This window comes from Argentina silus (genome assembly GCF_951799395.1).
Source record: "Argentina silus genome assembly, chromosome: Y".
Lineage (NCBI taxonomy): Eukaryota > Metazoa > Chordata > Actinopteri > Argentiniformes > Argentinidae > Argentina > Argentina silus.
Genome location: NC_139654.1, coordinates 30,893,862 through 31,038,040, shown reverse-complemented (window position 1 = coordinate 31,038,040; position 144,179 = coordinate 30,893,862). Strand labels below are relative to the sequence as shown.

Genomic DNA, 144,179 nt, shown 5'->3' with positions numbered 1-144,179 from the left:
GCAGTAGTGCAATGAAATAAGGACAAGACAATAAGTGACATAGTATAAGATAAGATAAGTATTTGCTCTTGTGAAGTTTTCACTTTATGGTAGACTTGGATAATGATATGCTTACCTCCTGGAGAGTGTTCTTCACTTGGCTGGATGTTGTGAAGGGGTTACAAGCAACACATGATCCTATTATTATGGTAGGGGACTACAACACAGTTGTAAGTACATCAAAGGAAATCATACTGTAAATTATCACCCGCTTGTTCACAAAGAGATCACAACTATTATGGATGCATTAGAACTAGTGGATATATGGAGATTTAAAAACCCTGACTTGGTGTGATATACATGGAGGAGGCTAAATCAAGCTAGTCGTCTCGACTATTTCCTCTTTCCCACCAACAGTTAAAAAAGTATTAAGTAGAATGCGACCATTTATTTGGCCTTCAAATGACTCTTAGAGAATTCCCACGTGGACGGAGATACTGGAAATTTAAAATCAAAACATTTTGAATGACATTCTTAAGTAAGACAAAATCATTTATTTAATTGAATTTATAATTTTATTTACAGCTGATCCTCTTATTGTGTGGGACACTTTCAAATAATAATGAGATAATTCAGTTCAATACTCATTATTACAACAAAAACAATTCTGGTTAAAAGAGGTCAGGCTAATAACAGAAATAGAGGACAAGTGGATGCAGATGACAACTGTACTATAGAAGAACAGCAAAACAGCAAAACTTAGAAAACAAACAAAACAAACTGAAGCAACTTATTCAAGAACGATCAAGTATAGCATATTAGAAAAATAAAGCGAATTGGATGGAAAATGGTGAAAAATGCACAAGATTTTTCTTCAACCTTCAAGAAAGAAATGCGACCAAAAAGAATATACAAAAACTCATTACAAATGACAGAACAAACCATGCATCACCGAATTATATTCTGAAAGAGGAAGCGCAATATTTTAAGCATATGTTTTCTTTTCAGTCTCCTCCATCTACCCTCAGTGATGATCATTGCAATTACTTAGTTCCTAAAGATCATGTAAAATTACCATCAGTACAAAAACATATGTGTGAAGGTCAAATTACAGAAGATGAACTTCTTAAGGCAACTGAATCTTTTCTGACGGGAAATGGCATATCAGTAGATTGATGGCATACCAGTAGAGGTATATCAAACTTTTTTTGAGATACTGAAAGATCCATTACTGGCAAGTTTGAACTATTCCTACAAAAACAGCAAACTATCCGATACGCAACAAGAGGGTCTGATCTCACTCTCAACTAAAACAGGATCTGGGTGGTCAGTATAAAGACCCAGTCTATTTTTAAAAAACTGGAGGCCCCTTACCCTACAATGTTGTGATGCAATTAAGAAGGTCTTACCAAATATTATTCATCATGATCAGACAGGATTTCTGCATGGACGATACATTGGAGATAACATACGACAATTACTTGAAATAATAGAACATTATGAAACATCAGAGAAACCAGAAAAGGCTTTTGATAAAGTGCGATTCGATTTTATTTACAAATGCCTTGACTTAATGAGGATGAGTTAAATGAGCTGTCTGGTAGAAATGTAAACCACAACAAAACTAATTTACTACTCAAGAATTAATTAATTAATTGACTTAATTCATTCACAGTAAGAAAGGCACTCTGGTGATCTCCCCATCTTGGACCCTTGAAGCTTCTCCAAAACAACCTGTTGACCACCTCTGATGCTTTGGTTGAACTAACCCCCATGGTAGTCACTAAATCCATGTAAACTTCCTTAACAGCATCTGAGTACAATGTTCAAAAGTTCTCTCTGTCCAGCTCGTCTGTTAGCGGTGATCATGCAGTGGACCCAAGTGCGGAGAGATACTCAGACGACAGCGTGAAGTAAATCAAGGAGAGTCTTTAATGAGCGAATTGAGGCACGGCATACAAACAAACACTGGGGGAAAAATGGGTAAAGTAAAGGTGGAGAAAACCAAGCTCTGTTAACTAAGGTACGCACTTCACAAGCGGAATAACTAGAACTAAAAACATACAAAACTGGAACTAGGGCTAAGGGGTAAACGACTAGGATACGGAACAGACGGGCAGACAGGGTCCTCACAAACAGACAGGGAGAATCTCCGACAAAGACATGGGGAAAACACAGGCTATATATAACAAACGGGACAGAATACACAGGTGAAATGAATACAGGTAGATTGGGAGGCCACTGGCCCCGTACCGCCAGAGGAGGGCGCCAGAGTCACCAGACAGCAACCTCAGGCGTGACAGTACCCCCCCCGACGAACGGCACCAGCCGTTACTTGGGTGCCCCAGGATGCAGGTGGCGGAAGTCAGTAATCAAGGTGGGGTCCAGTATACTCCGCCGGAGCACCCAAGTCCGTTCCTTTGGACCATACCCTTCCCAATCTACCAGGTACTGCAGACCCCTCCCCACCTTCTACAACCCAAAATCCGGTCCACGGTGTACGCCGGCTGTCCTCCAACGAGACGAGGTGGGGGAGCAGGGCGGGGAGGGGGAGCCAGGGGGCAGGAGATAACGGGCATGAGGAGGGAGACATGAAAGGTCGGGAGTTGCAGCTTGTAGGAGACCGGGTTCACCCGCCTAATCACCCGAAAGGGACCCACATAGCGGGGGGACAGCTTCCGGGACTCGACCCGGAGGGGAAGGTCCCGGGTCGAGAGCCACACCTTCTGGCCCGGGCGGAAGACCTGGGCTTGCGATTGGCCTGAAGCTGGGACTTGGCCGAAGCCCTCTTGAGCGCCGCCCGCACCCGTCTCCAGGTCCTGCGACACCGACTGACTTGGGCCTGGACCGAAGGCACCTCTGCTTCCTCCTCTTGCTCAGGGAACAGGGGGGGTTGGTAACCATACTGGCACTGGAAGGGGGACAGACCAGTGGAGGAGCAGAGGAGGGTGTTGTGGGCGTACTCAGCCCAGGCCAGTCGCCGGCTCCAGGTCACAGGGTTCCCGGAGACGTAGCACCTCAGCACGCCCTCCAGGTCCTGGTTGACGCGCTCCATCTGCCCGTTAGACTGAGGATGGAACCCGGACGAGAGGTTGACGGAGACGCCGAGGCCGGTGGCGAACGCATTCCAGAACCTGGAGGCAAACTGGGGACCCCGATCCGACACCACATCCCGGGGGAAACCGTGGATTCTGAAGACGTGCTGCACCATCAGGTCCGCGGTCTCCTGGGCCGAGGGCAGCTTGGGAAGGGGGATGAAGTGGGCCGCCTTGGAAAACCGGTCCACCACCACCAGGATGGTGGTGAACCCGTCGGAGGGGGGAAGGCCCGATATAAAATCCAAAGAGATGTGGGACCAAGGGCGCGGAATGGGAAGGGGCCGGAGGAGACCCGCCGGGGCCAGACGGGGGCTCTTGCTGCGCGCGCACACCTCACACACCGCCACGAAGGCGCGCGTATCCCCCTCTGCTGTGGGCCACCAGAACCTCCTCCGGATGAATTCCAAGGTCCTGGCGGCCCCTGGGTGACCCGTGAGGGAAGATGCGTGCGCCCACAGGAGTAGCCGTGCGCGCGCAGCCTTGGGAACGTAGAGTCTCCCCGGCGGACCCCCCCCGGGGTCGGGCTCCCACCCCAGGGCCGTCCTGACCACCCGCTCTATGCCCCAGGACACAGGGGCGAGGATGAGAGCCTCCGGAATGGGTCGGGGGTCTCCACCAGGTCCACCGGGTCGAATTGACGGGAGAGAGCGTCAGCTTTGGTGTTCTTTGACCCTGGACGATAGGAGATGGTGAAGGTGAACCTGGTGAAGAACAGAGCCCATCTCGCCTGACGGGAGTTCAATCGCTTGGCCCCCCGGATGTACTCCAGATTCTTATGATCCGTCCACACTTCAAACGGCTGGCGCCCTCCAGCCAGTGCCTCCACTCCTCCAACGCCAGCTTAACCGCCAGCAGCTCACGGTTGCCCACGCCGTAGTTCCGCTCTGCTGGGGACAGCCGACGGGAGAAGAAGGCACAGGGATGGATCTTCCCGTCCTTAAGGCACCGCTGGGAGAGCACCGCCCCCACTGCAATGTCAGAGGCATCCACCTCCACCACAAAGGGCCGAGCAGGATCTGGATGCCCAAGGACCGGGGCGGAGGTGAAGCGCCGCTTGAGTGTGGCAAAGGCGTTCTCCGCCTCGGGGGACCAAGCGAATTGAGGGCGACTGGACTGGGTGAGGGCGGTCAAGGGAGCAGCCAGGGCACTAAACCCCCGGATGAACCGCCTATAAAATTTGCCGAAACCCAGGAATCTTTGCAGCTGTTTCAGGGAGGAGGGCTGGGGCCAGTCCAACACTGCCTTGACCTTGGCAGGGTCCATACGCAGCTCCCCCCTGGAAACGATAAAACCCAGGAAGGAGACGGTCTCCTGATGAAAAACGCACTTCTCCGCCTTCACATAAAGTCAATGGCGGAGAAGGCGTTGCAGAACCTGGCGAACGTGCTGCCTATGTTGGACCAGGTCCTTAGAAAAAATAAGGATGTCATCCAGGTAGACGAAGATGGATAGATCCAGAAGGTCCCGAAGGACGTCGTTGACCAGTGCCTGGAAGACCACCAGACAGCAACCTCAGGCATGACACTTGTCTCTCTCCTTCATTAACCTATACTTGTCACTTACCAGATACTTATATTTTAATTATTGCTATTGACTTAGTACTTGTATTGCGCCTTACTTCATTGTGTACTGTTGTTATGTACTGTGTCATTACTGCACTGTTGAGAGGAAGCTTGCAAAGTAAGCATTTCATTGTACAGTTTACAACCTGTATACTGTGTGCATATGACCAATGGACTTGACTCAAGTGCAAACCTATCCATTTCAAACATAACCTTATTGGTCAACAGGTTTATATTAAACTTCAGTTTTCTCTACAAATAAATCCCTTTGTTCTATCGCTAGTCTATCACACTCTCTAAAACACCGTAGCCTACTACTACCATCGTTTGTCATTTTGCTGCAGCTCATGTTCTCCTCTTGTTATCCACCTTTCCCAGCAAAAATAGTAATATTCTATGTAAACAATTCCTGTAGTGTGTTCTCCTTTACCACACACACACACAGGCACACGCCTGCGCACAAACATACAGCTACTCTCAGTCTCGTGACTTTATTCATGCCTTGTTCATGGCTCATAAAATAACCTTTGTCATAGTTTATCCATGAAATGTCTGACACTCCAAGTTTGCTATTGAACAGAAGTAGCAAGCGAGATAGTGTTTTTAGTCAAAAATTATTGCAGTTTGCCATCAGATAGTAGTACAAAAATACTCTGCTCCGCTCAACCCGGTTGCAGTCTGGCTAACTCTCCCTTTCATTTGCGCAGCACTGGCAAGGGCACACCTCTTATTTCCTCAACAAAAAAAAGAAGCCACAAAGATTTTTTTTTTGCGGTTTTCAGTTTGTTGTAGACAACATATTGGTGAAGACACCCATATAAAATTTGGCTTGTTGGATTTTGATTCCAGAGCTGGCCATTGAGGTTAGATATATGTGTAATTTCTTCTGCAGCAACACAATAGTTTTCTGTCACGACTGAGGTTGCTGTCTGGCGACTCTGGCGCCCCCCTCTGGCTATACGGGTCAGTGCCTCCCAATCTACCTTGAATCATATCACCTGTGTGTTCTGTCCTCTGTTTGTATAAATAGCCTGTGTGTTCCCCATGTCTTCGTCTGAGATTCTCCCTGTCTGTTGTGAGTACCCTGTCTACCCGGCCGTATCGTCAGTCCCCGTGATAACCCTGTATCCAGTATTATTCCACTTGTTAAAGTGTGTACCTTATTTAGCGGAGCTTGCTTTCTCCACTTTTGTTTTGCCGTTTGGTCCCCGTGTTTGTTTGTACCCCATTCCCCTCTTTTGTATTAAACCCCTGTGTAATAAAGTCTGTTGTACACAGAGGCAGACGCAGTATGTCGGTGAGGGATTTTGTCCCGTTTATTGTCATATACATTTAATCTTGGCTTTTCAGCCCGTCTCAACGTTTCGTGACTTTCCAGTCGTCGTCTCGGGGAACCTTCGTCTCATTCCCAGCCCCTCTATTGAAATGCCAAAGGCACACACATGTTAAGCACTAGCCAACGAGGCTTCATTTGCAACAGGTGTGCCACGAAGCCTCGCCGACACAACCCTGGCCACGGTCCTGTAGCTCCCTCTACAGGCCGAACGCTGCATGTCCCCCCACACCCTGTCTCTAAGTATTCACGCTGTGTCTGAGTATCCCTCCGCACTTGGGTCCCTCGCACTACCTAGCAACCCTAACAGTTTTCATGTTTGCAATGAAATGAAATAAAGAGATCTGAAGGTTGACGTCTTTTGGAGAGGGTACTTTATTCGATGTTATGTTTCTCTCTCTGGGACTCATCTCCCAGAAACTAGAAACTATATGAACTAGCAATGGAATTTGACCTTGGAGGCCACAGGTCCTTCTACTCCCTTTCCCTGGTGTTATTTAGTCTCTGTGTTGTGTATTTTATTGGTTGCTACTCGGCCAGAGGTGAGGGGCACGTAGAATACTTGAAAATACAATACAGAAATCATTGGACAATTCTAACAGTCCCCCCTATGATTATTTTAAACAAAGTATAATAATCAAGAATTACCTAAATGAACAATGAAGACATCAAAACATAAAAAGCATAAAAGTATAAAAACAAGAAGTATAAAAAACAGCCAGAATAAAAAGTGATTACATTCCTTCATTTACTTAACACCCTCCTGTTGTCTCTAGGACAACATCCTCATACAGAATCACCGTCAGATTCTTGAACTTCATACCATTAAACTCAGGGAGGGGTGAAGGCTACTTATACTTCTAGCTATACAGCTAGAAAAGTTACAACAGTTGATTATTCTTTAGTGGGAAAACAAAGTACAATAATCAAAAATAAGGAAATACAAAAAATGAATAATAAAAATACAAAAGATATAAAAAACATTTGTCATATCAAAATTAATCACTGATACTTACAGGGTTCTCAAATTTTAATGCATACCAAGCTCTTTACCAAGCATGCGTCAGGTCAGTCTTGATGACTCTCAGTTTACTGCGCCGAAGCATTGAGGCAGACATTTTGAGCACCACACATTTCACGAGCATGAATATGACATAGATCACCAACAGACCAACCAAGAGAGGCGCCAACAGTTTCAGTAGGCCCTGTAGCAAAGGAGAGGCCCAAGAAAAGAGGTCCCACTCAAAGGTCATTGGAATGTGCAGGGCAGACACGACATCTTTAATGTGTTCTATTTGCACTGCCAATTCTTGAGAATGGTCGGGAATATAGAAACAACAGATGGAATTAAGAACTGCACACAATCCCCCTTGTTGAGCATAAAGCATGTCTATGCCCACACGATTTTGAAGTACCTCTTTTCTCATCTGACAAGTCTCTTCTCCCAACATCTCTAATGATGTTGCAGTAGCATTGGCCAACTTATCCATCTCCTCTGTCAAAATCCTGATATGAGACAGGGCATAGTAAACACCTACAGGTGAGAATACAGAGAATAAAATGTTGGAAACCTTGAGAATGAGTCATTTTGGATGTTGCATCAGTACTGAGTGAACGTCTAGTGCGTGTGTGTGAGTGTTGCACATAGTCAGAAGGTAGTCTTAGCCCCAGATAACAGATAAGTCCCAACCCAGTCTTAAGGTAAAATCAAGTAGGCCCTTTGACTACAATTTATGTGTTCATTATGTTTTTGTTTTCTCCAAAAAAAAGGCAAATAACAGTAGAATTCAGCAAAAAATTACATATGTTCAATTAATCCCTTCCATCTCTGCAAATAAACACAAAAACATACAAAACATTTGAAATTATTGTCAATTTATTCTTTGAAATTGTTCAGCTAACAGGGTGGAATGGAGCCAGTAGAGCCAGTAGACACCGTTCGACTTCATGCAGTTTACCTGGATACTGTTTCCTTCCACATTCATGATGATGCCGGGGTAGGGCTTCTTGTCATAGATCACCACACACCACCTGCCAACATGTTCGGTGTGGATGGCTTCTGGTCGCCATGGGGTTTCAGTGCTGGGAACTTCTGCTGACCCTGGAGCCTCAGCAGCTTGAAGAGATGCTTGTTTTAAATCAAAGCATGGGCAGTCCATGAACCCCTCCTCTCTTTGGCGGAGACAGGTTTTGTCTCTGTACTTAATATGGCCTGCCAAGGTACTCATCACCTGATGAATTTTCATTGTCCCCTTCACAGCTGTCAAAGGGGCTACCTGAGAATAGAATTGCAAAAACCATTTGTGTGGGCTATTGTGTCACACCTGAGGTTGCTGTCTGGTGACTCTGGTGCCCCCCTCTGGCGGTCCGGTGCCAGTGCTCTCCCAATCACCAGGATTGCTATCACCTGTTTGTCCTGTCCTGTGTTTGTTATATATAGCCTGTGTGTTCCCTATGTCTTTGTTGGAGATTCTCTCTGTCTGTCTGTGAGTACCCTGTCTGTATCTGTGTATATGGTTGTTACCCCGTTACTAGTGATGGGCAAATGAAGCTTTTGTGAAGCACTGAACCACTTGAGCCAATTGTTTCGAAAATGGGTTAATTACTCGAAGCTTCAGTTACAGTGACCTCTCCTGGCGAAGTGCAAGGCTGCAGTCAAATTAGGCAGGCTAGTTGGTGGACAGGAGGCTTTTAATTACACGCACGAACACACACACACACACACCTCAATGAGCAGTGTTGGAGAAACTATTTTACTTTTGTAGAAAAGATCTTTTGTTCTGAAGCATCTTTGCTTTGATCACCCTTGGATTTAAAGTATTGTAACGACCCTGTGAAAGAACCGTTAGCAACTCCGCTCTTGGTGTTGTGGCTAGCGCGGCCGGTTTGTAAGCGAAAGATTGCGAGTTCGATACCCGCTTAAGACAAGCTGCTCTACCCAGCCGTTCGCTACAGTATCTTTGCTTTGATGAAATTCTTTGATGCACACACACACTAAGACTGAATATCATGTTCTATTTACAAATAAAAATTGATGAATGTGTTATTGAGGAGAGAGTGCTGGGGAAAATATGGCATAGGTTGGGTGTGTTTGTGTAACTATGGCAGGGGGTGATTATGTGGGATGGGGAACACTCAAAGATTACAAGAAGAACACTCAGAGAATACAAACGCAATACCAACAACTCAACAGCAACAACGCACCTACTACGACAATCCACAAATTGTGCATTGTTTAGAGCGGTTATAAAGTGTTGAGGCACTCAAATTCAAAACTGTCGCAACCTATCACCTGGCAGAATCGAGACGAGGCAGTGCCAGTGAATCACCTGATTGGACCGCGAACCAGTCAGGTGATTCATTCAGGCAACGAAACAGTTGCTGCTTCGGACGTCATATGTCACATGATTTTTTCGCACCAAAGCAAGCTTTGAAGCAGTGGTTCGATGGAATTGTTCAGTGTTTGAAGCACGTATCGAAGCTTCAGTGTCGCACTGCCATCACTACCCGTTACCCTATACCATTATTATTATTTCTTAGTCCACTTATTAAGTGTGTACCTTTGTTGATGGAGCCTGGTTTTCTCCACCTTTATTTTACCCTTTATTCCAGTATATGTTTTTGTGCCTTGCGCCAACCCTCTCATTAAAGACATTCTTTATTTTCTACTACGTCTTCTGTCTGAGTATTCATCTGCACTTGGGTTCACCTCACCACCAATCCTAACATATTGATTGAGTATAATTCTCTTTCAGGTGGGCACTGAATACATTTCATTTTCTTTCAGGTAAATATAGAATACATTTCATTCTCTTTGCTCAGGTATGTATATAATACATTACTTTCAGGTGAGTATAGAATGGGCTACATTTAATTCTCTTTACTCAGGTAAGTATAGGGTACATTTCATTTTCTTTTAGGTAAGTATAGAATACATTTCATTGTTGTTGTTTTTCAGGTGTGATTCGCATACTATCAAATTCTTGGGATCACTTGAGGATTCCCCCACCATAAGGAGAGAGAGATAAAAAATAGAGAGATCGTGTGCATTTAACACCAGCATTTCCTGCACCTTTGTCTCAACACTGTCTTTACTGGAAAAGAACAGCTCCACTGATGATTCCTGAGTCTTCAGGCGGGTCATGTCTCCTTGAAGGGGAGACAGAGCAGAAGGCTACAGATGACTATGCTCCTGCATACAAGATTCCAGTGTGGAGGGTCACTTGTTGGTGGGATTCACCAAAATGCATAGACTGGACCTCGTGTATTTACACACACAGTTCTTGCTGAAGTCCACGTGGATTAGACATTCATGGCCTTCTATTGCCAATGAATGTTAAAGAGGTGCTGTTTAAACTTTGTTAGTCGCTCTTGGAATTTGTTAACGGCTTCATCCTCAGTCATTGTTATCTCCTTCTTAACAGTGATCACGGCCCTCTTTTCATCTTCATAATAAATAATTTGAGTATTTTATAATTTAATGACTAATGTATATTGTAAAAGTTGCTAATTTGTGCTGGGGACATGGCAAAAACAAACATGTGTACCAAATACAAAGTGATATACAAAATAATAATAATAAAAAAAAAAAATCTTTAAGACACTTTTTTTGGTATTTCTATGATAAGGAAGACCTAAACCTATAATTGAAGGCTTTTAGAATAAACATTTTAAATCAAATATGAAGTAGGATTTCCTGGGGACAAAGCCACCGGTTAACAGGATTGACCCAAGCGTCCCTTGAGTCTGCGTGCTGTTGTCATGAAGTTTTACTGTGTATGTGTAAATGTCCCGACAGCTTTCCACAAAGTTTGTTTTTCAGTCCACACACAAAATCCTGCTACCCAAATACCACAAATTGTTGTCTTTGTCTGTTGTAACACTTGACAGGTGACACTGTAACATCAAAGTTCCAGGAGTGATGTCAGTTGGAATTGTCACAGCTCACCCTGATTTGGACACCTCTACCTGAAAGACTTATTTTTGCCCAAATCAAAACAATACATTTCCCTATCTGAGGTAGACCAGCATGGATGTAATGTGACATCAAATTCCCCATTAACACCGTCTTCACCCAGAGTAGGCCCCCATAGCCCATTGCTCATGGTTCTGTAGCTCCAAGGCTTGGTCCACCCCAGTATGATCAAGAGTTTACAGTGACTGGCGTGTATCCATTTTGATTTCCCCTCTACTTTAACTGCCTGTGTTGGTTATCAACAAAACCTGATAGGGACCATCCCATCTTGCTTCTAACATAACTTTCTGTGGTTTGTGTATCGTAACCCATTGACCTGGCACAATAGTGTCCCCCCCCTCAGGAGGCTCTACCCACGCATCATGTATCTGCTGTTCAGCTGCCTTAGTGGCTTTGCCAAGAGCTAAACAATAATCGAGAAGCGTGTCGCTCATCAGATGTATGTCTGCTCGTCTCAGATCAATAGTACCAGGTAGTCACATTTGTCTGCCTGTGATGACTTTGAAGAGGCTCAGTCCTGTGGTATTTTTGTGTGTTGCTCTAATACTGCACAGTAATGCAGGCAGGGCCTCTGGCCAGGGCACCCCTTCCTGATGCATTTTGGCGAGTCTCTCTTTAAGAGTTTGATTCATTCGTTCCACCTGCCCAGATGATTGAGGGTGATAGGGACAGTGGAGTGACCACTTTACTTCCAGCATCCTGCTGACTTTCACTTTCACTTTGACAGTGAAGTGAGAGCCTTGGTCACAGTCTATTTGTTCTGGTAGACCCTATTATGGAATCATTTCTTTGACTAGCACTTTGGCTGTATGTAAAGCAGTTCCCTTTTATTAGGGAAGGCTTCTACCCATCGAGAGAATTTGTCAACGACCACCAATACGTCTTGATACCCCCCCATACTTCTGGAGTGTGATGTAGTCCACCTGGAGGTGTCCCGAGAGTGCTGGAGTCGTGCGCTGTTGCACCTTGACTTTTCCTTGGTTGTTGTTTTTCTGACAGGTAGGGCACTGAGATACAACTCTTTCTGCCTCTGAAAGCTGGGTTCCACCACTGGTTGGTGTAGCGATGAACCATTTTGTCTGTTCCAATATGACCCAGTGAATGAATCTGAGTAGCCAGATAGGGTAATAGCTTCTGAGGGGCCACAGTCCTTTGACCATACCGCCACACTGCATCTGTGCCCAAGTTTGGTTCCCGATTCCATCCAGAACCATATTTCCCCCTTCTCTGCAGCGTCCTACATCTGTTGGATGTGTTTCAGTGTAACAATGGTGTACACTGCCGGCAGGGCTGGAGTTGGAGTTCGTTTTGCTTCCACCTTTGCAGCTTGATCAGCTAGGTTGTTGCCTTTGCTCTCTTCCATGTCAGCTTTTGTGTGAGCTTTACTCTTGATGATTGACACTTGCTCAGGTTTCTGTAGGGCCACCAGTAGATTGTGGACCACCTCCCCATTCTTGACTGGTGCTCCTAATGCACTGAGGAATTCTCGAGTCCTCCAGATTTTTCCAAAGTCATGAGTCACGCCAAAGGCATATCTTGAATCTGTGTAGATGTTTGCGGTTTTCCCTTGTGCTAGATTGCATGCTTCAGTGAGGGCCCGCAGTTCTGCTTGCTAGGTCGAGGTCCCAGGGGGCAGAGCACCAGAGGTTATGTTACTGTCAGTGGTGACAGCCCATCCAGCCTTCTGCACTCCATCTTCCACCATGGAGGACCTATCGGGAAACAGCATCATGTCAGGGTTGTCTCAGGGTGTGGATTTAACCATTCCTTCATCTGCCTGGTCCATGACCAGGTCTTGACAGTCGTGCTACAGGATATCATCTGTTTCAGGTGGAAATATCATCATGGCAGGGTTAGATAGAGTTCCCCTCTCAATGGAGATATTGGGTGCTTCCAAAACCGTCAACCACTTGCTCCATTGTGACACAGTGACTTGAGCTGCTCTGTTCATGGTCAGCAGGATGTGGACCGAATGTGGGCACTTGACAATCAACTTTTGGTCGAGTCCCACAGCAAGGTATGTTGCTTGTAGGGCTCCAAGGCAGGCTCCAAAGCCTAAAGCCACACCATTCAATTTGGCTGAATAGTACCCCACAGATTGTCATCGATGTCTGTGTTCTTGTGCGAGGACGGCGGTCATGTATCCGTCTCTCTCTGACACATACAACACAAATTTTTTTTCAACATTTGTCATGGTTTCAAGCCCTAGGATGGGTTGTTCCACATGTTACGGTCCCTCCCCCTAACCAACCCTCTGGCACCACCTCGAGGCCACGGCGATCATCGCTGGAGCGCCCAGCCCCCAGTCGACAGTGCACCTGTTCCCTATCCCCAATCAGCACACCTGCGACCCATTCCCAATCACCCACCTAAAAGAACCCTGCCCGGTCATCACTCCAGTGCCAGAACGTACTGTAACCTCACGGTAATATTTGTGTATCTCCGCTACGACGTTTCTAGCCCTCCCGAGTTCCTAGCTGTTTCTTGTGTTTTGTCTTTTCCCTTGTGACTCACCTCGTTCTCCTCTGCCCCTCCAGAACCCTCGTCTTCCTCGGATTTCCCTCCTTTACGGACCTAGCCCCTACCCCCTCTTTGCTACTGGACCTCCCTGCTACCGACCCCTGGACCGAACCCCGACTACTCCCCACGGTGCCTTTTCCCTCTTCCGAACACTGGACCTCCCGCTATCAACCCCGGACCGGACCCCGACGGCCCCCTCGGATTATCCTTCTCTCCACCACCCCTCTCCCTATATTATTATTATTATTATTATTATTATTATTATTATTATTATGGTTATTAAATACGCCTTCAGGCTAAACCCTACCCTCTCTGTGTGCCGTCATTTGGTTTCGCAGATGTTCCCTTGTAACAATATGCTTCCTAATCCACAATTTTGCTGTGAGGGTTGTAAATGCAATTCCTATCTCCACTGGCTTGGTTTCGTGGAGCTCCAGTTTCCCCCTCCTAATCCATGCGCACTCAGTGTTTTTCTGGTGTAGGAGATGTTGATTTCTTTAAGGCTGCAGCTCAGGATAATTGTTATTTCAGCTCCAGTGTCTACCAGGAAGTAAATCGTTCTTCCCCAGACATCCAGTGAAGCATATGTCCCATCAGTTCTCATGTGAACGGCAGCCTGAAGAGGGCACAAGAGGGGGGCGTCTAGTTTAAATGGTCAACAGAACCCTCTGCTGATCTGAGGACAGCTGACCAAATTGTTGAAGCATCGAGTTTGGATTGTTTGGGATCTTGTTTTCTCCCCTCTGGGATTCCTGCCATTTTCTTTTCCTGCAGTCCTCCTTCCAGTGTCCAGCAGTCTTTTGCAGCAGTGACACTCTTCTTATCATGTGAGTGCTCGATTTTGGTTCTTCGAGACCGCTCTGACCTTTATGGAACTTCCTGTTCCCAGGTCACCATCCAGTTGTGAAAGTCTTGCCGCGAGTTCACCATAACTGGCATTTTCCCATTCTGCACTTACGGTGACCACGCTCCTTCGGAGTCCCTCTCTCACTGCTTGCATCAGTTGGTGGTTTAGGGCTCCATTAACGGTCCTGTCAATGTTGTCTGAAGTTATGGCAGGCATGCTACTGTGTCTGAGCCACGTCTGACGGACGCATTCCTTGAAGTCCGCAAAGTGCTCACTGGGCTTCTGGAGGCACTTGATTAACTCAGTCCAGTCAGTGGTGGCATGGGAGGCTAAAATCACCCATGTGAATACTGTCCCAGGCTCCATTGAGGTTCTGCCCATCTACACCCAGAGCGGTCTCCACTTTGAGTGTCAAGGCTTCAATCTCTCAAGGGTTGAGCACATAGGATCACTGATAAATGCCCCTCAGACGTTGCACCTGCTCCCAGGATTTGAGACCTGCTGTGCGTGGGTGTGATACCTCTTTTGACCACTTGTCGACATCCATGGGGTCAGGAACCTTGTGTCTGACAGGGTTTTTCTTCATTGCTGTCTGGGACGGCTTTTTTTCTTGGTTTCCTAACTTTAATTGGTCGTACATTTATCTCTTGAGTTACAAAAACATCATCATCAGAGGAAGAGAATGAATCTAAGCTGTAAACTACATAACCTGGCACTGCAGCTACCATTTGCTTGAGTTCTCTAACAGGGTTGGTGGGGGAGGGGCTGGCTCCTCCTTCGTTTGTCTCCCTGTAGCTCTCTCTCTTCACTTCCGGGTTTTAGCGCATTCACCTTGAGCACTTCAGCCCTCTCCTCTGCTTCAAGCCTGGCTCAGTCAGACTCCACTTTCAATTCTGCCAGCGCCCTGGCCCTCTGCTCTGCATCGAGCCTGGCTTGTTCGTGTTCCCCTATGGATGCAGTTAATGCCCTGGCCCTCAGCTCTGCTTCCACTTTGGATTCGGCCAGTGCCCTGGTTTCAGTTTTTTTATGCTGAAGCACTCACTCATGTTCCGTTGGCATGTGGAAGTCTTTTCTCACACAAATCACTCCTACCACTATCAGAATCAGCATAAGAATCAGAATTATTTTATTTCGTGTCATTTATTTTATTAGTGTCATCCGCGAACTTTTGAGTTTGACAGAAGGGTGGCTAGAGGTGCAGCTGTTGGTGTAGAGGGAGAAGAGTAGAGGAGAGAGCACACAGCCTTGTGGGGCTCCAGTGCTGATGGTCCGGGGCTCCGAGACAAGCTTGCCCAGCCGCACTTGCTGCTTCCTGTCTGTCTGGAAGTCAGTGATCCACCTGCAGGTGGGCTCAGGCACGCTCAGCTGGGATAGCTTGTCCTGGAGGAGAGCTGGGCCGATGGTGTTGAATGCGGAGCTGAAGTCCACAAACAGGATCCTGTCTAGGTGCTGGAGGATGAAGTGGAGTCCCATGTTGACTGCGTTGTCTACAGACCTGTTGGCTCTGTAGGCAAACTGCAGTGGGTCGAGGAGGGGGTTGGTGATGGCCTTGAGGTGGGTGGGCACGTGTAACAATGTTCGTAACACAGAGGTAGTGGTAAGGGAATCAACCCGTTTATTATTCAGTATCATTATTATTTGGTCTTCTCCTCGGCGACTTTCCATTCCTCTTGCCGCAAAACCTCCTCGCTGCTCTCCCGGCCCCTCCTACTGAAAGCAGAGGCACACATATTTTACACCATTCGTTAACGAGGCTTCATTCGCAACAGGTGTGCGACAAAGCCTCGCTCCTGCACCCTGGCCACGGTCCTGTAGCACCCTCTACAGGCCGAACGCTGCATGTCCCCCCACAGCACGAGGCGCTCAAAGGTCTTCATTACCACAGAGGTCAGGGCGATTGGTCTGTAGTCATTAAGACCTGTGATCCTCTGCTTTTTGGGAACTGGGATGATGGTGGATGTTTTGAAGCAGGCAGGTACCATGCATTCAAACAGTGTTAAAGATGTCCGTAAACACTGGAGACAGCTTGTCTGCACAGTGCTTCAGTGTGGAGGGAGAGACAGCATCTGGTCCAGCTGCCTTGCGGGGGTTCTGACTCTTTAACAGTTTGTTGATGTCTCTCTCCTGGAGACAGAGAGGTGTGATGGGGGGAGGGGGCTGTCTGGGTCCATTGTGTAGGGGGGGGAGTGTCTCTGTCCAGACTGGGAAGAAGAGCTGTGATAGCTGTGGAGGGGGGCTGGGTGTGTGGGTCAGAGTCAGGACTGGTCCATTGTCTGTCGAATCTACAGTAGAACTCATTCAGGTCATTTGCAAGTCTGAGGTCATCCATAGAGTGGGGGGATTTGGTTTTGCAGTCTGTGATATCTCGAAGGCCTTTCCAGACTGACGAGGAGTCGTTGGCTGGCCTCCTTAATCTCCTTGCCAAATGTGTACTTAGCCAGTCTAAACCTTTCCTTGTCTCCACTCCTGAAAGCCCTCTCCTTCTCCAAACGAAGCTGTTTGAGTCTTGCTGTGAACCAGGGCTTGTCATTGTTGTAACTCACCCTGGTGCGTGTTGGAATACATCTGTCCTCACAGAAGCTGATGTACGATGTCACAGACGCTGTGTATTCGTCCAGGCTGTTGGAAGCAGTCTTAAAAATGTCCCAGTCTGTGGTATCTAGGCAGTCACGCAGCTCCTCCACTGCTTGTCTGCTGCTCCAATTCTTAGATCTCCGCACAGCAGGTTTAGAAAGTTTTAGTTTCTGCCTGTATGCCGGGATCAGATAGTCCCAGAGCCGCGCGGGGAACTGCGTGATAAGCTCTGCTGATGGTGCTGTAACAATGATCCAAAATCTTATCCTTCCTGGTCGGGCATTTGATTAACTGTTTATATTTAGGGAATTCGTGAGTTAAGTTGCCCTTGTTAAAGTCCCCAAGGACAATAACTGGGGAATACGTGTTCACTCTCCTTCTCTCCACTCCTAATATTTGGTCGGCGAGTTGACGTTGAGCCACTTTCACATCAGCTTGTGAAGGGATGTAAAGGCCAGCCAATATAAAAGAAGTTAATTCACGTGCAGAGTAAAACGGTCTGCAGGTGATGAAAAATGATTCCAGGTCAGGAGAAAATCATTTTCACGTTGTTGCACCAGCGTTGATTTATATAGAAACAGATCCCTCCACCTTTCGTTTTGCGTGAAAGTATTGGGTCGCGATCCGCACGTAACAGCTGGATGCCGGGCAGCTGTACAGCAGTGTCTGGTGTAGATTCAATCAGCCACGATTCCGTGAAACACAAAACAGAAGAGAGAGAAAAGTCTCTATTTGTCCTGATAAGAAGACGCAATTCGTCCATGTTGTTGCACAGTGAGCGCACATTTGAGAGGAGTATTCCCAGTCGAGGCAAGCGTAATCCTCTCTCCCTGAAGCGCACCAGAGCCCCGGTGCGCTTACCTCTCTGTCTCCGCCTCACTGCTTGGCCAAGGGCCAGAGCACCTTTGACCAGAATGTCCAGTAATTCCACAGATGAGGCGAGAAAGTTGGGACATCAATCAGATGGTGTTGACTCCCTGATGTTAAGTATTGTAGTAGAATTTAAGTAATGGTATTTTGAAATAAAATACCGTTAACCAGAGCTGTTGATTCATTCAGAGACTTTATTCACAGAGAACGAAGCCGGGTCAGGTTTGCAAAGTTGAACACACTTTCCACTTCCGTTACCTGTCTTTTTATAGACATCACATAGGTCAACACCCTTCATTCAACAAACGTCTACTTCCTGTCTACATACACCAATAATATTCAAGAACTACATTTCGTCATCCAGGGGCTACGCCCCCTTTGACTTGCCGTCGGTCAGTCTACTTGAGAGATCAATTGACCTAGGCTATTTTCTAAAGCCCTTTTGTCCTGGCTGTTTACAACTGTGTTTATTACCCATCCATCCTGTCCCTAGATCACTCGATCCTGTTTCTGCAGCTGTGTGGCTTTGTATTTTATTATTCCTTCCCTCTAGTCAACCCCCACTTATCTGATCTCACCCCTTCTGAGATGTTCCAGGACCATCTGGTGTCCTTGTGACCTTTTTCCCCTAGGTGTGGGATTACAACCCTTATATTGTCTTTAAATTTACCATATACTCCCCCCTTTGGGACTTAATAGTCCCACATCCTATATTACTGAGTTGTAAATGATATACTAATAAAACATACAAGTGATTTTAAGACAATATACATAGGCAATTCACAGAAGTAAACATAACCTGTATGGCATCATCAATATGACATTCTATTAGCTCCTGGGGACACGCCTCCTTTACAGGTGGGGGCGAAAAACCCAGCCTCATACTTGGGAAAATTCCCCCACCTTATCCAATCATCATTGAGCAACCACTTTACAGGTCTGCAAATGAGCACCCGTCCCCATGAGCAACAACTTCCTACACATTCAAATGACTACCCAAATTGTTAATAAAAAGTAAAACATCACACAACACATCAACCTATAATGTGACCTATATGTCCAACACAGGGGAACATTCCCTGTCCCTTAACCATAGCCATCCCATTGTGCCTCTATGCATACATTCAACATGGTCATTCAGTACTACACACAATAATTGTTATACATAACACTTTAAAACACATCAATGTCCATTCAAATTGTCAATATTCCCAAAGGGAATATAGTCCTTGTATGGCCAGGGTTTCGTCTTCCTTGATGATTGTGGCCATGTTCCTCCCCTGAAGGTGTAGTTGTTAGCGCTTGCTAGTCCTGGCTGGGAGCCTAGACGATCTCGTCATCATCGGATGAGGGGGCAGAAGACTCACTGCTGCCTCCCCAGTTGAGAACAGGATATAGGTCTAGTTGGCCTCCCATTCTGTTGAGTGCCATTGGAGCTATCCCTCTGGTTACACTCATCTGCTTAATTGTGCTCTGTATAAAAAAGGATCTCAAAACAGGCATTATACAACAAAATAACAGTCCGAACACTACAATCACTGTCACAACCATTATTCCCATTTTCGCCAACATTCCTACCCATGATCCTAGGATGTTGTCAAACCAGTCTAATTTCCCAAAGTCTGTGCCCTCATTTCTTCTGTGCTCCTGTACGATCTCACCCATTCCTTCGTCTTCTTCTCTGGTTTGCCTGAGTTCTTGCCTCGGGACCCTGGTGCCGGGGTTCAAGTGGTACCAGGTTAGACTCCCTCGGACTTGTATTGCAGTGGGGGTGGCTCTCACTACCTCGTACGGTCCCTCTCTCCTTGGCTCGTTCCATTTCCTTCTGAAGACTTTGATGTACACCTGGTCTCCTGGAGTTCTCGGATTGGGCAGGGGTGTCTCCGGCTCCAGCTGCTTGTCTTTTTCCTGTGAACGTATAACTTTGTGTATCTCAGTTAATCAATTCATATATTGTTTCAATTCTATCTGGCGTTGTTCAAGTGGTGGTCCTTTGTAAGGTCCTCTTATTGTTAGCACTGGCATGGGTCGACCCGTAAGCATTTAATGCGGTGTTAAATGCGTGTTTCTGTTAGTCTGCATGCGATAATTCATTAATGCAAGTGGCAAGGCATTTACACAATTAAGCTTTGCGCTGGCACATATCTTATTCAGCTTTGTTTTGAGGGTACCATTTATTCTTTCTACCATTCCTTGTGATTGTGAATGGTAGACACAACCCAATCTTTGCTTTATTCTTAACTGCTGTATGACTTGTTTCACAGTTTTCTGAATAAATGCTGCACCGTTATCTGAGCTAATCTCATTAGTTACTCCAAATCTAGGTATTACTTCTCTTGTTAGAAATGTAACCACTGTTCCTTGCTTCTACCCATCTGCTGAACCTATCTATAACAACAAGCATGTATCTTTTCCCAATGACCTTTTTTATCATATCTCCATAGTCCATTACCAAATTTGTAATTTAAATGTTTTTAATTAATTAATCTATAAGTTTAAATGCATTTCCTACCATTGCCTGTACATAGGGTGACCAATACCCTTGGATTTTTATCTTTCTCACAACTTACCCCCTTGCGCAATGGTCAAAACCATGCGCACCAGTGATCAAAATCCCCAGTAGCACCGTAGGTGCCACTATAGTACCCTCATATGATCTCCACATTCCTGTAGAGTCCACCTTCGCCCCCCTTCGGAGCCACATGGATTGCTCAAACGGCCCTGCAATCCGATGCATGCGTATTATATCCTCTAGCTGCGTTATTGGTTCTATTAATTGATTATCTGACTTTTCTTTCATCTGAACCTGTCGTTTAACCAATATGGCTACTTCCTGTGGTATATATTATTTTATGAATTCCTTGCCTGCAGAATGTTTTACCAATGGGTTACTTGTTTCTTTCCAATTACTTTTTAATGCGGTTCTCATCATTGGTCCCAAGACTCTTGCTCTATACCCTTTATTTACCATTAATGACACATGATGAGCAGCATTAGGTATATTATACCATTTTTGTACGAATTCTGATTCATCTATTTGCATAGCTGCTCCCTGTTTTCCCCTATAATATATTGTGACATTAATGGGACAACCAGATTTTTGGTTTGCTCCTGCCAAACTTGTTCTTGTCAAATCGTGGTCTTCTTACATCTGGCAGTTGGGCTTCAATAGATTTTCTCCATCTTAACCAATTTTGCTCTATTTCATAATTTATTTCCCCTAAACAGTAATCATTTGCGCTTGCAGTTATTGGTATTTCTTGTATCTTTATTGCCATATTATCTACATATACACCTTCTGGGGAACACCATATTTTCATCCCCAGCATGCATAATGCATCCCTCCCCAAGAGATTCACCGGTGACCGGTCAAAGGTCAGTATGGGCAGGGTTGTGGCTCTGTCTCCTATCTTCTATTTTAACCTGCAGCATTGGTTCTTGATCAGCTTCTGTGGTTAACACTGGAAGCTGACCCTCCCTTTTCGGATTCTCTGGGCATCCCTAGTAACCATAATTTAGTCCCCTATATGGGTTGGCCGGTCCTTGTGGAGGCCTCTGCTGCTGCTGACCATAGCCCTGTTTACTATTCTCCCTCGACTTCGGATTAGTACAATCCCTTTGGAAATCAAAGTCAAAGTGGCTTTATTGTCAATTCTTCACATGTCAAGACATACAAAGGAATCGAGAGGACGTTTCTCACTCTCCCACGGTGAGACAGATAAAGTGCCCAGGCACAACAGATAACACATACTAAAAGTAAAACATTCAATAAAAATAATTTAAACAGTGCAAAAAGAGCAGTCAGTAAAGACAGTAAGTAGCAGCCAAATACTGTGTATTCTGTATAAAAAAAATAAAATAATAATAATAATAGTGCAATAGTGCATTGTAGCAATAGAATAGTGGATTGTCCAGAGTCCGTAGTGTTTTTTTTTTGGGGGGGGGGGGGGGGGGCTGAAGGGTTGGGAGGGGGGGTGGTGGTTTCAGCTTCTTGACAGCTTGGAGGATGTGGCTGGGGGAAGTGAGGGGAGAGAATTTAGCTTCCTGACAGCTTGGGGTATGAAGCTTTTCGTGAGTCTGGTGGTGTGGGCACGGAGGCTCCTATACCTTCTTCCAGAAGGCAGGAGGCTGAACAGACTGTGTGCGGGGTGGCTTGTGTCGCTCACAATCGAGGTAGCTTTGCGGGTGAGGCGGGTGGAGTAAGTCTCTTGCAGGGAAGGGAGTGGGGCACCAATGATCTTAGCAGCTGTGTTCACAATGCGTTGCAGTGCTTTCCTACTGTGTTCGGTGCAGCTACCGCCCCACACAGTGATGCAGCTGGACAGGATGCTTTCAATGGTGCCTCGGTAGAATGTTGTCAGGATAGGTGTGGGAGCTTTCGCTCGCTTCAGCTTGCGGAGGAAGTAGAGGCGCCGCTGGGCTGTCTTCGCCAGTGATGCGGTGTTGGTGGTCCAGGAGAGGTCCTCACTGATGTGCACCCCCAGGAATTTGGTGCTGCTCACTCTCTCCACAGCAGCACCATCGATGGTCAGTGGTGGGTGTTCGGTGTGCCCTCTCCGGAAGTCGACCACAATCTCCTTCGTTTTGCTGACATTCAGCAGGAGGTTGTTGTCTCTGCACCACGTGGTCAGAAGGTTGACCTCCTTTCTATAGTGGGTCTCGTCGTTCTTGGAGATGAGACCCACCAGAGTTGTGTCGTCCGCAAACTTCACCATGTGATTGGTGCTGTGGGTTGATGTGCAGTCGTGAGTCAGCAGGGTGAAGAGCAGGGGACTGAGCACACAGCCTTGGGGGGCCCCTGTGCTGAGTGTGATGCTGCTCGAGGTGTTGTTGCCGACTCGTACTGCTTGTGGTCTCTCGCTGAGGAAGTCCAGCAGCCAGTTGCAGAGGGAGGTGTTGAGCCCCAGCTGGTCCAGTTTACAGATCAGTTGTTGCGGGATTATGGTGTTAAATGCTGAGCTAAAGTCTATGAAAAGCATTCTCACATATGAGTCTGCTTTTTCCAGGTGGGTGAGGGCTGGGTGGAGAGCAGAGCAGATTGCGTCCTCTGTGGAACGTTTTGCTCGGTATGCAAACTGAAAGGGGTCCAGGGTGGGGGGGAGGATGGACTTAATGTGAGACATGACTAGCCGTTCAAAGCACTTCATGATGATGGGGGTCAGTGCTACAGGGCGATAGTCATTGAAGCAGGATGGAGCGGATTTCTTTGGCACAGGTATGATGATGGAGGTCTTGAAATGTGATGGGACAGCAGCTTGACGCAAAGAAGTGTTAAAGATGTCCGTGAAGACATCCTTAAGCTCCTCTGCGCAGTCCCTCAGCACACGGCCTGGGATGTTGTCTGGGCCTGTTGCTTTGCGGGGGTTGATGGTAGAGAGTGTCCTCTTCACACTGGCAGCAGACAGGCACAGGACCTGATCGTGGGGGGGGGGTGGGGTTTTCTGTGGGCTTGTAGTGTTTGTTGCTTCAAACCGTGCAAAGAAGCTGTTGAGGTTGTTGAGCAGAGAGATGTTGTTGTCGCAGGTCTGTGGCGCGGGCTTGTAGTCCGTTATGGTCTGAATGCCCTGCCACAGGCTCCGCGTGTCTCTGCTGTCCTTGAAGTGGCAGGTAATCTTGTTGGTGTAGTCCCGTTTTGCTTTCCTGATGCCACGGGACAGGCTGGCTCTCGCTGTTCTTAGGCCATTTTCATCCCCGGCTCTGAAGGCTTTGTCTCTGGCCCTCAGCAGCCGATGGACTGCCCCTGTCAGCCATGGCTTCTGGTTAGCCCGAGTGATGATGGTCTTTTTGTGGGTCACATCATCAGAGCACTTACGGATGTAGGAGAGGACAGTGTCTGTGAGCTCCTCATTGTCCGTATGGTTGTTCTGTGTGGCTGCTTGCTTGAACATGTCCCAGTCTGTTGTTGCAAGACAGTCCTTGAGAGCAGACCTGGACCCCTCCGGCCACACAGTTATCTCTTTCCGGACCGGTTTTCCGACTTTCACTCTGGGCCTATATGCTGGCATTAGCATGACAGTGATGTGATCAGAGAGTCCGATGTGGGGGAGGGGGGAGGCCTTGTATGCTCCTTTGTGAGAAGTGTAGACCAAGTCCAAGGTGTTTTCCCCTCTTGTTGGGAAATTGACATGCTGATGGAGTTTTGGTAGGACAGTCTTAAGGTCAGCATGATTAAAATCTCCAGCGAGGATGGTAAATCCATCTGGGTGTGCTGTCTGTTGTTCACTGATGGCCTGGTACAGTTCACAAAGTGCCGCATTCCTGTCACTGTTGCTGGAGGTTGGAGGGATGTATACTGCGGCTAGCAAGACCGCAGTAAACTCCCTCGGCAGATAGAAAGGACGGCACTTTATGATCATAAACTCCGCCAGTGGTGAACAGTGTCTGCATACTACCACAGCGTCCCGGCACCACGCATCACGAATGTAAACACAAACTCCGCCGCCACGCTGTTTACCTCCGTTGACGAGGGCTCTGTCCGCTCGATAGCATGTCAGCTGCTCAAGTTGTACAGCGGAGTCGGGGATGTTGTCGTTCAGCCATGTTTCAGTGAAAACAAGTACACAGCAGTTACTCACTGTCCGATTCGCTGACCTCAGCAGTCGTATATGATCCATTTTGTTGTCCAAGGATCGTACGTTGGCCAGGATGATGGATGGTATGGCTGGGCGAGTTGGACTAGCCGCTAGCCTAGCCCGGATACCTCCGCGCTTGCCCCTCTTCTGCTTCCTCGCGCACCGCTTCCGACCTCTCCTTTCCGGGGGAGTGTTGGCAGTCGAGTCGAGTCGAGTCGGGTCGGGTCGAGTAGTCGCGGGCCGGCGAAGTAATCCGAGCTCTTTGAGTGTCTCTGTTGTGGTGTCCAAAACGTTGTAAATCTTGCTCTCGCAGATGTCTAGCAGAGCCTGTCGACTGTACTTGTATTTCGACGCAGACAGACGAGACGAACACGACAAACTTTCAGGCAAACACTTATTAAACAAACAAAACACCGCATTCTCTGGAGCGCGAGTGGTCGCTGCGTGTGCACGCGCCGCCATCTTGGAAATGTCCTGGTGTTTGACATCTCCAGCACACGTCAGATGGACCTTTTGGGTTTGTTCTTTGGAACCGTCCCTTGGGTCTCTTTCTGCCCTTCCCTGGCTTAAACTGCTGGGGCTGCGGGGTATACACCTGAACTACAGGTACGGTAGTACTCTTGTCCCTGAGGTCTCAGCACTGGAAGTGGTTCTGGTGTGGCTCTGTATGGAACTGGTGTCCCGGTTTCGGCGCCCAATACGCCTTGTTTTCGTTCTGTGAGTTCCCCCAGCTGGAGCTGTGTTAACCTTCTCTGGTCCTCCTTTTCTTGCTCCTTTAGCCTTGACTCATCCTTGTGTGTTTTGGACATGAGTCCCACCACATCCTCTAACCTGCTTTTCACCGGAGGGGACAAGGCATCTATCACTGCGGTTCTGAACAGAGTTGTCATCAGTGGGTCTCCCTCTGGGTCTACTTCAGTCTCCAGTTTCCACTTCTTTGGTTGCTGGTGCAGGTATGTGGCAGGATCCTCAGTCTCTCCCAGTGGGTCTCCCTTCAGGGTCTTAATATCCAGCCTCTGTGGACATTCTTCTCTCAGGGTTGTCCACATCTCATTTTTGGTCTGGTCATATGACATCCCATCGGCTCTGGTATTGCCCTTTGCTCCTTCCAGTCCACAGCTTATGAGAACGTCTTCCATCTTTGCCACTCCCAGTACCTTGGCCAACAGGGCTATGAGGTCTCCCACCGCCAGCAGTTTCCCTGCAGTCTCTTCCTCAAAGCTCCTAATCCCTTTACCTGCTCCATCATGTATGTTAGGTAATCCGCTAACTATTCCCTGCAACTCCTGCATACCCCAGGGCACATAGTGTCCTTGATTTCCTTTTATCAGGATGGGGCAATGATATCTATCTGGGCGACCTATCTTTCCCCTATTCCTCAACTCTCGTTCAGTAGTCCTGGATCTTTCCTCATGTCTTCTCCTAATATTTTCTTTCCAGTCACTAATTACTTAATCTATTGTTTGTACTTGGTCTATCTCCCTTTGGCTTATCCCAGACCTCCTCTCCTCCTGTTCCTCGTCACCGGACCTCGGGTCATCTCTTGGGTCATCTCCTGGGTCATCTCCGGGTCCCCAGGTGGTTGCTCCCTCATCTCTGGGTGTGCTGTATAGCTGTTTCTCTGTTCGGCGTGCGCTTGGTTTAGTCCTCTTCTCTTGTCTTGACTCTGACCTCCACACACCTTCTTCTAATCCTGCATAACAATCAAGCTCTATGGGGCTTCTAGATCCCCTTCTCACTTCACTTCCCTTCTCTTCTTTTAACATTGCTTCTCCTTCTGTTTTGAACGATTTCAACATATCTATTTCTCTCTTTCTTGAATTTACTCGAGGTTTGGGGTTTCTTATCAGTGTTCCCATTTCCTTACCCACTGCAACATCAAATGTCCCTTCCTTTGGCCACTTAGTATAATTCTTACTGGTTAGTTTTTCCCATTTTTCTGACATCTCTTTTATTTGGTTATTTAAAAGAGGGTTTTTATTCTCTAATATTTCTACTGGAGATACCATGGTAATCCCTTTCTCCATTTTTCCTTTTGCAGTAATTATTTTTTAGGGTTATTGTAAAATGTCTTATCCTCACTCTTTTCTGTAATTTGTCAAAAGAGAACAATATTGTATTATTGGTTATCTAGGATATCACTGTAAAATTAAAGAAATATGTTAGGCAACCATTTTGGAATCAACTTGAGATATCCTAATGACAATTGGTGTCTTACACGCTGGGAATCAAATATAGGTATAACCAACACCTGTGTACTTGCATGTATGTACAGTGGGGGAAATAATTATTTGATCCCCTGCTGATTTTGTTAGTTTGCCCGATTACAAAGAAATGAGCAGTCTATAATTTTTATGGTACTTTTATTTTAACAAATAGAGACAGAATATCAACAAAGAAGTCCAGAAAAAACACATTATATAAAGTTATAAATTAATTTGCATTTGATCGAAGGAAATAAGTATTTGATCCCCTACAAACCAGCAAGAATTCTGGCTCATACAGACCGGTTATATGCCCATGAGGCACACAGATTAGTACTCCTAATCTCTGCTTGTTATGGGTATAAAAGACACCTGTCAATAGAATCAATCTCTTCCATTCCAACCTCTCCACCACCATGGGCAAGACCAAAGAACATTCAAAGGACATCAGGGTAAGAGTTGTAGACCTGCACCAGGCTGGAATGGGCTACAAGACCATCAGCAAGAAGCTTGGTGAGAAGGAGACAACTGTTGGTGCAATTTTTAGAAAATGGAAGAAATACAAAATAACCATCAATCGCCCTCGGCCTGGAGCTCCATGCAAGATCTCGCCTCGTGGGGTAAGGATGATCATGAGAAGGGTGAGGGATCAGCCCAGAACTACACGGGAGGAGCTTGGTAATGATCTCAAGGCAGCTGGGACCACAGTCACCAAGAAAACCATTGGTAACACACTACACCGTAACGGATTGAAATCTTGCAGTGCCCGCAAGGTCCCCCTGCTCAAGAAGGCACATGTACAGGCCCATCTGAAGTTTGCCAATGAACACCTAAATGATTCAGAGAAGGCTTAGGAGAAGGTGATGTGGTCAGATGAGACCAAAATTGAACTCTTCGGCATAAATTCGACTCGTCGTGTTTGGAGGGAGAGAAATGCTGAATGCTACAATCCCAAGAACACCATCCCCACCGTCAAACACAGAGGTGGAAACATTATGCTTTGGGGTTGTTTCTCTGCTAAGGGTACAGGACGACTTCACTGCATTGAGGGGCCAATGGACGGGCCATGTACCATAAGATCTTGGACGAGAACCTCCTTCCCTCAGCCAGAGCACTGAGGATGGGTCGTAGATGGGTCTTCCAGCATGACAATGACCCAAAACATACAGCCATGGCAACAAAGGAGTCGCTCAAGAAGAAGCACACTAAGGTCATGGAGTGGCCTAGCTAGTCTCCAGACCTTAATCCTATAGAAAATTTGTGGAGGGAGCTGAAGCTTCGAGTTGCCAAGCAAAAGCCTTGAAACCTTCAGGATTTGGAGAGGATCTGTAAAGAGGAGTGGACCAAAATCCCTCCTGACGTGTGCAAACCTGGTGACCAACTACAAGAAACGTCTGACTTCTGTGCTTGCCAAAAAGGGTTTCTCCACCAAGTACTAAGTCATGTTTTGCTTGGGGATCAAATACTTATTTCGTTCGATCAAATGCAAATTAATTTATAACTTTATATAATATGTTTTTCTGGACTTTTTATGTTGATATTCTGTGTCTATTTGTTAAAATAAAAGTACCATAAAAATTATAGACCGCTCATTTCTTTGTAATCGGGCAAGCTAACAAAAGCTAAATCAGCAGGGGATCAAATAATTATTTCCCCCACTGTATGTGTGCTTGAGAATGTAGTTGTACGTATGACAATGTGTGAATGAGTGTGTATCTATATTGGTATAGTTATGTGTCTGTGTGTAATGTATGTATGAGAGTAGTATGTGTGGGTGTGTGTGTCTGTGTGTGTGAGTGGGGATGAGGGGGAGGGGGTATGTGTGTGTAGAGTAGGTGTGAATGTGAGGTGTGTGTGTGTGTGTGACCCGAGAAGGTGAATTAAATCAGTGTGAGCTTAGACATGAATCTCTTCAATTAAGAATCACTTTCACTCAGCATATACTTATACAATAAAATATTCTTACTTTATCTCATTTATTTATTTCATTATCTATTTATTCATTCATTCATCCTAAACCTAACTGCTGTGGAGTCTATTGTTATAATACGCACTCAACCCACTCAGTTGGTTCCCTCCCCCTTTTACAACAATACTGTCCAACTCGAATGACGTTTCAAGATGGCGGTCTTCCCGTTTTTACGTTAACGTCTCTCCCAATTCTTACTCCGACTCCCCAAAGGGTTGTCTCTATTCCTACTTTTGATTATTTGGCTTTTACAAGAAGTACTTACGTTTCCTTTAAGAGGCACCGATGGCTTTCTTCCAATTCCGTATACACAGATATATTATATATTATACTATATTCTCATTATTCTGTACTCTAGGAGGCCTAAAAAGGTCACACATTGACCCGTTCTCTAAAAATATATACTCTTTATTCTTCTATATCTAATTTCTATAATATATCTAATTGATTAGACTTTTTGTCTTCTCTCTTATGTTATATACTAACTGTAGTCCTCAATTCCCGACCAACAGTGTTTATACAGAATTTCTCTCTCTCAACACAAGCCAGCACAACGAAATATCACTCTCTCAACCCAACACAGCGCTTTTCACAAACACTCACAACATAGCAATTTTACAAACATTTTTACAACACGACATAGCAATTTTTACAAATATTATCACAACACAACACAGCGATTTTATACTAAAACTACAAGCGGCGGTTTTCTTATTATAACACAGCACTAACAAGTACTTCTGTTATCTACGGTCGCTTAAGTCACAATACTAATATAAACAGCAATATTTCACTAAAACTACAGGCGGCAGCTTTCCTTCAGAACACAGCACTAACAAGCACTTCTGTCCTCTGCATCCGCCTATTTAACACTATTCTATCCAGCACTATTTCACTAAAACTACACATCAACGATATTTCAGCGTTATCCATGCAATAATCTGCCCGTTCAGACCTGTAATATTTATTTAATATGACAGCAGCATCCACAGATTAGTATACACCTATACAGACCTCAAATATTGCTCTAACTCTTTAGCTTACTGTCCAGCCCCAAATCAATCGATTTCAATTTCGGCGGTATTCCATAAAATTTACATTTTACCCGAGCAGGCCTAAAATATTCATCTGATTTGGCGTTTATCCTAAGCTCTTCCGTCCGTACAGCCCTGTAATATTTATTTAATATCACAGCGTTTATCCACGGGATTTACCTTATTTTTAACAATTACAGCATGCACATTTTCTGAAATCCTCACCAGCTCTAGTTCAAATCCTAAATTTGGTTTCTTTATTGGTAAGACTCATGCACGTGTCTTACCGTAGAGGCCGGAAATCCAGAACGATTTATACACATTTTCTATACTAAAAGCAGGAATTCTGCTTACCTTTTTTGAGCTCATTAATTTATATAAATCGTCCGGTCCCCTCCTCCACGATAGTTCACGATTCGAGCCCTATTTATCCAATCCTGTTCGTGACGCCAATTATGTAGTAGAATTTAAGCAATGGTATTTTGAAATAAAATACCATTAACCAGAGCTGTTGATTCATTCAGAGACTTTATTCACAGAGAACGAAGCTGGGTCAGGTTTGCAAAGTTGAACACACTTTCCACTTCCGTTACCTGTCTTTTTATAGACATCACATCGGTCAACACCCTTCATTCAACAAACATCTACTTCCTGTCTACATACACCAATAATATTCAAGAACTACATTTCGTCATCCAGGGGCTACGCCCCCTTTGACTTGGCGTCGGTCAGTCTACTTGAGAGATCAATTGACCTAGGCTATTTTCTAAAGCCCTTTTGTCCTGGCTGTTTACAACTGTGTTTATTACCCATCCATCCTGTCCCTAGATCACTCGATCTTGTTTCTGCAGCTGTGTGGCTTTGTACTTTATTATTCCTATCCTCTAGTCAACCCCCACTTATCTGATCTCACCCCTTCTGAGATGTTCCAGGACCATCTGGTGTCCTTGTGACCTTTTCCTCTAGGTGTGGGATTACAACCCTTATATTGTCTTGAAATTTACCATAGTATCTAGTCCCTCGTGAAAATAATCTGAGTGGAATCACAATTAACGGAATTAAAGACTAAAAACGAACAAAGAAGTGCGCACCAACACACCGTGGCAGCCGTAGGAGGCGCCATCTTGATGATGATTCGCAATGACCATTGGTGTTTCTCCTCTCCAGCTTTCATACGCTGAATTTTACCCAATGCTTTTTGAATAGCATCTATTGCCCTTTATCATTAATTTTTACATCGTATTTGATAATTATCTTGCTTTTAATCATATCTAATTTTCGGTGTTTTCCGAAATCTAGAACCAAATCATCAAGTATGTTTGTTACTGACATATCAGGAGCGGCTCTGCCTCCTTTTTCAGTCGTGGGTTTACCGATGCTATGTACTTCAAGTGGCATTTTTAGTTTTAACACTAGTAGTGATCAATTACTAGAATAAAACAATAGTTAACGGACTGACAGAGTAACAAGACAACGAAATAACGGACTGACAGATTAACAGAATGTTTTGTCGTTAACCAACACAACAGATTGTACAATACAGATTACACAGAACTTGGACAGTAGTCTTTAATACAGAATTCAGACAGTAGTCTTCTTCCTATTACTAGTTTCAGATTTAGGATAGATTCAAGAATGAATATACAGAATATATACCAGGTAAATAGTGACTCATAAACTTAAGGGAATTAACAGATATATTGATAATCACTACTTTGATTGGGAAGACATCGGTGGGACTGCTGTGGAAAGGGTGAGCAGTTTTAAATACTTGGGAGTCCACATCACAGAAGACCTGACCTGGACTACCCACATCAGTACACTGGTGGGAAAGGCAAGGCAACGCCTGTTCCATCTCAGGCAGCTGAGGAAATGTAAAGTCTCCTGGAGGATCCTTCAGTCCTTCTACTCTGGAGCTGTGGAGAGCATCCTGGCTGGCAACATCACAGTCTGGTACGGTAACAGCACGGCCCAGGACAGGCGAGCTCTGCAAAGGGTGGTACGCCTGGCAGAAAAGACCATGGGAGCTCCAACCCCCCCTCTCCATGTCCTGTACACCAGGAGGTGTAGGACCAGAGCCTACAGGATAATGAAGGACCCTCACCACCCGAAAAACGGACTGTTCCAGCTGCTGCGGTCAGGCAAACGCCTTCGTCATGCAGCAAGAACAGAGAGACTAAGACTGAGTTTCTTCCCCCATGCCATCAGGATCATCAACGATGACCCCTCAAGTCACTCACACACTCACTGACATCATAACACATATGCACACACATAATTATCCATTGCAGACTCATCCTCCACTGTAATTATCTGTACTGTCAACGCCATTGTATATTGCCATTCCATTGCGTACATTGCTTCACCGCTGTTTATACTGTTTATATTTTTTATTACTTCTATTTTATTTTATTTTAAAACTTGTTGCACTACTCTGTGGCACTGTCACTTTTGCATTTCACTGTATACTTGTATGCACGTGACAAATAAAGAATCTTGAATCATTGCATGCAAAAACAGCATCAAGCTGCACAACAAACGTGAGGTTATCTCTTTGTCTAACCTTGCACTTTCCCACTAATTATTCATTCATGATTTGTCATAATCATGGCAGCATCAGAATTAAATCAGAAGTGTTTAGAAACATCCTCTCTGCTCACTTCCAACAAATTGTCTCCAGACATCATCTGGCTATACCATTCATTCACCATTGGCCAAGACATGACCCAAACGACACCGCACAATGGATCCAGCGTTCGTAGTCACAGACTTGATGTAATTATTACATGCAATTGATATGGGACCAAACTTTCAGTGAATGTCAATTACAGACACGGTTTGAAATTGTATGAAAATGCCCTCAAATAAAAGATGACATTCTGCACTTCTGCCACATATTTATAATTTGATCTCAAACCCAAATTGCTGAAGTAGGGAGCCAAATTCCAATTTATGTAGGGCACAGTAGAGTATCTTTAGGCTACCTTTTCAATTTCATAGCGCAAAATGCATTCCCTTATTAAACTAAATCTTGCTGGGAAAATAATGTAGGAATGATGTTCTTGAATACAAAGCATGTCACAAAATCAGTTATCTTTCATCAAATATGAAGGATAAAACATTTTGAGCTCTCCTATGTTGTAGAAAGCCTTTACTCGATAGTAAAAAGGGATAAACATGAGACGAATCGTTGAGCAATTTACTTTATTAATAAAGGCTTTATCTGTATACATGCAACTCATGGTTTGAAATATGGTTGAATGTTATAAGAGAACCACACACTGGATATTGAGACCAAATGGAAATGTTTTACTACTTATTAAAGAGGTTAAGAAGCCACTTAATACAAGATCAATGGCAGAGAAAGTAGATTTTCTTTTTTATAATTAACTTTCTGGATTTTTGCCAGAGTTTCATAAGCTTTTGCCAAGGTTTAACCACTAATAGAAGGGAGCAATCAGGGAATACATTAGCCATGTGGGCCATTTGGAGGTGGAAGAAAGAGTGGGATCAGCGGCGGACAGTAGTCCAGCCATCGTCGTCGGTCTCATTCTTGATGCGACGAGCGTTGTCTTTGTCAGATCGCCAGGAGCTCTTTTCACCATCCACATCAAGCTCACGTTCTCTGGGTCTGGGGGGAGCCTCGTATTCCTCTTTAGGAGCCTCCCTCTTATCTCCCGCACGACGCCAAGAGCCGCCTCCTGTGTGCACAGAACACATCTCATCAAGGGTGACATCCAGTGTTGTGTTAACTACAGCAAGACAGTTTCTTTGGAATATCTATATTGCCATGAAGCCAATAAATCGGTCTTACTCTGAGCCCAATGTGGCCTTGCTTACCATACATTAATCTTACTGCTAATGTTGCAAAAGCAAAAAATTATGAGCAAAATGGGGACACCTGCTGGCAGAAACAGAACACCTCAATTAGGTTTTTATTAAGCCACAAAGGATGATGATCAAATGTTAATACAAAACACTTTATATAGCTCTTAACAATAGTTGCGTTACACTTCGTCTTAAGCCCTGGCTATGAGCATTGACACACACCAATGAGTAAGGCTGCATCATGTGACTGATAAGAGGGAATATGACCAAAGGGTAGATAGAGGGTCTTACCCTCCCCCGGCTCTCTGGGTGCGGCTCTGGTTTCACGGTCATCCCTGCGGTCTCCATCACGATGGTCACCCTGATCGCGGTCAGGCTCTTCCTTACAAGAGTCTCTCCAGGTGATGGCCTCATCTGTACCCCCCTTTCTCCAGGCTCCTCCAGCCTCCTCTCTGAAAACAGATGTTCATTACTCCATTATTACAATACCAACCACAACAATTCACTTTCCATTGGCCTCAGCCCCCCAGCACAACAACTATAAACTAAGTGGAAAAAAGGAACCAGAATACCTAGTTACCACAAGTATGTGACAGCATGGGGCAGGCTGTATGAAATTGTAAACTGATTACTTTGTCATTTTGTCCTAAAGGGATAGTACAGGTTTTTGGATGTTAATTTTCGACTTACTTGGAGTGTTGTTGGCTCATCCAGACATTTTGTCCGGTCATATTTCCATTCTTGAGCATTCTTTGGCTGGCTTAGCCGCTAGCATTAGCAGTGGTTTGGAACTCTCAGTATGACTACTTAAAAACATATCCACAAGAAATTCTACAGCCATCTCAAACAGTGTGTAATTGATTCCTATGCAAACCAAAGACTATAAAAACAAAAATCACATTAACTATTATCCTTGCACTCAGGTGGACTTAATTCAACTTGAGTGACTTGTTAAAGACATTTTCGCATTTGAGCTAATTTTAAGAGTGTCATAGCAAAGGGTCTGAATACCTATGTACATGAGGTATTTCTGTATTTCAATTTTAATAAGTTCGCAAACATTTCTAAAAATGTGTTTTCGCTTTATAGGGTATTGTGTGAGAATTGATGGCAAAAATAAATACTTTTAATCAATTTTAAATTGAATCTATAACACAACAAAATGTGGAAAAAGTGAAGGGGTCTGAATACTTCAGACCCTATACTTGAAATAATAGCCCACAAAGTGGGGATGTTTTTAAGTAGTCATACTGAGACAGTGGTTACTGCTCTTAATCCACTTCCACTAGCCAGGCTGTCATTGTTAATCATTTGTTCTTCACTGACCCACTTGGATAAATTAAGGTTAAATAGCATGGCTAACGCTAGCGGCTAAGACAGCCAAAGAATGCTCAAGAATGGAAATATGACCAAAAAATAGTGCCTGGATGAGCCACACTCCAAGTAAGTGGAAAATGAGGTCTAAGACAAAAACCTAAACTCTGGTGGTTGGAATGTAATTTTTTTTTTAAAACTACAAAAGCAAAAGTTCAATTTTAGTAATGCTAATCTGCTAATCATCAAACTTCAAATTATGTTTGCTCACCTGGGTGGGCGGCGCTCTCTGACGCGGTCGCTCGGTTTCTCCTCTCCATCATCTTGCCCATCATCGCGGCCTCCGTCTCTGGGAGGTGCCCAGCTCTCTTCCCGGGCCTTCTCCCGCTCCCGCCAACCACCTGCACCTGCGACAGACACCAGAGCAACTGCCCATGATCCAGCACATCTAGTGAGAAAAGCTTGCCACTAACAGCTACAATGTCAATGACACAAACATATGCTTCTAAAACTTAGATAAGAAAAACATAACTATGGTATAGAGGGATGAATAACACCCGAAAATCTACACAAGGAGCTGTACATAAAATAGCACCACATAAGAACAAATGCAACAAAATACGCTCCAATGATCCAGAGTGAATGGGCACATCCGTACCAGGCTTGCCAAGGGGTTTCCATGGCTTTGCATCATCTCCATGACGGGGTCTCTGGTCATCTATGCTCCTCCTGCCGCCCCTCTCATCATCTCCACCTCTCTTGGGGCCCCAGTCATCAATGCCTCTGCGGGGACCTCTGTCCTCATCCAGGCCTCGTCTAGGACCACGGTCATCATCCCCTCCCCTTCTCGGGCCGCGCTCATCATCCAAGCATCTTCGTGGTGTACGGTCTTCATCCATCCCCCTGTGAGGGGGGCGGTCATCATCCCCACCGCGGCGTGGACCTCTCTCTTCGTCAAAGCCCCTGCGGGGTCCTTGATCATCTGCACCCCTGCGGGGCCCGTCTCCTCCTCTTCTGAAGGATGGCTCCTCTCCATCATTGTCCTCTTTGCCCTCCTGTCTCCAGCCACTAGAAAGAAAGGACAGCATAGTTACAGCACCTCTGAAAAGGGGGAGGGAAGGTCTGTAGACCATGAACTCACATACATAACCCAATGCGTTTTTAAAGAAAGAAAAAGAAAAAATCCATGTGCAGAAATATCAACACAGATCAAGTCTGACACACCTATCAGGCACAGGCCGACGCCACTCTGATTCTCCACCCTCTGTGCGTTTTCGCCATCCTCCTCCTCCTTCCTCCTTCTCACTCCAGTCCTGGAATGGAATAGAGTGCCAAACACTGGGTGAGAGGTTTCATTATACTTAACTAATTGAAATGTATGCATTAAAAGGAAAGCTGAGGTGAATATATTCCTCGCAGGCACAATGCATCCAAATCTCTTTTTAAAGTGAGCAACTGTTGAAAGAGAGCATGCTGTGTGGAAGTGCTATGAAAAGAGATGGGATAGATGTACCTTGGCTGGTTTCTCCTCAGGGGCCCTTCTCTCTTCCTCCCGGCGGCGCTCTCGCTCCTCAATCTCCTGCTGCCGGGCACGTTGCTTCCTCTCCTGCTCCTCCAGCTTGGCGAGGCGCTCTTGGTACTCCCTCTCCTCCTCCTCACGTTGATCCTGCTCAATGCGCTCACGCTCCTCACGCTCTGCAACACACCAATAAAGCACACTCAGAAAACAGGGGCACTCAAGAATATGGAATCGCCTTCCAGTGTTTTTGCGGTTTTGACTTGCCTACTTAACCCATTTGTGCCGACTGCCGCGCGACATCTACCGCCGGTTGCTGCGTTGCGCACATTTGAATTTACCGCCATTTTTGATTTGTCGTAATTTTCACGAGTGCAGCATATAATGCACTGTCATTGGTTCAAATACACATGAGGTGGGTCTTGTTGATTTTTTAAAACCACGTGAGCACCCGAATGTCGTGTCGTGGAAAATCAATCAGACATAGAAGTGCGTTCGGCGAACCACACGACATTTGGGTCAACAAGACCCACCTCATGTGTATTTGAACCAATGACAGTGCATTATATGCTGCACTCATGAAAATTACGACAAATCAAAAATGCTGCGCTGCGCAGCAACTGGCGGCAAATTCAAATGTGCGTAACGCAGCAACCGGCGGTAGATGCAATGCTGCGTAGCGCAGCATCCGGCACAAATGGGTTAACATGACTCAGAGCTCATTTTCCATTCATATGTAATATTTTAAGCCTTTTTGGGGCCTCAGAGGTTAACATTCTGGCTAATGGCTCAGCCATGATGTACCTTTCTTGAGCTGCTCCTCGTGGATGCGCTGAGTATCTTCCTCTTTCTGGTGGTAGAAAGCATTACGTCGGTCCTCTCTGCGCTGCTTCTTCCTCTCCTCTTGACGCATTTTCCTCTCCTCAACCAGGCGCTCCTGGAACTGTTTCAGTTTTTCCTTGGAGGATAAAAGAATGCTGGAATTTAGTTGAGGCTACTTCTCTTGTTAAATGTTCCTTTACACATTGGACAAAATACCAAGTCTTTGACAGGGTATTCCTGCTTCATTAGCATCTACTCCTAAATTATGTTGTTCCTGTAACTCAAGCATCTGTGGTGTTGAAATGGACGACAAAACTCTCAAGGTTTTACCTCATAGATAAAGCTGCGGGCAGCTGTTATTTTGGAAACAAAGTTCTCCTTGTCCTCCATCATCCTGGACATCCTCTGCTTGTGTTCAAGAGCCTTCTCACGCTCCACTTTCATGTTGCAAATCTATAACAAAGATATAGACTGGTCAGACATTACTATGGCATTGCACATTCCAAGTTGTTTATATGCTCAACTCACAAGCCAGGTATACAAGATGGCTTACAGCTTTGATATACATAGCATGTATAAACCTGGGCAGAGAAAGTTTACATTCTCACCCTCTCCTCCTCCTGAAGCTCCCATAACTCCATGTCCTTGATACGCTGTTCCTCATAGGCCTTTTTGATCAGGGGGATTTCCTCAAGACGCTTGGCCCTCTCAAAGTAGTCAATCTGTAAAGACCAATCCACAAACAAAAGTATTGTGTCACAAAGGGTAAGTCACACCAGTGTAGTTTGTGTGCCATAAACATGAAATACATTTGTTAGATAATCATTTTGTCTTCACCTTTTTCTCCTGGTTCTTCAGGCGCTCCTGAAGTTCTTTCTTCTCCTTCTCTAACTGCTCCACTTGTTTGGCCATGATGAAGTCAGGGTCCAGCTCCTCAAGGTCCTGCACAAATTAGGTTAACAGTTAAGTTCACCTTCATTCAAATGATAGTCATGAACTATAGGAAACTTTCAACATCATTGATCTCAATCTGATCTTTTAATTTCGAACCAATCATCTTGTCATACTGTAGCGTATGGGTTAACAGTGTAATTTACCTCGATATCTATGTCTTTGAAGGCCTTGGCTCCAAGCTCAGTCTTCTTGATCTGTTCCAGTCTCTCACGCACAGTCTTCTTCTTGATCTGCTCGTGCTCCTGCATGATGCGCTCCTTCTCCCTCTCTTTGGCCTCCTGGCGCAGGCGCTCCTCCTCTGCCTTGCGCACTTTCTGCATCTCAGCCTCGCGCTGCTCCAGCTCCTCCTTCTCCCGTTGGATGTTCAGGTTCTCCAGGCGCTCCTTGCGCTCCTCGATGGTCTGTCTGCGGGCCAGGATGCGCTGGTGCTCCTTGCGGGCATTTTTATGGTAGGCAGAGATAGCCTGCTGGCTCTGCTCCTCACGCTCTTGCTGGAAACGGACAAACAAGAACAAATTACACTCCGCAGATGCAGGTATGTTTGAGGCAGAATGAAGTGCAATGGAGATGTGGGGCAGTTTCATACAGTGTCATGGCAGGTTGTGTGTATGTGTACGTATAGTATGTACATTAACATACAATTCTGTCTCCATGGGACTGTGCTCACCAGGATGGAAGCAGGCTTGATAACCTGGATGGCCTTAGCCAAGGCAGAGGACATGGCTGTCAGCTGGTTCCTGATCTGCTCAGAGGGCATGTTCTGCAGGAATGGGCCCACTGGAGAGTCCTCTTTGGTTGAATAGTTCAGGTCTGAACCAAAGCTTAGGGTTCGAGAGGTATGGTCAATTCGAACCTAGATAATAAGAACAAAAAGTAGGCCTTTACATGATGCCATCCTGTAGCACAATCAGAGAACATTAAGATTCTGGCTGTTTAGCTGTGGAAATACTGACTACACAAAAATATAATTGTGTATACAAATAAAAACAATAAAACAAAACACAAAAATGTATCAAGGTGATCCTGTAAATGTTGAGTGATTTTGTACAGAACATGTACTTATTTTAAATTGCCCTGGATAAGAGCGTCTGCTAAATGACTAAAATGTAAAATGTCCAATACTCTACCTGCAGATCACAGTGTCGGGCAGCATCCACAATAGAGCGTTCCAGCTGGAAGGCATCCACAAATGGAACCAGGGAGGCCAAACGGCTGAACTCAATGCTCTGATAGATTTGAGCCACCTAATATCCCCATGACATAAATACATACAAAAAACAGTGATTAGTGAGGATCACAATTGACATACACATTGCATCATTAATTGCACATACATCATTGCAATCCAGAGACTGTAGTGTTTTATTGAATAGTAAAAGATAGAAATCCAAATGTTAATTAAATGAATGCCATGTCTTCAAAATATAAAAGCTTGCATTCAAAAGGTGAAGAAAGTCACCTGCTGCAGCAGTCGGAGGATGGTGTTACTCTGCAGGTGAGGAACGTACTGCTGGAGGTCAGACTCCTTCTCAGCCTGGTCTTTCACCCAATTCAACACCTAAGAGGATGAGAGCGTGTAAATGACAGATGAAAATGAATCAAACGTATCTTAAATTAGCTGTCATTTCAGCAGAGCTAATCCCATTACCTTTGTTACTCTTCCACTCAGCTTCAACGGATGGAAGTCCACCTCCAGCCAGTTGTACAGTTCCTTCACTTCAGGTACAATGTACTGCAGCAAATTAAACCTCACCTAAGGATAAACATCGACGCATACAACAACAGAGAAAAGAAAATCAAATAAGAAATGCAGTTACTATGGCCTTTGTTTCTGGTCAGGGTAAAAACTGCACACAAAAAGGGTCAAGGGTCAATGTAATTAATAATGTAAGTCATGTAATTAAATCCCAGTGATGGACATACAGTGCCTTCGGAAAGTTTTCAGACCCCTTCACTTTTTCCACATTTTGTTGTGTTATAAACTCAATTTAAAATGGATTAAATTAAAATAATTTGCCATCAATCCACACACAATACCTCAGAATGACAAAGCGAAAACAAGTTTTTTTAAATTTCAGTAAATTTATTAAAATTGAAACAGAAATATCTCATGTACATAATTATTCAGACCGTTTGCTATTACACTCAAAATGAGCTGAAATGCAAAAATGTCATCAACAAATCAATAAGTTGAATTGAGTCCATCTTAATGCAAGGATAATAGTTCATGTAATTTTGGAATTAATATCTTTGTTTTTATAGGATCTCTGATTTGCATTTATATCATTGTTGCAAACACAATTATGGATATGAGAGATTATTTTCCATTAAGAGATTATTTTTGGCCACTTGGTTATAGACCATTTTTGTAGAGTGACTGAGATGATGATGTCCCATCGACTGTGCTTTTTCCTCTCCACCATTCAACTTTGTAGATTTTTGTAAGTCTCCCCAGGCCTCAGGGTCACATTCCTGAGCAGTTTTGTTCCTCTCCATTTGTTTGTCATGACAACCTGATCCACAGTGTGTAATTGATTCCTATGCAAATCAGAGACCCTATAAAAACAAATATATTAATTCCAAAATTACATGAACTATTATCCTTGCATTAAGATGGACTCAATTCAACTTATTGAGTGATTTGTTGATGACATTTTTGCATTTTAGCTAACACAACAAAATGTGGAAAAAGTGAAGGGGACTAAATAGTTTCCGAAGGCACTGTAATTACCAGTTAGGGTTCTCCCCAAAGGATGCAAGAGTAACACCTGGCCGACTTGGGTACGCCACAACGTAAACATTTCAGAACAAATTAAAATGAACAAACTAGTTGTTAAAAGTGAAAGCGTTAATATGTTCCTCAGTTAATTCAGCGTTTTAGTGGTATTTTTAGCACATTTTGACATAAATAAACGCAAGTCTGTTTTGATAATGCAATTCAGCGCAACCTTGTTCAAAAATCCTGGGGAGAACCTTGCAAGTGTCAGTTTTCATTACACAAAATGTAATTAATGTGCATGTTGTTCACAGGACTTATAGGTCTAAACACTGATATGGGGCATCATCATATTCTCACAAACTGAAATCAATGTTTATCTCTCTGTGTCATGCATGTGTACCATGTCATTGATGAGGCTTTGGCGGGTTGGTGGGGACTGCAAGCCCAGAAGGGTGGCCAGCCTCCGGTGTTTCTCCACTATTATGCCATCCATGTCCAGGAGCCGGGCGATGTCAGTGCGCTCCGGGGTGATGGGAATGGACAGAGTGGCGAGGAGGACCCTGGTGGACATTCTGGGGGAGATTGAGAAGACCAATTAGCTAGTATCTGCCTGACCTGCAACTAACAAAGGCCACATAATACAGCAGAGACATATCAGGGCTGGGCTACCTCTGCATCTCCTCCTGGGTGAGGTTCTTGCGCATCTCTCTTGAAAGGTGGTAGAGGCGGTGAAGGGTGCAAGCATGGAACAAAGCATTCCCTGACTTCCAGAACACTGTTGACACCTTGTTATAGTAATTAGCCATCAATTGAGGCTTGGGAGGCTTCTTGGAGAGGGCAAAGAGACCATGGATGTCTTCCACTGCCTTGAAAGCTTCCTGTAAAATGTATATATGATACAATGTTTCACAGTTAATAATTTGGCTGTCTTGTCCAACATATAAAGCACTGTTAAAACAGAACACTGCAAAGTGATCATAGGCAGATCATAAGAGGAAGTCATAGGTGCAGACCTGCCAGAGCTCCATGCTGATGGCACTGTCCAGCTGCACCAAGCGTGTCTCCAAGTGCATGGACTGGCTCTCAGGGTTGTTCAGGTTGATGGCCGTACTCTGGTTGTGGTGGCGCTGGATCTGCCCCAGGTGCATACGCAAGTTGTCACAAAGCTTGCGGAATTCAGCTTTGCGGGTGTATTGGAGGCAAAACTTGAAAGCTGTCGAGCACATCATGCCATGGTTAGAATGTAGTACTAAACAAACCTAAACTACTGACTAATGACAACATTCTCATCAGTCATATTGAGCCACCATTGATTTCACATATAAAATGGACAAATAATTGCTGTTACATCATTTTGATAATTATTTCTATGCTGTCTAAGTTTACGTAAAAAAATGTGTAAAGCCATTTCACTCCCAGTGATGTCATCTTAATAAAACATTCACAAAGAACATCAATTTTGTTGTCAATCTTATCTAAGTCATGCTGTAATTCTGCATCTATGACCAAGATTTTAATTCAGAAAACAAAAATCTTAATTCAGACCATGCACAGTAAATAATCGGTGAGAATCTGCTTTAAGTGTGGTTACCTTGTTGGGCAATGTCATGGTAGAGGCGCTCCACCTTCGAATTGTTACGCAATAGGTCCAGGCATTGACGGTAGGATTCCCAAAGAAACTTCACCCATGGAGTAAGAAGCAGACGGTCTGTGCGATCCTGAGTGTCTTCACCACTCACAGCACTCAGAAGCACACTAATGTAACATAGGAAGATCACAGATCAATACCTGAGCTAACAGAATTACACAACCAATGACAAACCTTATGCACATATCACCATACACCAATGTGTACATCAGTTCAGAATGAGCGGTCATTAAAACAAATGTTTCAGCAATTCAAGTAGAGCCCAGCCTATATAGCATCCTTAACTCAGTAATCTAGGGATTAAAAAGCTTCAAGAGATGCTACGGGATCTTCGCGACTATGTCTGTAATTTTTAAACCTCTCGTTCTGGGCTTGGATGGTCAATGTATAGTTTGTACAAATATAACCTATGAACTGAATCACATTATTCAGCCATGGAATCCCTAGTTTATCAGCACCAATATTTTTGAAGTAGCAATACTATTAACATTCCCGTGGTTTGAGCTCAGTGGAATCCACGCACATGCAGACTGCTGGGCACGCAACAGGGACCCGTTTTCCCTCATAAGCGCAACTTATATAAATGATCCCATACCATCTAGTCAATGAGTGAGCTACTTTCTTTCAGAACTTAACATGCAAATGTTTTAGTAGCTGAGTGTAACAAGTATTAGTGCTGTGTAATCACTTGACTCTTACAGTCTAAGTGCACAGTCAAACATATCTGATTTCTTGTATGTGCCATCCCTGTGCATAACAGTAAGGTTTTGACAGACCACACCTCTCTGGAGTCTGGATGTTATCCAGATCCTCAATGTCCAGGACCATCTGCTGGGACTCCCCCTTAGCTGTCTCAGTCTTCTCCTCTGCCAGCTTCAAGTAGGCTCGAACCACATCCTCAAGGGATTTGATGTTCACCTACAACACAAAACAGAAAACTCCTGCTGGTGGGTGACTCAGTATGAATAATTAGTATGCAACCTTTTGTGCCCGACAATAGGTGAGCTTTCACGTACCTGCTGACAGATGTTTTTATACTGGTAAAGGCCCTCCTTGGCCAGGTGGCTCTTGCGCAGATCCACACATAGCTCCAAGTACTTGAGCATGATGGGCTCGTGGATCTTTTGCCATGTTCTATGTTTCTTGCTCTTGATGACATCATACAAAACATCCAAAGCTGGCTGTTTTTTGCCAACCTCCAAGAACTCTGTGAAAACAATGTGATTGGCATGAAAAAAGGGTCCTAACCACAAACTGATTGAGAAAATTAAATCAAATGCTGCAATTTAGAAACTAAGTTTTTGGTTCAGACCACACAGCTGGACCCAGAGTATGGACTTGCTCTGCTGCCTGATATACAAGTAAAAGATTCCTTAAATACATAAGTTGTGTCCTTTTATTTTCTTAAAATAAATGGCGAGCCATCCAGTGAGGGAATTGCCAGAACACGATTTGATTATGAAGCACTGGAATTGAAGAAGTGTAAATAGATCAACTGCATTCTGGACATGGTTGTCGAACACGAGTCATATGGATATTCCCCCCAGTAAAACAACCTAGGAATTAAAGGACACTTTTGGAACCTTTCAAGTAACTGGCATATGAAATTGGGATTCTAAAAGTACTGGAATCTGAAGAGAAGATTCAACAGCAACAGGATATTGGTCTACTGTGCCTAACAAACTGAGGAAGAGGTTTGTAGTTCTGCAAAGGTAGAGTCATAGCAGCCTAAAGTAACTGGACCAGCTAGGTCCACAATAGTAGACATTTGGTTGTTGTCTACGTATTTCTAAAGCAACAGGAATACAAGGAGGTTTAAAGTTAGCAGCCTTAATAGTACATGATATTTTGAGACTTGGACTGTTATGCCAAATAGTTTCCAATCCTAAAGTTATTGTTTTCCTTATGAGATGCGAGAGACAGTATAAATCCTAAAGTAACAAATGGATATAAATATTTTTTTAAGGCAACAGACCTAAAGTATTTGGTTCTGGACTTTTGAGCCCAAGGTCAGGGGCAGTAGATGTGTGTATTGTTCCTAAAGTAATTGGAATACAGTTACAAGGGGGTTGCTAACGTTGCTGGTTTGATTTCCTAGAGTAATTTGATAGACAGCCGTTGGGAACACTTTTGTCATTTGTTTTTTGATATAGGGAGACAGTGAGTTTTTCATAAGATTTGAGTGTGCCATTGGTTTCACAATGTTATTGAGGCAGTATATTGATAAGCATGGGCTACATGATATACTACAGCGGTTAGATAGCCAAGATGAGCCCTATGAGTGGGCTGTGTCTGAGCTCAACAGTAACTCAAATATGGAAAAAGTGGCCACTGGGTACTTGTTCAGTAGATTTGGAAAAGATAGGAGGTACAAATGACATCAAAAGAACATCCAGCAGGATATGCATGCAGGTTGTGGGAAGCTTTCAATTCATACAGTGGCATTGCTGGGTTAACTCGGCAGAACCCCTTTTCAAGTCAGCACTGATTGCACAGAGCGACGCCAACACACAACAAGCCCTTGCACTACACAGATTCTAACATCCTGTACACAGACATAGTGATACAAATGACCAAAGTCTACAACACTATTATCAGAAACTTCATGGCAACGACAAGCTACCCTGTAGCTGCTTTTGGGGACACACAATGTACTTTGGTAGGAGCAGGAAGGAAGCATAGAGGTTATGATACTTCAATTGAAACAAAGCGGCCAAGGAGGGAGAGACCCCCAACATATGACTCAGATGGAGTTATTGTTTGCTTTACATGTGGGGAGAGTGGGCACATAGCAAGACATTGTAAAAGCTTTCATATGGAGAGATCCAATGGAATGGTTGTCTGTTTTGCATGTGGCAAAACTGGGCATATCGCAAGACAATACGAGTCCCATCAAGGTGATAGCTTGGCCTATCAGGACCTTTTGAGGAAGGTACAGGAGTTGCAAACTGACATGGCAATACTATTAGGAGCAACAGATCACACCCATATTCATTTTTAATAGAGTGTTACCCGCAAGACAGACGTGGCAACAGTGACACAGTAGGACATTTGGTTTAGTATGAATTTGAGATTGATAATTATGACTGTGACCAGATATTCAATCCTGTTCACAATCAATGGGGGAAGGTCTGGAGGTATAGAGTGGGTTATGCAAAATGTAGCTTTTGTTAGAAAGCAGGGACTCAATAACATGCAGCAATAAGGTGATAGCAACACCTTGGGGATAGACTGGGATAACATGATTAGTAGACTCCACATCAAATTGCCTACTACTGCAGTCAATGACCATTACATAATCCAGGAAATGTTTAAAGAAAGAGCAGAATCAGATGGACTGACGGAATCACTCTAAAGACAAGTCAGACAAGTCAGACAACCAAGGAACATCTAGCCTCATCAAAAACAATGGACATTGTTTTTAAAGACATTGGCCAGTGTGTGGATACATCAGATTTCATATTTTCTCAGATGTTTTTTTGAAACCTGATTTAACATCTAAGGAGAAATCGCATGAAAACTTTTGTTGCACAACATGGAACCTCTGAAGGAGAATCCACAGCCTTAAACTTGAAGGCCTAGTATACATATCCTCAGATTGCGAGGTTGAAGAATTCAGACTACTATTTGGAGACTATGAACACTGTTCTGTTGCACAACATGGAGCTCAAGAGGGAGAAGCTGGAGCCTGACACTTGAAGGACTCCTAGATGACCGGAACAAACATGGATTACTGGCAGAAATAGGCAATACAAGGTTTTGGTTTTGGACAGAACCAGCAAGGAAACCTTGTTGCAGTTTAAACACAATTTATTTTACATTTTCTTGTATGAGTTATCAGTGATCCCTAACTTTGTAAATGTTTTTACAGAATTTACTTCTGTCTGAGGCAGGCATATTTCTATTTATTTGGTTTAAAAGCAAGTGTTTGATATTTCCTGTCGAAAATATATAGTATAACCATATTTTAAATGTGCAAGCTCTTGCTAACATTTCCCTAGCAAGAGGGTGACAGCCGTAAGCAGAATGGTATATTCACTGAAATTTAAGAACTAAATTGTTGTGATGGTATGTAAGATTTAGACTGTTAGGAGACATGCTAATCAGGCCAACCATTTGGAACTGGTTTTCACAAAATCCTGTGATGGTGAGTGATCAAGTGTGACAAGAACAATCAAACCAAACAACATACAGGTTGATATGACATGAAGATGTTAATGCTTTGTATACTGTATACAGTATATTCAGACTGGGTGATAGATCAAAGGGTAAATGTAAAACTCAGTTCTTGGTTCAGACCACACAGCTGGACCCAGAGTATGGACTTACTCTGCTGCCTGAAGTAAAACATTCCTTAAAACACAGAACTAAAAAGTAACTGTAATTTTATTTTCTTACAATACCCAGCTGTGTGTAAAAGTGCATCAACATAATACGTGTCATTAAATAACAAGTGTAGAGTTAACATGTCCCCCACAAATTATGTAGCGTTCAATTCTGCCCCTATCTTCTTCAGTTGACCTTCCCCCGCTGGGACAAATGGCTAGAGCTCTCTGAGGTGTCAAACTGAATTCTGATTGGTCTCCTTGCAAACAGCTCCTAATTTAAATACTTAAGTCTATATAACAGGGGCAAAGGGACAAATTAATTCTCTTTTCTTTGTCCTGCTGTTGAGGTTCTCATCTGAGCTATGAGTACAATAAACGACAAACCATGTGGTCTGTCTTTTTCTCTGTATCTCTCTATCATTTGCCATTGAGGGTAGAATGTAACATTGTTCTATTAATTATTTGCCTTTTAATAGTTGAATAAGTATACAGTATTATTAAAGCCTTATTTGATTAATTCTATTTGACCATTCTGGCACTAAATTAGCACAAACTCAACAATTCTTTGCAGATAGTGATAATTACATTACTTGGAGTCAGATTGCCAATATTAGATATGCTTTGCTATTAACAAGACACGAGTGCAGCAAGGGATAGATGAGACAGGAGAGGGCAGAAGAGGAGAAGAGGAAAGAGGAGGAGAGAGACAGCCTTTGTCTGGGAAGCACAGACTGTCGGAATGGGTAGGTCTTCCAAGGTTTAAGCCGTGGCTCTACCACACTTATCATGGTGAGTCTATTCAGCATTACACCATGTATCTTAAATGGCATTAAATATATGTTCTAAATTTAGTGGCATTTGAATTCAAGTCTTGAGTCACCTAAATCGACATTCACCCCAGCCCACTCCAACCAACGGTGGGGCGCAACGCCGGCAGCACACGCAAGCAAAGCGACCTAGGGGAAACACTGGTAGTCTAATTCAGCACCATGGCGATTCGATTTCCCGTTTGAAGCTATCAAGCTTTAGGTGAGTTTTGTTGGAATATTTGGGTGTTTCATAAATTAGCAAAGACCAGAGGAGGCTAGGCTATCTATACAGCGATCTAGGCAGTGAAACATGAATAGTTACATTAACAAGAGACTAATTTCATCATGGCCTGTTAAGCTCTTGTAGGCTACCAGATGGGCACCAAGAAGATGATGCACCTGGAGAGAGACATCCTCAGCCAGCTGTGCGATTAGTACCCGCTGCCTGTGGCACTGAAGGAAAATGCGGAAGTTCTTAGTGCAAATAGCCCATTGGCCCGCATTACAAACCAATGCAGGACAATAGTCTTGCCTGTATGGCAAGACGCATCATTCACCCAAGTTTCGTCAAAATTGCCCCCCCCCCCCCCCCGCTGTCTGAGAGAGCGTGTGACATACGTCCGGACAGAAACCGATCCATAGATAGTCTCCTCCCCGACTTTATTGTGGGGGACAATACTTGCTAGCTAGCTATCGAATTAACAATTTCCAACAAGTTGATGGAGACTGGAAGTGATTAAACTTAAGTAGCTAGCCATCTTAGCTATCGTGAACCTGGCCTGTCATCAGTTGAAGATGTATTTCGCTAATAACACACAGACGTCTCTGTCGTTACATACCGTGATCTGCTAGCTAACGTTAGCTAGGTGTTTTCCGATTATAATTAACTAACAATTTTAAGCTAATTGGCATGACAACAGTATTTAATTAATGTGGAGCAAGTAAAATTTCGAGGCCTGGTAATGCCTCTGTCCCTGCGACATGGCTTCCCCGCCATGCTATACACGATGAAGGCAACCATGGCAAGCCAACAATGAATACGTAACTGGGGGTTAGCTAGCTAACGACTATACTCACCATTAGCTCGTTTTAGAGCGTTCTCCGGTCGTTGGAAGTATGCCGGCATGTTGATGGCTTGCTAACAGAACGTGATGTTGGTTGTGTTCGATGAATTTTACAAATGTCACCAGTCCATCCGCGCTAGGCATTCACCCGCTGTGACAAGCTCACGAGAAAGGAGGACCTCATGCGCGGTCCACAGCAGTGACGACATAAGCACCAGTATGAGCATGTTGTATGTCACATAGATCGGAAGAACAAAATGTGAGGAAAATACATTGCGAGGATTTTCCTGAAAGAGGTGTACATGGAATAATAATAATATTTTATTTAACCAGTGTCGACTTCCAGGCAAACTAAAAACATGCTTAAGCGCAGGTTGACTGTAGTATATGCCTATAGATTATTTTGTTCGGATCAGATCAGGGCCGTAGCCAGGGTTTTGAAATAGGTGAGGTCCAGAGTAGGAATGCTTTTATTTTATTTTTTTTGCGCTCGCAAAGCGCGCCCTGCCGGGAGATTTCTATGTGTCTGCAAAAGGGCTCTTGAGGCTACATTTGTGCACAATAATAAACAGGGGAAATGTCTGTCTTGCTCACACACAGTGAACTCCGTCTATGATGGCTAGCCTATTTATTAACCCTAACCCTAGAAAACCTGCATTTTTGGATGAGCAGAATTCATACCAAAATGACACCTACAAACACAACCCAAGCTATACACTACACACAACTCATGATCTATACTTAAATACATACAGAGGGACCTGTTGGCAAAAAGACTTTTATTAAAGCTGCACAATTTGTCAGTCATAATTTACTCTCACTATTCTGTCTGTCTGTGTGTGTGTGTGTGTGTGTGTGTGTGTGTGTGTGTGTGTGTGTGTGTGTGTGTTTGTGTAAACTAATATAGAATGATAGTGATAGAATCAACACATAGAAAAAACACAAAGTTTGCTGCACATGGCGATTTTCAAGTTAAAAAAAAACCTTTGTTCTGTAATTTTACCAACTTTACTGTCGATAAATATAAAAAAATATTGATTCTCCCCTGCTCTGCTGTAGAAGAACACACTAGCTACAGGCTGTTCACTAGCCTCCCTTGTGTTGATTTCATGCATACATGATCAACACATCCACTTCTTCACTACTTCCTCTGCACATCTTGGCTCACTGAAATTACAGAAATTAAGAAAGACAGATACAGACACAAGTTATGATTAGTTAGTGCAAATGCGACAGGGAAATATTGGTATACTAATCTTCACAACATTACCTTTTGGAAGGCTAGCTGGATCCTCCTGTGGCCAGAGGCATCCCACCGCCTGAGAACTCTCTCCTTGTCAATTCTCACTGTACAGTGAACATGCATAAGCGCCAGTCCTGTGAGCCGTTCATTGGACATGCTGGCTCTGAGCCAGGTTTTGGCAGAGAATGACCTTTCGCAGGCACATGTTGTCACTGGAAGTGTTCGAAATATTTTCAACATACATTTTATGTTGGGAAAGAAGGCCATTTGCGTTGTTTGCAGAATTTCCAAAGCTGATGGAGGCAGGGATTCATCTACCAAGTGAAACTTGTGCCTCCAGCGTTCTATTTCCTGCTCCACTGTGTCTGGGTCTGGTAGGTCTTCTCGGTACCACTCTACCAGCTCTTCCTCCCTTTCTTCTGTCAGCTTTTTTAGAACTTTTGGTACCAGGTAAGCTGCTAGCATCGCAGGCTCATTCCTTTGAGAGAACCTGACATCCAGTTGACTAGTGATGTGGTCTATGAAAGGATAACATAAATGTATTCTGTAGTGGTCTTCCACTAACTCTGTGGGTATGTTAGGGCTGTAGTTCTGTTTCACAGATATTCTCCGCTTGGCTGGGACCACATCGACAGAGTTGGCCAGGGCTGTGGCTTTTCGAAAACATGCACTGAATCCTCGCTCACATCTCTGTTTGGCTATGACTTCACATACATTTCTTGCCTCCTCATATGCTGTGATGATGTCCAAGTTAGTAGCCTGCAATTGTTTGGTGAGGGGCTGCATATAACCTAGGACATGGTTGGTCATCACAGCAGTAATGATAGTCTCGTATGATTCCATACTATGGAGGAGACCTTTCCAGAGATGGAGGTTGGTTCTGTCTCCATGCTCTTTAAAGCAGAATGTGCAGCAGTGAACTTTTCCACAAAAGCGCATAATGTGGTTGCTCTGGCGCCCCATCGGGTGTCTGACATCAACAGGATCCCTGCTGTCCTTGATTGGGCATCTTCTCTTCTGCACTCTTCCTGCAAGGCTTCTTTCCTGGCACCTGTGGCTGAGAAGAACACAGCAATCCTTTCAATGATGGACATGGTGTTCCTCACTAAAGGAATGTCGGAGCAGCCATGCACCACTATCAAATTGAGAGCATGGCTCCTACAGTGGGTGTACACTGCCCTGGGGTACAGTTCCTGGATTCTCTTTTGCACCCCACTCACTTTTCCACTCATTGTAGAGGCCCCATCATAGCCTTGACCCCTAAGGAAGGTTGCCTCTAGACCCCACTTTGTGAGCTGTCTGAGAATGGCTTCAGTTACTGTTGCTGCATCTTGCTTAAGTAAGGGACAGAAAACAAGAAAATCCTCTCTTATCTCAGTTTTTCCTTCCTCCTCCTCACTGACGTAGCGGACACATATGGACTGTTTAGTCCCACTTATGTCCATGGACTCATCGGCTAATACAGTGAAGTACTTGGCCTCCTTTATTTCCTTCAACAGGGTCTCTCTGACTTCCTCTGCACAGCATTCTATTAACTCTTTCTGAGTTTGGGGGGAAAGGTATTTTCCATTTCGTGGTGCTGTCTGCAGATGTTGCTTTAGGGTGGAATCAAATTCTGCTTTCCAACTAACAAAGTGCCTAAAGTTCCCATTCTCACATTCACTTTCCCCCTCCCAGCTCCCCCGGAATGCTACATTTCGCTGACCAAGACACACAATTATGTCAATGATGGATAACAGACTCTTACGATTGGCCATAACCTTTTCATCATATTTTTGGCTAATAACTGAGCCAATGTTCTTTTTATTTCCTTGGACTACAGACAGGAAGTTCTCTGCTAGTTCAGTGGCTCTTTGATGCCCCTCTGTCAAGCTATGCCTTGGGATAATGCCTCTCTTGTCACCAATCGCGTTCTTCCAGTCAGTGAAGCCCTTTGTAGTGAAGCTAAAGTTGCAACCCTTAACCTTATTAAAGGCGAGGCAATGAGCACAATAGGCTGCATCTTCATGAGGTGAGTAACGAAGCCAGTCATATTTTTTCTCCCACAGGACATTATATTTTAGCTGCTTTCCTCCAAATGCCCGATGGGGATACCTATGCCGTGCTGTTGCCACCCACTTATTTTGGAGCAAACAACTTTTCTCTGCATCTGTAAATGCCTGGCTCTGTGTGAATTTATTCTTTAATTTCACAGGATCAAAAGGATGTAAAATGACACCTGTTTCTCTGTGCTCCTTCTCTGTGTTATCCTCTCTGTTCTTCTGTCCATCTTGCTCCTCTCTGTGCTCCTTCTCTCTGTTCTCATCCTCTCTGTCCTGCTCCTCTCTGGTCTCCTCCTCTCTGTTCTCATCCTGCTCCTCCTCTCCGTGCTTCTGTCTGTCCTGCTCTACTATATCCTCCCTATCCTCATGGTCACTTTTCTTTGGTTTCTTCTGGTTTAGTTTTACAAATAAACGTATTCTGCCGTAATCTTTTTGGCATTGTTCTTCTCTTACTGGTCTCTCTCAATGTTCTGTCTGACTTGTTTTCTGTGGGAGGAGGGATCAGGGAGGTTGATTAGACCTTAATTGACATGTTTAGCTAGCCCTGCTTGAGTCCTGCACTCTTCAAATAAGTGAAATGATGCATACTGTATCAACATTGATGCTCTAGTTAATGTTGTTAATGAAAGCTACTTAGCAATGGCTTATCTTTTACCTTAACCTTTTACTTACTTAGGCTGCCTGGTCAATGCACAGATAGCTCAATGTCAAGTGTCAAGCAGGTTCACTCACTCACGGAGGGGGGATGGGGTGGTGGTCCTGATTATACAGTTAACATGGCCGTAGCCAACTATGAGGTCGGATTTTAAAAAAAAAATAATAAAAAAATATATAAGTTATATCGCACCGTTTTTGTTTTTTTTCCTTCAAATTTTTACCGAGGTCCGGACCTTGGTGACCTCATAGCTGGCTACGGCCATGGATCAGATGTTTCAAAGTCATAGTCTGTAATATTTCCAATTTCAATTATGGCTTCAAAACATTTATTTTGTTGTTCTCATGGAATGTTATTCCTGAATATAGACATATAACAAAGTGCCTAAAGTTCCCATTCTCACATTCACTTTCCCCCTCCCAGCTCCCCTGGAATGCTACATTTCGCAGGTGAAAATGGCATGGGGTCATTCTTATCCAGAAATTGCAGAGTGGCTTGCATCTAGTTGCTTGGCAGAAACCGTGAGGAGAAACAGTGTCAGACTCAACATAGACTACGTTCTGGGGGATCGTTTCTGCAGACCAAAGACATACAGTCTGCGTGCCCGTATTATCTGGCTACACCAGCGTTTGACCACCTGTAAGATACGTCAAAAACTAAAGTTGCGTAAGAGTTACGTGAATTAAGACTTGCGTGGCGGTTAGGCAGTATTAGGCATTAACTTCTAGTGGTTGGGGTAAGTTGTCAGGGGAAGGCCTTAGCAAACATTAGCATAAGCAACAACAATTAGCAAGAATTGGCACCAAAAAAAACCTAGTGTCCCAAGCATGAATCGAACCAGCGACATTCGGTTTGCAAGTCGGGCAGTTTCTATGTTTCAGTGGAAAGATAATTTAGGAAAATTAAAGATGAGGTAAGGCACACTGTTGAATACATTTTGGAGATCGATTTTTAGCTTTTCTCTGCTTTACTTAAATGTTAACTGGCCTTACTGTTCCTTACCAGGGGATCAATAGGCCGTCTGGTGGGCACGCCGCAAAACCTAGTGGCCACTCGTGTTACCGCTGTAATTTTCACGTCTAGTTCTGCCCAAAAAGACAATTCCCAATGCAATTCCAATGGTGGAGTCGGTATCGTTCCTGGCCAAATGAGTTCAATTCCAGGGTGACTTTGATGTTCTACAATTACTTAAAATATATAACTTCATGCCTTTTTATTTTATTTTATTATAGCCCAGATCAGACAATAGAAGCATCTATCTTACCTCTATAAAGCACTGACATCATATGTAAGAGTCTGAGCCGGCCATGGAGCGGGAACACGTAGGTATTCTATCAGCACGAGCGAGGCACTGAGAGCGAGCATGGAAACCGTATGAACCACGCTAGACTTCGACACATTGCATTCAGAAGTGCCGCAACAATTGAACACTAACACTAAATTACATAAAATCACATGCTGTGTGCAGTATAGGCCAGTACATGCATTATTCTTTTGGATATTTTCAATTTAGCGATCCAAGATGGCGCCGAATATGGCTGCCGTGCTTCGGGCTCCTGAAGAACAATGCAGCTTTTTGCTTATTTTATTGTTACTTTGTGTTATTTTACCTTCTAAAGTAGCCTGCTACCTTAGATATGACAGAGATGCACTACTGCACGTGAGAGAACTGATGACTACGTACCCAAAACCAGAGTTTTTTCACTGGGACCCGCTGCTCACTCCAGACGCTGGCCAAACAATAACAATGGCCGGGTCACAACAGAAATGCCGGTGGCGGCGGCGTCCGAGAGGCCGCAGGGCTGACGTGCTGGTGAAGCTGAGACGCCACGGAAACAAACCTCCGCTCCCCAGCATTCTACTAGCGAACGTCCAGTCACTAGACAACAAGCTCTGCGAGCTAAGAGCAAGGATTGCCTTCCAGAGAGAAACAAGAGACTGTAACATCATTTGTTTGACCGAAACCTGGCTTACGGAAAACACGCCGGACCAGGCGATTGTTCCTCCGGGGGTTCTCCGTTTGCCGCGCGGACAGGTCAGCGGAACTTTCTGGACAAAGCAAAGGAGGTGGGGTGTGTTTTATGATCAATAACACTTGGTGCAAACCAGAGAGTGTTCATACCCTTAAGACTTTCTGCTCCCCGGACTTAGAATACCTAACACTGTTGTGTCGCCCTCACTGGCTACTCTGTGAATTCACTGCCGTTGTGGCAATAGCGGTGTACATTCGACCATCAGCCAACACAAGTACAGCGCTCAGCGAACTTTATGACTTTGTCAATAACACAGAAAACAAGCACCCAGAGGCCGCTCTTATTGTGGTGGGCAATTTCAACCGGGCATCGCTGAAACAAGCAATTCCCAAACTTTATCAACACATTGACGTAAACACACGTGCCGGAAGTATTCTTGATCACTGCTACACCCCCTTCCGCCATGCCTACGAACCCTTCCTCCGACCTCCGTTCGGCAAATCAGACCACTCCTCCATCCTGCTTCTGCCCGCCTACAGACACAAGCTGAAACTCGCTCCACCCACCGTGAGAACGATCCAGGTTTGGTCCAAGGAGACAGAGGCTGTCCTCCAAGACTACCTGGACAACGCAGACTGGGAAATCTACCGCGAGATGAATGACGACCTACATGGGTACGCGCAAGGAGTCATGGGATTCATACAACATGAAATTCAGGAAGTTGTCCCCACAAAGACTGTCCGGCTGTTTCCAAATCAGAAACCGTGGATAAATAGCACAGTCAGAGCTGCACTATCCGGTGACATCACCAGCGACAAGAAAGCCCGCTACGACCTCCGCAGAGTGATCAAGGTAGCCAAACGGGAATACAGCAATAAGATAGAGTCACAACTATGCAGCAACAACCCACGCAGCATGTGGCAAGGGCTACACACCATCTCAGACTTCAAAGGGAAACCTGGCTGCGCAGCTACTGTAGCTAGCTCTCTCCCAGACAAGCTGAATAGCTTCTATGCCCGCTTCGAGGACTCCAATGCCATCTCACCAGAGAGGACACACACCGCGGACAGCACTGCCAGCGCCCTGGTCATCACCGAAGCAGACGTGCGCAGGCAGTTCGGGCGCATCAACACCCGCAAAGCGGCCAGACCAGACGGCATCCCAGGCCGGGTGATCAGAGTGTGCGCAGTGCAACTGGCTGGTGTGTTCACGGACATATTCAACCTCTCCCTCTCCACAGGAATAGTCCCCTCCTGCTTCAAGTCATCCACCATTGTCCCAGTGCCGAAGAAGAACAAGGTAGCATGCCTAAATGACTGGCGCCCTGTTGCTCTCACTCCCATCGTGAGCAAATGCTTTGAGAGGCATGTCAAGGCCCAGATCAGCAGCATGCTCCCTCCCACCCTGGACCCTCACCAATTTGCCTACAGGCAAAACAGATCCACTGACGACGCCACCGCACTCCACTCGCCCTCACCCACCTGGAGAAGAGGAACACCTATGTGAGGATGCTGTTCGTTGATTACAGTTCAGCATTCAACACTATTGTCCCCTCCAGGTTCGACATCAAGCTGAGGAACCTAGGCCTCAACTCCGGCCTATGTGACTGGATACTGAACTTCCTGTTGGACCGACGACAGGTAGTGAGAATGGGCTCAAAGACCTCCACCCCCCTGACCCTCAACACATGAGCCCCACAGACGGCGATGAAACGGCCTACAGGAGAGAGGTCGACCGCCTGGCCCAGTACAGCCAGGAGAACAACCTCCCTCTCAACACTGACAAGACCAAGGAGCTGGTGGTGGACTTCAGGAAGAAAGGCCGGGAACAGGACCCTATCACCATCAACGGGTCCGCAGTAGAGAGGGTTCCTTGGCGTCCATATCTCTGACGACCTCACCTGGGACGAGCACACCAATCAGGTAGTGAAAAAGGCTCAGCAGCGCCTCTTCCACCTCAGGCGGCTGAGGAAGGTTGGCATGGGGCCCAAGATCCTGCGTACCTTCTACAGGGGCACTACAGAGAGCATCCTGACGGGATGCATCACTGCCGGCAACTGCACCGCCCTCAACCGCAAGGCGCTGCAGAAGGTGGTGCGGACAGCTGAGCGCGTCAGAGGACATATACAGCAAACGATGTGTCAGCAAAGCCCGGAGGATCATCAGAGACCCCAGCCACCCCAATCACAGCCTGTTTGAACTGTTGCCGTCCAAAAGACGGAGCCTCCTCCGGAGCCTCAGGGCCAAAACTCAGAGGCTCTCCAACAGCTACTTCCCCCAGGCCATCAGGCTCATGAACAAGCCTACCCCGAACCCATGACTTTACCCCCAGCACAACCACAGAATGGACTCTACCAGCACATAGTCACTTTAACAACACCTCTTACACCAACGGCTCAGTGCAATAATAATGACATTCCACTGAACACTTTCCTTTTTTACTCTACTATTGTGGCGCCCGCCCCGTGCCTAAGCCCATGCGCGAGTGTGGGAAGGTGGTAAATGGAGTGTATATATCGCCTCGCTTTGTCTCTGCTGTTTCTGCTGTCCCTCTCTTGCCCCGTGTTGTCTTTGGCAGGACCATGTATGGAGTTCCTGCGCCCCAAGGGGCCACAGCTGCCACCCGTGGAGATAATCACCGTATGCCCATACATGGAGTTCCTGCTCGTCAAGGCACAGCTGAAGGGCATCAGCAGGAGCAGCAGAGACCGTACAAAAGGAGCCAACGGAGCACCCAGTGGGGAGGAGTTGCTACGGCGAACCAAGGAGCAGTTGATGAGAGAGAGAATAAGCCAAGTCACCATTGTCCAGTGTATGACCCCTGACCATAGGAGAGCCCCCTTTGAAGCCTGACCCCGAGAACGTCCGAGAGCCCGCTACGTTGCCAACCTTCGCCTGTCTGACTACCCCGCTGCCGCCCCGACCTGGAACGTAAGAGGACCACCCACCGTGTACCGAACCCCCCTGCTATCTTCACGACACGACGCCTTCTCACCCCCACCCTCTCTATCATTTCCCTCTCCCCACTAACCGAATAAATATCTTTGATTATAATTCTGGTGTGGCCCTCTCTGCTTACACTGTGTTTGGGTCCGTGACGCGCCCGCACACCCCGGCGGCCGTCACACTATTTATACTGAAATTGTGTCATGTCTACTGTCTTGTGTCCCCAACATCGTCACTGTCCAACCGTCTCACTTATATTGTACTATGTCACTTATTGTCTTGTCCTACCTCATTGCACTACTGCGTATTTCTATTATTTGTATTGTATGCTGCATTGTCAAGGAAGCGAGCCCAAGAATTTTACTCCCTGCACTCGTGTATGAGACGTAACAAATAAACTTGAACTTGAATAATAGTTGTAACATGTAGCTATACCGCATGATCATGAATGCAAGATGACAATGTACTGTAGGAGCCCAATAAAAAATGTCATGATTCATTGATTTTAATGATGACTATGATGCATAATAAATCGTTAACTATGACAATAAAGACACTGATGTAAATGATGAGACTTATGATATGTGATGGGCTATCAATTCAGATTTTGTAAAGGGCATCATTTGATGGCAATCCATTTCAAGTTAAGTGATGACAGCGATGATTAGGCTGCACAAAGTTGAAATGATTAACCGTGTCCAACATATTTGTATCATTATTATTAATTTACTGTAATTGCTACACAATTGTTGATTGTACTGGTGTAGGGGGCCCAACGATTTTTTCATGAAAGATGGGACAAACTAAGGAACATAGCCTATTTATCTATGGCCTGACTGCTTATAATGCCCATGTATTGGTAACGTGACTATTTGTCGTCTTGCATCTCAAATTGTAGGCAAAGGCATATTTACTGTACATTAGCCTACACATCGTTGAGTACACCAAAGTTGGCAGCATCGTTTCTCTCTAATGACTCGTGAGTTTGTCAGTCTCCAGGTTTGTGTTAGCCTGTATTCTATCACAGGTTAATTCATATTTTTTTCTACCTCCATTTGGTGGAAATACACTTTTAGTTATGCAGTATGTCATGTCTTCAAATAAATCCATAGCATTTACATACCTGTTGACACAATTACAGTGAAATGCTAATCAAGGCTTGATAGAACTGAGGGATGCTGCCATGAGCGAGCATCATGAGATGAGATCAACAACTTGTCAATCGTGGCTGATTGATGGAAGATATTATGAAGGCTTATTTAGCTACTTAAACAGAAATTGGTATTTTTACATTGTATTCTACATCAGAATGTGTTGTGCAAGTCAGTGTTAAAAGTGAACCATGTTACTGATGTTGTAACTAAAATAGTATGCTTTATCAGGGCAAGAGCATTAAATCACAGACAGTTTGTTGAGCTTTTGGAGGAGCATGAGCCTGAACATGGTGACATTGGTTACCACACAACTGTAAGATGGCTCAGCCTGGGCAAAGTGCTGAAAAGAGTTTGGGACCTGAAAGCAGAGATTCGGGAGTTTTGTGAGAAGAAAGGCAAAGACATCCCAGAGCTCTCAGATGGGGACTGGATGGCAGATTTTGCATTTGCTGTGGATGTGACTGCACTGATGAATGAACTGAACACCAAACTGCAAGGCAAGGGCCTTTTTGTTCATGAAATGCACAGCCTGGTGAAGGCTTTCATGAGAAAGTTGCAGTTTCTTTCAAGCCAACTGGAGAGCAACACTCTCACTCACATGCAAACCCTGAAAGAAGTCAACCCATCAGCTAATCACCTCCACAGGTACTCATCCATGTTAGGAGCACTGCATGGTGAGTTTTCAAGGCGATTTGAAGATTTCAAAACAGTTGAGGATGAAATGAGCATGATCTTCTCTCCCTTCACCTGCATTGTGGATAATGCACCCAGTGACGTTCAGCTGGAGCTCATTGACCTGCAGTCTGATGTGGTACTGGCAGAGCACTTTAAGTCAGAATCAGTGCTGGACTTTTACTCCTCTCTCAAAAAGGAGAACTTTCCAAACATGAGGAGACATGCTCAGAAGATGTTGGTTCTCTTTGGATCAACCTACATATGTGAACAAACATTTTCATTGATGAAGTTTAACAAATCCAGGTATAGATCCTCTCTCACTGATGATCATCTGTCAGCTGTGCTTCGCATAGCCACCTCAGACATTCAGCCTGACTTTGATACACTTGTTAAAGCCCAACAGAGACTAGATTTCTCTCACTGAACAAGAAAAAAAAACTGAAACAGTAAATTAGATGGTTAGACTGCTTAATATTTGGAGTACAAAGACAATATTGATGTCTTTAGAAAGCTAAGGATCTCCTCTTTCCAACAATACTGTATATTAAACTAAAATGTGTTTTGGGGTTAATGTGACTGAGTGGAGAAATGAGCAAGTCACAAATGTTAAAAACATTCTTATTTTGTGTACCATTGTTTTTGAAAATGTGATTGAATAAATGACATTTCTTGGAAGGCAACCTCACTTTTTCATTGCTTAATAATCATTACATTTACTCTTACCAGTCACAGCTTGTCAAAACAATGCAATTTACCACTTTTTACAAAGAAATAAAATCAATGTTATGGAGAATTGAGTTCAGGCTATTGGCCCGGCCCTCCATAATATTTTCTGTTTCTCATGTGGCCCCCTGGGAAAAATAATTGCCCACCCCTGGTATAATGGCTCGATATTATTGGCCGGGAATGCGGGCAGAGGTGCGTAGGTGGTGCGCTTCTTGTCGCGAATGTCAGTTGGTAAATCCCCCAGTCATTCCACGGGCCCCCTTGCGGCCCTTACCATTGGTCGAGAACCCATTCGACCGCATTGCCATGGATATTATCGGGCCATTTGATCGGTGTACACAGGGATATCGATTTGTGTTGGTCTTGATAGATTACGCAACCCGATACCCCGAGGCAATACCGCTGCGCAATATTTCTGCCAGGAGTGTAGCGCAGGCATTGTTTCAAGTAATCTCCCGCGTGGGAATCCCGAAAGAGATTCTCACCGACCAGGGCACAAATTTTATGTCACGCACTCTCAGGGAACTATACGGGTTGTTGAACATCAAGGCGATTCGAACCAGTGTGTACCACCCGGCCACCGATGGCCTTTGTGAGCGGTTCAATCGGACCTTGAAATCAATGATCCGGAAGTTTGTACACGAGGATAGTCGGAATTGGCATAAATGGCTAGATCCCCTGCTGTTTGCGGTACGGGAAATTCCCCAAGCTTCCACCGGGTTTTCCCTGTTTGAATTACTCTACGGGCATAAGCCCCGGGGTGTCCTAGACCTTCTTAAAGAAAATTGGGAGGAAGGGTCTAGCGACAGTAAAAATTAGATTCAATACGTCCTGGACTTGCGCACAAAGCTCCACGCCCTAGGGGTTATCTCACGCGAGCATGTGCAGGAAGCCCAGGAGTGTCAAAAGCGCCTATACGACAGGGGAACTAACCTGCAAGAATTTACACCGGGAGACAAGGTGCTCGTACTGTTACCCACCTCCACCACGAAATTACTCGCGAAGTGGCAAGGGCCGTTTGTGGTCACACGTCGCATGGGGGACGTGGATTATGAGGTAGTATGCTCGGACCGGGGGGATAGCTTGCAGGTGTATCACGTAAATCTCCTTAAAAAATAGAACGACGTGGTCACTGTTGCTCTGGCTACAATAATTCCAGAGAGAGATGAGTTCGTACCGGAAGTCCCAAAATCTAAAGTTAGCACTCCGGTCGGCATTGATAACCATCTCTCTGCTAGCCAGGCCACGGACGTTGCAGATTTGCAAGCTAGGTTCGCTGACGTGTTCTCTCCCCTGCCCGGTCGGACTACGCTTATCGACCACCATATAGAAACGCAGCCGGGTTTAACGGTGCGCACGCGTCCCTATAGGTTGCCGGTACACAAACGAGACATTGTGTGCAGGGAATTGGAAGCCATGCTGGAGCTGGGTGTGGTCGACGAGTCCCGCAGTGACTGGTGTAGCCCCATCGTGCTTGTTAACAAGCCGGATGGGTCTATACGGTTCTGTGTGGATTATAGAAGGGTTAATGCGGTCTCCAAATTCGATGCCTACCCGATGCCCCGGGTTGACGAGCTCTTGGACCGGCTTGGCACGGCCAAATATTTTACGACATTGGATTGTACGTAGGGATACTGGCAGAATCCACTCTCGGCGGTATCCCGGGAAAAGACTGCATTCTCCACTCCGCTCGGGTTATACCAGTTCACGGTGCTCCCTTTCGGGTTGTTCGGAGCCCCAGCCACTTTTCAGCGCCTCATGGACCGCATTCTGCGGCCGCACTCTGCCTCTGCTGCTGCCTACTTGGATGACATTGTCATTCACAGTGACACCTGGGCGCAGCATGTGCAGAGTGTGGCTGCTGTTCTGCGGTCCCTGAGGCAGGCGGGGCTGACGGCCAACCCGAAAAAGTGCGTGATCGGGCGGAGGGAGATCCGGTATCTGGGGTACCACTTGGGTCGAGGGGAGGTGCGGCCGCAGATTGAAAAGACTGCGGCCATCGCCGCCTCTCCGCGGCCCAGGACTAAGAAGGAGGTGAGGGCGTTCCTGGGGCTGGCTGGCTATTACCGGCAGTTCGTGCCGGGTTTCTCCGAGCTGGCCAGTCCCTTGACGGACCTCACCCGGAAGGGTGCCCCGGATCCGGTCCAATGGTCGGGCCAGTGCCAGGGGTCGTTCGAGGCCCTTAAGGGCGCTCTTTGTGGAGAAACGGTCCTGTATGCGCCTGATTTTAACCTCCCTTTCTCCCTACAGACGGACGCGTCGGATAGAGGCCTGGGAGCAGTGCTGAAACCAGCGGGTGGAGGGGGCTGACCGGCCAGTGCTGTACCTGAGCCGCAAACTATCGGAGAGGGAGGGCCGGTACAGCACGGTGGAGAAGGAGTGCCTTGCCATCAAGTGGGCGGTCGGCGCCCTCCGCTACTACCTGCTGGGTCGCGCTTTCACCCTCTATTCTGACCATGCTCCCCTCCAGTGGCTCCACCGCATGAAGGATGTGAACGCGAGGATCACCCGGTGATATCTCGCGTTGCAGCCCTTCAACTTCTCGGTCGTGCACACACCGGGGGCGCAGATGGTCGTGGCAGACTTCCTCTCCCGTGCAGGGGGGGGGGGGGAGTAGGTTGTCGGCCGTTGTGTCCCCGGCCTGTGTCGGGCGGTGGGGGTATGTGGGGGGACATGCAGCGTTCGGCCTGTAGAGGGTGCTACAGGACCGTGGCCAGGGTGCGGGAGCGAGGCTTTGTCGCACACCTGTTGCGAATGAAGCCTCGTTAACGAATGGTGTAAGATGTGTGTGCCTCTGCTTTCAGTAGGAGGGCCGGGAGAGCAGCGAGGGGGACTGGAAAGTCGCCGTGAAGAAGACAAAATACGAAGAATAATAACTAAGACCGAACAATAAAAGGGTTGAGTCCCATACCACTACCTCTGTGTCCGAACCTTGTTACAATAATTTCTAACAATATGCTTTGGATCAAACAGTTAATGAATGTCATTACCATTTGAGTCAAGTTCAAATACAGTACTCAAGTTTCCCACATTTCCTAACTCCTATACTTTTCTGATTAGGCTACGTTGAGAATAAATTAGATTTAGTGGGCTAGATGGGATTGACAATACATTGGTTGATGATGAAATAACATGAAATATCGTGGCCATATTGAAACTAATCGCTTGGTATATTTTTTAACACCTAGGCAGATTTGGAGCTTCTCATAAATAATATAAAAAGGATTTGCACATAATACGTACCCATTTAGCTATCATGAGTTATTGTTCATGTGGAGCGACTTTTTAATTCCCCCCTCAAAATTGTACTGCAGTCACAGTCGATGTTGGACGACCTATCTGTGTTTTTTGAGCTCCAATAGTGCAACTCCGTCCACCTACTTCCATTCAATGTAAAAGTGTGTAAATGAGTGTAACCAAGTCCGTTGTACACAGAGGCAGACGCAGCGTTAGGGTAAGGGAATCTCTCCCGTTTATTCATATAGTTCGTAAGAATGTCCGTTTGGCTTTCCAGCCTCCTCAATGATTACTCGGCGACTTTGCAGTCGTCTCTTTCTCTCTCTCTCTCGTTCCGCCGTTCCCAGCTCACCTCGCCTACTGAAATGGCAGAAGCACACACATCTTAAACATTTGCCGGCGAGACTTAATTCGCAGCAGGTGTGCAACAAAAGTCTCGCCGACACAACCCCGGCCACGGTCCTGTAGCTCCCTCTACAGGCCGAACGCTGCATGTCCCCCCACAATGAGGATTTATTCCAAATAAGAGCGCCCAAGTTAAACTTTATTTTGCATTTAAACATAGTAAATAGGGATCAAGGAACCACAAACAATATGCGAATTATCTTACCAAATATACAGTGGGGGAAATAATTATTTGATCCCCTGCTGATTTTGTTAGTTTGCCCGATTACAAAGAAATGAGCGGTCTATAATTTTTATGGTACTTTTATTTTAACAAATAGAGACAGAATATCAACAAAGAAGTCCAGAAAAAACACATGATATAAAGTTATAAATTCATTTGCATTTGATCGAAGGAAATAAGTATTTGATCCCCAAGCAAAACATGACTTAGTACTTGGTGGAGAAACCCTTGCTTGCAAGCAAAGAAGTCAGACGTTTCTTATAGTTGGTCACCAGGTTTGCACACATCTCAGGAGGGATTTTGGTCCACTCCTCTTTACAGATCCTCTCCAAATCCTGAAGGTTTCAAGGCTTTTGCTTGGCAACTCGAAGCTTCAGCTCCCTCCACAAATTTTCTATAGGATTAAGGTCTGGAGACTAGCTAGGCCACTCCATGACCTTAGTGTGCTTCTTCTTGAGCCACTCCTTTGTTGCCTTGGCTGTATGTTTTGGGTCATTGTCATGCTGGAAGACCCATCCACGACCCATCCTCAGTGCTCTGGCTGAGGTTCTCATCCAAGATCTTATGGTACATGGCCCTGTCCATTGGCCCCTCAATGCAGTGAAGTCGTCCTGTACCCTTAGCAGAGAAACAACCCCAAAGCATAATGTTTCCACCTCCGTGTTTGACGATGGGGATGGTGTTCTTGGGATTGTAGCATTCAGCATTTCTCAGCCTCCAAACACGAAGAGTCGAATTTATGCCAAAGAGTTAAATTTTGGTCTCATCTGACCACATCACCTTCTCCCAAGCCTTCTCTGAATCATTTAGGTGTTCATTGGCAAACTTCAGATAGGCCTGTACATGTGCCTTCTTGAGCAGGGGGACCTTGCGGGCACTGCAGGATTTCAATCCGTTACGGTGTAGTGTGTTACCAATGGTTTTCTTGGTGACTGTGGTCCCAGCTGCCTTGAGATCATTACCAAGCTCCTCCCGTGTAGTTCTGGGCTGATCCCTCACCCTTCTCATGATCATCCTTACCCCACGAGGCAAGATCTTGCATGGAGCTCTAGGCCGAGGGCGATTGATGGTTATTTTGTATGTCTTCCATTTTCTAATAATTGCACCAACAGTTGTCCCCTTCTCACCAAGCTTCTTGCTGATGGTCTTGTAGCCCATTCCAGCCTTGTGCAGGTCTATAAATCTTACCCTGATGTCCTTTGAATGTTCTTTGGTCTTGCCCATGGTGGTGGAGAGGTTGGAATGGAAGAGATTGATTCTATTGACAGGTGTCTTTTATACCCATAACAAGCAGAGATTAGGAGTACTTTTCCTAAAGTGACAGGACTAATCTGCGTGCCTCATGGGCATATAACCGGTCTGTATGAGCCAGAATTCTTGCTGGTTTGTAGGGGATCAAATACTTATTTCCTTCGATCAAATGCAAATGAATTTATAACTTTATATAATGTGTTTTTTCTGGACTTCTTTGTTGATATTCTGTCTCTATTTGTTAAAATAAAAGTACCATAAAAATTATAGACCGCTCATTTCTTTGTAATCGGGCAAACTAACAAAATCAGCAGGGGATTAAATAATTATTTCCCCCACTGTATATATATACACTCACCGGCCACTTTATTAGGTACACATTGCTAGTACCGGGTTGGACCCCCTTTTGCCTTCAGAACTGCCTTAATTCTTTGTGGCATAGATTCAACAAGGTGCTGGAAACATTCCTCAGAGATTTTGGTCCATATTGACATGATAGCATCACGCAGTTGCTGCAGATTTGTCGACTGCACATCCATGATGCGAATCTCCTGTTCCACCACATCCTAAAGGTGCTCTATTGGATTGAGATCTGGTGACTGTGGAGGCCATTGGAGTACAGTGAACTCATTGTCATGTTCAAGAAACCAGTTTGAGATGATGTGAGCTTTGTGACATGGCGCGTTATCCTGCTGGAAGTAGCCATCAGAAGATGGGTACACTGTGGTAATAAAGGGATGGACATGGTCAGCAACAATACTCAGGTAGGCTGTGGCGTTTAAACTATGCTCAATTGGTACTAAGGGACCCAAAGTGTCTCAAGAAAATATCCCCCACACCATTACACCACCACCACCAGCCTGAACCGTTGAGACAAGGCAGGATGGATCCATGCTTTCATGTTGTTTACGCCAAATTCTGACCCTACCATCTGAATGTCGCAGCAGAAATCGAGACTCATCAGACCAGGCAACGTTTTTCCAATCTTCTATTGTCCAATTTTGGTGAGCCCGTGCGAATTGTAGCCTCAGTTTCCTGTTCTTAGCTGACAGGAGTGGCACCTGTCTCCCGGCAAAAGTTGAGTTCCAGTTTAAAATATAAAATTCACAACCAGAACTCATAGCCCAGTACAGGGCTCCGGTACCAACCCTCTAGTAACAGGTTTGGACCATAGGGGTCCGGTGTAGGTTGGTGGTGGTTAGATTCACTCCGCTGTTAACAGCCTAAAAATCCCATAGTTCCCCCAAATCTTCCTTCACTCACTTCCAATGCACTGAAAAGTCACCCCTATAAAACCGTGCATCGAAGCAAATGACCTCTATGGTTAACGGCTGCTCTAACCTTAATGAGTGCCAGTTGGTGTGGTTGCGGATAAAAGATCTATCGGTATGGACAATATACCCAATGGAGGTAAAAATAAGGGGCCAGATATAACCTTTCAGATCCTATGATATCACATGCACAGTAGCCTATAACTTTTTACATTACCAGGAAGAGTAATATGACTTATACTGAGTTCTACAATTTAGAGTAAAATGGTAATACATCATTAAATTTCTTGAAACTGTTGCTTTAAATGCAGGATATGATGTTTAATTAATAATTCAAAGCATTACAGCATAGCTAAAATATCAATAAATGGGGTTACAGACAGCTTGATTAATTGTTAACATGATAATAGAAAAATGATATAAATTGAAAATAATAAAAACCTATCAGCCTGTCTTACTACTGGTCAGTGAAGATTAGAGAGGCTTCGATTCCAAACCCCGTCGAGTTAGACCCGCTTCCTCTATCCGCCGTGTTTGTGGTAAGCTCGAGTTTCCTCTACCCAGCCAAGAGGCTCTGATTCCCCGCAGGGCTTCAGCCTTGCCCCTGACAGGCAAAATCCAGAAAAACTACTAAAATTATTTTCTTTTGGTATTGATTGAAGAATCCTGAATTCTAGACGATCCTGAACTCCCAATGATCCGGAACTCCGATTGATCCTGAAATCCAAATGATTCTGAAATCCTGTGTCCAATATTATCTGTGAAACTGATGAGAACTCCTGTAACAATACTATATCCAAGGGGGTTCCTCTTAAAACAATAATACTTAGAAAACAACAAAACTGTAATAATTGTTCCTTCGTGTGAAAACCTATGATAAATGCTCCTCAGAGTGAAAACCTATGATAATAGCTCCTCAGAGTGAAAACCTGTGATAATAGTTCCTTGGTATTACCTAAAGCCACAGCCCCAACAGCTAAGGGTTAAGCCCCGTGCTGAAAGAGAAGCTGTGGAGTTCTCAAATTGTGGTCTAGTCCCTAAACTGAATTCCAAATACTTATCAAGAAAACTCGTCTCCAAAAGTTGTTCAGCGGTGGCAATCCGTAAGTCAGAATATGATCAGAGTATGAGCTCCGGGCTTGGTCTCCAACACACTCAATCCTGCTCCAATGCCTCAAGTATTACGCTCTGCAGCGGGGTGCGCCCAGCGAAATGCCCCAAGAAGCATGTTTTATACCCTGGCTAAGGTACCTCCCTGTCTGGGACATTGCGTCGATGTCTGAATCACTGGGCCTAAGCCTGAATCATTGGGTCTATGTCTGGACATTGTCTATATCTGGATATTGCGTGTCTAGGTCTGCTTGCACAGTACATATCTATGTTTTGCATGCAGAACTTCTCTATCTGTTGTACATCTATGCCTTGGTTACAGTGCATCTATTACACTATTACACATCTTATTACACACTTCACATAGTTTGATTCTCTGGTTGGTACACAGCAGGCCTGCAATGTTTTCCTTTCCAGAAGTCAAAAGATAAGAAGGTGGGGGCTGCTGTAGCTCCAAATGTAGCAACCCTGTGGTGAGGCCGTTATCCCTTCCCCCAACCAGTATGGCTTCCAGGCTCCATTATCAACGCACTTTCCTATCGTATAACATATAGTAATTAATCATGTTAAAAGCCTTAAAACCAGCAAATCGCTATATTTCTTATATTAATAATATCACACTTCACGCAGCATATTTCTACTTGATTTTGGACGCCATGGCACTGTCCAGCTGGGGACTTTCCATCACCTGACCTGACCTTTAGACGGGTCTCACTTCCCATTTTCTCTCGTACAGCCGTTGCCCTTTGTACACATGACGTCAACTTTCCAAAGATATATTGCCTTGTCTCAGCAATCAACTCTGAGCAAGAATACACAGTTAAATATGGTTAATTCTAGCACTTTCTTTGTTAGTGGGCCCACTTTATACACAAGGCCTAAGCAGCTATAGTGACTCTGGGTCACACTTGCATTCTAATTCCTCTTGTTTAGTTATGCAATTACACATATTGAAAACTACTCATTATTTGCAGGTTATATAGTTATATAGTTGCACTACTTCTAAATCATTATACTTTCTTTAAGCAATTCTTGGATACATATTTATTTTTGGCCAACTTATCATTCCACTTATTCCAGGAAGATAGAGTCGAGGAAGGGATCCATCCCTTCTTCCAGGTCCGGCATTTCCACAGTTGGCAGGAGAAACTCATAGATGTCAGAGAGATCGATATCAAAAGACACTGCTTCTTCACGAGGGGGGGTCTGCATCATATCCTCCTCTAAGGTACCAATAACAGTAACCTCTCTCTCGGGAACGGGGGTCTGCAGGGCAGCCTGAGCTTCAGCCACCAATGCCGCAACTGTTTCCTCCATGACTGCCGGTGTTGGTTTAACCAATCCATTTCTGCGAGGGGGAGAGGGGTTAGGAGAGAGAGGATAGAGGAGAGAGGCAAGTAAGTGGGTACTAGGGGGTCCAGCTGCAGCCGGTGTATCCCTAGTCCAATCGTTCTGGACGGGTGAACTTTGACGGGAGGTTACTTCATCCAACACCACCCAACCAACTCTCCATTTCCTCCCCCACTGCGGGGTGGTAAATAAGATGTCTGATTAAATCCTCTGGTGTGCCCAAGGAGGCTGGTGAACCTGGTGTGGGTGATGGTGTATCCGCCTTCCTTTCCTGAGCCCTGTGGCTTTTATGTGGCCCTCCAATAGGTCTAAAACCCATACGTCTATCCATTCTACGCATTCTACTCATACGTTTCTCTAACCTTTGCCCACTGGGCCTAGCCCCTGGCCTATACTCAGAAACATCAGATTCAGAGTCAGTTGACTCGGTGTCAGTATCCGTGGTAGAGGTCAGTTCACTAGGCAGTCGTGACCTCCCAGCTATACGGGGTCTCAACTCTCGTCCAATGCTTACCGGCTTAGTCTCTATGGCCTTGCTTTCAGCTGAGTCTGGCTCCACCTCCTGGGTGTGTACGGGTAATTTCTCTCCCTCAGTGGATGCCTCCTGCTTACAAAGTCCCACTGGTGCCCCGGCTCCTATCTCAAATGGCTTTGGTATAATACGGTAGGTGTTCTCGGCTCCCCCATCCGTAGGCATTTCCTCCGGGATACATTCCCACAGCACATATTCTGATTTCTTACTACTGCCTGAGTAATTCTGAGTGTGGTGCTGAGGCCGGGTAAAGGCCATACTAGGCTCGCCCTCGGCGACACACCCGGTGTGGTCTTCTGCTGCTGTAGCCCATCTGCTTCAAGGTTCGACGTGTTGTGCGTTCAGAGATGGTCTCTGCATACCTTGGTTGTAACGAGTGGTTCTTTGAGTTACTGTTGCCTTTCTATCATCGAACCAGTCTGGCCATTCTCCTTTGACCTCTGGCATCAACAAGGCATTTTTGCCCAGAGAACTGCTCACTGGATATTTTCTCTTTTTCGGATCATTCTCTGTAAACCCTAGAGATGGTTGTGCATGAAAATCCCAGTAGATCAGCAGTTTCTGAAATACTCAGACCAGCCCGTCTGGCACCAACAACCATGCCACGTTCAAAGTCACTTAAATCACCTTTCTTCCCCATTCCCCGGTTTAAACTTCAGCAGGTCGTCTTGACCATGTCTACATGCTTAAATGCATTAAGTTGCTGTCCTGTGATTGGCTGATTAGATATTTGCGTTAACAAGCAGTTGAACAGGTGTACCTAATAAAGTGGCCGGTGAGTGTATATGTCAGTAACAAATAATAATAACTCTTGAAAGGTAATTGACTGTTGGTGTCTTTTTATTTGTCTTCACTGACCTTCCTCTCACATTTGCTCCAGCTTCCTTAGAGATTCCAACTGAGTTCCCATTGGAATCAAACACCTGGATCCCATTCTCTGACTCCTCACTTCTAACAATGAGCACATTGAAGTTGGCCAGGACACCTAGGGGATGAAGCACAGACCTATGAGAAGGAAAAACATCCTATCCAAACCGGCTTGATCAAAGAATCAATGGAATCAATCAACAGTACTTGATACCTTCTGTTAGTGATTTAACGTAAGAGACAAATGCAAATTGCCCAAATTCTCAACAGAAGCTGGTCATATATTTGGACACAAATACATGTATTTATCATTCTTTGTTAGAGTAGCCTCATGTCTGTAATTTGACATACTTTTACAACACGTTGAGCAAGTGAGCAATAATCGATTTTTACAGTAAATCCAGAGCACTTACCTGAGAGGGGAACTGGTAATACTGAACTAAAAAACATCTGGACAGGTGGGCTGGTCATGCCAAGTTGCTGCATGACTATTTGAGGAATTGCCTAAAACACCTTGTTTATCAAGCAACTTTTGACCCTTAACACCCATCATCTACTTGTGTTTGGTTTATTATGTCAAACATTTACGATTGGATGTATCATCAGCATGCATTAATAATAATACTGTGATAATCAGCTTAATTTGTTACATAATTTTGTTACGTATGTAACATATTTCATACAATGTTGCAGCCCAGGAAAGTGCACTGTTTCATACAAGGTGAATATCACATCCTGTCTGAAAAGTTCTATTTGACACTATGATAAGTGAAAAGTTATCAACCAGTCAAACCCATTACAAGCAGTGGCACTCACCCCTGCACATGTTGCATATGGAACTGATCCGACAATCAATAGAACCTGCTTCAGAGATGTTTTATTCCCCTGATGGAGCAAGACGATGCATTTAATTATATGTTAAACAGGCATTACACTCAGATCAAACACAGAACATAGCAAATACATGGTAGCAAAAAACTGGTAAATGAAACATCTTTTAGTCAACCACTACTGTGATGCATAAGAGGTCATATCATTTTAGAGTGACCACTGGAAAATTGTGAGTGATTAGCAGAAAGCCACTTACCAAAGTGGCTGATAATGGTCATAACACTAGAAAGACATTTCAAGTACATATTATTTTAAAATAAAGCATGTTTGTGGCTGTTTTCTGTCAATCCTAACAATCCTTCTGTAAGAACAAGGTTATCCGTGCACATGCTCTTGTTTTATATCATAAGCCATCCTTCTTTACTTGCTTACAATGTTATAGCACAAATAAAGAACTACCATCAGATGTTTCACTGGTGTAATGACATACTCAGGAGGCAGGATGCAATTGCAGGCAATGGTGTTTATTTGGATCCAGGCAAAGGTACAAAAACACTAAGGGCAAATCCATAGTCAGGGTTGGAAAAGAGTTCGGTAACAAAGCGATCAAAGGCACGGCCGGAACCGTGAGGGAAACAGGTGATAATACCGAGGTGGGAAATCTAATACTGCCTGAGGTGAAGTGAAACTGAAGGGAATATAAGGGGAGTGAGAACAAAGGATGATCGGGAACTAATGAGGAGCAGGGTGATTAGTAGGTTGAGGATGTGGACCTTTGGAGTGAGGGCGTGGGCGTGGTCATGACAACTGGACAAATCCTAAAGTACCATGAGGGCAGCTTCCTCCCATTGCCTAGGAGTGATCGGGCATTTTCTATTTGAGCCTGAAAAAAAAAAGATCAAACAAAGGTGCATGAAATCCTCTGTGCAGTGAGAGCACACTGTAAATAGGTCATTATTATAAATAATGTATTATTCTGGGTAGACCTACTCACATCAGAGGATAGCCGCATATCATCCTCCTCTATACAGTCCTATGGACAGACAGAGTGTATGTATCAAAATAAAAATGACCCCGCCAAGCCACAGTTTGTAATAAAGTCCTTTGTTCACTCACTCTGATTGTTCCTCTGGTGGTTGTCATCTTTGGTGGGCATAAAGATTGCCAAATGTGCCTTCCAAAAAACCCCAAAACGATGGCATGAGTGGGGGTATTTCAACTTGAGTGAGTTAACCATCCCAACTTGGTTACACTCCAGCAACCCCCAGCCGAGCTGAGCGCAACTGCAGATCTGGGTCACGGCACCACTGTAACAGGTGTCAGGCTGCCGCAAAAAGTATTGCTTCCTCACACTCCGGACCAGAGCATGTGAGCGGAGTTGAGCGGTTGGAGATGCTGTGCTTGCGCTCCGCTCCCTCGCTCCACATTCTCTGCCCCGCTCTGATGCAAAACCACTCACCACTCACAGAAAAAAGTTTCTTGCTCAAAATTTGCTCCATTTGTTTCTTAGTTTAAAACAATAATGTAACCCATTTAACAAACACTGACATGTAAACTTGAAATTATTTACCATATTTGTTTTAAAGTAATGAGAAAACAGACCATTTGCTCAGTAATCAAAGTGAAAGTGACACTGGCAAGGAATTACTGTATGTCATACATGTTGAAAGAGTTTTTCAACATTAGTTTTTTTGGTTTTGGTTTTTTTTATTTTTTATTTCTATGTTTCTGAGAACTGCTGCACATCTGTGTTGCATGGAGTCGACCAACTTCTGGCACCTGTGAACAGGTATTCCAGCCCAGGACGATTGGACTACATTCCACAATTCCTCTGCATTTCTTGGTTTTGCCTCAGAAACAGCATTTTTGATGTCACCCCACAAGTTTTCTATTGGATTAAGGTCCGGGGATTGGGCTGGCCACTCCATAACGTTAATCTTGTTGGTCTGGAACCAAGATGCTGCTCGCTTACTGGTGTGTTTGGGGTCGTTGTCTTGTTGAAACACCCATTTCAAGGGCATTTCCTCTTCGGCATAAGGCAACATGACCTCTTCAAGTATTTTGATGTATCCAAACTGATCCATGATCCCTGGTATGCGCTAAATCATGATGCTTGCACCACCATGCTTCACTATCTTCACAGTGTACTGTGACTTGAATTCAGTGTTTGGGGGTCGTCTGACAAACTGTCTGCGGCCCCTAGACCCAAAAAGAACAATCTTGCTTTCATCAGTCCACAAAATGTTGCGTCATTTCTCTTTAGGCCAGTCAATGTGTTCTTTGGAAAATTGTAACTTCTTCAGCACATGTTGTTTTTTCAACAATGGGACTTTGCGGGAGCTTCTTGCCGATAGCTTGGCTTCACATAGGCGTCTTCTAATTGTTACAGTACTCACAGGTAACTTTAGACCTTCTTTGATCACCCTGGAGCTGATCATTGGCTTTGAGTCTTTGCCATTTTGGCTATTCTTCGATCCATTCGAATGGTAGTTTTCCGTTTTCTTCCACGTCTTTCTGGTTTTGGTTGCCATTTTAAAGCATTTGAGATCATTTTAGCTGAGCAGCCTATCATTTTCTGCACTTCTTTATATGTTTTCCCCTCTCCAATCAACATTTTAATCAAAGTACGCTGTTCTTCTGAGCAATGTCTGGAACGACCCATTTTTCGCAGATTTTCAGAGAGAAATGCACTATAACCAGCATGTACAACATTTGCTGCCTTCGTCCTTAAATAAGGGCCACCTGTGTGACACCTGTTTTTTCACAGAATGAATGACCTCACTAATTGAACTCCACACTGCTATTATTTTGAACATGCCCCTTTCAATGAATGATTCAATTACACAGAATCAGCAGCATGTGTGGTGAGACGCATGGGCGGAGCCCTTCATAATGATTAGGGCCATCACAGCCAATGGCTTGCGTCACCGTCCTATTTATTCTGAGGTAGCGTTGTGTCGGGAGGCGCCACAATTTGTCCCCACGTTACTTCCTGCTACTAGTGATGGGCAAATGAAGCTTTTGTGAAGCACTGAACCACTTGAGCCAATTGTTTCGAAAATGGGTTCATTACTCGAAGCTTCAGTTACAGTGACCTCTCCTGGCGAAGTGCAAGGCTGCAGTCAAATTAGGCAGGCTAGTTGGTGGACAGGAGGCTTTTAATTACACGCACGCACGCACGAACACACACACACACCTCAATGAGCAGTGTTGGAGAAACTACTTTACTTTTGTAGAAAAGATCTTTTGTTCTGAAGCATCTTTGCTTTGATCACCCTTGGATTTAAAGTATTGTAACGAAAGGCCCGTTAGCAACTCCGCCAAGGGAGTTACCTCTCTTGGTGTTGTGGCTAGCGCGGCCGGTTTGTAAGCGAAAGATTGCGAGTTCGATACCCGCTTAAGGCAAGCTGCTCTACCCCGCCGTTGATATAGTATCTTTGCTTTGATGAAATTCTTTGATGCACACACACACTAACACTGAATATCATGTTCTATTTACAAATAAAGATTGATGAATGTGTGTATTGTGTTATTGAGGAGAGAGTGCTGGGAAAAATATGGCATAGGTTGGGTGTGTTTGTGTAACTATGGCAGGGGGTGATTATGTGGGATGGGGAACACTCAAAGATTACAAGAAGAACACTCAGAGAATACAAACTCAACAGCAACAACGCACCTACTACGACAATCCACAAATTGTGCATTGTTTAGAGCGGTTATAAAGTGTTGAGGCACTCAAATTCAAAACTGTCGCAACCTATCACCTGTCAGAATCGAGACGAGGCAGTGCCAGTGAATCACCTGATTGGACCGCGAACCAGTCAGGTGATTTATTCAGGCAACGAAGCAGTTGCTGCTTCGGACGTCATATGTCACATGATTTTTTTCGCACCAAAGCAAGCTTTGAAGCAAGCTTTGAAGCAGTGCTTCGATGGAATTGTTGTCCAGTGTTTGAAGCACGTATCGAAGCTTCAGTGTCAAACTGCCATCACTAGTATGTACGCTCCTTCTATGTACGCTCTGACTCTGGCTAATTTGTTTGTAGCATGATGATTTACTCTTTACACGCTGTGGTCGCTTTGCAGCGCTTCCACCTGTTGCTTGGTGGTGTCCTGTCTTGGTCAGTGGTGCGTGCTGGGCTATTGATCGCGTAACATTCTGTATGGATTCCTACCGAACGTAAACATTTAGCGGAGCTCCGTGAGCTCGCTGGTTGGAGTGGGAAGTTGTCAACTTCCTGGTACGTATCCCATAACTTGGATCTCTATTGCTCTTGTTTTTAGCATTATGTTTAGCACTAATGGGGTGTCCTGTGTGCCTTCTAGGTACTGCCGGTTGTGTCCGTGCCTACTGCTGTTTTTGCCATACGTAGCTTACCTGCATAGCTGCCCCATCCGTCCTGGGCTAGCCACTTGCCTGGAAGATAGCGGCGAAGACGCTAACAACCGCTACTTTTAACTTATCCGGCTATCTGTTGTCTTGTCCTTGTGTGTTGTCTGTCTGTGTGCAATCAGTGTGGGTGTGTGTTCTGGGGAGGTTTTGGTTACTTTGGGGGATTTTGTTTATGGTGTGCTTTAGTCCTGCTTAGGTTAACCCACTGGCAGGAGGCCTTTTTATAGCTGCGGATCACCAGTGGTCTGCTTAGCCGCCCAACCATAGCCTTTGTCATTCTGTGTAGTTGTGTGTTTATTGTTTGTTTGTTTATATATTCCCTCACCTCCTTTCTCTTCTTTTATTTTTCAGGTGCTGAGTGCCCAAGGCAGGGAGGCAGCTAGATCCCCTCGGTGGTGGTGTCCCTTTCCCCGTGTGTGTTCACGTGTGCCTCCTGGTTTTTCTCTTATTTTGCCATTTTGATCCTGTTTTGCGGTGTGTATGTGCGAGCACGAGTGACTGATTGGTGGTGTTGGACCCCCTCCCTTCGTCTCCTGTTATCTCGCCCCCTGCTGGTAAGCCTCAGCCCTGATAGCTCTGTTTCCCCCCCTACTCTCATACGGTGTGATTGACACTTGTCCTGTATGTTATATGTAGAGCCTCTATTTTTATAATAATAAAGACAACTTATTTTTGGAACCTTGTCTCTGGTGCCGTTAGTCAACGAACATGTGTGCTAAAGTCTAATTGTGAGTTCATTGGTTAATATTTCCCTGGGTGCAATTCCCAGGGTGGCGTTGTCTGCTACCCCGCTATTGCTACTGCCACACATGCATGTCATGACTGTTGGGTCCGTTGGTTTTCTATTACTCTACTACACCTACTAGTAAATTATTTGCCATGTAGAAATATAATGTCTACCAAAAACAGTGATTGATCTGGTTAGTGTTATGGAAAATACATTCATAGAACTATTTTGAGGTTATACACTTTCATATGACTGATAAACTTGTGTAACTATTGTGATTACATTTTCTCTTGCCACACCTCTAGGGTTCTATAGCCATTGTTCTGAGAAGCACTGTATGATTTACCATATGAACAGCGGTGATCTCTGAGGGAGTGGTCAGAGAGAGCAATAATGGGGGGGACAGGCGCATCCTGCCGATAGGTGTGAAATGTTGAACAGCGATTAAGCAGTAAGAAAGCGCTGATTGATCAGTAAGAGAGTCTCACCATTGTTCATTCTCTCCCGCCCTTTCTCACGTAAGCACAAGCCCATCAGCCGATAGCCTTGGCGGCGCCTGTATTATGTTTAAACTGTATAAAAGACGAACCTGATCATTGTCTCTTTAGACTTGTGCTGAACGGACTCCCGGTTCTACGCTGGCTACTCAGGACTTGTTTCTTACCTCCGAAGAGCTAAAGTACAGAGTGGTAAATCCTAGACTTCCACCACATTAGTGATGTTGGACTGCTATTATTTTGAACACAACTGTACATACTAACACTGCAACGGCCTCACAAGTCTACAAAGAACCAAAATAGTGTAGTTAAGAGTATAAGGGATTTTACAATGTAGTCCCATCTGTGATGGTATTTTGATAATCAGTTTGCTAATTTGGGTTAGTCATGGATCTTTAGAAAGGTACACAGATGTTATTTCTGAATAGTATAGTGGAATAGTAAAATTGTATTCCACATTCTGAGCATTGCACTAAACATGTAGCAAACTTTGAAAGGTTCAAAGGAGTATTTTGAGAAGGTCAACTAAAGAACATCCATCACAGCTTTTATTTAATAAAAAAGTAATCATCCAGCACTAAGAAAAGTGTATAAATTAACAAATATTTCCCAGTATAGTTTAGTAAAAAATAGCTTTATCTGACTTGATACACAGCATGTTTGCAACCATATTTTCATCCTCAAAAGCTTGGCTCAGTGCTAGAATTGTATGTAATCTAAAAGAGATATGACTGAAGTTCCAGATCAATTTGTTTCAAAATAAGGAAAGGGGAAAAACAGCCTCCACACCATAGTTTTATTGGTTGAAGTGTGATCATACATAAAGATTGTGTGAACTCTGATTGGGAAAAACAATGTTACTTATGTGTCTTAAAGAATTGAGGAAGTTTACCAAATTTCTGAGCCTTACAACTTAACCTTGATTTACAAACCATGCCTATCCCCTTTACATGAACATGTTTATTGTGTTTACAGCAAATGAATATGCAGATTTAACATAAGGTACCAGAAATGAAGGCATTGCCACTTCTCATACAAGGTACATACTGTATTTACACAACAAAATGAGAAACAAACCCCACATTTTTAAACACTCTGCACTGTATGTAGCTATGAAAAGATCTAGATATGTGTACATACATTTTTCACCTTCATCTGACATTCACAATGATATTTCAGGTTGTGGAAACCTAAGAAAGCTTGAAGGAAATGGCTGACCAAAGAATTGCGAGCCCTTTAAAGCTTTAAATAATACATAAAACCAAATAACCACAGTCAGTTAGCTGTCTGTCAATATCACCTACTCTTCTGCAAGCAGTTCACTTACACATTTATTTTAAATTTTGAGACTGCTACAAGAGAAGCAAACTGGGCAAAGTGAAAGTAATGTTTAAAAAAAAAAAAAAGTTCAACAAAAGAGTACTTGATTAGCATACAGTTCAATGAAAACTTCATGCAATTTCAGGCAAGATGTAACAGCACCATCAGCCCCATCCCAAGCACCAAAACAAAATATACACAAAAAAAAGATTTTTGTTTACAACTGAATGATTTGACAAGCTGAACACCCTGTAGTAAATCTGTACAACCAAAATACATTTGGGATCTACATCTAAAGTTGCATTATTCAGGTTATATACACTTTTCCACCAATCAATATATTATCTTTACAAGTAGACTTCATTCAAACCCAAACATTTAGAAAACATAAGACTAAACAGGAACATTTGATCACAATAAACATCCATTTAAAAACAAGCTGTCATTTATACTGTACCCCAAAACCATTGATCAGTCCTACCTGCTGCTGTTCTCATCTGTACAGTAAACTACAGCAGATCTAAAATATTTCTTGTGTGGATGGATTTCGACTGCTGGATTTGGAAAATTTGAGAGAATTGTCAAAATATGGGAATGGTCCTAACTTGTATAATGTCAGTTATTGTTTTGGGTGTAAATGCAACGATATTGTCTCCTGTGTGTGAAGTGTCTGGTGTAGTAAAACTGCATGCAGAAGTCAAAATACAGTAATAATGGCATTCTGAGTGACTCAAAATAGTAATACAAAATAGAATCAAGTCAGAGTATGGACGCAAACCCAACTCTCCAATATTCTAATACAATAGAACAAAGGCTTTCAATACACTTTGGCCTCTTCACTGAAGAGAGCTAGACTATTCCATCAATAAAGATCTGTTCTCTGGTGTCGGGTGGGACTGGATTGGAAAGAGAAGCCATGTTACGTGTTACTTACTATAACATTTACTTCGAAACATTGTTTGAAAGCAATTCATAAAAAAGAGAAACGGTGTTAATGTATTCTTTTCAGCAGTTCGCTCTTGTACACACTTTGTTTTGCAACATTGATATTTATTCAGAAAAATGGAAAACTACATTTGTACAAAGTGAGATACCACAATCTCTTTTTGCAAAAAAATGACTTGCACCCACTGCCTCTGTTGGGAAAAGCTTAGGTTGATCCATGGATGCCTGTTTTGTTGCTTATGTCCTAGTCAATTTTCACATTTGTGTAGATCTTCCTCACAAAGGCACTTGTTCCCATATACCCAACAGCTCCTGAAAAAGAAAGATACATAAAGAGATTATTGTCATATAGGTCGATAGACATGCATGGTTTGTACCTTTTGAGCTTTACCCTTACACACTGAATTTACTAAAACCATGAAAAAATATTGATTACCAGTAATCACAACACTTAAAATACTTTTAAGCATGTAGTTTTGTGCATTGCTGCACTCTTTAGCCACACTGAACATATGCTACATTGTCTAATAGCAGGAAACATGCAAATCCCTGTAAACAAACAACCTAAAATAGGTACGTAAAGGCCAGTGCTCGACCTCAACACAAGATTTGAGAAAGCGTTTTGTTTGTACCTGATAGATTGCATAGAAACTGTGTGAACTGTGTAACATGTATTGAGCCTAGTTTCAAGTATGTGCTATTGCAGCTCAAGTTCTCAAGGCTCTGTGGTAACATTGGAGAGTACAGCTTCACTGGTGGACACTGGCAGCTGGCTTCGCACTCTCAGACATGCATAAAGTGTGTGTGGGGGGGGTAGGTAGGTGTGTTCTGGGTGTGGGGGTGTCAATATCATGTTCTATTTACAAATAAAGATTGATGAATGTGTGTATTGTGTTATTGAGGAGAGAGTGCTGGGAAAAATATGGCATAGGTTGGGTGTGTTTGTGTAACTATGGCAGGGGGTGATTATGTGGGATGGGGAACACTCAAAGATTACAAGAAGAACACTCAGAGAATACAAACTGAACAGCAACAACGCACCTACTACGACAATCCACAAATTGTGCATTGTTTAGAGCGGTTATAAAGTGTTGAGGCACTCAAATTCAAAACTGTCGCAACCTATCACCTGTCAGAATCGAGACGAGGCAGTGCCAGTGAATCACCTGATTGGACCAGTCAGTCAGGTGATTTATTCAGGCAACGAAGCAGTTGCTGCTTCGGACGTCATATGTCACATGATTTTTTTCGCACCAAAGCAAGCTTTGAAGCAGTGCTTCGATGGAATTGTTGTCCAGTGTTTGAAGCACGTATCGAAGCTTCAGTGTCAAACTGCCATCACTAGTATGTACGCTCTGACTCTGGCTAATTTGTTTGTAGCATGATGATTTACTCTTTACACGCTGTGGTCGCTTTGCAGCGCTTCCACCTGTTGCTTGGTGGTGTCCTGTCTTGGTCAGTGGTGCGTGCTGGGCTATTGATCGCGTAACATTCTGTATGGATTCCTACCGAACGTAAACATTTAGCGGAGCTCCGTGAGCTCGCTGGTTGGAGTGGGAAGTTGTCAACTTCCTGGTACGTATCCCATAACTTGGATCTCTATTGCTCTTGTTTTTAGCATTATGTTTAGCACTAATGGGGTGTCCTGTGTGCCTTCTAGGTACTGCCGGTTGTGTCCGTGCCTACTGCTGTTTTTGCCATACGTAGCTTACCTGCATAGCTGCCCCATCCGTCCTGGGCTAGCCACTTGCCTGGAAGATAGCGGCGAAGACGCTAACAACCGCTACTTTTAACTTATCCGGCTATCTGTTGTCTTGTCCTTGTGTGTTGTCTGTCTGTGTGCAATCAGTGTGGGTGTGTGTTCTGGGGAGGTTTTGGTTACTTTGGGGGATTTTGTTTATGGTGTGCTTTAGTCCTGCTTAGGTTAACCCACTGGCAGGAGGCCTTTTTATAGCTGCGGATCACCAGTGGTCTGCTTAGCCGCCCAACCATAGCCTTTGTCATTCTGTGTAGTTGTGTGTTTATTGTTTGTTTGTTTATATATTCCCTCACCTCCTTTCTCTTCTTTTATTTTTCAGGTGCTGAGTGCCCAAGGCAGGGAGGCAGCTAGATCCCCTCGGTGGTGGTGTCCCTTTCCCCGTGTGTGTTCACGTGTGCCTCCTGGTTTTTCTCTTATTTTGCCATTTTGATCCTGTTTTGCGGTGTGTATGTGCGAGCACGAGTGACTGATTGGTGGTGTTGGACCCCCTCCCTTCGTCTCCTGTTATCTCGCCCCCTGCTGGTAAGCCTCAGCCCTGATAGCTCTGTTTCCCCCCCTACTCTCATACGGTGTGATTGACACTTGTCCTGTATGTTATATGTAGAGCCTCTATTTTTATAATAATAAAGACAACTTATTTTTGGAACCTTGTCTCTGGTGCCGTTAGTCAACGAACATGTGTGCTAAAGTCTAATTGTGAGTTCATTGGTTAATATTTCCCTGGGTGCAATTCCCAGGGTGGCGTTGTCTGCTACCCCGCTATTGCTACTGCCACACATGCATGTCATGACTGTTGGGTCCGTTGGTTTTCTATTACTCTACTACACCTACTAGTAAATTATTTGCCATGTAGAAATATAATGTCTACCAAAAACAGTGATTGATCTGGTTAGTGTTATGGAAAATACATTCATAGAACTATTTTGAGGTTATACACTTTCATATGACTGATAAACTTGTGTAACTATTGTGATTACATTTTCTCTTGCCACACCTCTAGGGTTCTATAGCCATTGTTCTGAGAAGCACTGTATGATTTACCATATGAACAGCGGTGATCTCTGAGGGAGTGGTCAGAGAGAGCAATAATGGGGGGGACAGGCGCATCCTGCCGATAGGTGTGAAATGTTGAACAGCGATTAAGCAGTAAGAAAGCGCTGATTGATCAGTAAGAGAGTCTCACCATTGTTCATTCTCTCCCGCCCTTTCTCACGTAAGCACAAGCCCATCAGCCGATAGCCTTGGCGGCGCCTGTATTATGTTTAAACTGTATAAAAGACGAACCTGATCATTGTCTCTTTAGACTTGTGCTGAACGGACTCCCGGTTCTACGCTGGCTACTCAGGACTTGTTTCTTACCTCCGAAGAGCTAAAGTACAGAGTGGTAAATCCTAGACTTCCACCACATTAGTGATGTTGGACTGCTATTATTTTGAACACAACTGTACATACTAACACTGCAACGGCCTCACAAGTCTACAAAGAACCAAAATAGTGTAGTTAAGAGTATAAGGGATTTTACAATGTAGTCCCATCTGTGATGGTATTTTGATAATCAGTTTGCTAATTTGGGTTAGTCATGGATCTTTAGAAAGGTACACAGATGTTATTTCTGAATAGTATAGTGGAATAGTAAAATTGTATTCCACATTCTGAGCATTGCACTAAACATGTAGCAAACTTTGAAAGGTTCAAAGGAGTATTTTGAGAAGGTCAACTAAAGAACATCCATCACAGCTTTTATTTAATAAAAAAGTAATCATCCAGCACTAAGAAAAGTGTATAAATTAACAAATATTTCCCAGTATAGTTTAGTAAAAAATAGCTTTATCTGACTTGATACACAGCATGTTTGCAACCATATTTTCATCCTCAAAAGCTTGGCTCAGTGCTAGAATTGTATGTAATCTAAAAGAGATATGACTGAAGTTCCAGATCAATTTGTTTCAAAATAAGGAAAGGGGAAAAACAGCCTCCACACCATAGTTTTATTGGTTGAAGTGTGATCATACATAAAGATTGTGTGAACTCTGATTGGGAAAAACAATGTTACTTATGTGTCTTAAAGAATTGAGGAAGTTTACCAAATTTCTGAGCCTTACAACTTAACCTTGATTTACAAACCATGCCTATCCCCTTTACATGAACATGTTTATTGTGTTTACAGCAAATGAATATGCAGATTTAACATAAGGTACCAGAAATGAAGGCATTGCCACTTCTCATACAAGGTACATACTGTATTTACACAACAAAATGAGAAACAAACCCCACATTTTTAAACACTCTGCACTGTATGTAGCTATGAAAAGATCTAGATATGTGTACATACATTTTTCACCTTCATCTGACATTCACAATGATATTTCAGGTTGTGGAAACCTAAGAAAGCTTGAAGGAAATGGCTGACCAAAGAATTGCGAGCCCTTTAAAGCTTTAAATAATACATAAAACCAAATAACCACAGTCAGTTAGCTGTCTGTCAATATCACCTACTCTTCTGCAAGCAGTTCACTTACACATTTATTTTAAATTTTGAGACTGCTACAAGAGAAGCAAACTGGGCAAAGTGAAAGTAATGTTTAAAAAAAAAAAAAAGTTCAACAAAAGAGTACTTGATTAGCATACAGTTCAATGAAAACTTCATGCAATTTCAGGCAAGATGTAACAGCACCATCAGCCCCATCCCAAGCACCAAAACAAAATATACACAAAAAAAAGATTTTTGTTTACAACTGAATGATTTGACAAGCTGAACACCCTGTAGTAAATCTGTACAACCAAAATACATTTGGGATCTACATCTAAAGTTGCATTATTCAGGTTATATACACTTTTCCACCAATCAATATATTATCTTTACAAGTAGACTTCATTCAAACCCAAACATTTAGAAAACATAAGACTAAACAGGAACATTTGATCACAATAAACATCCATTTAAAAACAAGCTGTCATTTATACTGTACCCCAAAACCATTGATCAGTCCTACCTGCTGCTGTTCTCATCTGTACAGTAAACTACAGCAGATCTAAAATATTTCTTGTGTGGATGGATTTCGACTGCTGGATTTGGAAAATTTGAGAGAATTGTCAAAATATGGGAATGGTCCTAACTTGTATAATGTCAGTTATTGTTTTGGGTGTAAATGCAACGATATTGTCTCCTGTGTGTGAAGTGTCTGGTGTAGTAAAACTGCATGCAGAAGTCAAAATACAGTAATAATGGCATTCTGAGTGACTCAAAATAGTAATACAAAATAGAATCAAGTCAGAGTATGGACGCAAACCCAACTCTCCAATATTCTAATACAATAGAACAAAGGCTTTCAATACACTTTGGCCTCTTCACTGAAGAGAGCTAGACTATTCCATCAATAAAGATCTGTTCTCTGGTGTCGGGTGGGACTGGATTGGAAAGAGAAGCCATGTTACGTGTTACTTACTATAACATTTACTTCGAAACATTGTTTGAAAGCAATTCATAAAAAAGAGAAACGGTGTTAATGTATTCTTTTCAGCAGTTCGCTCTTGTACACACTTTGTTTTGCAACATTGATATTTATTCAGAAAAATGGAAAACTACATTTGTACAAAGTGAGATACCACAATCTCTTTTTGCAAAAAAATGACTTGCACCCACTGCCTCTGTTGGGAAAAGCTTAGGTTGATCCATGGATGCCTGTTTTGTTGCTTATGTCCTAGTCAATTTTCACATTTGTGTAGATCTTCCTCACAAAGGCACTTGTTCCCATATACCCAACAGCTCCTGAAAAAGAAAGATACATAAAGAGATTATTGTCATATAGGTCGATAGACATGCATGGTTTGTACCTTTTGAGCTTTACCCTTACACACTGAATTTACTAAAACCATGAAAAAATATTGATTACCAGTAATCACAACACTTAAAATACTTTTAAGCATGTAGTTTTGTGCATTGCTGCACTCTTTAGCCACACTGAACATATGCTACATTGTCTAATAGCAGGAAACATGCAAATCCCTGTAAACAAACAACCTAAAATAGGTACGTAAAGGCCAGTGCTCGACCTCAACACAAGATTTGAGAAAGCGTTTTGTTTGTACCTGATAGATTGCATAGAAACTGTGTGAACTGTGTAACATGTATTGAGCCTAGTTTCAAGTATGTGCTATTGCAGCTCAAGTTCTCAAGGCTCTGTGGTAACATTGGAGAGTACAGCTTCACTGGTGGACACTGGCAGCTGGCTTCGCACTCTCAGACATGCATAAAGTGTGTGTGGGGGGGGTAGGTAGGTGTGTTCTGGGTGTGGGGGTGTCAATATCATGTTCTATTTACAAATAAAGATTGATGAATGTGTGTATTGTGTTATTGAGGAGAGAGTGCTGGGAAAAATATGGCATAGGTTGGGTGTGTTTGTGTAACTATGGCAGGGGGTGATTATGTGGGATGGGGAACACTCAAAGATTACAAGAAGAACACTCAGAGAATACAAACTCAACAGCAACAACGCACCTACTACGACAATCCACAAATTGTGCATTGTTTAGAGCGGTTATAAAGTGTTGAGGCACTCAAATTCAAAACTGTCGCAACCTATCACCTGTCAGAATCGAGACGAGGCAGTGCCAGTGAATCACCTGATTGGACCGCGAACCAGTCAGGTGATTTATTCAGGCAACGAAGCAGTTGCTGCTTCGGACGTCATATGTCACATGATTTTTTTCGCACCAAAGCAAGCTTTGAAGCAAGCTTTGAAGCAGTGCTTCGATGGAATTGTTGTCCAGTGTTTGAAGCACGTATCGAAGCTTCAGTGTCAAACTGCCATCACTAGTATGTACGCTCCTTCTATGTACGCTCTGACTCTGGCTAATTTGTTTGTAGCATGATGATTTACTCTTTACACGCTGTGGTCGCTTTGCAGCGCTTCCACCTGTTGCTTGGTGGTGTCCTGTCTTGGTCAGTGGTGCGTGCTGGGCTATTGATCGCGTAACATTCTGTATGGATTCCTACCGAACGTAAACATTTAGCGGAGCTCCGTGAGCTCGCTGGTTGGAGTGGGAAGTTGTCAACTTCCTGGTACGTATCCCATAACTTGGATCTCTATTGCTCTTGTTTTTAGCATTATGTTTAGCACTAATGGGGTGTCCTGTGTGCCTTCTAGGTACTGCCGGTTGTGTCCGTGCCTACTGCTGTTTTTGCCATACGTAGCTTACCTGCATAGCTGCCCCATCCGTCCTGGGCTAGCCACTTGCCTGGAAGATAGCGGCGAAGACGCTAACAACCGCTACTTTTAACTTATCCGGCTATCTGTTGTCTTGTCCTTGTGTGTTGTCTGTCTGTGTGCAATCAGTGTGGGTGTGTGTTCTGGGGAGGTTTTGGTTACTTTGGGGGATTTTGTTTATGGTGTGCTTTAGTCCTGCTTAGGTTAACCCACTGGCAGGAGGCCTTTTTATAGCTGCGGATCACCAGTGGTCTGCTTAGCCGCCCAACCATAGCCTTTGTCATTCTGTGTAGTTGTGTTTATTGTTTGTTTGTTTATATATTCCCTCACCTCCTTTCTCTTCTTTTATTTTTCAGGTGCTGAGTGCCCAAGGCAGGGAGGCAGCTAGATCCCCTCGGTGGTGGTGTCCCTTTCCCCGTGTGTGTTCACGTGTGCCTCCTGGTTTTTCTCTTATTTTGCCATTTTGATCCTGTTTTGCGGTGTGTATGTGCGAGCACGAGTGACTGATTGGTGGTGTTGGACCCCCTCCCTTCGTCTCCTGTTATCTCGCCCCCTGCTGGTAAGCCTCAGCCCTGATAGCTCTGTTTCCCCCCCTACTCTCATACGGTGTGATTGACACTTGTCCTGTATGTTATATGTAGAGCCTCTATTTTTATAATAATAAAGACAACTTATTTTTGGAACCTTGTCTCTGGTGCCGTTAGTCAACGAACATGTGTGCTAAAGTCTAATTGTGAGTTCATTGGTTAATATTTCCCTGGGTGCAATTCCCAGGGTGGCGTTGTCTGCTACCCCGCTATTGCTACTGCCACACATGCATGTCATGACTGTTGGGTCCGTTGGTTTTCTATTACTCTACTACACCTACTAGTAAATTATTTGCCATGTAGAAATATAATGTCTACCAAAAACAGTGATTGATCTGGTTAGTGTTATGGAAAATACATTCATAGAACTATTTTGAGGTTATACACTTTCATATGACTGATAAACTTGTGTAACTATTGTGATTACATTTTCTCTTGCCACACCTCTAGGGTTCTATAGCCATTGTTCTGAGAAGCACTGTATGATTTACCATATGAACAGCGGTGATCTCTGAGGGAGTGGTCAGAGAGAGCAATAATGGGGGGGACAGGCGCATCCTGCCGATAGGTGTGAAATGTTGAACAGCGATTAAGCAGTAAGAAAGCGCTGATTGATCAGTAAGAGAGTCTCACCATTGTTCATTCTCTCCCGCCCTTTCTCACGTAAGCACAAGCCCATCAGCCGATAGCCTTGGCGGCGCCTGTATTATGTTTAAACTGTATAAAAGACGAACCTGATCATTGTCTCTTTAGACTTGTGCTGAACGGACTCCCGGTTCTACGCTGGCTACTCAGGACTTGTTTCTTACCTCCGAAGAGCTAAAGTACAGAGTGGTAAATCCTAGACTTCCACCACATTAGTGATGTTGGACTGCTATTATTTTGAACACAACTGTACATACTAACACTGCAACGGCCTCACAAGTCTACAAAGAACCAAAATAGTGTAGTTAAGAGTATAAGGGATTTTACAATGTAGTCCCATCTGTGATGGTATTTTGATAATCAGTTTGCTAATTTGGGTTAGTCATGGATCTTTAGAAAGGTACACAGATGTTATTTCTGAATAGTATAGTGGAATAGTAAAATTGTATTCCACATTCTGAGCATTGCACTAAACATGTAGCAAACTTTGAAAGGTTCAAAGGAGTATTTTGAGAAGGTCAACTAAAGAACATCCATCACAGCTTTTATTTAATAAAAAAGTAATCATCCAGCACTAAGAAAAGTGTATAAATTAACAAATATTTCCCAGTATAGTTTAGTAAAAAATAGCTTTATCTGACTTGATACACAGCATGTTTGCAACCATATTTTCATCCTCAAAAGCTTGGCTCAGTGCTAGAATTGTATGTAATCTAAAAGAGATATGACTGAAGTTCCAGATCAATTTGTTTCAAAATAAGGAAAGGGGAAAAACAGCCTCCACACCATAGTTTTATTGGTTGAAGTGTGATCATACATAAAGATTGTGTGAACTCTGATTGGGAAAAACAATGTTACTTATGTGTCTTAAAGAATTGAGGAAGTTTACCAAATTTCTGAGCCTTACAACTTAACCTTGATTTACAAACCATGCCTATCCCCTTTACATGAACATGTTTATTGTGTTTACAGCAAATGAATATGCAGATTTAACATAAGGTACCAGAAATGAAGGCATTGCCACTTCTCATACAAGGTACATACTGTATTTACACAACAAAATGAGAAACAAACCCCACATTTTTAAACACTCTGCACTGTATGTAGCTATGAAAAGATCTAGATATGTGTACATACATTTTTCACCTTCATCTGACATTCACAATGATATTTCAGGTTGTGGAAACCTAAGAAAGCTTGAAGGAAATGGCTGACCAAAGAATTGCGAGCCCTTTAAAGCTTTAAATAATACATAAAACCAAATAACCACAGTCAGTTAGCTGTCTGTCAATATCACCTACTCTTCTGCAAGCAGTTCACTTACACATTTATTTTAAATTTTGAGACTGCTACAAGAGAAGCAAACTGGGCAAAGTGAAAGTAATGTTTAAAAAAAAAAAAAAAGTTCAACAAAAGAGTACTTGATTAGCATACAGTTCAATGAAAACTTCATGCAATTTCAGGCAAGATGTAACAGCACCATCAGCCCCAAAACAAAATATACACAAAAAAAAGATTTTTGTTTACAACTGAATGATTTGACAAGCTGAACACCCTGTAGTAAATCTGTACAACCAAAATACATTTGGGATCTACATCTAAAGTTGCATTATTCAGGTTATATACACTTTTCCACCAATCAATATATTATCTTTACAAGTAGACTTCATTCAAACCCAAACATTTAGAAAACATAAGACTAAACAGGAACATTTGATCACAATAAACATCCATTTAAAAACAAGCTGTCATTTATACTGTACCCCAAAACCATTGATCAGTCCTACCTGCTGCTGTTCTCATCTGTACAGTAAACTACAGCAGATCTAAAATATTTCTTGTGTGGATGGATTTCGACTGCTGGATTTGGAAAATTTGAGAGAATTGTCAAAATATGGGAATGGTCCTAACTTGTATAATGTCAGTTATTGTTTTGGGTGTAAATGCAACGATATTGTCTCCTGTGTGTGAAGTGTCTGGTGTAGTAAAACTGCATGCAGAAGTCAAAATACAGTAATAATGGCATTCTGAGTGACTCAAAATAGTAATACAAAATAGAATCAAGTCAGAGTATGGACGCAAACCCAACTCTCCAATATTCTAATACAATAGAACAAAGGCTTTCAATACACTTTGGCCTCTTCACTGAAGAGAGCTAGACTATTCCATCAATAAAGATCTGTTCTCTGGTGTCGGGTGGGACTGGATTGGAAAGAGAAGCCATGTTACGTGTTACTTACTATAACATTTACTTCGAAACATTGTTTGAAAGCAATTCATAAAAAAGAGAAACGGTGTTAATGTATTCTTTTCAGCAGTTCGCTCTTGTACACACTTTGTTTTGCAACATTGATATTTATTCAGAAAAATGGAAAACTACATTTGTACAAAGTGAGATACCACAATCTCTTTTTGCAAAAAAATGACTTGCACCCACTGCCTCTGTTGGGAAAAGCTTAGGTTGATCCATGGATGCCTGTTTTGTTGCTTATGTCCTAGTCAATTTTCACATTTGTGTAGATCTTCCTCACAAAGGCACTTGTTCCCATATACCCAACAGCTCCTGAAAAAGAAAGATACATAAAGAGATTATTGTCATATAGGTCGATAGACATGCATGGTTTGTACCTTTTGAGCTTCACCCTTACACACTGAATTTACTAAAACCATGAAAAAATATTGATTACCAGTAATCACAACACTTAAAATACTTTTAAGCATGTAGTTTTGTGCATTGCTGCACTCTTTAGCCACACTGAACATATGCTACATTGTCTAATAGCAGGAAACATGCAAATCCCTGTAAACAAACAACCTAAAATAGGTACGTAAAGGCCAGTGCTCGACCTCAACACAAGATTTGAGAAAGCGTTTTGTTTGTACCTGATAGATTGCATAGAAACTGTGTGAACTGTGTAACATGTATTGAGCCTAGTTTCAAGTATGTGCTATTGCAGCTCAAGTTCTCAAGGCTCTGTGGTAACATTGGAGAGTACAGCTTCACTGGTGGACACTGGCAGCTGGCTTCGCACTCTCAGACATGCATAAAGTGTGTGTGGGGGGGGTAGGTAGGTGTGTTCTGGGTGTGGGGGTGTCAATATCATGTTCTATTTACAAATAAAGATTGATGAATGTGTGTATTGTGTTATTGAGGAGAGAGTGCTGGGAAAAATATGGCATAGGTTGGGTGTGTTTGTGTAACTATGGCAGGGGGTGATTATGTGGGATGGGGAACACTCAAAGATTACAAGAAGAACACTCAGAGAATACAAACTCAACAGCAACAACGCACCTACTACGACAATCCACAAATTGTGCATTGTTTAGAGCGGTTATAAAGTGTTGAGGCACTCAAATTCAAAACTGTCGCAACCTATCACCTGTCAGAATCGAGACGAGGCAGTGCCAGTGAATCACCTGATTGGACCGCGAACCAGTCAGGTGATTTATTCAGGCAACGAAGCAGTTGCTGCTTCGGACGTCATATGTCACATGATTTTTTTCGCACCAAAGCAAGCTTTGAAGCAGTGCTTCGATGGAATTGTTGTCCAGTGTTTGAAGCACGTATCGAAGCTTCAGTGTCAAACTGCCATCACTAGTATGTACGCTCTGACTCTGGCTAATTTGTTTGTAGCATGATGATTTACTCTTTACACGCTGTGGTCGCTTTGCAGCGCTTCCACCTGTTGCTTGGTGGTGTCCTGTCTTGGTCAGTGGTGCGTGCTGGGCTATTGATCGCGTAACATTCTGTATGGATTCCTACCGAACGTAAACATTTAGCGGAGCTCCGTGAGCTCGCTGGTTGGAGTGGGAAGTTGTCAACTTCCTGGTACGTATCCCATAACTTGGATCTCTATTGCTCTTGTTTTTAGCATTATGTTTAGCACTAATGGGGTGTCCTGTGTGCCTTCTAGGTACTGCCGGTTGTGTCCGTGCCTACTGCTGTTTTTGCCATACGTAGCTTACCTGCATAGCTGCCCCATCCGTCCTGGGCTAGCCACTTGCCTGGAAGATAGCGGCGAAGACGCTAACAACCGCTACTTTTAACTTATCCGGCTATCTGTTGTCTTGTCCTTGTGTGTTGTCTGTCTGTGTGCAATCAGTGTGGGTGTGTGTTCTGGGGAGGTTTTGGTTACTTTGGGGGATTTTGTTTATGGTGTGCTTTAGTCCTGCTTAGGTTAACCCACTGGCAGGAGGCCTTTTTATAGCTGCGGATCACCAGTGGTCTGCTTAGCCGCCCAACCATAGCCTTTGTCATTCTGTGTAGTTGTGTGTTTATTGTTTGTTTGTTTATATATTCCCTCACCTCCTTTCTCTTCTTTTATTTTTCAGGTGCTGAGTGCCCAAGGCAGGGAGGCAGCTAGATCCCCTCGGTGGTGGTGTCCCTTTCCCCGTGTGTGTTCACGTGTGCCTCCTGGTTTTTCTCTTATTTTGCCATTTTGATCCTGTTTTGCGGTGTGTATGTGCGAGCACGAGTGACTGATTGGTGGTGTTGGACCCCCTCCCTTCGTCTCCTGTTATCTCGCCCCCTGCTGGTAAGCCTCAGCCCTGATAGCTCTGTTTCCCCCCCTACTCTCATACGGTGTGATTGACACTTGTCCTGTATGTTATATGTAGAGCCTCTATTTTTATAATAATAAAGACAACTTATTTTTGGAACCTTGTCTCTGGTGCCGTTAGTCAACGAACATGTGTGCTAAAGTCTAATTGTGAGTTCATTGGTTAATATTTCCCTGGGTGCAATTCCCAGGGTGGCGTTGTCTGCTACCCCGCTATTGCTACTGCCACACATGCATGTCATGACTGTTGGGTCCGTTGGTTTTCTATTACTCTACTACACCTACTAGTAAATTATTTGCCATGTAGAAATATAATGTCTACCAAAAACAGTGATTGATCTGGTTAGTGTTATGGAAAATACATTCATAGAACTATTTTGAGGTTATACACTTTCATATGACTGATAAACTTGTGTAACTATTGTGATTACATTTTCTCTTGCCACACCTCTAGGGTTCTATAGCCATTGTTCTGAGAAGCACTGTATGATTTACCATATGAACAGCGGTGATCTCTGAGGGAGTGGTCAGAGAGAGCAATAATGGGGGGGACAGGCGCATCCTGCCGATAGGTGTGAAATGTTGAACAGCGATTAAGCAGTAAGAAAGCGCTGATTGATCAGTAAGAGAGTCTCACCATTGTTCATTCTCTCCCGCCCTTTCTCACGTAAGCACAAGCCCATCAGCCGATAGCCTTGGCGGCGCCTGTATTATGTTTAAACTGTATAAAAGACGAACCTGATCATTGTCTCTTTAGACTTGTGCTGAACGGACTCCCGGTTCTACGCTGGCTACTCAGGACTTGTTTCTTACCTCCGAAGAGCTAAAGTACAGAGTGGTAAATCCTAGACTTCCACCACATTAGTGATGTTGGACTGCTATTATTTTGAACACAACTGTACATACTAACACTGCAACGGCCTCACAAGTCTACAAAGAACCAAAATAGTGTAGTTAAGAGTATAAGGGATTTTACAATGTAGTCCCATCTGTGATGGTATTTTGATAATCAGTTTGCTAATTTGGGTTAGTCATGGATCTTTAGAAAGGTACACAGATGTTATTTCTGAATAGTATAGTGGAATAGTAAAATTGTATTCCACATTCTGAGCATTGCACTAAACATGTAGCAAACTTTGAAAGGTTCAAAGGAGTATTTTGAGAAGGTCAACTAAAGAACATCCATCACAGCTTTTATTTAATAAAAAAGTAATCATCCAGCACTAAGAAAAGTGTATAAATTAACAAATATTTCCCAGTATAGTTTAGTAAAAAATAGCTTTATCTGACTTGATACACAGCATGTTTGCAACCATATTTTCATCCTCAAAAGCTTGGCTCAGTGCTAGAATTGTATGTAATCTAAAAGAGATATGACTGAAGTTCCAGATCAATTTGTTTCAAAATAAGGAAAGGGGAAAAACAGCCTCCACACCATAGTTTTATTGGTTGAAGTGTGATCATACATAAAGATTGTGTGAACTCTGATTGGGAAAAACAATGTTACTTATGTGTCTTAAAGAATTGAGGAAGTTTACCAAATTTCTGAGCCTTACAACTTAACCTTGATTTACAAACCATGCCTATCCCCTTTACATGAACATGTTTATTGTGTTTACAGCAAATGAATATGCAGATTTAACATAAGGTACCAGAAATGAAGGCATTGCCACTTCTCATACAAGGTACATACTGTATTTACACAACAAAATGAGAAACAAACCCCACATTTTTAAACACTCTGCACTGTATGTAGCTATGAAAAGATCTAGATATGTGTACATACATTTTTCACCTTCATCTGACATTCACAATGATATTTCAGGTTGTGGAAACCTAAGAAAGCTTGAAGGAAATGGCTGACCAAAGAATTGCGAGCCCTTTAAAGCTTTAAATAATACATAAAACCAAATAACCACAGTCAGTTAGCTGTCTGTCAATATCACCTACTCTTCTGCAAGCAGTTCACTTACACATTTATTTTAAATTTTGAGACTGCTACAAGAGAAGCAAACTGGGCAAAGTGAAAGTAATGTTTAAAAAAAAAAAAAGTTCAACAAAAGAGTACTTGATTAGCATACAGTTCAATGAAAACTTCATGCAATTTCAGGCAAGATGTAACAGCACCATCAGCCCCATCCCAAGCACCAAAACAAAATATACACAAAAAAAAGATTTTTGTTTACAACTGAATGATTTGACAAGCTGAACACCCTGTAGTAAATCTGTACAACCAAAATACATTTGGGATCTACATCTAAAGTTGCATTATTCAGGTTATATACACTTTTCCACCAATCAATATATTATCTTTACAAGTAGACTTCATTCAAACCCAAACATTTAGAAAACATAAGACTAAACAGGAACATTTGATCACAATAAACATCCATTTAAAAACAAGCTGTCATTTATACTGTACCCCAAAACCATTGATCAGTCCTACCTGCTGCTGTTCTCATCTGTACAGTAAACTACAGCAGATCTAAAATATTTCTTGTGTGGATGGATTTCGACTGCTGGATTTGGAAAATTTGAGAGAATTGTCAAAATATGGGAATGGTCCTAACTTGTATAATGTCAGTTATTGTTTTGGGTGTAAATGCAACGATATTGTCTCCTGTGTGTGAAGTGTCTGGTGTAGTAAAACTGCATGCAGAAGTCAAAATACAGTAATAATGGCATTCTGAGTGACTCAAAATAGTAATACAAAATAGAATCAAGTCAGAGTATGGACGCAAACCCAACTCTCCAATATTCTAATACAATAGAACAAAGGCTTTCAATACACTTTGGCCTCTTCACTGAAGAGAGCTAGACTATTCCATCAATAAAGATCTGTTCTCTGGTGTCGGGTGGGACTGGATTGGAAAGAGAAGCCATGTTACGTGTTACTTACTATAACATTTACTTCGAAACATTGTTTGAAAGCAATTCATAAAAAAGAGAAACGGTGTTAATGTATTCTTTTCAGCAGTTCGCTCTTGTACACACTTTGTTTTGCAACATTGATATTTATTCAGAAAAATGGAAAACTACATTTGTACAAAGTGAGATACCACAATCTCTTTTTGCAAAAAAATGACTTGCACCCACTGCCTCTGTTGGGAAAAGCTTAGGTTGATCCATGGATGCCTGTTTTGTTGCTTATGTCCTAGTCAATTTTCACATTTGTGTAGATCTTCCTCACAAAGGCACTTGTTCCCATATACCCAACAGCTCCTGAAAAAGAAAGATACATAAAGAGATTATTGTCATATAGGTCGATAGACATGCATGGTTTGTACCTTTTGAGCTTTACCCTTACACACTGAATTTACTAAAACCATGAAAAAATATTGATTACCAGTAATCACAACACTTAAAATACTTTTAAGCATGTAGTTTTGTGCATTGCTGCACTCTTTAGCCACACTGAACATATGCTACATTGTCTAATAGCAGGAAACATGCAAATCCCTGTAAACAAACAACGTAAAATAGGTACGTAAAGGCCAGTGCTCGACCTCAACACAAGATTTGAGAAAGCGTTTTGTTTGTACCTGATAGATTGCATAGAAACTGTGTGAACTGTGTAACATGTATTGAGCCTAGTTTCAAGTATGTGCTATTGCAGCTCAAGTTCTCAAGGCTCTGTGGTAACATTGGAGAGTACAGCTTCACTGGTGGACACTGGCAGCTGGCTTCGCACTCTCAGACATGCATAAAGTGTGTGTGGGGGGGGGTAGGTAGGTGTGTTCTGGGTGTGGGGGTGTCAATATCATGTTCTATTTACAAATAAAGATTGATGAATGTGTGTATTGTGTTATTGAGGAGAGAGTGCTGGGAAAAATATGGCATAGGTTGGGTGTGTTTGTGTAACTATGGCAGGGGGTGATTATGTGGGATGGGGAACACTCAAAGATTACAAGAAGAACACTCAGAGAATACAAACTCAACAGCAACAACGCACCTACTACGACAATCCACAAATTGTGCATTGTTTAGAGCGGTTATAAAGTGTTGAGGCACTCAAATTCAAAACTGTCGCAACCTATCACCTGTCAGAATCGAGACGAGGCAGTGCCAGTGAATCACCTGATTGGACCGCGAACCAGTCAGGTGATTTATTCAGGCAACGAAGCAGTTGCTGCTTCGGACGTCATATGTCACATGATTTTTTTCGCACCAAAGCAAGCTTTGAAGCAGTGCTTCGATGGAATTGTTGTCCAGTGTTTGAAGCACGTATCGAAGCTTCAGTGTCAAACTGCCATCACTAGTATGTACGCTCTGACTCTGGCTAATTTGTTTGTAGCATGATGATTTACTCTTTACACGCTGTGGTCGCTTTGCAGCGCTTCCACCTGTTGCTTGGTGGTGTCCTGTCTTGGTCAGTGGTGCGTGCTGGGCTATTGATCGCGTAACATTCTGTATGGATTCCTACCGAACGTAAACATTTAGCGGAGCTCCGTGAGCTCGCTGGTTGGAGTGGGAAGTTGTCAACTTCCTGGTACGTATCCCATAACTTGGATCTCTATTGCTCTTGTTTTTAGCATTATGTTTAGCACTAATGGGGTGTCCTGTGTGCCTTCTAGGTACTGCCGGTTGTGTCCGTGCCTACTGCTGTTTTTGCCATACGTAGCTTACCTGCATAGCTGCCCCATCCGTCCTGGGCTAGCCACTTGCCTGGAAGATAGCGGCGAAGACGCTAACAACCGCTACTTTTAACTTATCCGGCTATCTGTTGTCTTGTCCTTGTGTGTTGTCTGTCTGTGTGCAATCAGTGTGGGTGTGTGTTCTGGGGAGGTTTTGGTTACTTTGGGGGATTTTGTTTATGGTGTGCTTTAGTCCTGCTTAGGTTAACCCACTGGCAGGAGGCCTTTTTATAGCTGCGGATCACCAGTGGTCTGCTTAGCCGCCCAACCATAGCCTTTGTCATTCTGTGTAGTTGTGTGTTTATTGTTTGTTTGTTTATATATTCCCTCACCTCCTTTCTCTTCTTTTATTTTTCAGGTGCTGAGTGCCCAAGGCAGGGAGGCAGCTAGATCCCCTCGGTGGTGGTGTCCCTTTCCCCGTGTGTGTTCACGTGTGCCTCCTGGTTTTTCTCTTATTTTGCCATTTTGATCCTGTTTTGCGGTGTGTATGTGCGAGCACGAGTGACTGATTGGTGGTGTTGGACCCCCTCCCTTCGTCTCCTGTTATCTCGCCCCCTGCTGGTAAGCCTCAGCCCTGATAGCTCTGTTTCCCCCCCTACTCTCATACGGTGTGATTGACACTTGTCCTGTATGTTATATGTAGAGCCTCTATTTTTATAATAATAAAGACAACTTATTTTTGGAACCTTGTCTCTGGTGCCGTTAGTCAACGAACATGTGTGCTAAAGTCTAATTGTGAGTTCATTGGTTAATATTTCCCTGGGTGCAATTCCCAGGGTGGCGTTGTCTGCTACCCCGCTATTGCTACTGCCACACATGCATGTCATGACTGTTGGGTCCGTTGGTTTTCTATTACTCTACTACACCTACTAGTAAATTATTTGCCATGTAGAAATATAATGTCTACCAAAAACAGTGATTGATCTGGTTAGTGTTATGGAAAATACATTCATAGAACTATTTTGAGGTTATACACTTTCATATGACTGATAAACTTGTGTAACTATTGTGATTACATTTTCTCTTGCCACACCTCTAGGGTTCTATAGCCATTGTTCTGAGAAGCACTGTATGATTTACCATATGAACAGCGGTGATCTCTGAGGGAGTGGTCAGAGAGAGCAATAATGGGGGGGACAGGCGCATCCTGCCGATAGGTGTGAAATGTTGAACAGCGATTAAGCAGTAAGAAAGCGCTGATTGATCAGTAAGAGAGTCTCACCATTGTTCATTCTCTCCCGCCCTTTCTCACGTAAGCACAAGCCCATCAGCCGATAGCCTTGGCGGCGCCTGTATTATGTTTAAACTGTATAAAAGACGAACCTGATCATTGTCTCTTTAGACTTGTGCTGAACGGACTCCCGGTTCTACGCTGGCTACTCAGGACTTGTTTCTTACCTCCGAAGAGCTAAAGTACAGAGTGGTAAATCCTAGACTTCCACCACATTAGTGATGTTGGACTGCTATTATTTTGAACACAACTGTACATACTAACACTGCAACGGCCTCACAAGTCTACAAAGAACCAAAATAGTGTAGTTAAGAGTATAAGGGATTTTACAATGTAGTCCCATCTGTGATGGTATTTTGATAATCAGTTTGCTAATTTGGGTTAGTCATGGATCTTTAGAAAGGTACACAGATGTTATTTCTGAATAGTATAGTGGAATAGTAAAATTGTATTCCACATTCTGAGCATTGCACTAAACATGTAGCAAACTTTGAAAGGTTCAAAGGAGTATTTTGAGAAGGTCAACTAAAGAACATCCATCACAGCTTTTATTTAATAAAAAAGTAATCATCCAGCACTAAGAAAAGTGTATAAATTAACAAATATTTCCCAGTATAGTTTAGTAAAAAATAGCTTTATCTGACTTGATACACAGCATGTTTGCAACCATATTTTCATCCTCAAAAGCTTGGCTCAGTGCTAGAATTGTATGTAATCTAAAAGAGATATGACTGAAGTTCCAGATCAATTTGTTTCAAAATAAGGAAAGGGGAAAAACAGCCTCCACACCATAGTTTTATTGGTTGAAGTGTGATCATACATAAAGATTGTGTGAACTCTGATTGGGAAAAACAATGTTACTTATGTGTCTTAAAGAATTGAGGAAGTTTACCAAATTTCTGAGCCTTACAACTTAACCTTGATTTACAAACCATGCCTATCCCCTTTACATGAACATGTTTATTGTGTTTACAGCAAATGAATATGCAGATTTAACATAAGGTACCAGAAATGAAGGCATTGCCACTTCTCATACAAGGTACATACTGTATTTACACAACAAAATGAGAAACAAACCCCACATTTTTAAACACTCTGCACTGTATGTAGCTATGAAAAGATCTAGATATGTGTACATACATTTTTCACCTTCATCTGACATTCACAATGATATTTCAGGTTGTGGAAACCTAAGAAAGCTTGAAGGAAATGGCTGACCAAAGAATTGCGAGCCCTTTAAAGCTTTAAATAATACATAAAACCAAATAACCACAGTCAGTTAGCTGTCTGTCAATATCACCTACTCTTCTGCAAGCAGTTCACTTACACATTTATTTTAAATTTTGAGACTGCTACAAGAGAAGCAAACTGGGCAAAGTGAAAGTAATGTTTAAAAAAAAAAAAAAGTTCAACAAAAGAGTACTTGATTAGCATACAGTTCAATGAAAACTTCATGCAATTTCAGGCAAGATGTAACAGCACCATCAGCCCCATCCCAAGCACCAAAACAAAATATACACAAAAAAAAGATTTTTGTTTACAACTGAATGATTTGACAAGCTGAACACCCTGTAGTAAATCTGTACAACCAAAATACATTTGGGATCTACATCTAAAGTTGCATTATTCAGGTTATATACACTTTTCCACCAATCAATATATTATCTTTACAAGTAGACTTCATTCAAACCCAAACATTTAGAAAACATAAGACTAAACAGGAACATTTGATCACAATAAACATCCATTTAAAAACAAGCTGTCATTTATACTGTACCCCAAAACCATTGATCAGTCCTACCTGCTGCTGTTCTCATCTGTACAGTAAACTACAGCAGATCTAAAATATTTCTTGTGTGGATGGATTTCGACTGCTGGATTTGGAAAATTTGAGAGAATTGTCAAAATATGGGAATGGTCCTAACTTGTATAATGTCAGTTATTGTTTTGGGTGTAAATGCAACGATATTGTCTCCTGTGTGTGAAGTGTCTGGTGTAGTAAAACTGCATGCAGAAGTCAAAATACAGTAATAATGGCATTCTGAGTGACTCAAAATAGTAATACAAAATAGAATCAAGTCAGAGTATGGACGCAAACCCAACTCTCCAATATTCTAATACAATAGAACAAAGGCTTTCAATACACTTTGGCCTCTTCACTGAAGAGAGCTAGACTATTCCATCAATAAAGATCTGTTCTCTGGTGTCGGGTGGGACTGGATTGGAAAGAGAAGCCATGTTACGTGTTACTTACTATAACATTTACTTCGAAACATTGTTTGAAAGCAATTCATAAAAAAGAGAAACGGTGTTAATGTATTCTTTTCAGCAGTTCGCTCTTGTACACACTTTGTTTTGCAACATTGATATTTATTCAGAAAAATGGAAAACTACATTTGTACAAAGTGAGATACCACAATCTCTTTTTGCAAAAAAATGACTTGCACCCACTGCCTCTGTTGGGAAAAGCTTAGGTTGATCCATGGATGCCTGTTTTGTTGCTTATGTCCTAGTCAATTTTCACATTTGTGTAGATCTTCCTCACAAAGGCACTTGTTCCCATATACCCAACAGCTCCTGAAAAAGAAAGATACATAAAGAGATTATTGTCATATAGGTCGATAGACATGCATGGTTTGTACCTTTTGAGCTTCACCCTTACACACTGAATTTACTAAAACCATGAAAAAATATTGATTACCAGTAATCACAACACTTAAAATACTTTTAAGCATGTAGTTTTGTGCATTGCTGCACTCTTTAGCCACACTGAACATATGCTACATTGTCTAATAGCAGGAAACATGCAAATCCCTGTAAACAAACAACCTAAAATAGGTACGTAAAGGCCAGTGCTCGACCTCAACACAAGATTTGAGAAAGCGTTTTGTTTGTACCTGATAGATTGCATAGAAACTGTGTGAACTGTGTAACATGTATTGAGCCTAGTTTCAAGTATGTGCTATTGCAGCTCAAGTTCTCAAGGCTCTGTGGTAACATTGGAGAGTACAGCTTCACTGGTGGACACTGGCAGCTGGCTTCGCACTCTCAGACATGCATAAAGTGTGTGTGGGGGGGGGTAGGTAGGTGTGTTCTGGGTGTGGGGGTGTCAATATCATGTTCTATTTACAAATAAAGATTGATGAATGTGTGTATTGTGTTATTGAGGAGAGAGTGCTGGGAAAAATATGGCATAGGTTGGGTGTGTTTGTGTAACTATGGCAGGGGGTGATTATGTGGGATGGGGAACACTCAAAGATTACAAGAAGAACACTCAGAGAATACAAACTCAACAGCAACAACGCACCTAATACGACAATCCACAAATTGTGCATTGTTTAGAGCGGTTATAAAGTGTTGAGGCACTCAAATTCAAAACTGTCGCAACCTATCACCTGTCAGAATCGAGACGAGGCAGTGCCAGTGAATCACCTGATTGGACCGCGAACCAGTCAGGTGATTTATTCAGGCAACGAAGCAGTTGCTGCTTCGGACGTCATATGTCACATGATTTTTTTCGCACCAAAGCAAGCTTTGAAGCAGTGCTTCGATGGAATTGTTGTCCAGTGTTTGAAGCACGTATCGAAGCTTCAGTGTCAAACTGCCATCACTAGTATGTACGCTCTGACTCTGGCTAATTTGTTTGTAGCATGATGATTTACTCTTTACACGCTGTGGTCGCTTTGCAGCGCTTCCACCTGTTGCTTGGTGGTGTCCTGTCTTGGTCAGTGGTGCGTGCTGGGCTATTGATCGCGTAACATTCTGTATGGATTCCTACCGAACGTAAACATTTAGCGGAGCTCCGTGAGCTCGCTGGTTGGAGTGGGAAGTTGTCAACTTCCTGGTACGTATCCCATAACTTGGATCTCTATTGCTCTTGTTTTTAGCATTATGTTTAGCACTAATGGGGTGTCCTGTGTGCCTTCTAGGTACTGCCGGTTGTGTCCGTGCCTACTGCTGTTTTTGCCATACGTAGCTTACCTGCATAGCTGCCCCATCCGTCCTGGGCTAGCCACTTGCCTGGAAGATAGCGGCGAAGACGCTAACAACCGCTACTTTTAACTTATCCGGCTATCTGTTGTCTTGTCCTTGTGTGTTGTCTGTCTGTGTGCAATCAGTGTGGGTGTGTGTTCTGGGGAGGTTTTGGTTACTTTGGGGGATTTTGTTTATGGTGTGCTTTAGTCCTGCTTAGGTTAACCCACTGGCAGGAGGCCTTTTTATAGCTGCGGATCACCAGTGGTCTGCTTAGCCGCCCAACCATAGCCTTTGTCATTCTGTGTAGTTGTGTGTTTATTGTTTGTTTGTTTATATATTCCCTCACCTCCTTTCTCTTCTTTTATTTTTCAGGTGCTGAGTGCCCAAGGCAGGGAGGCAGCTAGATCCCCTCGGTGGTGGTGTCCCTTTCCCCGTGTGTGTTCACGTGTGCCTCCTGGTTTTTCTCTTATTTTGCCATTTTGATCCTGTTTTGCGGTGTGTATGTGCGAGCACGAGTGACTGATTGGTGGTGTTGGACCCCCTCCCTTCGTCTCCTGTTATCTCGCCCCCTGCTGGTAAGCCTCAGCCCTGATAGCTCTGTTTCCCCCCCTACTCTCATACGGTGTGATTGACACTTGTCCTGTATGTTATATGTAGAGCCTCTATTTTTATAATAATAAAGACAACTTATTTTTGGAACCTTGTCTCTGGTGCCGTTAGTCAACGAACATGTGTGCTAAAGTCTAATTGTGAGTTCATTGGTTAATATTTCCCTGGGTGCAATTCCCAGGGTGGCGTTGTCTGCTACCCCGCTATTGCTACTGCCACACATGCATGTCATGACTGTTGGGTCCGTTGGTTTTCTATTACTCTACTACACCTACTAGTAAATTATTTGCCATGTAGAAATATAATGTCTACCAAAAACAGTGATTGATCTGGTTAGTGTTATGGAAAATACATTCATAGAACTATTTTGAGGTTATACACTTTCATATGACTGATAAACTTGTGTAACTATTGTGATTACATTTTCTCTTGCCACACCTCTAGGGTTCTATAGCCATTGTTCTGAGAAGCACTGTATGATTTACCATATGAACAGCGGTGATCTCTGAGGGAGTGGTCAGAGAGAGCAATAATGGGGGGGACAGGCGCATCCTGCCGATAGGTGTGAAATGTTGAACAGCGATTAAGCAGTAAGAAAGCGCTGATTGATCAGTAAGAGAGTCTCACCATTGTTCATTCTCTCCCGCCCTTTCTCACGTAAGCACAAGCCCATCAGCCGATAGCCTTGGCGGCGCCTGTATTATGTTTAAACTGTATAAAAGACGAACCTGATCATTGTCTCTTTAGACTTGTGCTGAACGGACTCCCGGTTCTACGCTGGCTACTCAGGACTTGTTTCTTACCTCCGAAGAGCTAAAGTACAGAGTGGTAAATCCTAGACTTCCACCACATTAGTGATGTTGGACTGCTATTATTTTGAACACAACTGTACATACTAACACTGCAACGGCCTCACAAGTCTACAAAGAACCAAAATAGTGTAGTTAAGAGTATAAGGGATTTTACAATGTAGTCCCATCTGTGATGGTATTTTGATAATCAGTTTGCTAATTTGGGTTAGTCATGGATCTTTAGAAAGGTACACAGATGTTATTTCTGAATAGTATAGTGGAATAGTAAAATTGTATTCCACATTCTGAGCATTGCACTAAACATGTAGCAAACTTTGAAAGGTTCAAAGGAGTATTTTGAGAAGGTCAACTAAAGAACATCCATCACAGCTTTTATTTAATAAAAAAGTAATCATCCAGCACTAAGAAAAGTGTATAAATTAACAAATATTTCCCAGTATAGTTTAGTAAAAAATAGCTTTATCTGACTTGATACACAGCATGTTTGCAACCATATTTTCATCCTCAAAAGCTTGGCTCAGTGCTAGAATTGTATGTAATCTAAAAGAGATATGACTGAAGTTCCAGATCAATTTGTTTCAAAATAAGGAAAGGGGAAAAACAGCCTCCACACCATAGTTTTATTGGTTGAAGTGTGATCATACATAAAGATTGTGTGAACTCTGATTGGGAAAAACAATGTTACTTATGTGTCTTAAAGAATTGAGGAAGTTTACCAAATTTCTGAGCCTTACAACTTAACCTTGATTTACAAACCATGCCTATCCCCTTTACATGAACATGTTTATTGTGTTTACAGCAAATGAATATGCAGATTTAACATAAGGTACCAGAAATGAAGGCATTGCCACTTCTCATACAAGGTACATACTGTATTTACACAACAAAATGAGAAACAAACCCCACATTTTTAAACACTCTGCACTGTATGTAGCTATGAAAAGATCTAGATATGTGTACATACATTTTTCACCTTCATCTGACATTCACAATGATATTTCAGGTTGTGGAAACCTAAGAAAGCTTGAAGGAAATGGCTGACCAAAGAATTGCGAGCCCTTTAAAGCTTTAAATAATACATAAAACCAAATAACCACAGTCAGTTAGCTGTCTGTCAATATCACCTACTCTTCTGCAAGCAGTTCACTTACACATTTATTTTAAATTTTGAGACTGCTACAAGAGAAGCAAACTGGGCAAAGTGAAAGTAATGTTTAAAAAAAAAAAAAAAGTTCAACAAAAGAGTACTTGATTAGCATACAGTTCAATGAAAACTTCATGCAATTTCAGGCAAGATGTAACAGCACCATCAGCCCCAAAACAAAATATACACAAAAAAAAGATTTTTGTTTACAACTGAATGATTTGACAAGCTGAACACCCTGTAGTAAATCTGTACAACCAAAATACATTTGGGATCTACATCTAAAGTTGCATTATTCAGGTTATATACACTTTTCCACCAATCAATATATTATCTTTACAAGTAGACTTCATTCAAACCCAAACATTTAGAAAACATAAGACTAAACAGGAACATTTGATCACAATAAACATCCATTTAAAAACAAGCTGTCATTTATACTGTACCCCAAAACCATTGATCAGTCCTACCTGCTGCTGTTCTCATCTGTACAGTAAACTACAGCAGATCTAAAATATTTCTTGTGTGGATGGATTTCGACTGCTGGATTTGGAAAATTTGAGAGAATTGTCAAAATATGGGAATGGTCCTAACTTGTATAATGTCAGTTATTGTTTTGGGTGTAAATGCAACGATATTGTCTCCTGTGTGTGAAGTGTCTGGTGTAGTAAAACTGCATGCAGAAGTCAAAATACAGTAATAATGGCATTCTGAGTGACTCAAAATAGTAATACAAAATAGAATCAAGTCAGAGTATGGACGCAAACCCAACTCTCCAATATTCTAATACAATAGAACAAAGGCTTTCAATACACTTTGGCCTCTTCACTGAAGAGAGCTAGACTATTCCATCAATAAAGATCTGTTCTCTGGTGTCGGGTGGGACTGGATTGGAAAGAGAAGCCATGTTACGTGTTACTTACTATAACATTTACTTCGAAACATTGTTTGAAAGCAATTCATAAAAAAGAGAAACGGTGTTAATGTATTCTTTTCAGCAGTTCGCTCTTGTACACACTTTGTTTTGCAACATTGATATTTATTCAGAAAAATGGAAAACTACATTTGTACAAAGTGAGATACCACAATCTCTTTTTGCAAAAAAATGACTTGCACCCACTGCCTCTGTTGGGAAAAGCTTAGGTTGATCCATGGATGCCTGTTTTGTTGCTTATGTCCTAGTCAATTTTCACATTTGTGTAGATCTTCCTCACAAAGGCACTTGTTCCCATATACCCAACAGCTCCTGAAAAAGAAAGATACATAAAGAGATTATTGTCATATAGGTCGATAGACATGCATGGTTTGTACCTTTTGAGCTTCACCCTTACACACTGAATTTACTAAAACCATGAAAAAATATTGATTACCAGTAATCACAACACTTAAAATACTTTTAAGCATGTAGTTTTGTGCATTGCTGCACTCTTTAGCCACACTGAACATATGCTACATTGTCTAATAGCAGGAAACATGCAAATCCCTGTAAACAAACAACCTAAAATAGGTACGTAAAGGCCAGTGCTCGACCTCAACACAAGATTTGAGAAAGCGTTTTGTTTGTACCTGATAGATTGCATAGAAACTGTGTAACATGTATTGAGCCTAGTTTCAAGTATGTGCTATTGCAGCTCAAGTTCTCAAGGCTCTGTGGTAACATTGGAGAGTACAGCTTCACTGGTGGACACTGGCAGCTGGCTTCGCACTCTCAGACATGCATAAAGTGTGTGTGGGGGGGGGTAGGTAGGTGTGTTCTGGGTGTGGGGGTGTCAATATCATGTTCTATTTACAAATAAAGATTGATGAATGTGTGTATTGTGTTATTGAGGAGAGAGTGCTGGGAAAAATATGGCATAGGTTGGGTGTGTTTGTGTAACTATGGCAGGGGGTGATTATGTGGGATGGGGAACACTCAAAGATTACAAGAAGAACACTCAGAGAATACAAACTCAACAGCAACAACGCACCTACTACGACAATCCACAAATTGTGCATTGTTTAGAGCGGTTATAAAGTGTTGAGGCACTCAAATTCAAAACTGTCGCAACCTATCACCTGTCAGAATCGAGACGAGGCAGTGCCAGTGAATCACCTGATTGGACCGCGAACCAGTCAGGTGATTTATTCAGGCAACGAAGCAGTTGCTGCTTCGGACGTCATATGTCACATGATTTTTTTCGCACCAAAGCAAGCTTTGAAGCAGTGCTTCGATGGAATTGTTGTCCAGTGTTTGAAGCACGTATCGAAGCTTCAGTGTCAAACTGCCATCACTAGTATGTACGCTCTGACTCTGGCTAATTTGTTTGTAGCATGATGATTTACTCTTTACACGCTGTGGTCGCTTTGCAGCGCTTCCACCTGTTGCTTGGTGGTGTCCTGTCTTGGTCAGTGGTGCGTGCTGGGCTATTGATCGCGTAACATTCTGTATGGATTCCTACCGAACGTAAACATTTAGCGGAGCTCCGTGAGCTCGCTGGTTGGAGTGGGAAGTTGTCAACTTCCTGGTACGTATCCCATAACTTGGATCTCTATTGCTCTTGTTTTTAGCATTATGTTTAGCACTAATGGGGTGTCCTGTGTGCCTTCTAGGTACTGCCGGTTGTGTCCGTGCCTACTGCTGTTTTTGCCATACGTAGCTTACCTGCATAGCTGCCCCATCCGTCCTGGGCTAGCCACTTGCCTGGAAGATAGCGGCGAAGACGCTAACAACCGCTACTTTTAACTTATCCGGCTATCTGTTGTCTTGTCCTTGTGTGTTGTCTGTCTGTGTGCAATCAGTGTGGGTGTGTGTTCTGGGGAGGTTTTGGTTACTTTGGGGGATTTTGTTTATGGTGTGCTTTAGTCCTGCTTAGGTTAACCCACTGGCAGGAGGCCTTTTTATAGCTGCGGATCACCAGTGGTCTGCTTAGCCGCCCAACCATAGCCTTTGTCATTCTGTGTAGTTGTGTGTTTATTGTTTGTTTGTTTATATATTCCCTCACCTCCTTTCTCTTCTTTTATTTTTCAGGTGCTGAGTGCCCAAGGCAGGGAGGCAGCTAGATCCCCTCGGTGGTGGTGTCCCTTTCCCCGTGTGTGTTCACGTGTGCCTCCTGGTTTTTCTCTTATTTTGCCATTTTGATCCTGTTTTGCGGTGTGTATGTGCGAGCACGAGTGACTGATTGGTGGTGTTGGACCCCCTCCCTTCGTCTCCTGTTATCTCGCCCCCTGCTGGTAAGCCTCAGCCCTGATAGCTCTGTTTCCCCCCCTACTCTCATACGGTGTGATTGACACTTGTCCTGTATGTTATATGTAGAGCCTCTATTTTTATAATAATAAAGACAACTTATTTTTGGAACCTTGTCTCTGGTGCCGTTAGTCAACGAACATGTGTGCTAAAGTCTAATTGTGAGTTCATTGGTTAATATTTCCCTGGGTGCAATTCCCAGGGTGGCGTTGTCTGCTACCCCGCTATTGCTACTGCCACACATGCATGTCATGACTGTTGGGTCCGTTGGTTTTCTATTACTCTACTACACCTACTAGTAAATTATTTGCCATGTAGAAATATAATGTCTACCAAAAACAGTGATTGATCTGGTTAGTGTTATGGAAAATACATTCATAGAACTATTTTGAGGTTATACACTTTCATATGACTGATAAACTTGTGTAACTATTGTGATTACATTTTCTCTTGCCACACCTCTAGGGTTCTATAGCCATTGTTCTGAGAAGCACTGTATGATTTACCATATGAACAGCGGTGATCTCTGAGGGAGTGGTCAGAGAGAGCAATAATGGGGGGGACAGGCGCATCCTGCCGATAGGTGTGAAATGTTGAACAGCGATTAAGCAGTAAGAAAGCGCTGATTGATCAGTAAGAGAGTCTCACCATTGTTCATTCTCTCCCGCCCTTTCTCACGTAAGCACAAGCCCATCAGCCGATAGCCTTGGCGGCGCCTGTATTATGTTTAAACTGTATAAAAGACGAACCTGATCATTGTCTCTTTAGACTTGTGCTGAACGGACTCCCGGTTCTACGCTGGCTACTCAGGACTTGTTTCTTACCTCCGAAGAGCTAAAGTACAGAGTGGTAAATCCTAGACTTCCACCACATTAGTGATGTTGGACTGCTATTATTTTGAACACAACTGTACATACTAACACTGCAACGGCCTCACAAGTCTACAAAGAACCAAAATAGTGTAGTTAAGAGTATAAGGGATTTTACAATGTAGTCCCATCTGTGATGGTATTTTGATAATCAGTTTGCTAATTTGGGTTAGTGTGGGGGGACATGCAGCGTTCGGCCTGTAGAGGGAGCTACAGGACCGTGGCCGGGGTTGTGTCGGCGAGACTTTTGTTGCACACCTGCTGCGAATTAAGTCTCGCCGGCGAATGTTTAAGATGGGTGTGCTTCTGCCATTTCAGTAGGCGAGGAGAGCTGGGAACGGCGAGACGAGAGAGAGACTTTCTGACGAGGCTGGAAAGCCCAAACAGTGTGACAAGTAACTTTATGAATAAACGGGAGAGAAATCCCTTACCTCCATACTGCGTCTGCCTCTGTGTACAAACGGACATTGCTACATTGGCGCCCAACCTGGGACACAGAGGACTAGATGGACGCGCTAGCAGCGGCAATCGCGAGGATAACGCTCGTGTTAGAGCAACAGACAGCCCTGCAGCAGACCCAGCAGGCGACCCTAACGGAGCTGACGGCGGCGAGGCTCGCGGGCGGGGCCGGCGGGCCGGCGCCGGGGACCGGAGCGGCACCAGGTCCCCCTAAGGTCCAGCTGCAGAAGATGGGGGACCTGGACGACCCAGAGGCGTTCCTCGCGGTGTTCGAGGGGACGGCGAGGATCTCGGGGTGGCCGGACCGAGAGTGGGCCTACCATCTGCTGCCCCTCCTGTCAGGGGAGGCGCAGCTCGCGGCCCACAGTTTGCCGGCGGCCGCCCAACGGGATTACCCGTCCCTGGCCCGGGCGATTCGGGACCGCCTGGGCCTGACACCGGAGGAACACCGACGCCGGTTCCGGGCCATGACCATGGAGGAGGGGTGCCGGCCCTTCGCCTTCGCCCAGCGGCTGGGGGACAGCGCATGGCGGTGGCTGGACCCCGAGAACAACTCGGCGGTGGAGGTCGGGAACCGGGTGGTATTGGAGCAGTTCCTCGCGGGGCTCCCGGCCCGCACCGCCGCCTGGGTCCAGTACCACCGCCCCCAGGACCTAAAGACCGCCGTGGGTCTGGCGGAGGACCATCTCTCCCTCCCACCGCGAGGGCCACAACGACCAACCCCGGCCCCGCGGCAAGGGGGGGGACGACAACGCCCAGGAGGAGCCGGGGGAGCAGAAGGAGGGAGGCCGGCGCCCGCCCCGAGAACGAGATGGCAGGAGCGCGCCGATCCGGAACCAGCCCCGGCCCCGCAGAGAGAACCGCGAGCGACAGGGGGGGTGTGTTGGCGGTGCGGACGGCCGGGCCACGTGCAGGCCGAGTGTCGGGCGATGGACGTGGGGCAGGTCGTCCGCATCGGCGACATACCGGGCCCTCCCCCCGGACCAGGAGCGGCGTATCGTATTCCGGTAAGGATACAACGTGATACGCACCAGGCGTTCTTGGATTCGGGCTGTATGCAGTCCATGATCCAGGAGCGCCTGGTTCGACCGGGGGCACTGTTGAAGGCATCGAGGGTGCGGGTGAGGTGTGTGCATGGGGACATTCACGAATATCCGCTGGTCGCTATCGAAATTCATTTTGAGGGGAGAAACCATAGGGTACAGGCGGCGGTTAGCCCACGCCTCACGCATCCCCTGATTCTAGGTGTGGATTGGGAGGGGTTTCCTCAAGCGGTAAAGAGGGCTACCGGGATGCGTGCACGACAGCTAGGGAGGTGTGTGGCGTGTAATGTGCTCTGTGCCGAGGCGGCGCCTCGCGACACTGCCGGGGAGCCGGAGCCGGCGGGGGCGCCTCACCCCGAGACTTCCTCGCCGAACTATCCGCTGCTAGGCGACTTCCCCCTCGAGCAGTCTCGTGATGAGACCCTCAGATCAGCCTTTGACCAAGTGATAGCAATTGATGGTACTTTGATACGGCCAGACACAGTGCGCGCCCACCCCTATTTCGCGATTATCAGCGACAGGTTATACCGAGTAAGTCGTGACTCACATAGTCAGGAGGAGGTAACCCAGTTGCTGGTTCCCCGCAGCCGCCGCGAAATGGTCTTCCAGGCGGCTCATTTCAACCCCATGGCGGGCCATCTAGGGTATGACAAAACACTGCACCGTATAATGGCTCGATTTTATTGGCCGGGGATTCGGGCAGAGGTGCGTAGGTGGTGCGCATCCTGTCGGGAATGTCAGTTAGTAAATCCCCCGGCCATCCCACGGGCCCCCTTGCGGCCCTTACCATTGGTCGAGAACCCCTTCGACCGCATTGCGATGGATATTATCGGGCCATTTGAGCGGAGCACACAGGGTTATCGATTTGTGTTGGTCTTGATAGATTACGCCACCCGATACCCCGAGGCAATACCTCTGCGCAATACCTCTGCCAGGAGTGTAGCGCAAGCATTGTTTCAAGTCATCTCCCGCGTGGGAATCCCGAAAGAGATTCTCACCGATCAGGGCACTAATTTTATGTCACGCACCCTCAAGGAACTGTATGGCTTGCTGAACATCAAGGCGATTCGAACCAGTGTTTACCACCCGGCCACGGACGGCCTTTGTGAGCGGTTCAATCGGACCTTGAAGTCAATGATCCGGAAGTTTGTCCACGAGGATAGTCGGAATTGGCATAAATGGCTAGATCCCCTGTTGTTTGCGGTGCGGGAAGTTCCCCAAGCTTCCACCGGGTTTTCCCCGTTTGAATTACTCTACGGCCGTAAGCCCCGGGGTGTCCTAGACCTGTTTAAAGAAAATTGGGAGGAAGGGTCTAGCGACAGTAAGAATGAGATCCAGTACGTCCTCGACTTGCGCACAAAGCTCCACGCCCTAGGGGCTATCTCACGTGAGCATTTGCTGCAAGCCCAGGAGCGTCAGAAACGCCTGTATGACAGGGGGGCTACCCTACGAGAGTTTACACCGGGAGACAAGGTGCTCGTACTGTTACCCACCTCCAGCACGAAATTACTCGCGAAGTGGCAAGGGCCGTTTGTGGTCACACGTCGCATGGGGGACGTGGATTATGAGGTTATACGCTCGGACCGGGGGGATAGCTTGCAGGTGTATCACGTCAATCTCCTAAAAAAATGGAACGACGTGGTCACTGTTGCTCTGGCTACGATAGTTCCAGAGAGAGAGGAGTTCGGTCCGGAAGTCCCAAAATCGAAAGGTAGCACTCCGGTCGATATTGATACCCATCTCTCTGCTAGCCAGGCCGCGGACGTTGCAGATTTGCAGCTTAAATTCGCCGACGTGTTCTCTCCCCTGCCCGGTCGGACTACGCTCATCGACCACCATATAGAAACGCAGCCGGGTTTAACGGTGCGCACGCGTCCCTATAGGTTGCCGGTGCACAAACGAGACGTTGTGTGCCGGGAGTTGGAAGCCATGCTGGAGCTGGGTGTGGTCGAGGAGTCCCGCAGTGATTGGTGTAGCCCCATCGTGCTTGTCAACAAGCCAGATGGGACTATACGGTTCTGTGTGGATTATAGACGGGTTAATGCGGTCTCCAAGTTCGATGCCTATCCGATGCCCCGGGTCGACGAGCTCTTGGACCGGCTTGGTACGGCCAGGTACTTCACGACATTGGATTGCACGAAGGGATACTGGCAGATTCCACTCTCGCCGGTGTCCCGGGAGAAAACGGCATTCTCCACTCCGCTCGGGTTATTCCAGTTCACCGTGCTCCCTTTCGGGTTGTTCGGAGCCCCAGCCACTTTTCAGCGCCTCATGGACCGTATTCTGCGGCCGCACGCCGCCTATGCTGCGGCCTACCTAGACGACATTGTCGTCCACAGTGACACCTGGCCGCAGCATGTGCGGAGGGTGGCTGCTGTTCTGCGGTCCCTGAGGCAGGCGGGGCTAACGGCCAACCCGAAAAAGTGCGTGATCGGGCGGAGGGAGATCCGGTATCTGGGGTACCACTTGGGACGGGGGGAGGTGCGACCGCAGATTGAAAAGACTGCGGCTGTCGCCGCCTCTCCCCGGCCCAAGACAAAGAAGGAGGTGAGGGCCTTCCTGGGGCTGGCGGGATATTACCGCCAGTTCGTACCGGGGTTTTCAGAGCTGGCCAGTCCCTTGACGGACCTCACCCGGAAGGGGGCCCCGGATCCGGTCCAATGGTCGGGCCAGTGCCAGGGGTCGTTCGAGGCCCTTAAGGGGGCTCTTTGTGGAGAAACGGTCCTGTATGCGCCTGATTTTAACCTCCCTTTCTCCCTACAGACGGACGCGTCGGATAGAGGGCTGGGAGCAGTGCTGACCCAGCGCGTGGAGGGGGCCGACCGGCCGGTGCTGTACCTGAGCCGTAAGCTGTCGGAGAGGGAGGGCCGGTACAGCACCGTGGAGAAGGAGTGCCTGGCCATCAAGTGGGCGGTCGGCACCCTCCGCTACTACCTGCTGGGTCGCGCCTTCACCCTCTACTCCGACCATGCCCCCCTCCAGTGGCTCCACCGCATGAAGGATGTAAACGCGAGGATCACCCGGTGGTACCTCGCGTTGCAGCCCTTCAACTTTTCCGTCGTGCACAGACCGGGGGCGCAGATGGTCGTGGCAGACTTCCTCTCCCGGGCAGGGGGGGGGGAGTAGGTCGTCGGCCGTCGGGTCCCCGGCCTGTGTCGGGCGGTGGGGGTATGTGGGGGGACATGCAGCGTTCGGCCTGTAGAGGGAGCTACAGGACCGTGGCCGGGGTTGTGTCGGCGAGACTTTTGTTGCACACCTGCTGCGAATTAAGTCTCGCCGGCGAATGTTTAAGATGGGTGTGCTTCTGCCATTTCAGTAGGCGAGGAGAGCTGGGAACGGCGAGACGAGAGAGAGACTTTCTGACGAGGCTGGAAAGCCCAAACAGTGTGACAAGTAACTTTATGAATAAACGGGAGAGAAATCCCTTACCTCCATACTGCGTCTGCCTCTGTGTACAAACGGACATTGCTACAGTTAGTCATGGATCTTTAGAAAGGTACACAGATGTTATTTCTGAATAGTATAGTGGAATAGTAAAATTGTATTCCACATTCTGAGCATTGCACTAAACATGTAGCAAACTTTGAAAGGTTCAAAGGAGTATTTTGAGAAGGTCAACTAAAGAACATCCATCACAGCTTTTATTTAATAAAAAAGTAATCATCCAGCACTAAGAAAAGTGTATAAATTAACAAATATTTCCCAGTATAGTTTAGTAAAAAATAGCTTTATCTGACTTGATACACAGCATGTTTGCAACCATATTTTCATCCTCAAAAGCTTGGCTCAGTGCTAGAATTGTATGTAATCTAAAAGAGATATGACTGAAGTTCCAGATCAATTTGTTTCAAAATAAGGAAAGGGGAAAAACAGCCTCCACACCATAGTTTTATTGGTTGAAGTGTGATCATACATAAAGATTGTGTGAACTCTGATTGGGAAAAACAATGTTACTTATGTGTCTTAAAGAATTGAGGAAGTTTACCAAATTTCTGAGCCTTACAACTTAACCTTGATTTACAAACCATGCCTATCCCCTTTACATGAACATGTTTATTGTGTTTACAGCAAATGAATATGCAGATTTAACATAAGGTACCAGAAATGAAGGCATTGCCACTTCTCATACAAGGTACATACTGTATTTACACAACAAAATGAGAAACAAACCCCACATTTTTAAACACTCTGCACTGTATGTAGCTATGAAAAGATCTAGATATGTGTACATACATTTTTCACCTTCATCTGACATTCACAATGATATTTCAGGTTGTGGAAACCTAAGAAAGCTTGAAGGAAATGGCTGACCAAAGAATTGCGAGCCCTTTAAAGCTTTAAATAATACATAAAACCAAATAACCACAGTCAGTTAGCTGTCTGTCAATATCACCTACTCTTCTGCAAGCAGTTCACTTACACATTTATTTTAAATTTTGAGACTGCTACAAGAGAAGCAAACTGGGCAAAGTGAAAGTAATGTTTAAAAAAAAAAAAAAGTTCAACAAAAGAGTACTTGATTAGCATACAGTTCAATGAAAACTTCATGCAATTTCAGGCAAGATGTAACAGCACCATCAGCCCCATCCCAAGCACCAAAACAAAATATACACAAAAAAAAGATTTTTGTTTACAACTGAATGATTTGACAAGCTGAACACCCTGTAGTAAATCTGTACAACCAAAATACATTTGGGATCTACATCTAAAGTTGCATTATTCAGGTTATATACACTTTTCCACCAATCAATATATTATCTTTACAAGTAGACTTCATTCAAACCCAAACATTTAGAAAACATAAGACTAAACAGGAACATTTGATCACAATAAACATCCATTTAAAAACAAGCTGTCATTTATACTGTACCCCAAAACCATTGATCAGTCCTACCTGCTGCTGTTCTCATCTGTACAGTAAACTACAGCAGATCTAAAATATTTCTTGTGTGGATGGATTTCGACTGCTGGATTTGGAAAATTTGAGAGAATTGTCAAAATATGGGAATGGTCCTAACTTGTATAATGTCAGTTATTGTTTTGGGTGTAAATGCAACGATATTGTCTCCTGTGTGTGAAGTGTCTGGTGTAGTAAAACTGCATGCAGAAGTCAAAATACAGTAATAATGGCATTCTGAGTGACTCAAAATAGTAATACAAAATAGAATCAAGTCAGAGTATGGACGCAAACCCAACTCTCCAATATTCTAATACAATAGAACAAAGGCTTTCAATACACTTTGGCCTCTTCACTGAAGAGAGCTAGACTATTCCATCAATAAAGATCTGTTCTCTGGTGTCGGGTGGGACTGGATTGGAAAGAGAAGCCATGTTACGTGTTACTTACTATAACATTTACTTCGAAACATTGTTTGAAAGCAATTCATAAAAAAGAGAAACGGTGTTAATGTATTCTTTTCAGCAGTTCGCTCTTGTACACACTTTGTTTTGCAACATTGATATTTATTCAGAAAAATGGAAAACTACATTTGTACAAAGTGAGATACCACAATCTCTTTTTGCAAAAAAATGACTTGCACCCACTGCCTCTGTTGGGAAAAGCTTAGGTTGATCCATGGATGCCTGTTTTGTTGCTTATGTCCTAGTCAATTTTCACATTTGTGTAGATCTTCCTCACAAAGGCACTTGTTCCCATATACCCAACAGCTCCTGAAAAAGAAAGATACATAAAGAGATTATTGTCATATAGGTCGATAGACATGCATGGTTTGTACCTTTTGAGCTTTACCCTTACACACTGAATTTACTAAAACCATGAAAAAATATTGATTACCAGTAATCACAACACTTAAAATACTTTTAAGCATGTAGTTTTGTGCATTGCTGCACTCTTTAGCCACACTGAACATATGCTACATTGTCTAATAGCAGGAAACATGCAAATCCCTGTAAACAAACAACCTAAAATAGGTACGTAAAGGCCAGTGCTCGACCTCAACACAAGATTTGAGAAAGCGTTTTGTTTGTACCTGATAGATTGCATAGAAACTGTGTGAACTGTGTAACATGTATTGAGCCTAGTTTCAAGTATGTGCTATTGCAGCTCAAGTTCTCAAGGCTCTGTGGTAACATTGGAGAGTACAGCTTCACTGGTGGACACTGGCAGCTGGCTTCGCACTCTCAGACATGCATAAAGTGTGTGTGGGGGGGGGTAGGTAGGTGTGTTCTGGGTGTGGGGGTGTCAATATCATGTTCTATTTACAAATAAAGATTGATGAATGTGTGTATTGTGTTATTGAGGAGAGAGTGCTGGGAAAAATATGGCATAGGTTGGGTGTGTTTGTGTAACTATGGCAGGGGGTGATTATGTGGGATGGGGAACACTCAAAGATTACAAGAAGAACACTCAGAGAATACAAACTCAACAGCAACAACGCACCTACTACGACAATCCACAAATTGTGCATTGTTTAGAGCGGTTATAAAGTGTTGAGGCACTCAAATTCAAAACTGTCGCAACCTATCACCTGTCAGAATCGAGACGAGGCAGTGCCAGTGAATCACCTGATTGGACCGCGAACCAGTCAGGTGATTTATTCAGGCAACGAAGCAGTTGCTGCTTCGGACGTCATATGTCACATGATTTTTTTCGCACCAAAGCAAGCTTTGAAGCAGTGCTTCGATGGAATTGTTGTCCAGTGTTTGAAGCACGTATCGAAGCTTCAGTGTCAAACTGCCATCACTAGTATGTACGCTCTGACTCTGGCTAATTTGTTTGTAGCATGATGATTTACTCTTTACACGCTGTGGTCGCTTTGCAGCGCTTCCACCTGTTGCTTGGTGGTGTCCTGTCTTGGTCAGTGGTGCGTGCTGGGCTATTGATCGCGTAACATTCTGTATGGATTCCTACCGAACGTAAACATTTAGCGGAGCTCCGTGAGCTCGCTGGTTGGAGTGGGAAGTTGTCAACTTCCTGGTACGTATCCCATAACTTGGATCTCTATTGCTCTTGTTTTTAGCATTATGTTTAGCACTAATGGGGTGTCCTGTGTGCCTTCTAGGTACTGCCGGTTGTGTCCGTGCCTACTGCTGTTTTTGCCATACGTAGCTTACCTGCATAGCTGCCCCATCCGTCCTGGGCTAGCCACTTGCCTGGAAGATAGCGGCGAAGACGCTAACAACCGCTACTTTTAACTTATCCGGCTATCTGTTGTCTTGTCCTTGTGTGTTGTCTGTCTGTGTGCAATCAGTGTGGGTGTGTGTTCTGGGGAGGTTTTGGTTACTTTGGGGGATTTTGTTTATGGTGTGCTTTAGTCCTGCTTAGGTTAACCCACTGGCAGGAGGCCTTTTTATAGCTGCGGATCACCAGTGGTCTGCTTAGCCGCCCAACCATAGCCTTTGTCATTCTGTGTAGTTGTGTGTTTATTGTTTGTTTGTTTATATATTCCCTCACCTCCTTTCTCTTCTTTTATTTTTCAGGTGCTGAGTGCCCAAGGCAGGGAGGCAGCTAGATCCCCTCGGTGGTGGTGTCCCTTTCCCCGTGTGTGTTCACGTGTGCCTCCTGGTTTTTCTCTTATTTTGCCATTTTGATCCTGTTTTGCGGTGTGTATGTGCGAGCACGAGTGACTGATTGGTGGTGTTGGACCCCCTCCCTTCGTCTCCTGTTATCTCGCCCCCTGCTGGTAAGCCTCAGCCCTGATAGCTCTGTTTCCCCCCCTACTCTCATACGGTGTGATTGACACTTGTCCTGTATGTTATATGTAGAGCCTCTATTTTTATAATAATAAAGACAACTTATTTTTGGAACCTTGTCTCTGGTGCCGTTAGTCAACGAACATGTGTGCTAAAGTCTAATTGTGAGTTCATTGGTTAATATTTCCCTGGGTGCAATTCCCAGGGTGGCGTTGTCTGCTACCCCGCTATTGCTACTGCCACACATGCATGTCATGACTGTTGGGTCCGTTGGTTTTCTATTACTCTACTACACCTACTAGTAAATTATTTGCCATGTAGAAATATAATGTCTACCAAAAACAGTGATTGATCTGGTTAGTGTTATGGAAAATACATTCATAGAACTATTTTGAGGTTATACACTTTCATATGACTGATAAACTTGTGTAACTATTGTGATTACATTTTCTCTTGCCACACCTCTAGGGTTCTATAGCCATTGTTCTGAGAAGCACTGTATGATTTACCATATGAACAGCGGTGATCTCTGAGGGAGTGGTCAGAGAGAGCAATAATGGGGGGGACAGGCGCATCCTGCCGATAGGTGTGAAATGTTGAACAGCGATTAAGCAGTAAGAAAGCGCTGATTGATCAGTAAGAGAGTCTCACCATTGTTCATTCTCTCCCGCCCTTTCTCACGTAAGCACAAGCCCATCAGCCGATAGCCTTGGCGGCGCCTGTATTATGTTTAAACTGTATAAAAGACGAACCTGATCATTGTCTCTTTAGACTTGTGCTGAACGGACTCCCGGTTCTACGCTGGCTACTCAGGACTTGTTTCTTACCTCCGAAGAGCTAAAGTACAGAGTGGTAAATCCTAGACTTCCACCACATTAGTGATGTTGGACTGCTATTATTTTGAACACAACTGTACATACTAACACTGCAACGGCCTCACAAGTCTACAAAGAACCAAAATAGTGTAGTTAAGAGTATAAGGGATTTTACAATGTAGTCCCATCTGTGATGGTATTTTGATAATCAGTTTGCTAATTTGGGTTAGTCATGGATCTTTAGAAAGGTACACAGATGTTATTTCTGAATAGTATAGTGGAATAGTAAAATTGTATTCCACATTCTGAGCATTGCACTAAACATGTAGCAAACTTTGAAAGGTTCAAAGGAGTATTTTGAGAAGGTCAACTAAAGAACATCCATCACAGCTTTTATTTAATAAAAAAGTAATCATCCAGCACTAAGAAAAGTGTATAAATTAACAAATATTTCCCAGTATAGTTTAGTAAAAAATAGCTTTATCTGACTTGATACACAGCATGTTTGCAACCATATTTTCATCCTCAAAAGCTTGGCTCAGTGCTAGAATTGTATGTAATCTAAAAGAGATATGACTGAAGTTCCAGATCAATTTGTTTCAAAATAAGGAAAGGGGAAAAACAGCCTCCACACCATAGTTTTATTGGTTGAAGTGTGATCATACATAAAGATTGTGTGAACTCTGATTGGGAAAAACAATGTTACTTATGTGTCTTAAAGAATTGAGGAAGTTTACCAAATTTCTGAGCCTTACAACTTAACCTTGATTTACAAACCATGCCTATCCCCTTTACATGAACATGTTTATTGTGTTTACAGCAAATGAATATGCAGATTTAACATAAGGTACCAGAAATGAAGGCATTGCCACTTCTCATACAAGGTACATACTGTATTTACACAACAAAATGAGAAACAAACCCCACATTTTTAAACACTCTGCACTGTATGTAGCTATGAAAAGATCTAGATATGTGTACATACATTTTTCACCTTCATCTGACATTCACAATGATATTTCAGGTTGTGGAAACCTAAGAAAGCTTGAAGGAAATGGCTGACCAAAGAATTGCAAGCCCTTTAAAGCTTTAAATAATACATAAAACCAAATAACCACAGTCAGTTAGCTGTCTGTCAATATCACCTACTCTTCTGCAAGCAGTTCACTTACACATTTATTTTAAATTTTGAGACTGCTACAAGAGAAGCAAACTGGGCAAAGTGAAAGTAATGTTTAAAAAAAAAAAAAAAGTTCAACAAAAGAGTACTTGATTAGCATACAGTTCAATGAAAACTTCATGCAATTTCAGGCAAGATGTAACAGCACCATCAGCCCCAAAACAAAATATACACAAAAAAAAGATTTTTGTTTACAACTGAATGATTTGACAAGCTGAACACCCTGTAGTAAATCTGTACAACCAAAATACATTTGGGATCTACATCTAAAGTTGCATTATTCAGGTTATATACACTTTTCCACCAATCAATATATTATCTTTACAAGTAGACTTCATTCAAACCCAAACATTTAGAAAACATAAGACTAAACAGGAACATTTGATCACAATAAACATCCATTTAAAAACAAGCTGTCATTTATACTGTACCCCAAAACCATTGATCAGTCCTACCTGCTGCTGTTCTCATCTGTACAGTAAACTACAGCAGATCTAAAATATTTCTTGTGTGGATGGATTTCGACTGCTGGATTTGGAAAATTTGAGAGAATTGTCAAAATATGGGAATGGTCCTAACTTGTATAATGTCAGTTATTGTTTTGGGTGTAAATGCAACGATATTGTCTCCTGTGTGTGAAGTGTCTGGTGTAGTAAAACTGCATGCAGAAGTCAAAATACAGTAATAATGGCATTCTGAGTGACTCAAAATAGTAATACAAAATAGAATCAAGTCAGAGTATGGACGCAAACCCAACTCTCCAATATTCTAATACAATAGAACAAAGGCTTTCAATACACTTTGGCCTCTTCACTGAAGAGAGCTAGACTATTCCATCAATAAAGATCTGTTCTCTGGTGTCGGGTGGGACTGGATTGGAAAGAGAAGCCATGTTACGTGTTACTTACTATAACATTTACTTCGAAACATTGTTTGAAAGCAATTCATAAAAAAGAGAAACGGTGTTAATGTATTCTTTTCAGCAGTTCGCTCTTGTACACACTTTGTTTTGCAACATTGATATTTATTCAGAAAAATGGAAAACTACATTTGTACAAAGTGAGATACCACAATCTCTTTTTGCAAAAAAATGACTTGCACCCACTGCCTCTGTTGGGAAAAGCTTAGGTTGATCCATGGATGCCTGTTTTGTTGCTTATGTCCTAGTCAATTTTCACATTTGTGTAGATCTTCCTCACAAAGGCACTTGTTCCCATATACCCAACAGCTCCTGAAAAAGAAAGATACATAAAGAGATTATTGTCATATAGGTCGATAGACATGCATGGTTTGTACCTTTTGAGCTTTACCCTTACACACTGAATTTACTAAAACCATGAAAAAATATTGATTACCAGTAATCACAACACTTAAAATACTTTTAAGCATGTAGTTTTGTGCATTGCTGCACTCTTTAGCCACACTGAACATATGCTACATTGTCTAATAGCAGGAAACATGCAAATCCCTGTAAACAAACAACCTAAAATAGGTACGTAAAGGCCAGTGCTCGACCTCAACACAAGATTTGAGAAAGCGTTTTGTTTGTACCTGATAGATTGCATAGAAACTGTGTGAACTGTGTAACATGTATTGAGCCTAGTTTCAAGTATGTGCTATTGCAGCTCAAGTTCTCAAGGCTCTGTGGTAACATTGGAGAGTACAGCTTCACTGGTGGACACTGGCAGCTGGCTTCGCACTCTCAGACATGCATAAAGTGTGTGTGGGGGGGGGTAGGTAGGTGTGTTCTGGGTGTGGGGGTGTCAATATCATGTTCTATTTACAAATAAAGATTGATGAATGTGTGTATTGTGTTATTGAGGAGAGAGTGCTGGGAAAAATATGGCATAGGTTGGGTGTGTTTGTGTAACTATGGCAGGGGGTGATTATGTGGGATGGGGAACACTCAAAGATTACAAGAAGAACACTCAGAGAATACAAACTCAACAGCAACAACGCACCTACTACGACAATCCACAAATTGTGCATTGTTTAGAGCGGTTATAAAGTGTTGAGGCACTCAAATTCAAAACTGTCGCAACCTATCACCTGTCAGAATCGAGACGAGGCAGTGCCAGTGAATCACCTGATTGGACCGCGAACCAGTCAGGTGATTTATTCAGGCAACGAAGCAGTTGCTGCTTCGGACGTCATATGTCACATGATTTTTTTCGCACCAAAGCAAGCTTTGAAGCAGTGCTTCGATGGAATTGTTGTCCAGTGTTTGAAGCACGTATCGAAGCTTCAGTGTCAAACTGCCATCACTAGTATGTACGCTCTGACTCTGGCTAATTTGTTTGTAGCATGATGATTTACTCTTTACACGCTGTGGTCGCTTTGCAGCGCTTCCACCTGTTGCTTGGTGGTGTCCTGTCTTGGTCAGTGGTGCGTGCTGGGCTATTGATCGCGTAACATTCTGTATGGATTCCTACCGAACGTAAACATTTAGCGGAGCTCCGTGAGCTCGCTGGTTGGAGTGGGAAGTTGTCAACTTCCTGGTACGTATCCCATAACTTGGATCTCTATTGCTCTTGTTTTTAGCATTATGTTTAGCACTAATGGGGTGTCCTGTGTGCCTTCTAGGTACTGCCGGTTGTGTCCGTGCCTACTGCTGTTTTTGCCATACGTAGCTTACCTGCATAGCTGCCCCATCCGTCCTGGGCTAGCCACTTGCCTGGAAGATAGCGGCGAAGACGCTAACAACCGCTACTTTTAACTTATCCGGCTATCTGTTGTCTTGTCCTTGTGTGTTGTCTGTCTGTGTGCAATCAGTGTGGGTGTGTGTTCTGGGGAGGTTTTGGTTACTTTGGGGGATTTTGTTTATGGTGTGCTTTAGTCCTGCTTAGGTTAACCCACTGGCAGGAGGCCTTTTTATAGCTGCGGATCACCAGTGGTCTGCTTAGCCGCCCAACCATAGCCTTTGTCATTCTGTGTAGTTGTGTGTTTATTGTTTGTTTGTTTATATATTCCCTCACCTCCTTTCTCTTCTTTTATTTTTCAGGTGCTGAGTGCCCAAGGCAGGGAGGCAGCTAGATCCCCTCGGTGGTGGTGTCCCTTTCCCCGTGTGTGTTCACGTGTGCCTCCTGGTTTTTCTCTTATTTTGCCATTTTGATCCTGTTTTGCGGTGTGTATGTGCGAGCACGAGTGACTGATTGGTGGTGTTGGACCCCCTCCCTTCGTCTCCTGTTATCTCGCCCCCTGCTGGTAAGCCTCAGCCCTGATAGCTCTGTTTCCCCCCCTACTCTCATACGGTGTGATTGACACTTGTCCTGTATGTTATATGTAGAGCCTCTATTTTTATAATAATAAAGACAACTTATTTTTGGAACCTTGTCTCTGGTGCCGTTAGTCAACGAACATGTGTGCTAAAGTCTAATTGTGAGTTCATTGGTTAATATTTCCCTGGGTGCAATTCCCAGGGTGGCGTTGTCTGCTACCCCGCTATTGCTACTGCCACACATGCATGTCATGACTGTTGGGTCCGTTGGTTTTCTATTACTCTACTACACCTACTAGTAAATTATTTGCCATGTAGAAATATAATGTCTACCAAAAACAGTGATTGATCTGGTTAGTGTTATGGAAAATACATTCATAGAACTATTTTGAGGTTATACACTTTCATATGACTGATAAACTTGTGTAACTATTGTGATTACATTTTCTCTTGCCACACCTCTAGGGTTCTATAGCCATTGTTCTGAGAAGCACTGTATGATTTACCATATGAACAGCGGTGATCTCTGAGGGAGTGGTCAGAGAGAGCAATAATGGGGGGGACAGGCGCATCCTGCCGATAGGTGTGAAATGTTGAACAGCGATTAAGCAGTAAGAAAGCGCTGATTGATCAGTAAGAGAGTCTCACCATTGTTCATTCTCTCCCGCCCTTTCTCACGTAAGCACAAGCCCATCAGCCGATAGCCTTGGCGGCGCCTGTATTATGTTTAAACTGTATAAAAGACGAACCTGATCATTGTCTCTTTAGACTTGTGCTGAACGGACTCCCGGTTCTACGCTGGCTACTCAGGACTTGTTTCTTACCTCCGAAGAGCTAAAGTACAGAGTGGTAAATCCTAGACTTCCACCACATTAGTGATGTTGGACTGCTATTATTTTGAACACAACTGTACATACTAACACTGCAACGGCCTCACAAGTCTACAAAGAACCAAAATAGTGTAGTTAAGAGTATAAGGGATTTTACAATGTAGTCCCATCTGTGATGGTATTTTGATAATCAGTTTGCTAATTTGGGTTAGTCATGGATCTTTAGAAAGGTACACAGATGTTATTTCTGAATAGTATAGTGGAATAGTAAAATTGTATTCCACATTCTGAGCATTGCACTAAACATGTAGCAAACTTTGAAAGGTTCAAAGGAGTATTTTGAGAAGGTCAACTAAAGAACATCCATCACAGCTTTTATTTAATAAAAAAGTAATCATCCAGCACTAAGAAAAGTGTATAAATTAACAAATATTTCCCAGTATAGTTTAGTAAAAAATAGCTTTATCTGACTTGATACACAGCATGTTTGCAACCATATTTTCATCCTCAAAAGCTTGGCTCAGTGCTAGAATTGTATGTAATCTAAAAGAGATATGACTGAAGTTCCAGATCAATTTGTTTCAAAATAAGGAAAGGGGAAAAACAGCCTCCACACCATAGTTTTATTGGTTGAAGTGTGATCATACATAAAGATTGTGTGAACTCTGATTGGGAAAAACAATGTTACTTATGTGTCTTAAAGAATTGAGGAAGTTTACCAAATTTCTGAGCCTTACAACTTAACCTTGATTTACAAACCATGCCTATCCCCTTTACATGAACATGTTTATTGTGTTTACAGCAAATGAATATGCAGATTTAACATAAGGTACCAGAAATGAAGGCATTGCCACTTCTCATACAAGGTACATACTGTATTTACACAACAAAATGAGAAACAAACCCCACATTTTTAAACACTCTGCACTGTATGTAGCTATGAAAAGATCTAGATATGTGTACATACATTTTTCACCTTCATCTGACATTCACAATGATATTTCAGGTTGTGGAAACCTAAGAAAGCTTGAAGGAAATGGCTGACCAAAGAATTGCAAGCCCTTTAAAGCTTTAAATAATACATAAAACCAAATAACCACAGTCAGTTAGCTGTCTGTCAATATCACCTACTCTTCTGCAAGCAGTTCACTTACACATTTATTTTAAATTTTGAGACTGCTACAAGAGAAGCAAACTGGGCAAAGTGAAAGTAATGTTTAAAAAAAAAAAAAAAGTTCAACAAAAGAGTACTTGATTAGCATACAGTTCAATGAAAACTTCATGCAATTTCAGGCAAGATGTAACAGCACCATCAGCCCCAAAACAAAATATACACAAAAAAAAGATTTTTGTTTACAACTGAATGATTTGACAAGCTGAACACCCTGTAGTAAATCTGTACAACCAAAATACATTTGGGATCTACATCTAAAGTTGCATTATTCAGGTTATATACACTTTTCCACCAATCAATATATTATCTTTACAAGTAGACTTCATTCAAACCCAAACATTTAGAAAACATAAGACTAAACAGGAACATTTGATCACAATAAACATCCATTTAAAAACAAGCTGTCATTTATACTGTACCCCAAAACCATTGATCAGTCCTACCTGCTGCTGTTCTCATCTGTACAGTAAACTACAGCAGATCTAAAATATTTCTTGTGTGGATGGATTTCGACTGCTGGATTTGGAAAATTTGAGAGAATTGTCAAAATATGGGAATGGTCCTAACTTGTATAATGTCAGTTATTGTTTTGGGTGTAAATGCAACGATATTGTCTCCTGTGTGTGAAGTGTCTGGTGTAGTAAAACTGCATGCAGAAGTCAAAATACAGTAATAATGGCATTCTGAGTGACTCAAAATAGTAATACAAAATAGAATCAAGTCAGAGTATGGACGCAAACCCAACTCTCCAATATTCTAATACAATAGAACAAAGGCTTTCAATACACTTTGGCCTCTTCACTGAAGAGAGCTAGACTATTCCATCAATAAAGATCTGTTCTCTGGTGTCGGGTGGGACTGGATTGGAAAGAGAAGCCATGTTACGTGTTACTTACTATAACATTTACTTCGAAACATTGTTTGAAAGCAATTCATAAAAAAGAGAAACGGTGTTAATGTATTCTTTTCAGCAGTTCGCTCTTGTACACACTTTGTTTTGCAACATTGATATTTATTCAGAAAAATGGAAAACTACATTTGTACAAAGTGAGATACCACAATCTCTTTTTGCAAAAAAATGACTTGCACCCACTGCCTCTGTTGGGAAAAGCTTAGGTTGATCCATGGATGCCTGTTTTGTTGCTTATGTCCTAGTCAATTTTCACATTTGTGTAGATCTTCCTCACAAAGGCACTTGTTCCCATATACCCAACAGCTCCTGAAAAAGAAAGATACATAAAGAGATTATTGTCATATAGGTCGATAGACATGCATGGTTTGTACCTTTTGAGCTTCACCCTTACACACTGAATTTACTAAAACCATGAAAAAATATTGATTACCAGTAATCACAACACTTAAAATACTTTTAAGCATGTAGTTTTGTGCATTGCTGCACTCTTTAGCCACACTGAACATATGCTACATTGTCTAATAGCAGGAAACATGCAAATCCCTGTAAACAAACAACCTAAAATAGGTACGTAAAGGCCAGTGCTCGACCTCAACACAAGATTTGAGAAAGCGTTTTGTTTGTACCTGATAGATTGCATAGAAACTGTGTGAACTGTGTAACATGTATTGAGCCTAGTTTCAAGTATGTGCTATTGCAGCTCAAGTTCTCAAGGCTCTGTGGTAACATTGGAGAGTACAGCTTCACTGGTGGACACTGGCAGCTGGCTTCGCACTCTCAGACATGCATAAAGTGTGTGTGGGGGGGGGGTAGGTAGGTGTGTTCTGGGTGTGGGGGTATGCGACACTGGCAACGTATCTGTTCCAATATGAATGGTGGCCCAGGCCAATTGTTCCTCGGGTCCCCAGAGGACGAGTTTGCCCGCCTGACGGTGGCACAACAGCAAGTACTGTTACATGCCGTAGCATGTAAGGGGAGGGGAAGGCTGCAAGGGGAACCAGGTCGATAGATGACCTTCTACTACGCTCAGACACACAACATGGACTTAGACATTCTACTGACACACCTCACTAAAGTAGGCTTTAAGGCATCAAAGCAGAAGGCCCAAATAGGCCTATCAGAGGTAAAATATCTTGGTCACACCATTTCATAGGGCAAGAACTCACAGTAGAGAGAATTGAAGCTATTCAGACATTAATGCTGCCCATAACAGTCAGAGGGGTTAAAAGGTCTCCGCAGTCTCATTCCGTCATTTTCATTAGTGGCTGCACCATTGAATGCTCCGACGGTGGGGGGGAAGGAGGGACATTATGCGGTAGTATGGTCAACACAACGTCAGGAAGCTTTTGAAAAATAAAAAAGCCTTATGGTCACCTTTCACCATTTGAAATACCTATTCAGAAGGCCCATGAGGGTGCCAGGTACCCTTATTTCTCCGACTAAAGAGTGTAATCTCCAAGAGATGGGCTCCTCAACTACTACAACTTGATGAAAGGGAAAATATTACAACTAGACACTTGCCCAACCCCCCTTCTCTCTCCACCCCTTCTGAGGGCAGACAGGCAATTGACTTACCTCCCAGAGGACTGGGACCAAGTAAAGGTAAAGGGAAATTGTCAACAGGTCGCTGAGAAACAACCCCTCGGCCCAAAGTAGTATAAAATCAAAAAGGTTTTCAAGGGTGCATTCAGTGTTGATTGGCCATGGAATGAGCATTGTGTACCAGACACTAGAACAGGAACCATGTATCCACAAGTACCCACCGTAGCTGAACAAAGGGATCGGTTGAACAAGCTAGTGAACAGAGGGCAAACCGGGGGGTGGGACAGAGAGCAGGCTTACCTGAGTGGAACGGTACTTGACCTTCCTGTTTTGAACAAGGGGGAGCCACGGCAGGAGACAAGTTTAGAGCAGTTGCCATCCTTACAGCAGTGGTGGTGGGTGTCATTCACCATGGAATGATAGATACTGTGTCGACAGCTGTGGTTACTGCTTGGAATTGGACAACCGGGCAGGTGATGGTACTGTTGAAATATGCTGCTTGGGCTTTGCTGGTCCTACTGGCTTACCATTTAATAAAAGCATTAATGCTTAAACGTGTGTATAGTGCAGACTTGCCCTTGGATGAGGTGCAGTTGATAAAGGCCACTGCACGAGTGTATAGAGTCGCCCTGGGGGAAGCAGAACTGGAGGGGAGTGGTATGGAGCTGGAGCACCTCGTCAGAAGCTAAGGCCACAAAAGGGGAAGTCTGGGTAAAAGCATGAGGAAGTGTATAGGGCCTTTATTTTTATGGATCCCAGCAGAAAACCATCCTGGCGGCATAGATTTAGGTGACTTGAGAGGCGGGAGCTCTGTACATTTCCACCAGTGTTAGCTCAGGGTGAACGTTTTGTGTTACTAACTTTTTTTATTTGTCCTCCTACTATCTTGTTAAGTTTGTCTATCGCTCTCTTTGGTCCGCAACAAAGGGAAGGGCATGGTGGTCCCAAGCTCCAGTTGGAATGTCGTTACCAGCTGCATAATGGAATTTAAACAAATATGAAACATGTTTTAAAAGGGGGGACTGAGATTGCATAGAAACTCTGTGTGAACTGTGTAACATGTATTGAGCGGCCATAGGCCTAGTTTCAAGTATGATGTGCTATTGCAGCTCAAGTTTTCTCAAGGCTCTGCAGAAGACTCTCCCACGAGATAACATTGGAGAGTACAGTTTCACTGGTGGACACTGGCAGCTGGCTTCGCACTCTCAGACAAAGAGACTGTTCTGTTCATTATATTGTACCTTTCCTTCAAGGGTCTTATCGCTTGGGTGGTGTTTTCATGGGAGTACATTAGGAGAGCTGCGACTCTCATTCTTTGTGTATTCAGCTGATGCATCTTGGGATTAAACAATTGGAAGTTCATTCAGGGTTTTGGACTCTTTATTTGGTAAAAAGCTAACTTTAAGAATCTTAGTTTTATCATACCAAAACAGCACTCTTCACTGAACATTCTTTATCATTTGATCCCATTCAGCACTATTTTAAAGCTCAAAACTACATACTGGACCTTTAAATCAGCACCAAAATTATGAAGAGCTAATGAGGTGAATTGAGGTGCTGAACTCACCACACATGATTCCCAGAGAACTGCTGAACACAGCCATGTAGCCAAAGTAGAATGACGTCTGGAACAGACCATACATCCTGAAACCGAAGAAGAATATAGCTGTCAGTAGGTGTGATACATACTGTAGGAGAAAATATGTAGGAACTGAAAATCTCAACAATAAATAATACAATACGAATCAATTGGGGTAATATCAACATTTTTCTGGTATTATAATTCTTAGCTTCGGTGGTGAGCTTAGTTGTTTTTGTAGCCCTAGAACTGGAAATCACTGCATAGTTAGGAGGGAGAGGGGAACTCACTTTGTTTTGAAGAAATAGTAGTAGAAGGAGTACATGTAAACATAAACAGCAGTGGATGCAGCAGAGAGGAAACTTGTCCATTGCCTTAGAGGGGGGGAAAGAAACAATGGAGAACACAATTGGCAACTACAGACAGGTTTTAGCTATGATCTATATTAACGTCAGATATTCTAGAATTCAGCTATATATATATATATATATATATATATATATATATACACACACATACATATACACATACAGTGGGGGAAATAATTATTTGATCCCCTGCTGATTTTGTTAGTTTGCCCGATTACAAAGAAATGAGCGGTCTATAATTTTTATGGTACTTTTATTTTAACAAATAGAGACAGAATATCAACAAAGAAGTCCAGAAAAAACACATTATATAAAGTTATAAATTCATTTGCATTTGATCAAGGAAATAAGTATTTGATCCCCTACAAACCAGCAAGAATTCTGGCTCATACAGACCGGTTATATGCCCATGAGGCACACAGATTAGTCCTGTCACTTTAGGAAAAGTACTCATAATCTCTGCTTGTTATGGGTATAAAAGACACCTGTCAATAGAATCAATCTCTTCCATTCCAACCTCTCCACCACCATGGGCAAGACCAAAGAACATTCAAAGGACATCAGGGTAAGAGTTGTAGACCTGCACAAGGCTGGAATGGGCTACAAGACCATCAGCAAGAAGCTTGGTGAAAAGGAGACAACTGTTGGTGCAATTATTAGAAAATGGAAGAAATGCAAAATAACCATCAATCGCCCTCGGCCTGGAGCTCCATGCAAGATCTTGCCTCGTGGGGTAAGGATGATCATGAGAAGGGTGAGGGATCAGCCCAGAACTACACGGGAGGAGCTTGGTAATGATCTCAAGGCAGCTGGGACCACAGTCACCAAGAAAACCATTGGTAACTGTTATGGAAAATACATTCATAGAACTATTTTCAGGTTATACACTTTCACATGACTGATACAACTTGTGTAACTACTGTGATGACATTTTCTCTTGCCACACCTCTAAAGTTCTATAGCCATTGTTCTGAGAAGCACTGTATGATTTACCATATGAACAGCAGTGATCTCTGAGGGAGTGGTAGGAGAGAGCAATAATGGGGGGACAGGCGCATCCTGTCGATAGGTGTGAAATGTTGAACGGCGATTAATCAGTAAGAAAGCCTCCCCATTGTTCGTTCTCTCCCGCCCTTTCTCACGTAAGCACAAGGCCATCAACCGATAGCCTTCAACCGATAGCCTTGTAGGCGCCTGGCAATATGTTCAAACTGTATAAAAGACAAACCTGATCATTGTCTCTTTAGACTTGTGCTGAACGAACCCCAGTTCTACGCTGGGCTGCTGTTACGCTCTTGTCTCTTGTTTGCAAGCAATAAATACCGGACTCAGATATTGTGGCTACTCAGGACTTGTTTCTTGATTCTTACCTCCGAAGAGCTAAAGTACAGAGTGGTAAATCCTAGACTTCCACCACATAACACACTACACCGTAACGGATTGAAATCCTGCAGTGCCCACAAGGTCCCCCTGCTCAAGAAGGCACATGTACAGGCCCATCTGAAGTTTGCCAATGAACACCTACATGATTCAGAGAAGGCTTGGGAGAAGGTGATGTGGTCAGATGAGACCAAAATTGAACTCTTTGGCATAAATTCGACTCTTCGTGTTTGAAGGCTGAGAAATGCTGAATGCTACAATCCCAAGAACACCATCCCCACCGTCAAACACGGAGGTGGAAACATTATGCTTTGGGGTTGTTTCTCTGCTAAGGGTACAGGACGACTTCACTGCATTGAGGGGCCAATGGACGGGGCCATGTACCATAAGATCTTGGACGAGAACCTCAGCCAGAGCACTGAGGATGGGTCGTGGATGGGTCTTCCAGCATGACAATGACCCAAAACATACAGCCAAGGCAACAAAGGAGTGGCTCAAGAAGAAGCACACTAAGGTCATGGAGTGGCCTAGCTAGTCTCCAGACCTTAATCCTATAGAAAATTTGTGGAGGGAGCTGAAGCTTCGAGTTGCCAAGCAAAAGCCTTGAAACCTTCAGGATTTGGAGAGGATCTGTAAAGAAGAGTGGACCAAAATCCCTCCTGAGATGTGTGCAAACCTGGTGACCAACTATAAGAAACGTCTGACTTCTGTGCTTGCCAGCAAGGGTTTCTCCACCAAGTACTAAGTCATGTTTTGCTTGGGGATCAAATACTTATTTCCTTCGATCAAATGCAAATGAATTTATAACTTTATATCATGTGTTTTTTCTGGACTTCTTTGTTGATATTCTGTCTCTATTTGTTAAAATAAAAGTACCATACAAATTATAGACCGCTCATTTCTTTGTAATCGGGCAAACTAACAAAATCAGCAGGGGATCAAATAATTATTTCCCCCACTGTATATATTTAACATAGGACAAGTAAATGCATTGATTATTGTATTTTACTCACCATCTGTAGTCTTCAGCATTGAGAAGGAAGTATGTGCAGACAATGGTGACACAGACAGTCACAATGCAGAGGATAACCAGGACCAGCATCATGAACCCGTACACATAGTAAATCTTGTAGGCCCAGAATGATGTGAATATGAAGTACCTTGAAAATCAGGAAACAATGCATGGTGAATTATTGATGGACTAAATACAGACCTCAAATGTATCTACTAAATGATGGGCCTACAGATCTAATAGATGGACTTACATTTCAATGAAAATTGAACCAAATGGAAGGATTCCTCCCAGACAGATGATGACAGCTGGCTCCATGAACCTGTGAAATTATGTCATTTTCAAATCAACTCAAGTCAAACAATACCATCATCATAAGTGAATAACTGATACTTCTACAATCCACAGCCATAGCAGGGTTTTCATTCCTCCTGCTAAATCTGGGACTGGTCAGGACCTTTGATCAAATGTCTGATTGTCTGAGTCCACACCCATAATTCTCCATCAACTGCCAAGGAGAAACCTAACCTTGAAATACATAACTCAGACAAATGTGAAATAAATGCAACATGTAGTATTAAGTACTCATGTACAGTCAGATAGTTGGTTACCATTTCTTCTCAGGGATCGGCCGCGGCACTGCATTAACACGACAGGGGAAGTTTGGCTGGCCAGAGAGATTTCTTCCCAAAATTGTCCCCACTAAGTTCAGTGGCAGAATGACAAAGAAACATATACAGCAAACTGCAACCTGGAAAAAAATAAAGTTATTAAATATATGAAAAGGTTCAGTAATATTCATACTGCATTGAGAGTGGTGACATACAAAACACACAGCCACTTCATTATAGCCCGCAGATATATCGGTGCACCGATATTATCGGCCTGTTATAAAAATATCTGTATCTGCACATATTCCTCCGATAACCCACAAAAGATGTACGTCAGCCTCACATTGCAAAATCATAGAAAATCCATGCAATTGGGTTTTTCAAGAGCAAAATATGTACATATGGATTTCTTTTAATGAATAAACTTGTTGTTTGGTGTTTGCGGTCACTAGAGTGCCTGCTGAAGTGGCTGAATTTAGCAAAGTAACGTTAGCTCTTTGGACTCCAGTCAATTAGCACAGTGGCTAATATGGTAAATTTAAAGACAATATTAGCCTTAGCAATCCCACACCTAGTGAAGAGATCACAGGACAACAGATGGTCCTGGAACATTTGGAGAATGCAGTCAGAAGGGGTGAGATCAGATAGTGGGGGTTGACTAGAGGGTAGGAATACAGTGAAGTACAATGGTTCAAAGCTGCAGAAACAGGATAGAGTGATCTAAGGACAGGATAGATGAGTAATAAACACAGTTGTAAACAGCCAGGACAAAAGGCTTTAGAAAACAGCCTGGGTCAATTGATCTTTCAACAGACTGACCGACACCAAGCCAGGTAGGAGTATCTCCCTGGATGACGAAATGTAGTTCTTGAATGTCATTGGTGTATGTAGACAGGAATTAGAAGTTTGTTGAATGGAGGGCTGTGTGATGTTCATAAAAAGACAGGTAACGGAAGTGGAAAGCGGGTTCAACTTTGCAAATCTGACACGGCTTCGTTCTCTGTGAATAAAGTCTCTGAATGAATCAACAGCTCTGGTTAACGGTATGTTACTTCAAAATACCATTATTTAAATTCTACGACACTAACTAAAAGCACATTGACACACAGTAAGATATTATTTACCAATAATTTATTTCACCAGTTAACATGGCTAGCTTGTATCCATGAATTTCAGAGTCAGACATTCTAACTTTTGCCACAAGAAGCTTGGGTGTGTATTTCAATTTACCGTATCAGCATGGACTACACTGCACAGGTTTGTTTACTCTGGTGAAGAGAGCAGAACTTACCACTTTGATGAAGTTTGACTTGGGGAGGAGGAGGGCTAGCATAAACCATTATTGGAAATAACAGTGGTTGGCAACAAAAAAAGTGAAGGGGGTATTCTTACAGCATGTTTTAAGAATGCTTTTCACAGTGCATTTGTGTATGCTTTTGTAAATTAAGTAGATTAAGTAGTAGAGTGTAACGCAGTGGATGATCAAACTGCGTCCCAACAAGTTAGATTAAACAACAAATCACTGATAACAATATGCAGTGCACTTAACATGTGAAATTATCATTTGGTATAGTACAAGTAACTGTGCACATAAAATAAATGTTGCTCTATTTATCAACATTTCGGGTTATTGAGATTTTCAGGGTTCCCACTCTTTTCAATAAATCATTTTCCAGGAGATTTCCAACGATATATAATAGGGAGACATTACTCAGCAGCTAAACACACAATTACCATCAATGGCTGGCTGCCTCAGTAGCCATCTCATGTGTAGAACATGTCATGCCATACCTCTCCTCTGCCCTTCAGTAGCAGGGTGCATCATATTCAATATTTGGTATAAATAGTTCGGCAAAATTTTTTAAGCAGCAGTTTGCTTGCTTCCAAAACGCAACAGTGGGAAAACCCCCGCTATCCTGCGTCAATTAGTGCCATCTATCAATGGCGCATACTTCACTGAGAATCAGTGTTGCACACACAAGAATCACATCGAGCAAGTGTTGAATCGTTTCAATGTGCCTCATTGAGTAAGCATACTCACTAAGGCAAATTAAAAATTGTTGTCATGAAAAAAAAAGAGAGAAATGTACCATGGTATCTTTTGATTCTTTTGTTTTGGCTATACTAGGAACCTACCCATGAATTGCTTCAGTGAAGGCTGCATAGGCTATTTCCCTGCAAGGAATTACAATAAAATAAGTAGGCATAATGGGCTAAGAACCAATAGAAACAGGGATTTTTCAAAACAATGTGTAGACCTATAAAATCACCAAACTTAACACAATTAGGGTTAATGCTGTGTGCTGGTAAACCACACCAATTGTGGTATACCACTGCAGCTCAGCGTGTGAGGCACAGCAGCTGATCCAATAGGCTAGAAAGACTTTTCAGATGACCATAGCCTAGGTACAGGGAGCAAATAACCACACAAACTGTCTTACTTCTCACTACATCACAGTTTTTGTCCTCAACGAGTTGAAGATCCGAGAGCATGATTAGAAAGTGGCGCAGTGAATGATGCTTTCAACCTGCACTTCTGAACCAACCTTCCCTGGACTCTGCCGCCGTGTGCATAAACAAGCCATGCCCAAACATGTTGTAATTGATGCAGCTGTGATATAGATATAGATATATATATATATATATATATATATATACACACACACACACACACACACACACACTAGTACCAGTCAAAAGTTTGGACACACCTTCTCATTCAATGGTTTTTCCTTATTTTTATTATTTTCTACATTGTAGATTAATACTGAAGACATCAAAACTATGAAAGAACACATATGGAATTATGTAGTAAACAAAAAACAAACCAGAATATGTTTTAGATTTTAGATTCTTCAAAGTAGCCACCTTTTGCTTTGATGACAGCTTTGCACACTTCTGGCATTCTCTCAATCAGATTCATGAGGTAGTCACCTGGAATGGTTTTCAATTAACAGGTGTGCCTTGTCAAGAGTTAATTTGTGGAATTTCTTGCCTTCTTAATGTGTTTGAGACCATCAGTTGTGTTGTGCAGAGGTAGGGTTGGTACACAGTTCTATATAGTGAACATCCCTATTCGACTACTGTTCTAATCCATATTATGGCAAGAACCACTCAACTAAGTAAAGAGAAACAACAGTCCATCATTACTTTAAGACATGAAGGTCAGTCAATCCGGAAAATTTCAAGAACTTTGAATGTATCCTCAAGTGCAGTCGCGAAAACCATCAAACGCTGATGAAACTGGCTCTCATGAGGACCGCCCCAGGAAAGGAAGACCAAGAGTTACCTCTGCTGCAGAGGATAAGTTCATTAGAGTTACCAGCCTCAAAAACCACAAATTAACAGCACCTCAGATTAGAACCCACATAAATGCTTCACAGAGTTCAAGTCGCAGACACATCAACATCAACTGTTCAGAGGAGACTGCGTGAATCACGCTTTCATGGTCGAATTGCCGCAAAGAAGCCACTACTGAGGAAGAACAACAAGAAGAAGAGAATTGCTTGGGCCAAGAAACACAAGGAATGGACATTAGACCAGTGGAAATCTGTACTTCGGTCTGATAAGTCCAGATTTTAGATTTTTGGTTCCACCCGCAGTGTCTTTGAGAGATGCAGAAAAGGTGAGCGGATGGTTCTACATGTGTGGTTCCCACCGTGAAGCATGGAGGAGGAGGTGTGATGGTGTGGGGGTGCTTTGCTGGTGACACTGTTGGTGATTTATTCAAAATTCAAGGCACACTTAACCAGCATGGCTACCACAGCATTCTACAGTGACATGCCATCGCATCTGGTTTGCGCTTAGTGGGACCATCATTTGTTTTTCAACAGGACAAAGACCCCAAACACACCTCCAGGCTATCAGGGATGGAGTGCTGCGTCAGATGACCTGGCATCCACAATCACCCGACCTAAACCCAATTGAGATGGTTTGGGATGAGTTGGACTGCAGAGTGAAGGCAAAGCAGCCAACAAGTGCTCAGCACCTCTGGGAACTTCTTCAAGACTGTTGGAAAACCATTCCAGGTGACTACCTCATGAAGCTGATTGAGAGAATGCCAAGAGTGTGCAAAGCTGTCATCAAAGCAAAAGGTGGCTACTTTGAAGAATCTAAAATATAAAACATATTCTGGTTTGTTTAACACTTTTTTCATTTACTACATAATTCCATATGTGTTTCTTCATAGTTTTGATGTCTTCAATATTAATCTACAATGTAGAAAATAATGAAAATATGGAAAAACCATTGAATGAGAAGGTGTATCCAAACTATATATATATATATATATATATATATATACACATACAGTGCCCTGTGTAAGTAATGTAGAAATGACAACACGTTTTATACATAGTTCCCCTATTTCAGGGCACCAAAAGTAATGGGACAGATTTGTATAATGTCAAGACCTTTCCACTTGTTGGTCCTGAAAAACTCCCTAGTTGCTATGGCAGTATGTTTGGGGTCATTGTCTTACTGTATGATGAAGCGCCATCCAATGATTTTGGAGGCATTTGCTTGCACTCGAGCAGATGTTGCTGTACACTTCAGAATACATTCTGCTGCTGCTGTCAGCAGGTACATCATCAATTAAGACCAGTTCTAGTGGCAGCTATGAGGTGGGTATGCCATCAATCTTGGGGAAATCCTTTTTTTCTCTCCCTCTTGCACATGATAATATTCATCGTATCTGTGCCCTGCATAAGTAATGGCTCTACACTCCAAAAGTTTGGATTTCAAAGACCGTAATAGTAGCAAATCTCAGATTTTATTTGATGGTATTTGTGTACATATTGGTTTCACCATTCAGAAATTACAACATTTTATGCAGTCCCCCTATTTCAGGGTACCCAAAAGTGATGGGACAATTGGCTTGACAGGTGTTTCTGGTTCGTCAGGTGGGTTCTGTCACATCATTTGTACATAAGAGAGCTCTCAAAGTCTAGTATTGATTCAAAACCTTAACCCTACCAAAATCAACAGTTTGGAACAAACAGCCTGGTAGGCCAAGGAAGACTTCTACAGTGGATGATCGTAGAATGCTCACCATGATTACGAAAAACACCAAAACAACTCTCAGGAACACTCTCCAGGAGGTAGGCGTGAATGTGTCAGAGACTACCATCCGCAGAATACGTCGCCAGCAGAACTACAGAGGCTACACTGCAAGGTGTAAACCACTAGTTAGCCACAAAAACAGGATGGCCAGGTTACAGTTTGGTAAAAAAGTACCTCAAAGGGCCTGGAGAGTTCTGGAAAAAGGTAATTTTGGTTTGATGAGACAAATATTAGCATATACCAAAGTGATGGCAAGAGTGAAGTGTGGAGAAATAAAGGAATGCCCAAAAGCCACAGCATACCACCTCATCTGTAAAATAAGGTGGAGGGGGGTGTTATGGCTGGAACTGGCTCACAGCAGGATGAATTCTGAAGCATGCAGAAACATCTCGTCAGCCCAAGTACAATCAAATGCCTCCAAACTCATTGGATGGTGCTTCATCATACAGCAGGACAATGACTCAAAGTATACTGCCATAGCAACTAGGGAGTTTTTCAGGGCCAAAAAGTGGAAAGTTGTTGACTGGCCAAGTCAATCTTCAGATTTAAATCCTATTGAACATGCATTTCATTTGCTGAAGAGGAGACTAGAGGCAAAACATTCCTCAAAACAAACAACTGAAGATGGCTGCAGTACAGGCCTGGCAGAGCATAATCAGAAGATACCCAGCATCTGGTGGGGTCAATGGGTCATAGACTTTAGGCAATTATTGCATGCAGAGGATTGTCGACCAAATACTAAACATGAGTGCTTAATTTGGACATTTTTGTGGCCTAAAATAGGGGGACTGTCTAAAACTTAGACAACAAAGTATTTTCTGTATGGTGAAACCAATATGTAGACAAATACAAGCTGAGAATCTCTACTTTAACCTCATAGTAATTGTTTGATTTCAAATCCAAAAGTTTTGGAGTGGAGAGCCAAAAGAAGAACAAATGCTTCACTGTCCCACTACTTACGCAGGGCACTGCATATCAGATATCGGTGAATTCCCCCACAGTATCGGACAGGCTCTACACATCATGTCTCTGAGTTTCATGTAAAAAAATGCAACACTACTTAACTTTGAGACAACAGAAACATCTTTTAACCACCCTCCCCCTCCCAAAAAAAGAAGAGAGGATAAAGAGGAGAAAATACATTTGTGGGTGTTGTATTTGCTCATTCAGCTAGGTTGCTCAATGTGTGTAGGTCTAAATGGAGGAAGGTTGCGCTCGAAAACTCACCATGGTGCCAAAAGGGATAGCTCGGGAGGCATGGTAGTAGATTGCGATGAAGTTGATAAAGAAGGCTGTCCCACACACCATGGCAGGGATCAGGAACGCCCCAATAAACATCTGCTTAATCCATCGTCTGCCTACATGATCAAATATCATAACATTACTGATTTGTCATTTATCATCAAGGGCTGAAGGGGAGAACATTAACTATCCATAATCCATCATTCCAAGTGTTATGAACTCATATAGCAGACAATTTATGTTACTGGTAAATTATTTTGCTCACACTTTACATTAAGTTGCCGCTATACCTTAGTAGTAACTTTGCAATTATACTAGTAACAACATTGCATTAACATGCTGTTACATCATACACAAAACAATATTTGTAGTAGTAATGGAGTCAAGCAGTTTATGGTATTACACAAGTTGAATAAGGAATTACCTCCTTGTTTTGCATACAAACTTCCCCCAAAATAGCCATTCACAGGAGAGGTGGCAGCATACACAAAGATGGCAGTGCTCAGCATGGATCCTCTCCTACAGAGACAAATGGTATAACAGTTCACGTGTTAAGACAGCAGTGAGAAACAAACAATTCGCTTTTGATTTGTGGTGCTCATCACTCACTCGGTGTACAGATCCTCGATCATAGCCACAAGGATGACAATAAGGGAGACAGAGAAGATCTGGCAGCCAGATCCGATGAGGGAGGAGAAGATCATGGGATGGCTGGATGGTCTGAACACATCTCCATGCACCTGTTTCCACCCATACTCATCCCCAAGGTCCCTGTCCTGTAGGGGGCAGGATGTCCAACTGGTACATTGAGCCAAGGGACAAGCAGCTAGCCAACATCAAAGAAGCACTACAAAAATTAGGAATTGCTATCATTAATCCAACCAAGCAAAGAAACTTTACCATATCATCCATTTCCTCTTCTTTGCTGTATCTGGCATAGTCTTTCCTTAGTGTTCTCATCAGAATCATGGACACCAGACCCACCAGGAATATAACCATCATGAAGGAGTTGAAAATAGAAAACCAGTGAATCTATAGGAAGCAACAGAAAAAGAGTTGAGATTAATTTTGACTTATTGACTATACAAATGTTCTACATTGTAAGAGGGGTTTTAACTCAGGGAACTGTTAAGATTCCTACCATGTATGAAATGAACTCTTTATGTGACAATCTTATAAGAGACAATCTTACTTACTCTGTGCTGGAAAAAAGATGGATCAAGATACTTGTCAAACCGGTCTTCAAACTTCACATCTGACTTCTTCCATTTTACCTGGTCAAAAATACAGTGAGGGAAATAATTATTTGATCCCCTGCTGATTTTGTTAGTTTGCCCGATTACAAAGAAATGAGCGGTCTATAATTGTTATGGTACTTTTATTTTTAACAAATAGAGACAGAATATCAACAAAGAAGTCCAGAAAAAACACATTATATAAAGTTATAAATTCATTTGCATTTGATCGAAGGAAATAAGTATTTGATCCCCTACAAACCAGCAAGAATTCTGGCTCATACAGACCGGTTATATGCCCATGAGGCACACAGATTAGTCCTGTCACTTTAGGAAAAGTACTCATAATCTCTGCTTGTTATGGGTATAAAAGACACCTGTCAATAGAATCAATCTCTTCCATTCCAACCTCTCCACCACCATGGGCAAGACCAAAGAACATTCAAAGGACATCAGGGTAAGAGTTGTAGACCTGCACAAGGCTGGAATGGGCTACAAGACCATCAGCAAGAAGCTTGGTGAGAAGGAGACAACTGTTGGTGCAATTATTAGAAAATGGAAGAAATACAAAATAACCATCAATCGCCCTCGGCCTGGAGCTCCATGCAAGATCTCGCCTCGTGGGGTAAGGATGATCATGAGAAGGGTGAGGGATCAGCCCAGAACTACACGGGAGGAGCTTGGTAATGATCTCAAGGCAGCTGGGACCACAGTCACCAAGAAAACCATTGATAACACACTACACCGTAACGGATTGAAATCCTGCAGTGCCCACAAGGTCCCCCTGCTCAAGAAGGCACATGTACAGGCCCATCTGAAGTTTGCCAATGAACACCTAAATGATTCAGAGAAGGCTTGGGAGAAGGTGATGTGGTCAGATGAGACCAAAATTGAACTCTTTGGCATAAATTCGACTCTTCGTGTTTGGAGGCTGAGAAATGCTGAATGCTACAATCCCAAGAACACCATCCCCACCGTCAAACACGGAGGTGGAAACATTATGCTTTGGGGTTGTTTCTCTGCTAAGGGTACAGGACGACTTCACTGCATTGAGGGGCCAATGGACGGGGCCATGTACCATAAGATCTTGGACGAGAACCTCAGCCAGAGCACTGAGGATGGGTCGTGGATGGGTCTTCCAGCATGACAATGACCCAAAACATACAGCCAAGGCAACAAAGGAGTGGCTCAAGAAGAAGCACACTAAGGTCATGGAGTGGCCTAGCGAGTCTCCAGACCGTAATCCTATAGAAAATTTGTGGAGGGAGCTGAAGCTTCGAGTTGCCAAGCAAAAGCCTTGAAACCTTCAGGATTTGGAGAGGATCTGTAAAGAGGAGTGGACCAAAATCCCTCCTGAGATGTGTGCAAACCTGGTGACCAACTACAAGAAACGTCTGACTTCTGTGCTTGCCAACAAGGGTTTCTCCACCAAGTACTAAGTCATGTTTTGCTTGGGGATCAAATACTTATTTCGTTCGATCAAATGCAAATTAATTTATAACTTTATATAATATGTTTTTCTGGACTTTTTAAATTGATATTCTGTGTCTATTTGTTAAAATAAAAGTACCATAAAAATTATAGACGGCTCATTTCTTTGTAATCGGGCAAACTAACAAAATCAGCAGGGGATCAAATAATTATTTCCCCCACTGTATATGTATCCCCTTTCTAGAATAAGCAACCTTGGTATTTACTAGGAATTATGTTTGTGGTGTTACACAAAATTAAAGAACATTGCCGTAAGCACTGTATTGAAAATTCAAGCATTATATTTCCAAATCAGAAATAAAATGTAATTAGCAATATGATCTTAAAAAAAAACATGAATAGCCTATTCCATCCTGTCCACAGTCTTACACAACTCTCCCATCTCTTAAAAGTAATTGCAAATACTCACAGAGTAAGACATTGCAATTCTTGTGTTTGGCACAAGCTTGACTTTGCCTTCACTGGTCAAATTGACATCAACAATTCTGTTGCCATTGAAGCCAATTTCCAATTTCTTGTAAGTCCACAGATAATGATCCTCTCCATTTTCATCGGCCTCACCAACAATTCCTAGAATATAGAGACGTGTGATCAGTGCACAAGTAATTACAATGTGCTGACTTGGCATCCAGCAACCAGAAAGTCTATATTTATCTATACTAAATATTATATGCAAGTATTCAGCAGATGTACAATAGCTTAGTCAACGCACCTTGCTCCACCTTCCCAGCATAGATATCTGGTTAGGATCCCTCAATCTAGCCAATGAATTGCTGTTGTTTTCATTTGAACAGTTCAAAGAATGCGTTTGACAGTTTACTCTAACAAGTGGAAATCTCACAGTAAGTTCATCGTAAATCTGTATTTAAAAAGACATCTTATGCTTAGAGCATTCCACACTTCAGAACAGGACCCTTCTCTTCTGTTATCCTGTCAGTGAAACAGGCTTTTCCATAGATAACATGTCATGGTGAACAACTTTGTACACACCAGTGAGAGAGGCAACAGATAAACTCAGGTGAGAGAATATATAGAATGTGGGTGATATCTTTCAATTGCCTGGGGAGTCCCACATCACGAAATCATTGGACATTGGACAACAAGCTGTGCAGTATCACTCACCCCAGATGGGTAGGTCATCGATGTACATTTGATACCAATAGTGATTCTTAATAGCATATACAAAGGCATCTCGTTTGGCTTTGTCCAGCTCAATTTCACAGTATGTCGTTTGCATGACTTCATCTGTGGGAACAACATTTATGTTGACTATCATTATATTAGATATTGATAATAAATGCATCAAACTACACAAAATCAAACAATGTTAATGAAACAGTTAATAAAAAGCATAACTATTCACTCCTGTCATTCCAGACAGCTGACCAAATCTGTAATAGTTAAGTTTGAGTATCAGTTTGAGAATTGGATATGGATACCTTTGAATTTGATGTCTAAACCGCTGAATTCCAACTCCACTCCCTGCAGAGCCTCTCCGAGCGTCTCATGATAGTGGCTGATGGTCTTTTTGGTGCCCACACAGAATGGCAAGGAGAAGTATTTGTATGTCTCTTGTCTGTTGTGGTAAGGCCCAACTGTATTCATCCATAAAACCACCTCCTCTTTATCTGTATACTGTAAAAGAATAAAGAAAACATGCCTCAAATTCATAACATACTTACAGAAATTACAGAATAAACTGTACAATGCATGTAATGCAAGAACGCATACATAGTATGTTTTTCATATGGTACTACACGTTGGGAATCAATTGTCTGAGGCAAATATCATAATAGGATTAGTTCATGAGTTCCATTCATGGACAGTTGGGAACTATAGCTAGCCAACTACAAATGAAAAACAACATCAATACAAGCAAATATCAAATGTGCAAATAAGTTGCATTTAGCTACGTTCTAATGAAATGCATACTGCCAGGTTTGGGTCTTTTCACCCTGACATAGGAAGCAACACTGGACCAATTAGATTGGTAGCCTAGTTAGAAAGTTGTCCAACAATGGGAGTTTCAAAAGCCCAGATCATCGCGATGCATTCAATATGCAATTTAATCTGTTGTTCTTTTGCATGGCACAAACAGAGATGACCAAACATCAACTTTATTCATAGCTCGCGAACACACGGAACTAGAGAAGACGATCATGCCCGAAGCCTGAATAAACGGATATGCAGTACTCACACTGACAGTGCCACTGTGGATTGCTGGCAAATTAACAGATGTATGTCGTAGGGCATCATTACAACCGACCACGTAGCTAGCTAAGCAAATAAACTTGAATGGCAAGGGCTAACACATTAGCTTGTTAGTGGCGCTCTTTACCTATTAAAACGGCGTTAAAAAGTATTTCAACTTCAATCATGGCTGCTGAACATGTTTCCGAGGAAGCAGATAAGCACAATGCATAATCGCAACATTGATCTCCTGTTTAATAGTGAAATGTCATCATCACTTGAATTGCATTATTCAGGTCGCTAGCTAGCTAGCTGCTACATCTGCGATCCAGAACGTCCATTATTTTCAGCACACAGGCTGCCCATTTTCAATCGGCCTCAAATGCTCTTACCGTGTGTTCGTGTTCATCTGCGTCGGCCGGCACCAATAGCCCCGCAACTGAAAGAAAGACCACGACAGCAATCTTCCACCTGGAAGACCCCATGATTTTCTGTGAAAGTTCACAAACAGATTTGGGATGTTAGGTAGCTTTGTTAGGGCTATCCCACCTTCTTCCTGGTTGTATGACAGCGGCAGTTTTTTAGGATGCTGTCGTGCGCATATGGCGTGAAGTACCTCACGCGCAATCATCGCATTCACTTCCGATTGATGCGAATATGTCACATGGGTTATACCCTCCAATCGAAGCCAAAGACGATGAACAAAATTGTTGAATAATGGCACTATGGCTTGTGCGCTGTCCGCCACGTCATCCAACTGCCTCACCTTTTGGGGAGCAATCCATGGCTGTAGTGATGGGAAACCGAGGCTTTCTGAACCGTTTGGAGCTTTCACCAAATTGTGCCGAAAAACGGTACATTACTCGGAGCTTTTAACACAATACGCACATCTGCCAAATAATTGTGGCGCAGTGGATAGACCTGAGGTTTGCTGATTATAATTTAGTTAATCGGTTCGCGTCCCACAACCTACATCACCTTTTGCTTCCAGATTTTTTTTCTTCTTATAAAACTGTGCAT

At 43.4% G+C, this 144,179-nt stretch overlaps 2 protein-coding genes and 1 long non-coding RNA gene across 5 annotated transcripts; all 3 read right to left on the bottom strand.

Annotated features, from left to right (window-relative positions):
* Window positions 1–32,730: 32,730 nt before the first annotated feature.
* Window positions 32,731–48,721, bottom strand: LOC310824227 (eukaryotic translation initiation factor 3 subunit A-like). 2 transcript variants are annotated; one of them, XM_083697056.1, is made up of 22 exons: window positions 48,553–48,721; window positions 43,355–43,545; window positions 43,120–43,256; window positions 42,282–42,445; window positions 41,704–41,903; window positions 41,360–41,568; window positions 41,091–41,262; window positions 39,620–39,724; window positions 39,431–39,529; window positions 39,099–39,215; window positions 38,639–38,824; window positions 38,115–38,462; window positions 37,855–37,959; window positions 37,626–37,739; window positions 37,348–37,470; window positions 37,000–37,153; window positions 36,193–36,374; window positions 35,904–35,992; window positions 35,338–35,747; window positions 34,951–35,107; window positions 33,657–33,817; window positions 32,731–33,238 (listed from the first exon to the last, which is right to left on the bottom strand). In XM_083697056.1, exons 1-22 carry the CDS (start codon window positions 48,599–48,601, stop codon window positions 33,048–33,050), a joined length of 3,663 nt encoding a protein of 1,220 aa, XP_083553182.1. In that variant the 5' UTR covers window positions 48,602–48,721; the 3' UTR covers window positions 32,731–33,047. The 2 variants fall into 2 exon arrangements, with proteins under 2 accessions (XP_083553182.1, XP_083553183.1); XM_083697057.1 differs by having other exon boundaries at window positions 34,951–35,086.
* Window positions 48,722–77,179: 28,458 nt separating this feature from the next.
* Window positions 77,180–84,818, bottom strand: LOC310824206. Its single transcript, XR_014555006.1, has 2 exons — window positions 82,954–84,818; window positions 77,180–77,740 (listed from the first exon to the last, which is right to left on the bottom strand). It is a non-coding gene; the product is annotated as an uncharacterized lncRNA (long non-coding RNA).
* A 33,695-nt stretch (window positions 84,819–118,513) lies between these two features.
* Window positions 118,514–143,720, bottom strand: LOC310824205 (transmembrane 9 superfamily member 3). 2 transcript variants are annotated; one of them, XR_014555005.1, is made up of 16 exons: window positions 143,552–143,720; window positions 142,409–142,604; window positions 142,092–142,214; window positions 141,379–141,539; window positions 139,440–139,517; window positions 139,144–139,275; window positions 138,853–139,019; window positions 138,668–138,762; window positions 138,229–138,359; window positions 131,941–132,080; window positions 131,583–131,651; window positions 131,331–131,477; window positions 128,860–128,943; window positions 128,558–128,634; window positions 124,281–125,754; window positions 118,514–119,074 (listed from the first exon to the last, which is right to left on the bottom strand). XR_014555005.1 is itself a non-coding variant. In XM_083697018.1 (15 exons), exons 1-15 carry the CDS (start codon window positions 143,642–143,644, stop codon window positions 125,687–125,689), a joined length of 1,761 nt encoding a protein of 586 aa, XP_083553144.1. In that variant the 5' UTR covers window positions 143,645–143,720; the 3' UTR covers window positions 123,723–125,686. The 2 variants fall into 2 exon arrangements, 1 of the variants encoding a protein (XP_083553144.1); XM_083697018.1 differs by lacking the exon at window positions 118,514–119,074 and having other exon boundaries at window positions 123,723–125,754.
* Between the last annotated feature and the right edge of the window lie 459 nt (window positions 143,721–144,179).

Coding starts and splice junctions, on each gene's coding strand:
- LOC310824227 (XM_083697056.1), bottom strand. CDS start 48,601: ATGCCGGCATACTTCCAACGACCGGAGAACGCTCTAAAACGAGCTAAT. Junction 38,463..38,638: donor TCAAGCCTGCTTCCATCCTG/GTGAGCACAGTC, acceptor GTCCGTTTCCAG/CAAGAGCGTGAGGAGCAGAG. Junction 37,471..37,625: donor AGCTTCAGGAGGAGGAGAGG/GTGAGAATGTAA, acceptor TCTTTGTTATAG/ATTTGCAACATGAAAGTGGA.
- LOC310824205 (XM_083697018.1), bottom strand. CDS start 143,644: ATGGGGTCTTCCAGGTGGAAGATTGCTGTCGTGGTCTTTCTTTCAGTT. Junction 141,540..142,091: donor CGATGACCTACCCATCTGGG/GTGAGTGATACT, acceptor TCTATATTCTAG/GAATTGTTGGTGAGGCCGAT. Junction 139,020..139,143: donor AAGAGGAAATGGATGATATG/GTAAAGTTTCTT, acceptor TGCCCCCTACAG/GACAGGGACCTTGGGGATGA.